The sequence below is a fragment of the Anser cygnoides genome, chromosome Z (genome assembly GCF_040182565.1).
Source record: "Anser cygnoides isolate HZ-2024a breed goose chromosome Z, Taihu_goose_T2T_genome, whole genome shotgun sequence".
NCBI lineage: Eukaryota > Metazoa > Chordata > Aves > Anseriformes > Anatidae > Anser > Anser cygnoides.
Genome location: NC_089912.1, coordinates 47,394,830 through 47,513,214, shown reverse-complemented (window position 1 = coordinate 47,513,214; position 118,385 = coordinate 47,394,830). Strand labels below are relative to the sequence as shown.

Below are 118,385 nucleotides of genomic sequence, written 5' to 3'. Positions count from 1 at the left end.
ACAAGCAATGGAAGTGGAAGTTAAATGCTTGTCTTTGTTGGTGGATACACCTCCTTAGTTTGTATCTCTCAGCTAGAGGTGTATCTGATACATGAAAGGTGTACTCTAATTCCTTGGCCATTCTGCAGATAGGTCTGAACTGAATCACTTTGGATGGCCATGTATTCATTTACAGACAAACCCTAGAAAAAGAAGCCAAACTTCAATGGCAGTTTCAAGCAGCACAATCTCCTGCAGTCTTGCTGGGGTAAAAGCAAAATTCACCACATGTGCAGAGTCATCACCTGACATGTAGAATTCTGCTATATATCTTTGGCACATCATAAAACGCCACAGGGAAATAGACCCACATAAGTAATAAAATATTGCTAGGAATGAATACAGTGTAGAGAATTATCCTGGTAAAGTTCTTTTTTTTTTTTTTTTGTATTTATATTTCCCTGGATTTTTTTTTTCCTTTTTTTTTTTTTCTTTTTCCTGCTTTTTTGGTTGCTGGATTCCCACACCATTTTAGTTTGTTTGTGATTCTCAGGAGACCAAAAAGAACTTATTCCACATTGTACAGTGGCAGCTGGAATTAAGGTGATATTTTTCTTTTATAGAATCACAGAATCACAAAATTCTTTGGGTTGGTAGAGACCCTTAAAGATCATCATGTCCACACACACACACCCCACCATGGGTAGGGACATTTTTCAATATGTCAGGCTACTCAAAACCCCACCCAACCTGAACACTTTCAATGATGAGGCATGCAGAACTTCTCTGGGCAACCTGTTCCAGTGCCTCACTGCCTTCATAATGAAGAATTTCTTCTATCCATTCTAAATTTACACTATTGAAGTTTAGAACTATTGCTCCTTGCCATGTCACTACAAGCCCTAGTAAAAAGCCTTTCTCCATAATTCTTATAAGCCCTTTTTGTATACGGAAAAGACACAGTAAGGTCTCCCTGGATTCTTCTCTTCTCCAAGATGAACCACCCCAGCTCTCACAACCTTTCTTAATGTGACAGGTGTTCCAGCCCTCTGATCATTTTCTAGTGCAGTGCTAGGGGTTGTCTACAGGAGTTATTTGTGACTGTATGTGTGTTTGTTGTGGTTAAATGAAATACAATGTAGGAATTAGATATGCCACTGCTCTGCCAACTGGCTGCATCTCTGCCTTACATTGCATTGGAAATAAGATCCTTCCCACAGCTTCATACTCATGTTTTGTGTTAGAAGAGGGAAGAAGGGTATCAGAAAACAGAAAGATACTCTTGTTCCTGTTCACCCATGATACAGGGAAAAAAAAAAGGGGGGGGAGGGGAGGAGGAGGTAAGGGTACCTGTAATTTCCTGCAGTGGATTTCTCAAACCTTGAAGCTGTATTTGACTTATCTTCAGCTTGTGTGAGGCTGAACCATCTCTCTTCCACCTTATTCTCTTATACTTTATAAAATCTGAGACTCTTTTCAGTAACATCTCTGAGTGCGAACTGTCTTTATTGTGGTATTTGGACTATTACAGAGAGTTCATGAGATGGAATGCTATTGAATTCCCTGTACTTGCTATATTCCCTAAGGAGCTAACGGTTTGCAGTTTGACCAAATATATTTGCTTAACAAAAACTTTTTCCAAATTATTCTGGATAAGACTTTTCTTTGTTTGAATATTACCATATATCTATGCATTCCACCAGTGAAATGTAAAATCATTGGTCAGTTCCTTTATGTATAACATGTAAATCAGAAAATTATTTTCCTTTTCTAGAAAGAATCTTCTGACATAAAAACTCAAAAGAGTTTGCAGATTGGCTTCTTTATGTACTCATAAATAATGTTTACAGCTGTCTTCTTGAATGAATGTTACATATTGTCTTGTTTGAAATGAGGGAACAGATAGAATATTTTGGCTTGCAATACACCTATAGGTCAGAGCATAGGATTCAGCAATGCTGTTTTTAAAAACAGAAATAAATAAACTTATTCCCAAGTGGTTACACTACCAGTTATTAGATCTGAAATACACACAAATATTGGAAAGATTTTTTTTCCACAGAATTTTCCCATGATCTGTTTCAGACAACCTATTAAATTATTTGTTTCCTTTCCTTTTAAATAACCCCAGCACAGCAAAGCTTGTACTACTGGCATTAGTCCAAACATCTCTTCAGTAAATTTCTGGCATTCCCATGAATTCCCAGTTGATCTGAACCTCTACCAGCATACTTAGTTTCATTAACTTTTAGAGGATCAAATGGTACTGATTTATCTTTTCCTAAGGCAGCCTGCTCACAGATGCAGGACAATATGTTATGTTGTTGTGACCTCTGCTGGAGAAAAGATCAAGGTACATGCATTTTTTTATTATTATTTATTTATTAGGCAATGAGAAAGGAAAGTAAAAGAAACTTACAGTAAGCTTTATAAGCATTTCTTCTTATGCATTTGAATACTAAATTAATTAATATCTGATGACACATATGGATGTGAAACTAATGGTTAAGTACTCACACACCTAGACATTCATTTTACTAAGACTCCTAGTCAGATTTACAGTAGCTCTGCAGTGGAAGTCAAGCAAACAAATGAAAAGGTTATCCTACTCCAAAGAGTTTACAAATATCCTAAATGATGCAGTCAGCAAGTCTGACCAGGAAAAACAGATGAAAAGGAAGTAGATTGGCAGATGGAGCCAGTAGTAATAAAATTACATTTTTATATATTTATTTATTTTTCCCATAGGTTAACATTAATTCCAATTATGCAATTATTAAAGTGAGTACACAATGTTAAGGCATGATTCTGTAGTCATTGAATCTATTTTATATATTCATGCTTAAATGCTAATTTATGATATATGTAGCTGTAGTGCGTAGTGATAAAGTGAACAGGGCAGAAGTCAAACTATAAGCAAAGTCCACAGTTAGTACAACCAGTGGCTTTTTATTATTATTATTATTATTTTGAATTTCTTAATATGTAAAGTGTAAGACAGTGAGGTAAACTTAAACCTTAAGCAAGGAAATATTCTAGTCTCTGACTCAATTCACTTCTGCTGTGAACTGTAATATTAAACAGCAGACAAGGAGCAAGAATAAGACTACCATAGCTTATCTCAGTTGTTCATTAAAACAACTGGATTCTCCCTTCTGAGGATGAGTTGGGTACAATTGCAGGGAAAGAAAACACTATCTGGATGTTGGGAAAATAATAATAATTATTATTATTATATATATATATTAAAAAAAAAAAAAAAAGTCAGTTTCTTTGTCAAAAACCAGTCTTAAGAACTTCATTTGTTTAAATCATACACGTTGTATTGAAAGGAAGGGAAAAAAATAGCTATAAAAGAAATGATATAAACAAGACACCAAGCCCTCAGATCTGATACTCCTGTGTAAAACTGGAGGAGATCAAACATGAGATCCAGATTGCCTGGTAGCACTCTTCTTTCACAATGTTGGTTAGTCTCAGGGCACTTGCATTCCTACTTCAGCAGTGGTAACCTCCCAGCATAGTTCCACTGATGTAATATGTATAGGGTAATACACAGATATTGCAAGGCCCATGTTTCAGAGAAAACATATGGGACAGTGCAGGAAGAATGAAGAGGAAACATAAGTATGCCTTCCTTGTCCCAAGTGCAGGACTGAATTGCAGCATAAGGGAGCAGTAGCTGCAGGACTTTGAAAGGGGAGGGAAGCCAGGCACTCTGCCTCTGCTGGGGCTGGACCAGGGGTGTATGGCTGGAAAACGTTGTAACCAGGGTAATGGGACAACAGCTAGAGCTATCTCTCAAGCTGCAGGTTTAAAACAGCACCACCACAATGTTGCACAGTGAAGGAAAGCAAATTACTTCGCCTTTCTTGTTAATATCTGTCTGATCTTCCTCAAGCCTGCTGTGGAAAGAAACCTTCTGCGAAGTTATCATTAAAAGCCTGGCCTAAAGCAAAGCCAAACTGGACATCAAACAAAGGTTAAAGGCAACTCTGACAGTGATGCCCTTGTATTTCCACTGACTGGAACTGTCAGGAGGCAGCCCAACAATACACATAAGATCCTTGAATTTTATAATTTGTCATCCTTCTTCTACAGATTATTGCACAAAACAGAGGAGACAGATTTCCTGTCTTGATGATTAATTTGATGAGACCTCAGATTCTCAGCTTCTTCTCTGATTTAAAGCAATATTTAGAAGGTAGGGATGGGATTGTCAGTGCCACTGCCATCGACTCCTTGATGGGGAGATGGCTGGGATAGAAGAACTCTGTAATTCTACCTTAAATTATTAATTATTATTAATTATTATCAATTTACCTTAAACACAGCTTATTCAGAAAGCCCCCAGGAGAAAATCCAGGGTCAGGAAAGGAAATCAGGTATTAGCACTTAATGGGCTTTCTGTTCTTTGTTATAGTTGATGTCTCATTCTCTAAGTCATCACAGAACCCTCTAGACTGTTTATGGATAGATTGATTTATCCTCAGTGTTACCTGTTGATAACACTTTCATACTTTTAATTTGGTTATAGCTAGAGTGTAAGCCTATTTAATGTCCATCGACAACTTTACTATCTGTGGTCATCAGAAATATTGTACATGTACGCTGTTGTTATAAACTGGTGACAAGGATATGTCCTTAGTGTGGAATAAGAAATTGTAGAGGCTTTCTGTTGTTTACAAGCAAAAGCAAAACTTACAAGGTGTTTTGAAAATTATCCTGAAAGTTTTAACTATTATTTCTATAAATAAATGAATGTAGCACACAGACTTTCTAAAATCATTATTTATGGAATGTATCTGAAGCTGTTCCTCTGTCTGTGGAGCTTTTTTTGAGCAGTTTTATGCATTTATTTATTTATCTTAAAGAAATCAGAAAAATGTTTTTCACAAAAAGTAGCACAACACTGAGAAAACATTTGCTTCATCCTTCTAGAGCAACAAAAGAGAGAAGGAAAGGCAAAGGTTTTGAAATATAACATTTATCTTCAGCTGAAAAGAATCTCACATTAATTATAAAAAATTGTGCTTCATATTCTCACAGTGTAAAGACTGAAATATTATATTTTATAAAACAGGTATTAGCTTGATAGTACCCTAATGGGGGGGTTTGGTGAAGCTGAAGCTGAAGATTTAGCTTTTATGCTTTGAGAACCCCAGGAAGATTTTAAAAGCTTGTTTCCTTAAAATTATTACCTTTTTTTTTTTTTCCCACATTCATTTTTCCAGGTCTTGAAAATGTTTTATCTAGTGGAAAAACAGAAACTCAGTCCTTATCAGAGGTGCAAAGTAATGATTTTGATGTTCAGTTACACGTCTTCTAACTCTCTTTTGATTAGCTCATGAAAACGGCTTTTAGATTGTGGAGTCCATCACTTCTGATGAGCACAGGTACATACAGTTTTGTAGTGAGAAAAATAGAAATATTAAATTAACAACCTTAGTAAAGGGAATTTACATTGACTGTAAAATGTGTGGTCTAAGAAATCTGTAATTTAATTTTGTCCAGTATAAATATTTTGCTTCCTGCTCCAGTGTTTTGAGATAATGGTTCATTATCACTATTGACTACAAATTACATATAGGATTATTTTTTTCTGATCTAATTCCAAGAAAGAGAGGGAGAGAATAATCTAAGAAAGAAAACTCTTCCTGCAGACTCAGAGATCTGGCAAGAACACAGACAAAATAGTCAAAAGGTAATTGATAAATGTAATTTATTGCAAATCTCATTAGTTATTGTATAATAGAAAGGCACATATGATAAGAAACGCCTTAAGGTAAAAAAAAATATTCAACCACAATGTTTTGAAATTCTTCTTTCTTGAGTACCTTCCAAATTAAATAGGCAATATTTCTGAAATGTAAATAACTGTGACAAGCACACAGTGTAGTATGTGCAAAGACACAAAATATCTTCCAACTGGGGAAAAAAAAAAAAAAAAGCCTTACATAAAGTGTGCAATGTTCTTTTTTATTATTTTGTCAACACTTCTGCAAGACGTGATTCACAGCAATCTACGACAACGTACTGCAGCTGAGATGTTATGCCTCAAAGGAAAGAAAAAATTCCGATGTGGTGTGTGAGCTCCTTTTTCAGATCTTCATACAAAGCAGGATAAATGAATCAGAGCATGGAGCACAGGTCAGATGTTCAGGTGTTTCCCAAATATGTAGGTGAATATTTATTTCTGCCCTGAATCATTAACATTAAAACCAAACATCTTCCAGCTCTTTACATGTACCTAAGATCTTCTAACAATGTAAGTAGAAGCAAATATTAGCAAATATGTAAATATTCACAGAATCACAGGATCACGGAATCATCTAGGTTGCAGGAGACCTCCAAGATCACCTAGTCCAACCTCTGACCTAACATTAACAAGTCCTCCACTAAACCATATCACTAAGCTCTACATCTAACCATCTTTTAAAGACCTCCAGGGATGATTACTCAACCACTTCCCTGTGCAGCCTATTCCAATGCCTAACAACCCTTTCTGAGGTCTTAACCTTAGCAAAATTTCTGTTTGCAAGCTGCCAACAGGGTCTGTAATCTATGAAACATCCTTCCCACTATGTTTAGGAAATAAAACAAACACTGTCATAAAAAATATTTTGTTTTTCTGTCTTTCGTCAATACAGATATGTGAATTTCCAGCCTAACGTTGTTATTTAGGGAAATGGTTACTTGTCATGTACAATATGTGTACGGAAACTGTATTTGGCATCTGCATGTGATGGAGTGTGGCCATGGGGAGATACCTTCTTGCTCATGGTACTGGGTGGATGAATATGAGGCCCCTGTGGAAGAAGCCTGCTGCTGAAATCACTCCTGCACTCTCTTAAGCCAATGGGCTGAGCCACAGCAGGGCTGCCAGGGAGAGGTGATCCTCCTGCTCTATTTAGTGTTGGTGTGGCCTCACTTTGAGTATTGTGTGCAGTTCTGGTTTCCACAAAATAAAAAAGGTGTTAAGATACTTGAAAGCATCCAGGGGAGGGCAAAAAATCTGGAAAGCATGTCCTATGAGGAGAGGCTAAGAGCACTTGTGTTTTCTAGTTTGGAGAAGAGAAGGCTGAGAGGTGACCTCATTACTCTCTGCAATTTCCTGAGGAGGAGAAGTACAGATTGAGGTGCTGGTCTCTTCTCCTTGGTAGCTGATGACATTATACACAGGAAGGGCACAAAGCTGCACCCAGGGAGTTTCAGACTAGTTTATTAGTAAAAATTTCTTTACTGTGATCATGGTCAAACACTGTTTTCTATTCTGTTCTGTTCTGTTCTATTCTATTCTATTCTATTCTATTCTATTCTATTCTATTCTATTCTATTCTATTCTATTCTATTCTATTCTATTCTATTCTATTCTATTCTATTCTATTCTATTCTATTCTATTCTATTCTATTCTACTCTATTCTATTCTATTCTATTCTACTCTATTCTATTCTGCTATGCTATGCTATGCTATGCTATGCTATGCTATGCTATGCTATGCTATGCTATGCTATATGCTATGTTATGATAATGCAGACAGGTGACAAGTTATGTGGCATGTACAGCTCAAAGTTTATAGTGAATTCATAAGACCTAACTTTTTCACTAAAAGACAAACATAAAACAGATGTTACCTGCTTTTGAATTACCCTTTAGCCACAACGTGTTTAACAGACAGCTTGTTCACAGAAGGCTAGAAAACTAAGAAAAGGATTATGCATAGATAAAAACTCTACCCAATTTTCCAGTGAGCATTTTGTGACTATTTTTATCAAGGTATGGTAACAAACTGATCCTTTGTATTTAAACCTCTTTTAACTTTACATCTGTTCTAGATGTCCACAGATCTCCATGGATGTTATTACTGTGTGCATTATGTATGTTATTTCCAGGTTCTGGCTATCACTAATCTCGTGATGAAAAGGATATGTTATCACAGTATCACAGTATCACAGATTTCTAGGTTGGAAGAGACCTCAAGATCATCGAGTCCAACCTCCGACCTAACACTAAGTACTCCACTAAACCATATCGCTAAGCTCTACATCTAAACGTCTTTTAAAGACCTCCAGGGATGGTGACTCCACCACCTCCCTGGGCAGCCCATTCCAATGCTTAATAACCCTTTCGGTAAAGAAGTACTTCCTAACATCCAACCTAAAACTCCCCTGTCGCAACTTTCGCCCATTCCCCCTCGTCCTGTCACCAGGCACGTAGGAGAACAGACCAACCCCCACCTCTTTACAGCCTCCTTTAAGGTAACTGTAGAGAGCGATAAGGTCGCCCCTGAGCCTCCTCTTCTCCAGGCTGAACAAGCCCAGCTCCCTCAGCCGCTCCTCATAAGACTTGTTCTCCAGACCCCTCACCAGCTTGGTCGCCCTTCTCTGGACTCACTCGAGCACGTCCATGTCCTTTCTGTAGCGAGGGGCCCAAAACTGAACACAGCACTCGAGGTGCAGCCTCACCAGAGCCGAGTACAGGGGCACAATCACTTCCCTAGCCCTTCTGGCCACACTGCTGGCCAGGATGCTGTTGGCCTTCTTGGCCACCTGGGCACACTGCTGGCTCATATTCAGCCGACTATCAACCAATACTCCCAGGTCCCTCTCGGCCAGGCAGCTTTCCAGCCACTCATCTCCCAGCCTGTAGCTCTGCTTGGGGTTGTTGCGCCCCAGGTGCAGGACCCGGCACTTGGCCTTGTTGAACTTCATACAGTTGACCTCAGCCCATCGCTCCAGCCTATCCAGATCCTCCTGCAGAGCCTTCCTGCCCTCGAGCAGATCGACACACGCACTTAGCTTGGTGTCATCTGCAAACTTACTGAGGGTGCACTGGACGCCCTCATCCAGATCATCGATAAAGATATTAAAGAGGACCGGCCCCAGTACCGAGCCCTGGGGGACACCACTAGTGACCAGCCTCCAACCAGATTTGACTCCATTCACCACAACTCTCTGAGCCCGGCTATCCAGCCAGTTTCTAACCCAGCGAAGCGTACGCCAGTCCAAGCCCCGAGCAGCCAGTTTCTTGAGGAGAATGTTGTGGGGAACTGTGTCAAAAGCCTTACTGAGGTCAAGGTAAACCACATCCACAGCCTTTCCCTCATCCACCAAGCGCGTCACTTGGTCATAGAAGGAGATCAGGTTCGTCAAGCAGGACCTGCCTTTCATAAACCCATGCTGACTGGGCCTGATCGCCTGCTTGCCCTGCAAGTGCCGCGTGATGACCGTCAAGATAATCTGCTCCATGAGCTTTCCTGGCACTGAGGTCAAACTGACAGGCCTATAGTTCCCCGGGTCTGCCCTGCGGCCCTTCTTATAGATGGGCGTCACATTGGCTAGCCGCCAGTCAACTGGGACCTCCCCCGATAGCCAGGACTGCCGATAAATGATGGTAAGCGGCTCGGCCAGCTCCTCCACCAGTTCTTTCAGTACCCTCAGGTGCATCCCATCCGGCCCCATCGACTTGCGCACATCCAAGCTCCGTAGCAGGTCGCCAACCATTTCCTCATGGATAGCGAAGGCCACGTCCTGCTCCCCGTCCCCTTCCACCAGCTCAAGGCACTGGGTATCCAGAGAACAACCGGTATTGCCGCTAAAGACTGAGGCAAAGGCGGCATTAAGCACCTCAGCCTTTTCCTCATCCTTAGTAACTAGGTTTCCCTTCGCATCCAGTAAAGGATGGAGATTCTCCTTAGTCCTCCGTTTCGCGTTGATATATTTGTAAAAGGATTTTTTGTTGTCTTTAACGGCAGTAGCCAGGTTGAGCTCCAGATGAGCTTTGGCCTTTCTAATTTTCTCCCTGCACAGCCTCGCTACATCTTTGTAGTCCTCCTCAGTGGCCCGCCCTTTTTTCCAAAGATTATAAACCCTCTTTTTTCTGCTAAGCACAAGCCGCAACTCTCTGTCGAGCCAGGCCGGTCTTCTTCCACGCCGGCTCGTCTTTAGACACGTGGGGACGGACCGCTCCTGTGCCATCACGATTTCCTTCTTGAGGAGCGCCCAGCCTTCCTGGACTCCTCTGCCCTTCAGAACCGCCTCCCAAGGGACTCGGCCAACCAGCGTCCTGAGCAGCTCAAAGTCAGCCCTCCGGAAGTCCAATACAGCAGTTTTACTGGTCCCCTTCCTGGCCTCGCCAAGAATAGAGAACTCTACCATTTCGTGGTCACTCTGCCCAAGACAGTTTCCGACCACCACATCTCCCACCAGTCCTTCTCTGTTTGTGAAGAGAAGGTCTAGCGGGGCACCACCCCTGGTAGGTTCGCTGACCAGCTGCGTCAGGAAGCTATCTCCCACGCTCTCCAGAAACCTCCTAGACTGCTTTCTCTGTGCCGTGTTGTGTTTCCAGGATATGTCCGGGAAGTTGAAGTCCCCCACGAGGACAAGCGCCGACGATTTTGCAACTTCTGTCAGTTGCCTATAAAACTCCTCATCCGTCTCCTCATCCTGGTTCGGCGGTCTATAACAGACCCCGACCAGGAAGTTAGCCTTGCCGGCCTTCCCGCGGATCCTAACCCACAGGGACTCAACCTTATCATTCCCAGCCTGGAGTTCCACAACATCAACATCAAAAGATTCTCTAATGTAGAGAGCCACGCCACCACCCCCTCTGTGCTGCCTGTCCCTCCTGAAGAGCCGATAGCCAGGCATTGCAGCACTCCAGTCGTGGGAGCGGTCCCACCACGTCTCCGTGATGGCAACCAAGTCGTAGCCTGCCTGCTGCACAATGGCTTCCAGCTCCTCCTGTTTGTTACCTATGCTGTGTGCATTAGTGTAGATGCACTTCAGCTGGGCCATCGCCATGTTATGAAAAGTCCTATCTCCCACTTGCTGTGAATTCAGTCTGAATTCATTCAACAGAAAAAAAAAAAAAAAAAAAAAAAAGACAAATAGAAGGGAGATGTAGTCAATAATTATATTTTACAGTAATTATAATTTGCACAGGTCAGTGAGAAATTACATCTTTGGCAGGGCTTCAAGATATTTTGAAAGCTGCTCTGTAATAATATGGTAATATGGGAAAAAAAATATTATACAGAAAATTATATGAAATGCTCAGCCAAAGTGCTGTGAAAACAGCATGTAAATTGTGCAGGGGAAGACATGGGGTGTGGGAAGATACACCGAGCCCTGACTTCACTGAAAGTAATTTGATAATAAAGCTCTGAGGTATCGTTAGCACAATTTGCTGGTCGTTAGCACAATTTGCTAGTCTGACAACATAGAAGAAAGAAAATGTTATGCGTTCCAACTGAAAACAAAATATATTGTCTCTATGAGCAAGATCATTGTGCACTATTTGAATCAAAGTATTATTCGTGTTATTAAGAGTATTTGTTACCTGTTCAGCACGGTACAAGACTCAAATAGAGGAGTAGAAATGTGAGTAAGAGGATGGACGTTGCATAAGGTGTTTTTAAAATTTATTATTATTATTATCATTAATAATAATAATAATAATAATAATAATAATAATATGATGATGATGATGATGATGATGATGATGAAGATAATGTAGTTGAATTGAAAGACAATATATAGAAGGGATGCACCTTGAATACTGTGTTCAGTTTTTCACCCCTGACCACAAGGTCATTGAGCTGCTGGAGTGTGTCCAAAGAAGGGCAATGAAGTTGGTGAGGGTCTAGAGAACAAGTCTTATGAGGGAGTTGAGGTTGTTTTGATTGGAGAAAAGAAGGCTCAGGGGGACCTTACTGTATTTTACCTTAAAGGAGTTTGTAACAAGGTGGGGATCCGGCTCTTCTCCTAAGCACCAAGTGATAAGATGAGGGGAAATGGAGTCATGTTGTGCCAGGTGAGGTTTAGGTTAGATATTAGGATAAGTTTCTTTACTGAAATGGTTGTGTGGCATTGGAACAGGTTGCCCAGGGAAGTGGTTGAGTCACCATCCCTGGAGGTCTTCAAGAAATGTAGAAATTGGTACCATGGTTTAGTGGTGGACTTGTTAGTACTAGGTTAAAGGATAGACTAGATGATCTGAGAGGTCTTTTCCAAACTGAATGATTTTGCAATTCTATGATGGAGAAAGGCTGCACAGAAAGGAAATATGACTTTAAATCTCATCACACAAAATCCTTGTAACTATTTTGAAGTTACTTTTATGGAGTAAACAGCATGTTTTCTTAAAGGTAGGTTTAGTTTTGGAGATTGCAACATGTAATATAAGATCTTGTCTCCTATATTCATTTTATTTTATTAATAATATGGTAGGCAATTAAACAGAAAAAAAAATCTAGAAAGCTCTAAAAGCACAGCTTCATAAAGCACAGAAAGGCCTTTACTTGAAAGTACCAATGAATAAGAATAAATATTTTGTTTTCATTCACAGCCATTTGATGCTGATTACAAGACGTGAGCAACATCTATCCATGTTATTGTTATACATGTTAGAGCTATCACACGCTAATTGCTGCCTACACAGGTGCATTCCAAGAAGGCATTTATTGTTGAAAATCAATACAGCATACAGGTCTAACAGAAAGGTTTTCAGAATAATTTCAACTGTTAGATTCTTGTCTATGTTTCTTTCCCATTCATGATACAAAACAATTCTGCAGAATAAAATACCAAGCCAACTAATACTGATTAAGCCTTTAATGCCCAAAGAAAATTTTGACTCCTAAAAGAACTAGGAATCCTTATTAAGGCCAGTGTATGTGGAATAAATCTCTCCCTATGTTTCATGGAACCAGACTTCATCATAACCAGTTTGCCACTGTAATTTATTCCAGCAACTTTGAAAAACTTTGTTCTATATTTTATCCTCTTGATGGATCACCAGGCCACAAAGTGTCTTTAAAATTAGTTTCTTCACACATTCTACAAAGCAGGCTGCAATCCATAGTCTTGATTTTTGCTAGCATCTCTTTTTTTCTAAGCAATATCCAGTATTTTCTTATGAAATGTCTGTTGCTGTTAACAAAAACTCTCTAAGCTAATCAGTGTCTCATTACAGACATTTCCCAGTTTGTAGGGAAATATGTGTCTTAAAACCATGGATGAGGCACAGTCCTAGAGCACTGGGGTGTAGATTGACTTTGATGAAACTACTCACAATCTTATATGTTTCTAGGCTAAAAATACACTCAGTTTAAATGTTAGACATATTGGAAAAAATATTTTAATATTCCACTTAAAAACAGTTTGAATTACTGTACCTTTTCAACCTATCTTATCAAACCTCATCTTCAAAAGATGAAATGATTTGCACTGCTCCTAGCTGCACTTTGTCTAATTTACATTACAAGACCCACTGCACCACAGATGCAGATATGTCTTAGGATCCAGTCTTAACCCATTTGTCCATTCATTTAGTAGCAATGCATAGCATTCATTTAGTAGCAATGCGCTTCCAGTCTGTTTGCTAAGAAAGACCTTCTCTTGTAGTTGCTACAAGACCTTCTCTTGTAGTTGTAGTTCTCTTGATTTGGCTAGCAGTACTTTGTATTCATATGCAGAGCGATAGTGCTGGTACTGGCTAAAGGTCTGGTTGATCTAATATCTTATCTCCAGCTGATAGCAGATGCTTTTGGAAGCAGTACAAGAGTCAAGTATAAAGTTAACTTTCCCTTGGTATATCCTCCTAGTATTTGGCAACTGATTTAAAGACTGCTTGAGCTGGAAATTGCATCTGGATGACTGTGTTTTATAGGGATACACAGCTTATACTGATTTAAAATAAACCTTTTTCAATAGGTCCTATAATCCGATTACATGGACTTTTATTTATTTATTTTTGTGACATCACAGACTTGTCGTATACTGAGATAAGATTATTTTTTTCTACTGTTCAAAATGGACACATATTATATAGAAGGCCACCAATGAAATTACATTTCTTTTTTATAAGACAGTCTGTTGGCTGCTTTGTTGTTATTCATCTTGTGAGTCTTAAAATAAATATCAAGTCACAATTTCTGGACAATGAATATAAAAATATAGCTGTCTCATTGGAATTAGTAACAACAGCACATGGACCTGTATTTATTCTGTGTGTCCACTAGACCTATCATACAAAGGATCTGTTCCATCCTGAACTCTATAGAGGTCAATACAAAATGACACCAATAAAACCACAGAGCAGATTGTATAGCACGTGTTCTTCTGCAGTAACAGGTAACTGTGTGCAATAACAAATCCTGGTGAGTGTTTAGGCAAAAATATTGCATAACATTATTACCTTTATTCCTCAAATTCACTTTTTGCATAAGAAATATCTTCACCACTTTGATTATTATTTTTTATTTGTTTATTTTTAGTCCTTCTGAATATGGTAAAATTCTTTATTGTTGTATTGACTAAAAGCACTACTGTAATAGCAGTTAAATTTTCTTCATAGCAACAAGCAAAATATTGTTTTTCTTTTACCTTTAAAATACTTTCCCAAAGACTGTAGAGGTAATCATCCATCTTTTGAAGAAATCCCCGTTTTGCCATGTACAACCTGAACTCTTTGGAAAAACTTATCTCACCAGCAGAAGACAAGCTATATGCAGTTTTTAAGTACAACTGACTCCAATACACTGTAAGAATTTTTGTTTTCAGTGAACACTTCTGAGGAAAAGGAAAAGCTCTTAAGTACACACTTTCAAGCTTTTAAGAAAATAAGCAACTAAATACAAAATAATTTTCATTCTTCTAACAAATGTCTCCCAGTAAATATCCTTAAGTATAGTAACCTAGCGACACAGATAACACATTTTTGCAATGTATTCAAACACAAGCAGACAGAAGTAATATTTTCTCATAGAAACTTTTATGCAGATGAAGATTTATAATTAACACAATGGAGTTCTGCACTTTAAGGAGTTTGTCTGGGGCAACACCACTCTTGCCTTCCTCGGTGTCCTTCACCATATCACAAAACACAAAAGAGAATTATGGACAGCCTCCTTATCTGTAGTGGGGCGGGCCCCTGGGCATTCCTGGCTGGGCCCCTGGAAAGTGTGGGAGTCCAGGTGGATAGCCTGGTGTTGAAAACCCCCAAGGTCCTGGTGGCCGTGTCACAGCAATGGGTGGGGGAAGAAGGTTTCCTCCTCTGTTCTGCATTGGATGGTGACCATTTGGGGCAGAGCCTGGATTCTGGAGTGTCTGAGAGGAACTTGCTTCCTGTAGCTGACCCATTTTCTTTGCTTCATTGCCACTCTGTCCTTGCTTGTTATCTGAAATGTATTAGGAGAACAGAGTTACAGAATGAAAACGCAGAACAGAAATTCTCTATGAGGGAAAGGCTGAAGCACCTTGTCCACTACAGCATATGATGGAAGGTCTGGGAGCCACCACACCAACAGTCTGAAATGAGGGACAATGCGACTTCATGATCCTTGCACCATATTTTCTCTCCAGTTCTTTCTGCAAGGTCCCAACAAAGAGAAGTAGAAGTATTTCCCAAGTAGCTAAATTCATTGGCAAGAAGATATCATCTATAAATGGTGATGAAGGTCAGCAGTTCCAAAATAAAAGAGGCAGGTTTTGAGGCTGTAGACATGCCTTCCATGTGGTTCTTCCACAGATCGTCATCCCTAATCTGCATTTCTCTGCTAGGCTTAATCTATACTGATTGTATGGCATGCACGATTGGGAAAGACTAGTAATATTCAGAGGGGAGGAAACAGTCTGTAAAATCCTTATGGACCAATTGAAACCTGCCTGACCAAGTTAGGCTTTCTGATGAGGGTTATTACCACACTGTCCTCTCACTACACCTTCTGCCATTGAACCTTGGCACAGAAGGCATATGCTGTCCTCAGCTGTTCAGGATGAAAGAAGTATCAGGATGAAAGAAATATCAGCAGGATGCATTTTTTTTTTTTAATGATTTGTTATTGGATAGGAGGGATCACTGACATTCAGACAAGGTTGTGACACGTTCTACTAGTTTTATTACTTTGATAAAAGGTGTTGCCTGTTGTGGAGTGATGTTACAGCATTTCTGAAATTAGCCAAAGGAAGAAAAATGGACTGGATACTAGGCTAATACTTGTCATTCAGTATTGTGAACATCTTTCAAGAAATTATGGCAAAGGAAGCAGATAAGACAGTGAACAACACTGGTATGGAATACAAGTATATCTCATCTTGAGAAATTAAAAACTGTCCTTACCTTGATTTGGAGTAGATTCATCTTGCTTGCTTCCTTTTTGCTTTCTCTGTGGTGGTTCTGTCTCAAATGGATTTTCCTCTTGTTCATTTGATTTTTGTGCCTTTTGTTTATTTCTTCTTTTATTTTCTTCTGCTTGCTAATGATGGGGAAATAGAGAAGGCATCTTTCAGTAACCTGAATGTCTTCTCTAATAATTAGTAAAGCCAAAATTCAACAATTCTTTATTCCTTACACTTTGTAGCTTCTTTTTAAGTTCCAAGTTAGCTTCCTTGTAGGATTTGGATGTAGCATTGAGATAATAAATACTCAGGCTAAATTTCAAGAAAAAGAATGCATCTTGTTAGACAATGATTTAAAGACTTCCTATAGCAATAACTACAACTGTGCTAATATCAAATCTGTATTTTTCCTTGTTCATCATGCTTAAGCACTAGTAGTATTTTGACAGTGAGTGGATAATGTGTTTCCTCAGAGTATGAAGAAGGTACTCATTTCAAGGTATGTGTGTGGGGAGGAACAGAAATAAATTATTCTGTCTTTTATACTCTACATTCACTCTTATGGTTGCTAAGGTAGCTCAATTAAGCTATGTGTTCATTGCTATGATGGGTGTTTCATTGAATAGTTTATAAAAGTTAATTAACTTGTACGACACACTTTAAAAATTAGTAAACTATATTTATAAAATCTTTTGAAGTAATACAAAATTCACAGACAAAGACATAGGCAAAGCAGAGACGTTTAATGCCTTCTTTGCCGCCGTCTTCAACGCTGATGATGGACTTCGGGATCCAGGGTGCCCTGAGCTGGAGGACCAAGATGGTGGGAATGATAAACTCCCAACCGACCCTGAACGTGTGCGGGATTTGCTGCTCCACCTGGATCCATACAAGTCCATGGGTCCAGATGAGATTCATCCCAGGGTGCTTAAAGAGCTGGCTGATGTCATCACAGGACCTCTCTCAATTATTTTTCAGCTGTCTTGGGAATCTGGAGAGGTCCCAGTAGACTGGAAGCTGGCAAATGTTGTACCAATTTTCAAGAAGGGCAAGAAAGAAGACCCTAGAAATTACAGGCCTGTCAGTCTCACATCAGTGCCTGGGAAAATTATGGAGAAGATAATCCTTGAAGTTATTGAAGAGCACCTGGGGGACAATGCAGTCATTGGTCCCAGCCAACATGGGTTCACGAGGGGTAGGTCCTGCCTAACAAATTTGATTTCCTTTTATGATAAGATCACCCATCTAGTCAGTCAAGGGAAACAGAAACCAGCTGATGTGATCTTTTTGGACATCAGCAAAGCTTTTGACACAGTTTCCCATAGGATCCTACTGGACAGAACGTCCAGCATACACCTAAATAAAAACATCATCCGATGGGTGAGCAATTGGCTGATGGGCAGGGCTTAAAGGGTTTTGGTAAATGGGGCCACACCAGGTTGGCAGATGGTCACTAGTGGGATCCCTCAAGGCTCCATTTTAGAGCCAGTCCTCTTCAGTGTTTTCAAAAACAATTTGAATGTAGGACTAGAAGGTGTTTTGAGCAAATTTGCCAACGACACCAAACTTGGAGGAGCTGTTGACTCTCCTGAGGGTGAAAAAGCCTTGCAGAGAGATCTGGACAGATTGGAGAGCTGGGCGATCACCAACCATGTTAAGTTTAATAAGAGCAAGTGCCGGGTCCTGCACCTTGGAAGGGGCAACCCTGGTTATACGTACAGACTGGGGGAGGAAAAGCTGGAGAGCAGCCCTGCAGAGAGGGATCTGGGGGTTTCGATTTGTAGCAAGCTGAACAATAGCCATCAGTGTGCCCTGGCTGCCAGGAGGGCCAATTGTATCCTGGGGTGCATCAAGCACAGCATCGCTAGTTGGTTGAGGGAACTGATTGTCCCACTCTACTCTGCACTGGTGTGGCCTCACTTCAAGTACTGTGTGCAGTTCTGGGCACCACAATGCAAAAAGGATGTAAAACTGTTGGAGTGTGTCCAGAGAAGGGCTACAAAGATGGTGATGGGCCTAGAGGGGAAGAAATATGAGGAGCGGCTGAGGTCACTTGGCCTGTTCAGCCTGGAAAAGAGGAGGCTGAGGGGAGACCTCATCACGGTCTACAGCTTCGTCACAAGGGGGAGCGGAGGGGCAGGCGCCGACCTATTCTCTTTAATCACCAGTGGTAGGACCCACGGGAATGGTGTCAAGCTGAGGCAGGGGAGGTTGAGGCTGGATATCAGGAAGAGGTTCTTCACTGAGAGGGTGGTTGCACACAGGAACAGGCTCCCCAGGGAATTAGTCACTGCACCAAGCCTTTTGGAGTTTAAGGAGCGTTTGGACTGTGCACTTAGTCACATGGTCTAAAATTTTGGGTAGACCTGTGTGGTGCCAGGAGTTGGACTCGATGATCCTTATGGGTCCCTTCCAACTCAGGATATTCTATGATTCTATGATTCTATAAATAGGCAAAGTTAAATACTTCTATGAGAATAGCCAAAACCGTAAGTTTTAATTTTTGTTCTAAATTTGGTTACACTTTTCAATATATTGCATTATTTTTGTGATAACTCTATGAAATTAGTATTTTTTACTCTCATGATTTAATTAGAGAAATTCTGATATGAAACCCTTTGTTAATCAGTAAGTAATTAATCTTCATTTGCTGTTGACTCTGCTTTGCCTGATTTTGCCTTGTATTTTCCTTTTTTTTTTTTCTTTCTCATTTATATTTTGGTATTTTTGTCTTGGATCTTTGCAGTATAGGAATACTACTCGGAAAAAAATAAGTAAAAGGTAACCCCATATTTCAGAGGACATTCCAGTCTTTTTGTTTTTCTAGATAATGGTTAAATGGAACAAAATGTTAAGTGAATCTTGGTAAAATTTCATCTCAGAATTTCATTTTGCTCACATAAAGTATTTTGCAATTTGTATTATATTCTGTAATCTTCTCTATATTTCTTGGCAATTCTACAATGCAGGGTTAAATCCCAGCTCATTTCTACCTAGAATTAGCTTTTAGTTCAGCAGTATGCAAAAATTGTGATATACATGAGCAGTAGTTTAAAATGTCTTTATGAAGAAGGACTCAATATAGTTTTTGAGAAAGACTACTCAGGGGTCATTATTCTTTAAGTGACTTATGAAAAATCCCTACTAGCCTTGTTCCATAAGAAGGAATAGGACTCGAGGTGATTTTAGGCAGTTGAGATTGGAACATCTCCATAGTATATTTCTAACACCCTCTCTCCCTCTAGTCCCGACAACATAAGGTACATCAAGGAAAGGCACAGGCACTCAAGACCAAGCTCACTGAAAGTTAATGAGAAATAGCTCTGCTTTACGACAGTCACTGTTCTGTGAGTTTTCTACTGAACTTGCTAAGGATTTATGACATGTTGTTCTGTCTACTGAACAAGCTGATCAAGGTCACAACAACATCAGATCCCATAGACTTCTGCATTTAAATAGTTTTGTCGTTATGGTAGCAAGAGCAAAAAAATGTAAAAAAAAAAAAAAAAAAAAAAGCTGAAAACAGCTGAACAAAACAGAGATCACCTTTTGTGCAGAGACACATTAATTATGTTCAACTAAAAGACCTAAATTCTTAAAGTCCCTCACCATGGGGGAATCAATACCATATTTAATTAGATATGCATGCAGTAAAGATTCAGAAGGAAAGAAACTGATCAGACCTTTCATTAAGGATTAAGTTTTCAGTTAATATTCTATACGTACACCATCAGTAATATAAAAGGTAGGATAAGTCCAGGGTTAGAGGCATAGCCAAATACCTTCCCAAACCAAGAAGGGAAGTCATGCTCCAGAGTTTCTGATATGACTTCAAACATTCTAGTTTTCCCACTGTTAAACAGAAAATGTGACAATATATCATATCCAAATATTTTAGCAATGCCAATTCAGTATCATGAATATATGAGTTAATAACATCACACCAAATCAGGGAAAAAGTCAAAAAAATACGTTAGCATTATTTAAAACATAAAACTCTGAAACTACCTTTAGTTAAAACAGGATTTATGTATTTTAAGGAGAAAAATAGACACCAACATTTTAATCTCAACAGGCTGTAGAGGCATAATAAAGCACTGATATACTCCTTAAGAATAATTTCTGATTTAGAGAAGTAATAACAAATGTTTACATCACAGCTAATCAAAAGAAAAGGCTTTCTGTTCTACAATTCAGAAAAATAATTTAAAAAAAAAAAAAACAGGAAACTTTTTAAAATAATTAACCAGTTTTATAGGATTCCAACTTCAATGATTATCCATAATGAGAAACGTCACATAATTAAACACTCAACCTAGCAAGTGCTAATAGTTATAAAGGAAAATCCTTTTCATTACTGGATAATTCACTGTGATTTGATGTGGTATTAACAATAGGTGGATGTAAAATGTAAAATACCTGAAAGGACCGCAGTCAAAAGATGGTGGGATGGAGACTATGGTGTACACAGCAGGCAGTGTGGAGAGAAAGAGAATGAAAAGCAACATGGCCATGTAGAAGTTGTTTGATCTGGAAGCTTTGAAGACCCTCTCCTGGGGGACATTGCAACACATCACTGCCCAGCACTGCAGGTACATTGAAGTGTGGAGGCGGAACACATTAATTGCTGGCAGACATGGAGCGTAAAAAGACCCCATCCTAGAAAAACAAATAAACAAACAAACACCTTGTAGTAGGACTTCTGCCTAAATATGATACCTATTTCCCACTCTGGTGTGCTTTGCAACATCACTGTGTGCACTGTTTTTCTTAAAATCCTATTTATTTTATTTTTTATTTTTTTTTACTGGTGTTGCCTCTTCTTGCTTTAAGAAGAACTGGAGGCATACAGAAAGAATTCTCCATATGTACTTTTTGTTTCAAAGCTCCAAAATTATCTTTCTCTGTGAATGAGATAATCACTTAATGAAACGTTACTCCCTCTTACTTTGTACCATTAGTTCATGAAGCATCTGTCATGTGTTTCATTTAAAAAAAAAAGACAGAAAAAAAAAAGTAACCCAAAATCTAGGTGTTACTGAAATAATCTAGATTATTCTTTATTATTTTTCTTAGTATATTAGTACCATTTTAGGAAGATTATTTTTGCTAAATTGACATTTATTTTACTTCTGTTACTATGGTTATTTACTGCCTTATTCCAATGAACTTATTGATTCTGCTAAATGTCATATTTTTTTCCTTATTTTCTACAGTTGCATGGTTATGACACAGAAGCAGTTGGGACCATTTTATTTTTATCTGACCATGTTTCCTGTGCCATGATGACTGAAGAGCAGTTATTTTTAACTGCCTGGCCAAATGGTACAGATAGCAGGAATCTACTTTTTCCTTTATCATTGTTCAACTGATCAGGGCTGGGTCACCTTGCTTCTGGGTGACTCTTTTTCTCTTTATAAAATAGGGGAAAAAAAATCTGTGTGGTTGGAAACATCCCTGTAAGTATAGAGATGTCATGTCAGAGTATATGATATTAATATCTCTTCTTCCTCTTTCCACATATCTTCAATTAAAAGAGATGGCAAAGGATTGGTGGTCTATGAAGGCAGAGACCTAATGGCCCTATTTCTTAACCACAAAGAAATCAGTTGTAAAATACTCTACAAGTTCAGCAAGTTCAAACTCTAGGTAATTTATGGATATTGCCAAAATTTGTATGTATAACTTAAAAAACATGGTAGACAAATTCTTGCCAATAGGTTATCAATATGGAGAAGACTTGCAAATGAACTGCATTTCAGTCACTTTGTGAGAACAAATAATGAAAGAGCCTTTGTAAGTGTACTCTCTCTCTCATCTCAGAAAACAAACGCACACATATGTACGTCTCATCCTTTCTAGTTCTGTGGCAGTGCCAGCTCACCAGCTGCAACTGAAACTCTTTTCATTCCGTTTCAGATCTGCGAAACCTGATGCATCTGGTCCCATGATTTTAGCTCAGAAATAGCTTAGAAATTGTCCCACTGATTCCACTGTACCAGCATCTGATATATATTGCTTCACACTGTCATCAGACTAAAACAATGAGACAGGATCCTCATTTCACAGATGCTGATAAATCCTGCAGTCCTGTGGAGAATGCTGACACAAGAGACACACTTTGCCACACCTACCAGATCATGCCTTGGTTAAAGATCAGTCCCAGCACATTCCCACTTATGTCAAACTCTGAATACGATGGCTGAAAGAAATAACACAAATTTGTTCATTAGACTTGCACAAAAGGTTTTAAGATGACTTATGCTAGATTAAAATTGTCACTTCCAACAGCAGCAGAATAATGGTATTGTATTGTAAAGGTTCTTGTTGCATATTATCAGTGAATCATGAAATAAATAAATAAGACTCAAGGCCAACAGATAGACTTTAATACTGGTTGCAGAATTTTACTGAGAACACTGAATTTGAGCAATGACTGAAATGCACACGTTATTTTGTAGGCAGGTTTCTGTGCATATGTACCAGAATAAACATTTCTGGTAAGAAACTGGCTCCAAAATTTTGGTTTACATTAAAATTTATTATTCAAACATATTATCCATTGAGTTTTACATTGTCACAATCTTTTGCTTAATAAACTGTCTTGGAAGAAAGAGTTATACTACAACATAGCTGGTGACATGCACGATTCACCAAGTGGGTGGTCAAAAAGATCATGAATGATGATCCAGGTATTAATTACAGGGACAACTGACATGGGGAGTAATGGGCTTGAGGTACAAAACCAACTATTTCCTTGAGTCTGAATCAAAACAAAGATATTCTGTTAAAATTAACAAATTAAAGTCATAACTACAAATTATAATATGTTGGGATATTTGGAGCTTCTACACTCTTTCTGCCTAGTTTTATGTATATATATATATATGTATGTATATATATACATGCATATACAGATATCTGCATGTACGTTTACAACAAATTGCTCTATTTATATTGTGTGTACTTATGAATTGTCTTCTATGCAAGGAAAGATTAAATACACCTTCAACTAAGTATTAATTACTAATTATTAATAAAGTAAGATTAAATAGTATTCAACTTGAAAAACAGTTGAATAAGGGGAGCTCTTTAGAATCATTCTTACATAATGCCAAATAAAAGTTTCATTATTTCATTAACAGTTAAGTGGTTTCTACAGCAGCAATGGTATCTATCAGATAAGCTGTCTTTGCAGAAAATGAAGGAAAGCTCAGGATGATCTTTCAAATTAAAGACTATCAATAATATAGAAAATCTGGGTATGGCTCATTGGAAGATTCCTTGTTCATTGTAAGCTCTAATGGTGTAAAGAGTTTGGAAAATTGACACAAGTAGTTCTGTAAGATCAATTTCCTTTCTTTTATTTATTTTTGTTTTGCATGCAAATCAGCACAGTTTCTAGGCTGTAGCACTGACTCTGATTCCTTATGTATCTTCACACCCTTTACTTGAGCTACTAGTAGCGCTTTTTCTGTACAACAACAGTATGCCCATCATACACTACTAGCAAATGTGTAATTGGCACTTTGAGAACAGTAATATAACATGGAAATAAGGTGTCCCCTCACTGCTGACCAATCAGTCCATGGCTTCTCTTAACAGTGGTTAAACCCTTGTGTATGGGCTGTAAGGTTCACACTCACTACTTAATACTTCTCTGTACATTTTTTACTCTGTATAGAAACATAGAATCATAGAAAAAATAAGATTGGAAAAGACCTTCAAGATCATCTGGTCCAACCATCACCCTACTACCAATGTCACTCACTAAACCATCACAGAATCACAGAATCACAGAATCATCTAGGTTGCAGGAGACCTCCAAGATCACCCAGTCCAACCTCTGACCTAACACTAACAAGTCCTACATTAAACCATATCACTAAGCTCTACATCTAAACGTCTTGTAAAGACCTCCAGGGATGGTGACTGAACCACTTCCCTGGACAGCCTATTCCAATGCCTAACAACCCTTTCAGTAAAGAAGTTCCTCCTAATATCCAACCTAAACCTCCTCTGGTGCAACTTTAGCCCATTCCCCCTCATCCTGTCACCAGGCATGTGGGAGAACAGACCAACCCCCACCTCGCTACAGCCTCCTTTAAGGTACCTGTAGAGAGCGATAAGGTCGCCCCTGAGCCTTCTCTTCTCCAGGCTGAACAACCCCAGCTCACCCAGCCGCTACTCATAAGACTTGTTCTCCAGACCCCTCACCAGCTTCGTTGCCCTTCTCTGGACTCGCTCGAGCACCTCGATGTCCTTCTTGTAGCGAGGGGCCCAAAACTGAACACAGTACTCGAGGTGCGGCCTCGCCAGAGCCGAGTACAGGGGGACAATCACTTCCCTAGCCCTTCTGGCCACACTGTTTCTTATGAAAGCCAGGATGCTGTTGGCCTTCTTGACCACCTGAGCACACTGCTGGCTCACATTCAGCCAACTATCAACCAATACTCCCAGGTCCTTCTCTGCCAGGCAGCTTTCTAACTACTCATCTCTCAGCCATGTCCCTACACACCAGGTCCAATCTTTCCTTGAACAACCCCAGAGATGGTGTCTCAACCACTTCCCTGGGCAACCTGTTCCAATGCCTGACCACCCTTTCTGAGAGGAAATATCTCCTAATTTTTTTAATTGTTGAGTAGAGTAGTGCTCTTTGTTTAATTCTTTGTTTTAATTGTTGAAGAGTAGGGGCATCTTGTTTCCATTTTTCCACTCACCAGGGACATCACCTGAATGCCAGGACTTTTCAACTCTGATGGAGATAGGCTTGGCAACTACATCAGCCAGTTCCCTCAGGACCCTGGGATTCATGTCATCAGGTCCCATGGACTTGTACCTGTTTAGATCCGTCACGTGGTGTCGAATCTGCTCTTCACTTACAGTGGGTGGGACTTTGATCCCCCAGCCTCCACCTATGGGTTCAGGGAAATGAAGGACTTGGGAAGCCCGTCTACCAGTGCAGATGGAGGCGTAGAAGTTTTTGAGTACCTCAGCCTTCTCCATGTCTGTCGTTACCAATTACTCAAATATAGAAACTCATTCCTCATATAAGAAATTAGCCACCTATAATCGCTTACACACTACTATTTTCACCCCTCAGTTTATTTTCACAAATGCTAAAGGTGCATGGTGGCCCTCGGGGACTCCTCCTGTCACCCCAGCACAGCAGCCTGAAGGAAGCTGGGTCCTTTCTTGTGCTCTTCCTCAAGGTTCTGTGCAGAAGGGATGCCACCTCTCGCACAAGGGCTGGGGGATGGAAAAGAAGCATTCACACAACCCCTGAGAATCGGCAACAAGAGTTCTTTATTGCTGTGAGACTTTGCAGATAAGTCTGCAGGATGTTCATGCTGTTTGGCAGCTCCAAGCTAATGCTTGGGATGGAGCCTGAGCGACGAGTAGGGAGCTTGCCTGGCACTCCTGCGACACTGTTGGTCTGATGGCACAGAGCAAAGACATGCCACGGTAGTCGCAGGTCTGATCTGGTGGAGGTGGATCCAATTCCATCAGTTCCTCCACATCTGGTGGATCCCGCTCCATGGGCTCCATGGTGTTAGGCAGAAGGATAAGCCAGTCCTTGCCCAGGACTGGCCAAATAGGATGCCTTTCATCCGGAATGCTTTCATGCCAGGGTGCCGAACCACGGAGTCATCCAGTTCCACCCCTAGGTCCCATGCCACTGTCTGGATGATTTCTATGCATGGATTCGACGCTGCTATCTGTTTTAGGGCCATGGCTGGGTCCTACACTGTGTTCCAGATTATGGGCACGTCTCTGCTCCACACGGCTGTCTGCCTGATGCTCCTGCCTTCGCCCCATGCCACCATTGCACCAATGGAAAGGCCTAGGCCCTCTGTTGCTGTACGGCTGAGGGTGCAGCCTGTTCCCTGCATCGTTGTGGTGTCAATGGTACCACTTGTAAGTGTCTGTGGGCTGGGCGCCAGAGGTCCCCTAAGCACTGATGTCAGTTGTGCCACACGTGCTATCCCTCTGCCCATGACACGTCTCCTTCTTGTTAGGTGCCTTCCTTCTCGGTGCTTCCTTGGACTGCATTGCTGTCCTCTCACGCCGAGGAGGGCTGCTGCTTGCCTTCCTGCCTCTGGTCTTCTTGCTACCACACAAACTGGCTGTCAGAGGGCCTAGAAGCTCAGCGAGTGGTGGGCCACCTGCAGGGTTCCTGTTTTATAGGGCCCGGAGCAAAGGCGGGGCAGTGGTGGCCACTGTGACCTCAGCAAGCCTCTGTGATGAAGTGGCCCATGCATGCCCAAAGGCGGCTGTGTTGGGAGTGGCCTGGAAGATGCCCTCATGTGGAAGAAGAAGGATGGTTGGTGGGGCTGAGGGCCCCTTTTCTGGGGCAGGCTCCCCCAGGCCGTATGGATGGATGGGTGACTAGAAGGAAGGATGGTATCTGTACAGCTCTTCAGTCCAGTCACTTAATTAAGGCTTTCTTGTATCGGCCTTGTTCTATTGATTAAATAACTGTATTATACTCCTTTAACTTCCCTAACAAATAAACAAAAAAGTCTGAAGTGTTAATGGCAGAATGATTGCCTCACTAAGGAGATCAGCTCCAGGGCAGACTCATTCTGCTGTGAAGTGGGGGATCACAGCTTGCAGAGGTTTTCTGCTTCGAGGTCACTCAAGAGAGCCACCAGGACCCAGCAGCCCTCATGAGGGTGGCTGACAAGGCTCAGGCAGAGCCAGAAGCACCCATCCTCTGTCACAGAAAGGCAGCTCCTGGGGAGCGTGACTTTGGAGTGCAGCGACAAGGGCGGGCAGTCAGGGCATGGTGCGGTCGTTGGCCCAGCAGAGCATGCAGGGATGGTGTGCAGGACCGTTCATTTTGTGTCCTGGGATCAGCAGAGGAAAGACCTCCTACTGAAACAGAAATGGTGTCCACCCACCAAGCCCGCTGGTCTGAGGCTGAAACCCAGATGGGGGGGGGGGCGGGCAGCAACCTCCCCGAGCAGATGCCTACGCCCAAACAGACCTCCTGAGGATCAAAAGATTATCCCAAACCCTCAGTCCCAGGGAACTCCAGTCTCTGAAAGCCCAGGGCCTGAAGGTACAGGTGGGTGTCATGGGTGCAAGTGTGCCCAGCTGGATGAGTTTTTCAAACTGTTGGCTCTGTTGGGAGAAGAGCTCTCCAGACAGCTTAGCTTTTGGGAGTCTGTGTGGGAGGTTGACAAATGATATTATACGTTGACATGGTCCAAACAACAGCTCTGCTTTAATTCCAGGCAAGGGGAGGGTAAACAAGCTTCCAGTCCTGAACGAACACATTTGAAAGACTCACAGGACAAGGGAGAGTGGACCCTTGTCTCTGATCAGAGTTGCAGGAGGCGTCTCCCCAATACCCCTGAAGTGCCCCTGCGCAACAGGCACAATGTTCTAGGGCAGGAAGGAGGAGACTCTGAGATTAATAGTAAAGACCTCATAACGGCCAGCCATAGGGATCTCAGAAAGACCAACCACACCAAGTTGGCTCAGTCTGCCACCTGCATCAGAGCCAGTGCCACAAAGAAGGCATGAAGGGTGTTAGTCATTGGAGACTCCTCTCTGAGAGGCACTGAGGCTCCCATTTGCCATCTGGACAATCTCTCTAGAGATTGGCGCCCATATTCATGATACTATGAAGAGGCTACCAAGTCTGGTGGGTCTCAAGGACTACCACCCCTCCCCTCTTTTTCAAGTAGACTCAAACAATGTTATGACAAGGAAACTCCAAAACATCAAAAAGGATTTTATGTCCCTTAGAAAGATGTTAAAGGGATCAGGCACACAAGTAGTGTTCTCTTCTGTCCTCTCAGTTGGTAACTGGGACGCAGGAAGAAGGTGACAAACAGACTGTGTGAATGACTGGCTGTGAGGCTGGTGCCATGCCCAAGGTTAGGTTCGGCAACCTTGAACACAGTTTCGAGAGACCAGGCATGCTGATGCTGGACAGGGGACAGTTGACCAGGTGGGGCAAGAGTGTTCTAGGCAGTAAGCTGGCTGGGCTTCTCATGAGGGCTTTAAAATAGATGCAGTGTGGGAACGAGATACAGCTCTGAGTGAAGAAAGAATACCTGAGAACACTATCACTCTAAGTAACAACAGGGAAATACTCATGAAGTCTCCCAGTGCAATCAGGAAGGGTTCTAGAAATGTGATTTGACCGATAGCCCAGCTGAAGTGCCTTTACACCTATGAAAGCAGCATGGGAAACAAATAGAAAGAGTTCGAAACCATGGTGCAAGTAGACAAATATGAGATGATTGCTAGCACAGAAACATGGTGGAAAGGATCACATAACTGGAACATTGGAATAGAGGGCTACAAACTCTTCAGAAGGGATAGACAGGGAAGGAAGGGAGTGGGTGTTGCCCTCTACATTAGGGAAGGGATTGTTTGTGAAGAGATGCCTCTGGGAAACAGCTAGGGACAGGTTGAGAGCTTGTGGGTGAGAGTTAAGGACCACACCAATAAAGAACAGCTTGTGGCTGGGGTCTACTACAGGCCACCTAATCAAGGGGAGCCTGTGGATGAGGCATTCTTGCTTCAACTACAAGAAGCATTGCATTTTCGCGCTCTCATCCTGACAGGACCAGTGGTGTTCCCCAGGGTTCAGTGTTGGGGCCCATTCTCTTTAATATCCTTATTGACTATTTGGAGAAGGAAATTGAGTACAACTTCAGAAAGTTTGCAGACACCAAGTTGGGAGGAAGTGTCAATCTGCTAGAGAGTAGGAAGGCCCTGCAGATGAACCTGGACAGGTTGGGTGAATGGACAGAGGCCAATGGGATGAGGTTCAACATGGCTAAGTGCTGGTTCCTGCACTTTGGCCACAACAACCCCATGCAGCACTACAGGTTTGGGGGAGAGTGGCTGGAAAGCTGTGCAGAGAAAAAGGATCTGGGGGTGTTCATTGATGCTCACCTGAACATGAGCCAGCAGTGTGCCGAGGTGACCAAGACGGCTAACAGCATCCTAGCTTGTATCAGGAATAGTGTAGCCAGCAGGACTTGGGAGGTGATCATCCCCCTGTACTCAGCTTTGGTGAGGCAGCACCTCCAGTACTGCGTTCAGCTTTCGGCTCCTCAGTACAAGACGGACGTCGAGGCCCTGGAACTTACCCAGAGCAGGGCTATGAAGCTGGTTAAAGCCTGGAACACAAGTCCTATGAGGGGCAGCTGAGGGAACTCGGGTTGTTTAGTCTGGAGAAGAGGAGGCATAGGGGAGACCTTATTGCTCTCTAGAACTACCTGAAAGGAAGCTGTGAGGAGCTGGGGGTCAGCCTCTTCTCACAGAAAACTAGTGATGGGACTAGAGTGAATGGCCTCAAGTTGCTCCAGGAGAGGTTAAGGTTGGAAATTAGGAGATATTTCTTCTCAGAAAGAGTGGCCAGGCATTGGAACAGGTTGCCCAGGGAAGTCGTGGAGTCACCATCCCTTGGGGTGTTTAAGGAAAGGTTGGACTTGGTGCTTAGGGACATGTTTTAGTGGGTGACATTGGTGGTAGGGTGATGGTTGGACCAGATGATCTTAGAGGTCTTTTCCAATCCTAATGATATTATGACTTCTTTCACCTGGATGTTTGCTGGGAAAACTACACAGCAGGCTGTAAGCAATCCAGGAGATTCCTAGAGTAGGCTGAGGATAAATTACTTGTCCAGGTATTAGACAAACCAGAGGAGAAGCATTACTTGACCTGGTGCTCACCAACACTGAAGAGTTCATTAAAGAGGTCAAGATTGCAGGCAATCTGGGCTGCAGTGACCAAATGCTGGTTGACTTTGTGATCTTGAGGAATATGGGCCTGGCAAAGAGCAAAGTCAGGATGCTGAACTTCCAAAGAGCGAAATTCAAACTATTTAAAGACCTAGAAGATGAGATCCCCTGGAACACTGTCCTTAGGGACAAAGGAGCTGAACAGAGCTGACAACTCTTTTAGGATGTTTTTCTTAGAGCCCAAGAGCTCTCTATCCCCCTGTGTAAAAAAGCGGGCAGGGAAGGCAGACAACTGGGATGGCTGAGCAAGGACTTGCTGGTCAAACTGAGGTGCAAGAGGGAAATACACAGTTAGTGGAAGCAGGGACACATGGCCTGGCAAGAGTATAGGGATGCAATCCCACGTGAACCTAATGAGGTTCAAAAAGTCTAAGTGCAAGGTGCTACACCTGGGCTGGGCAATCCCGGACAGGAGTACAGAGTGGTAGAAGAAGGTTTGGTCGGTCTTGGGACCAATGCTCTTCAACATCTTTATCAATGACATAGACGACGGAATCAAGTGCACCCTCAGCAAGTTTGCAGATGACACCAAGCTGAGCAGTGCAGTCGATACAATAGAGGGAACGGATGCCATCCAGAGGGACCTGGACAGGCTGGAGAAGTGGGCCCATGAGAACCAAATGACGTTAACAAGGCCAAGTGCAAGGTAATCCCATGCAATCCCAGGTATTTATTTAGACTGGGAGAACAAGAACTTGAGAGCAGCCCTGCGAAGAAGGACTTGGGGGTCCTGATGGACGAAAAGCTGGACATGAGCCAGCAATGCGTGCTTGCAGCCTGGAAGGCCAACTGTGTCCTGGGCTGCATTAAAAAAGGAGTGGCCAGCAGGGAGAGGGACGTGATTGTCCCCCTCTATTCTGCTCTTGTGAGGCCCCACCTGGAATACTGCATGCAGGCCTGGGGCCTCCAGCACAAGAAGGATGTGAAGTTCTTGGAATGGGTCCAGAGGAGGGCCACTAAGATGATCAGAAGGCTGGAGCACCTCTCCTACGCTGAAAGGTTGAGGGAACTGGGCTTGTGTAGCTTGGAGAAGAGAAGGCTCCGGGGAGACCTCATTGCAGCCTTCCAGTACTTGAAGGGAGCGTATAAACAGGAGGGGGAATGCCTGATTATATGTGTTGATAATGACAGGACAAGGGGAATGGTTTCAAACCAGGAGATTTAGGTAAGATATTAGAAGGAAGATTTCCACTCAGAGGGTGGTGAGGCACAGGAACAGGTTGCCCGGAGAGGTTGCGGATGCCCCACCCCTGGAGGCATTCAAGACCAGGCTAGATGTGGCTCTGGGCAGACTGTTCTAGTGGTTGGCAACCCTGCCCAGAGCAGGGGGATTAAACTTGATGTTCTTTAAGGTCCTTTTCAACCCAGGCCATTCTGTGATTCTATGAAGAACTCAATGAGAGCAGCTCTGCAGAGGAGGACTTGGGGGTTCTGGTGGACAAAAAGCTCAACATGAGCCAGAAGTGCACGCTTGCAGCCCAGAAGGCCAAGGTCATCCTGGGCTGCATCAAAATAGGAGTGGCCAGCAGGTCAAGGGAGGTGATTATCCCCTTCTGCTCTGCCCTTGTGAGGCCCCACTCGGAGTGCTACATCCAGGTCTGGGGCCCCCAGCAAAAGAAGGATGTGGAGCTGTTACAACAGGTCCAGAGGAGGGCCATGAAGATGATCAAGGGGCTGGAGCACCTCTCCTACAAAGAAAGGCTGAGACAGAGCAGGCTGTTCAGCCTGAAGAAGAGAAGGGTCTGGGGTAACCTCACTGCGGCTTTTCAGTACCTTACAAAGAGAGCTTACAAAAAAAATGGAGAGCAACTCGTTGCTCTCAGATAATGACAGGACAAGGGGGCATGGTTTTAAACTAAAAGAAGGGATATTTAGATTAGAGGTTAGGAGGGAATTCTTCACTGTGAGGGCATTGAGGCTTTGGAATAGGTTGCCCAGAGAAGCTGTGGAAGCCCCATCCCTGGCACTGTTCAAGACCAAGTTAGATGAGGCCATGGTCAACCTGATCTAGTGGGTGGCATCTCTGCCAATGACAGGGGGAGCTGGAACTAGATGATCTTTAAGGTCCTTCCAACCTGCACCATTCTATGATTCTGTGTGTCTCCACTTGGCAACTGGCACTCTCAATTCATGTCAAGCTGTCCTACAATGTGCCACATGGCTCCCAGCAGTGGAAGACTGCAGGAATTTAACAAACTTTTGTTAAATCCAGCAGCACCACCCAGCTGTTCTGGATACCCAATGTCACCTCAAACAGCACTAGGGCAGCTCTTGTGACAAAAAAGTCCCTGCATAAAGAGCAGATGATTCACAGAAAATGGCAGAAAAGGCTTCAGGAAGACCAAATAGAAGCCAGATCACAGAATCATAAAATCATAGAATATCCTTCTTGGATAGTTGGAAGGGACCCACAGGGATCATTGAGTCCAACTGGGTCCCCAAAGGACCACCCAAAAAATCAGACCATGTGTCTGAGAGCATTGTCCAAGCGCTTCTTGAACTCTAGCAGGTTCGGTGCTGTGACCACTGCCCTGGGGAGCCTGTTCCAGCACCTGGCCACCCTCTCAGTGAAAAAATTTTTCCTCTCAGTGAAAAACTTTTTCCTGATATCCAGCCTGAACAGCTGTAGCAGCTTCGAGACATTTCCTTGTGTTGTATCACTGGTCACCTGAGAGAAGAGATAAGCGCCTGCCCCTCCACTCTCCTCATGAGGAAGCTGTAGACTGTGATGAGGCCTCCCCTCAGTCTTCTCCAGGATGAATAAACCAAGTGACTTCAGCTACTCCTCATATGTCTTGCCCTCCAGACCCTTTACTATCTTTGCTGCCTTCCTTTGGACACTCCCTAACAGTTTTATATCTCCCATACTGTGGTGCCCAGAACTGCACACTGTACTTGAGGTGAGGCTGCACCAGTGCAGAGCAGAGCGGATCACTTACCTCGACCGACTAGCAATGCCGTGCTTGATGCACTCCAGGATATGGTTGCCAAGATGCCAAGGCACACTCCTAGATGCCAAGGCACACTGCTGGCTCATGTTCAACTTGCTGCCAAACAAAACCCCCAGATCCCTTTCTACAGGGCTAACCTCCAGCCTCTCATCCCCCAGTCTGTACTTATAGTCAGGGTTGCCCCTTCCCAGGTGCAGAATCCAGCACTTGCTCTTGTTGAACTTCATATTGTTGGTGATTGCTCAGCTCTCTAATTTGTCCAGATCTCTCTCCAAGGCCTCACCACCCTTGGCAGAGTCAGCAGCTCCACCCAATTTGGTATCATCCACGAACTTGCTCAAAAAACCTTCAAGTCCAACAACCAAATCATTATGAAAACATTGAAGAAGACTGGTCCTAAAATGGAGCCCTGGAAAACCCCACTAGTGACAGGTAGTGATCATCCTAGGTAACAAGTCTATCCTGTAGTCCTCAGAATAGCTTTCAGACTTGCATTCATTCATACTCTTTCATCCTGAAAATCCTAATAGGGAAAAGTTCCAGCATATCACTTTAACATCGTTGGAAAATATGAGGTCTGAACTATTTCCTGTAAGACATAGTACTGGCTACAGCAATTCATGTGTTCCCCATATTCATTCTCAGTTATTAAAATAGCTGTGACAAGTATGAAAATGTGAGAAAGTTCCAGATGCCATTTAAGTATATGAAAATACACTGTTCCACAAGCTGTGCTGGTTCTCTGTGCATACTGTATTCAAATCCTTGCATTTGATATTGTTATTGCAAGGGTTGTATCTTGGCTCTTCACAAACTGGCCGGCTTGTAAACTCTGTCTCCAGTCCTACCCCAGTCCTGTTAGATACACACAGGAGAATTAACAGGGAGAAACTGAACCTTGCTATACGGGCTGAAGTTTCATAGGAGCCAGCCAACAGAAATGACATTGCTACAACAGAAATACATATATATATGGCCTGTCTGAATTTAAGAAGAGATTGGACTGTGCACTTAGTTACATGGTCTAAACTTTTGGGCAGACCTGTGTGATGCCAGGAGTTGGACTTGATGATCCTTATGGGTCCCTTCCAACTCAGGATATTCTATGATTCTATGATAACACCAAACTTTCTGTCTCTGGAAAATTATAATTTCTTGAAAGGTGGCTGTTGGTAAACAAACAACAACAACAAAAATGTGCACACATGAAGCTAATATTTTGAGGAAAGAAGGACAAATGGCAGAAAAGCTATAGTGGCTGTTCGAGCAGATGTACCCTAGATAACTTTAAATGATTTAGCTCTCTCCAGCCATCAACGAAACACTACCAAGTCCACCACTAAACCATTTCCATAAGCATTGTGTCCACAGATGTGGTACTATAAAGACTTACCAAACACTTTACAAGACTAGGAAGAAAAAAGAAAATGAATGACATGAATGTACCTGATTCTTAATGTAGCAAAAATATATCTGATAAGGTTTCTAGAAAAAAAAGTCTTTTGTATTTTTCTTCACAAACACTGGCTGTTTCATTATGTTAGAAGACCCCGTGGGAAAGTTCATAGAAATCAAAGAGAGTCACTATGTATATTCTGCAGACCTGGGAGTGTCTTTAAAATTGAAATGTGTGAAAAATGTGTAGCCAGCTTACTTACACAATCAAATTAATAAAAACATGTTTTCAAAGGTTACTGAAGCCTGAAGAATAAGGCAAATATTAAGACAAAAGCAAATTCTGAGACAAACAAGCAAAATACTGTTCAGGAATTTTGAAGGTGATATGCCTAGGCAACTGTAACCTCTGTATGATTAAAAGAAAAATGTGATTTACTACAAAAACATGAAGTGATGATCTGACAAAAACATTTAAAATAGCAAATCGTATACTTACAAATCCGTACTCCAAGTCCCAGCACCAGCAGTAATTGAAAAACCTAACAAAGACAGCTCTCAAGAAATCACCGATTAGAATTGTGATATAAGTTGTCATCGTGTCAGAGACTGTCAGCCGCACAAATTCCTGTTAAAGCAATATTATTATTTTTTTGAGAATATATTTAAGCAAGTTATAGTTACAATATTGATGAAGGATATCCTATACTAGGATGTTCTTACCCTGCTAAAACCTGGTAAAAATTCTCAGCTCCTCCTGATTCACTGATTCTGAGAAATGCCAGGAGGAAAACTGTCCCTCATTTGTTAGAGATACCTGCTGCTTTTATTTATGTTCATAGCAGATGAGACTTTCAGGGTATGATTAGTCTGGGAAAAGTTTCCAACTAAGACTGCCACTATAGCAGAACTCCACATTGATATCTCAACCTCTCTTTTGGCTTTCTTCCTAAATGAGCACCAATTCCACTGAATATGGAAAGAAAAAAAGAAATTCCTAAAATCCCAAAATCCTTGTTCTTTTACTTTTGTTTCAGTAAGTCCCGTCAGTCCCACTAAACCCTGCTGTACCAGGCCTTACCCCATTTGCCCAAAAGTCTTATTATTCTCTCTGATTTCAAATTATGGAGAAAATCAGCACAGTGATGAGCTCTTGGTGTTCTTAGCTTATCATTCAGCATCCGTGGGGGGGGGAAAAAAAAAAGAAAAAAAAAAGAAAAAAAAAAGTCTGTTGTTTCCTGTCCATCACCTGCTGGTCACTTATCCAGTCAGGAGTGGAGACGAACAGGTACTGAGACTGTCAGAATGATGGAACAATAGCAAAAGTTGTGATTCAATGGTGGATTTAATCGCATGGACAAAACAATAACAATAAGGTATGATCAAACAGAGGAAAAGGGAATGTTGGGAAATTCTTTGGAAGTGTCATATTATATGAATGTCAGTAGCTATGAATGTTCAACTGAATCAAATAAAATTACTGATCAGATTTACTGTTAAACTACTGATGTTCTTTTGCATGATGTTACTTGGTTAAAGATAAAGATGGTTTCTCAAATGCACATTGCTAGCAAGAGCTGATCGTATACTTTTTTCTTTCTTTTTTGGTTGAGCTACTTATCTTTGCAATATACCTGTCGTTGTGAAAAACTGATCTTTGCTTGATTAAAAATTTATTCAGAATTAACACTTTTATTAATTGTTGTGACCAATCCAACTTCTCATAGTTGCTAAACAGGCTTTATAAGACAGATGAGGAGAGGAAGATGAATCAGGAGAATAGTGAAAAAAAAAAAGGGGGGGGGATGCTTTGAATTGTGTCAGGTACCAGCAGGGGGACCTCCCTACTAGAGAGGATTCAAAGAAATTAAAATAGTGTTTTCTAAGCTTTGTAGCTTGGAAAAAAATAAAAAATAAAAATAAAAATCCTTCATTATCTTGTCCCACATCTGCATTTTCTCATGCTCTCCCACCTTAATGTCTCTAGTCAGCAGAAATAAAGAGGGTTTTCGTATGATATCTTGTAACACACTATGATCTATTTTCAAATATGAACTCAAATAAGTTACATTACCTGGCCTACCATTGTTTCCCAACATGGGCCTCTGGGGACATCTGCAGGGTCTACCTGTATTGGAGGAGCAGTTGAATTTTCTGGAATAGTACCATTGTATAGACTGGCTTCCCATATTGTCATGTTATACTTGACAATCTTCTCTTCCTCCAACTAAATAAATAAATAAATATGGGATTAAAATAAAATAAAATAAAATAAATAAAATAAAATAAAATAAAATAAAATAAAATAAAATAAATAAAATAAATAAAATAAAATAAAATAAAATAAAATAAAATAAAATAAAATAAAATAAAATAAAATAAAATAAAATAAAATAAAATAAAATAAAATAAAATAAAATAAAATAAAATAAAATAAACATGAGCTTATATTACCAATACTCAGCCTTTTCTTTTCCACTCCAAGACTTTCCCATCTTTCCCCGATATATCTATGACATGGTTGGAAATATATATCCTTACCCTGATACATGTTAAAAATAGTGAAGGGAGGTAAATAGCTTACCTTGAGATTGATTTCATCCATTAGGGCAATAATGAAAGTGTAGAGATTGCCAAGAAAAAGAGCAAAGATACGTCCCAGCTGCCATCTTAGAGCTATTCGAGGGTGGTAGTTTTCCAGAGAACTTATTACATCAAATAAAGTTGGACAGAACATTCCTAAAAGTGACATGACCATGTTCACCTATAGGGAAAGAAAAAAAAAAAAAGTTTACAGTGAAATGTTAGAGGCAAGATTGATTTTGATGACAAGTGTATTTCTATTGCTACTTGTTATTTGGTATTTGATTTAATGAAAAGCAAAACCCACTCTGGGAGTCACAAGCTGTTTTTGCAAAGAAACAATGAAGTGAAAACTTATTTGTATTCTCCTGTAAATAGATACTTTGGATTTTTTTTTCTTTTCAATTTTACAGTTCACTTTAACGTCAGAAAAATATCAAGTATTAGATGTTTTAAGTACAACCTACATTCTAGAAAAAATTATGTCATAGAACTTCGCAAAAAACTATTTCCAGTACTGTTTCATGCTAAGTCTCTTCCTTGTCTTCCTAATAGACACGTACATGTTCTATATAAACATTTCTCTAAAAATTCCGTGCTAAATTAAAATTATCTGACTTCTCACCCAAAGTTAATTCTTGATGCATAAGCAAAGCAAATTCAAATCAATCCTGATGCTTTCTGCCTGTTTTTCTGAAAAGACTCTAACAAGATTAACTCACATCACAGAAGAATGGAAAAGGAACAAGTTCATTGAAAGCAAAATGAGAAAAACAAGCTTTCATAGACAGTTTGAAATTCAATATACTCAATATATGCTACGGAATATTGAATACACATTTTTATTCTGAGTGAGGCATTCTAAGAATTCAGCATGCTTAAGTGATTGCTAAAATTTGTTCCAAGTATGCTTGAACCTTTTGGTGAAATAGTACAAAATCTAATCGACTGTGTCAGCCAAAAATGAAGTAATTGAAAAAGCTTTAAAGTGCATTTTTTTTATTTCAGTTTCAAATAAAATTTCCTTACAAAAAGCTCATCTTTAAAGGACTAAAAGCCAAGCAACAGAAAACATTGTCTCCAGTTAAGTCACAAAACAAAAAGATGTTTATTTAAGATGACTCATACTGAAACAATTAAGTAAAAAGGAATTGATTTAGTCACAAAATAATAATTAATAATAATAATAATAATAATTGTATATCAGTTGTTCTGAATTTAGCAACTCTCAGCCATCCTGGAATCCATTTTGCTAGAACTATTGCAAATTTTAACACATTCCTAACTTTCTACTATCAAGGAATAGAAGATTGGTCTTGGTTCTCAGAAATAATATGACAGCAGAAAAGCACTATGCCAACAAAAAAATTCACTCTCTATTAAATATGTACATTCCCACTGTTACAAAATCTCACCCAGTTCTTTTACTGGAAGACATGATGAACATGTATTTTAGAAGAAAGGGTATGTCCTTTAGGCAGTTTTAAATATAGTACTTGCTAACTTCATCAAATGTTTCTTTGTTGCTTCACTATGGGAAAAGCAGAATACAAGTCACTGATTTTCCTTATCATTCAATGTTTTCTATATTTTTCTTAAGTTCTTTTTTATTATTTATCTGAAGTAAGAATATTCTTTCTTATTTGCTTTCTCTCTGCATTTTGCCATGCCTTCACCATGCTCCCATCTCAAAGACATTTCTAGTTCTGGAGAAAAAACATAAAAATAAGAAGTGAAGCAATGCACAGAAACTTGTAAAGCTGAAAAGTGAGAAATGAATAAAACAAAATTCAAAGTTTTACTGAAACAAAATGTAACTTATTGAGTTTTCAAAATTCTGAAACTATAATGGGTTCCATATTTTAAAAGTATAGACAGCCTTCATATAGTTTCACAGCACATCATCTTTTTTTTTTTTTTATGAAGTATTTTACTGAACATAGAGAAATACATTATCCATTGAATTTTAGCCACTTTAGTTCTTTAGTTTGAATTCAGAAAGGAGCTAATTTATATTCTGGATTTTTTGTCAACTTCAAGTGCTAGAGCAGATTTTCTTCCACTGTTTATATCATTGACAGTTCCACTGTTCTGTGTGACTTGAAAACTTTAGAATGATATTCCAGAAGAAGGACAGCATGGCTGCATGTAAGCATGATACAGTTACAGTTCATAACCAGTATGGTCTTATCTTCAGTGTCTGCTGAATGAATCTCAAAAACATTCCCTGACCTACCAAGATAACATTTCTGAGTAAGAAAGGAACAGCAATGAAGATATATATACTAATCAGTGAAAACCCTGGTTCAAAACAAAGTTCATCTCTCTAGAACGCTAACTACTCTAGAGACCAAGCATCTGTATGACATTCTGAAAGCTAGAAAATTCCTGCTTACACAAGCTTTTCAAGCTGCTATGAATTGGATAAGAAATTCTGTGACTGCATTTACATCTAAACACCAGCCTCCTCTGCATATGAATGTGTGCCAAACATTAAATGGTGTATTCTGACTGCTTGATTATTAAAGGATAAGTTCATTAAAGGTAAGTAGTCTAGTTAATATAAATCATATCTTCTACCAACAACTGCAGTAGTCACAGATTTGTCTAGCATCTACTGCAGAAAGCAGTAATAAACAACTATTTTTCTAGTTAATACAGTTTCATTTTTTAAAAGACAATTAGAAGTAAAATTTATATTTCAAAATAATAAAAGCCACCTGATGATTTCTCCAATTTAAATAGAGTATTGACAACACGGCTTAATAACCCCAGTGAAAGTCTGCTCCATATCTACTACTAGAAACATTAAAGTAAATATCAGGAAGTTTTTGGCAAAAGGTCTAAGGGGTCATTTCACCTTGCAAGATCTAAAATGTTAAAGCACATTAAAAAAAAAAAATGTGTAAGCTCTAAGCCGTATCTCCTCTTTGCCCAAATGTTGTTAATAATTCTGATACAGAGAAATCAGTCTGACTCCCCGTAAGTTCATTCTGCTTTTAAGTAATTTCATCTTTAAACAGTGTAGGAGCATATTTGAGAAAACAGAGTACCAATGTACCAGAGAGATGTTCACCATATAATGTAGTTCTACAAATTATCTTTTGTCAAATGAGAAAAGTCAATTCCCATTCGGTACTTTTCATCTTATTTCAGAGTACTGTACCAAGGAAATCAGTGGCATTATTCTCTATTTTATCAAAATTTCCATAGTCATGGGGAAATTGTTACAATGTACAGCATCATTGTTCATCCATAGCCAACCACCTGGCCACAACCACCTGTGAGAAGAGATGCAAAGGCTGATGAAGTACCTTAACAGCCCTAGTCTGCCTCTTCACACTAATTTCCTACTCTTTGTGATGGGCTAGACAGTTTCAACTGAACTGTGACCCTGAAGAACTAGATACTGCTGAGATGAAGTTCAGGTTCACAGAACCCAGTTTGGAATAGATTTGCAGTAATATGACAGAGGACAACAATCAGAGAGAGAAATAGGCCTTGTCCACAAAGTCACCAGTGGCACTTTATTAGGCCATGAGCTTCAGGAACAGAATATATGAAAAACATTTACCCCAGATTGCTCCAAGGACACCATGAATATGTGTAAACATTTCCTAAACCCCTAATACATCTATTGGGAAAATAAAATCTTACAACAGTAGCTGAATATTTTTTATGAAGAAAGTTGCTTGAATTATATGTAAAAGCTGAGCTTTTCCTTGCTTTAAATAGTACACCAAGTGTTTATGGTCTTTTTCCGATCAAAATCTCAGTTCATTTATTCATGGCACAAACGTAAGAGCTTAATCTAGAAAATAAGAAAAAAATAAGAAAGAAAAATGTTTAAATGGCTGTTAAGAAGAAGCCAAATATACGTATCTCATTAAATACTAATACCCAGTCAAAGGCAATATTTTGTACCTCACAAATATGTTCATTGCTTGTCAACAGGGAAAAATTTGTAGCCAAATAACAGCAACACTGCCTTAGCCATTCTTGTTTAGCAACACTTGCTCTAGGTCTCTGTGATACAGTGCCTCCTAAGCAGTGATCTTTTGTACAGCAAACAAAAAATAAAATGTAAACATTCATATGCTTAAGTATTTTCCAGATTGCAACATAAGCTGATATAACAGCTTTCAGTAGCACTGTCCATGTTAGAACAAATATGTTACCACACCTTTTAACTGAGAAAACTGAATTCCTTCTGAACTGCCTTCATCTGCTAGTCTGTTGTCACATATAGAGCTTGTGTTGCATTAAGCCAAGTAGTTGTTACAAGAATTCTTTCCCAACCAGAGTAAGATGAAATAATTTTTATCAAATAATTTAATCCAATCTTAGCTGATTTATTTCTCTGGATTCCAAAGGTGAGTTGCTGAAATATGTATGTTACTTCCTGTGACAGATTTTGGTGTTCAAAGTTAGGGACTGACTTTCCTCATTCTACCATTATCCATGCCATTAGCTTTGTGAAGCTGGCATCTTTTGGCCTTACTTTAATTCAGATATCAACTTCACTCTCTAGGTCAGAATACAAGCTTTAAATAATGAACAGCTAGTTTTACAATATGCACAACAGTGTGTCTGTTAAATAAAAACAAAGCCTGTCCAGGTTTTTATATGGTAATGCTGAATTCAAGTACCTACTACATACTGTTACAGCAAACACAATCACTTTCAATATACACCTCTATAAGTCAGGACTGCATTTACTCTAGAAGAAAACAGATTAAACAGAAAAAAAAAAAAGAATAAATAAATAAATAAATAAATAAAAGATATTTGCTCTTGGACTGGGCAGGTGAAGCTGGAAGGCTTAAGCTTCATACTGTTGCTGCACTGCAGAGTTGTATCTCTGAGGTCCCAAATAACTTTGGATGTGGCTGCATACCAGTCACTTTCTTTGGACCAGTCTCTGCAGGAAAGCAACAAGAGAGTAGGCACCTTGAGGAGATCTTGTGAGTCCACAGAGTGGCTGGAAAAACAATTTTAGGGGCTCAAAAGAGGAAAGTTGAAGGTCTTCAAGGAAAACCGAATATGAAAGGACATTTGAAAAATATATATATATATATTCCTCTTAATGAAGCACAAAGCAGAAAGACAATAAGAGTTCTTTTGTTGCACATTTGCCACCCACACTCAAAGTGCTTAAATTCTCAGGAAAAAAAAAAAAAAAAAGAAAAAAGAAAAAAAAAAGTCAACATGCAGAGTACAGAGACACAGTTTGAAACCACATCTATTTTAGAAATGTGCTAGCACGAACTTCATTTCTTTCCCACCACCCGTAGTTCTCCAGACCTTCCAGGGCAAATTTCTGTGATCTTCTCACAACAAAAAAGATGAGGTAGCCACTCCCAGCAAGTGTGCATAGGGCTAAGAAGTTAGCAAGAACTCTCAGGAAGCGAGTCAAGTGAATGTTTTCCTCTTTTCGGCTCTCCTGCTCCTCCACAATAGCTTCCTGCACTTGTTAAAAACAAACGAATATTATCAGTACTTTAATGGTCAAGACTCTACATTGTTTAGCCAGTAGTTAGAATTCAGTTAAATCAGTTGTGATGATGCAAATGCACACTTGGGCATCATGTTTTGAGATAAAATTATATTGTCTCATAAAATCTGTTTTGGACCCTGAGAAATCTCAGGGATTTGGCTCCCCAGAGTTCACTTTTTTTCCATTGAGTGTATCACTCATTACACCTGTTCTCATAGGTCAAGAAGAAATCAGCACAGTTTGTCAGCTTGAAACGTGGTGTGAGGTGCTGGGGGTCGCCCAGCAAGACACGTGTGATTAACTGCCAGCAAATGAACTGTCACAATCAAAAAAATGCACATTTGTAAAAAACAGAAAAAAAAAAAAAAAAAGATTTATTTTGAGTCACTAATTAAGGAAGAATGAAAAGATTGTTTACATATAGGAATCCCCCCTTCCCCCTCCCACCCCCCCAATAAATAAATAAATAAATAAGATAAGCAGTGCACAGCTTTGAACTGCAAAATAAAATATTTGCCCCACATTTATTCTTGGCCATTAGTGGCCATATATTAGAACTCTGGTGCAACTAAAATCTTCAGCTCCTGTTTTTTCCAGCAGAAAGAGCTGTCTCTCTGAACTATGTTCAAGAAAAGGAGGTTGGGCTGCAGTTTTTTACTTCAGTAAGGAAATCAGTTGTACAGAAGGGAAGCTGAAGTCCTGTATTGTAGTAATTAATTATAATAATATTTTTAAAAATAAGTCATGGTTTTATTTTCTTACTACTTGTTTTTTACAAAAATGAAAGGAGATTGCAGCAGCTCTTGAGCAAAACTCCCATGATGTCATCCAAACCAAGGCTTCACTCTTTCTCTCCTTGCTCATTTGCAAAGATCACAGAAAAGGTTCAGGAGTTTATTTCTCAAAAATGTCTCTAGCTGACATGTTCTTGTCCAGACAGCATTTAGCTACCGACCTTAGCAGGCAGGCAGAGAAATCTCTCAGACTTTCAGTGCTTCCAGTTAGTATTTTACTTTTTTTTTTTTTCTAAGACCTTTTCTTTCCACTGACATTGAGTGCAACTATTTTTATGCTTGTAGTTGGGAAGGTGGTCATATGTTGGTTGTATCGCAACTGCGGAAAGGAATGGTGTTGTATGTGATTGGATAGGGTAGCTAATGGTTGGTCCTCCAGGTCCCATGCCATATAAAATCAGTGATTGCAAAAATAGCATCTTGTTCCTTACCTGGTAACACCTTGCTAGTGTATTCCCCCCAGATTATTACACTGAAAAATATTTTTTCTTTTACCTACTCCACAGGCATGTCCATGTATAGCAACACTTTCTTTAACATTCAGTACATAGAATACCTCCCGTCCACTGTTTTTGCAGTAGTGCATCTCGCATCCTGCCCCAGATTTCTCACAGAATGACTGCTGAAATAATCATAGCCTACAGAGGTCTATTGTATTGCATTGCAAATTGGGCTATGTTTCATAATTGATTTCAAAATAAAAACTTTCTGTTATGCAAGGAAAGCAATCTTTTTTCTTATTGAAAAACAAGTAGACACTCAGAAATCTGACACAAATTCTTCTTATGTGGTGAAGAATTCTTTTTAGATGATGTTATTGTTGTCTTATGGTACCTCTCACGGTAGCAAGAGAACAAGAAAAAGTCAGGTTGGCAAAACGTGAGCAACCTTTTTAAAAAAAAAGTTTTTCAGACACAAGCATCAGAGAAACTGGAAGACATGAGAGACAAGGAAAAAGCAAAGGTTATTTTTACAGTAGAATCATTTTGCTAAAACTAGTACTGCAGTCACAGAGGACAGAAATGATTCTATGTTTTTATCTTCCACAATGAAAAGGAAAAAAAATAGGATGGAAAGGCATAAAGACCCAGACCAGAAAGGTACAGAGCTGCCTACTTCAGTTTAAGCCTAATGGCTTAGTTAGTAATGTGTTAGTTCCACCTGGTTCACACCAGTGTGAAAGACTAGTCAGATTACATCTCTTTAGCAAGCTTTGTTTTACCTTAAAGCTTGTAGTGATCGAAGCAAACTTATTATCTGCTGTCTCAGGATTGCCTATCAGGTAGTCCCAGCTTGTGAACATTTTCCAGCTGAAATTAAAACTAGTGTCATCTCCACCACCATCTTCATTTGCATTCCTTGCCATTCTGCAAAAGTCAAAAAGACACAGAAATGTCCTATTAAAAGATGTTTTGCTATGTGATCATGTAGTTTGTTTGTTTGTTTGTTTGTTTTCATTCTTCCTAAAGTTCTAGCATTATTCTGAAAAAAATATATATACATATTATCTATGCAATCAGTCATGTTGCAATCAGTCAAGTATAGAAAAATCTGTTTGTAACAAGGGAGAAGGACAGAGATTTGAAATTCTTAGCTGTTTTTATTTATCAGCTCACAACACATTTTTATGAGAAAGAAAGAATTTATTTCACGAACATCTCATAGAACTTCCACTGGTTAAGAAACTCAATTGTGAACACAATATCAAGAAGATCTCTTAAACAGAAAGCTGCAGAACAACCTGAACTGAAGTAGATTTGATTATAGACTTCATTAAGAGGAAAAAAAGAATTCTAAAATAACCAACCAGGATAAAATCTGTTTTTACCAAATAAATAAAACTCTATTAGAGCTTTCTATCTTGCCTCTCATCTCCTATGCACTTATAAACAAGATTTATAACAGTATCCACAAACATCAAATTCTTTCTTCAGTGATTTGATTTCATCTTGACTACTAACTTTTCTTTTTCAAAGTATTGTCATTCATGTAATAAAAGTGGTCTTGCTTTTGCCTACTTCATCTCTTAATTCAACTCATTAAGCACAAGTATGGATTATATTGGTAGGGAACAAGCCATTTAACCTTGGATACAGTATTGATTTCTTGGACAGAAAATTGCACCCCTTAAAGCTGACTAATGCAGTCGAATTATGTTATTAGTATCAATACATTCGATATATCACATTTCTAATGGTCCGGTGAAATGCATACTCTCATATCCTGGAAGAGAATCATAAGTAATATGGCAAATACTTCTGAGCTGGCATAAACTAAAGCCACTGGGGAAAGGAGGGATTGGTTGGTTGGTTGGGGTAGTTTTTGTTGTTGGTTGGTTGGGGTAGTTTTTGTTGTTGTTTGGTTTAGTTTTTGATTGTTTCTTTTAGTTGTTTTTGCTTGTTTGTTTGTTTGGTTGGTTGGTTTTTTGGTTTGTTTTTTAAAGATTATATACAGAAGAGAGAGACTTTATGAAGGGTCTTGGTGAGAATTTGCCCCGCTGCTGGTTTCTAGACTAAGATCATTCCTTCTCAAGAATTCCTAACAAAACAGTGAATATGGTTGGGATATTATTTCCATGAGACCAAAAATGTTTCTATTTAGTAACATACACAGGAAGAGCTGAAGAGTGGAGCCATAATTCTAAATGTTTCCCCTAAATATAATAATACCATCTTACTACCTCTTTCACACATGCACACTCTTTCCCATATTTCTGTTAACAGGATAACAACAGTAGTGCTTCCCATTATATTGCTTTCTGGAGAAACAGCAAAGAGAAGAAGACTGCAAAAACTGTCCTTAAGATCACCTAATTACAGATCAGCGTTAGTGTCACATGACCAGATGGGAAGCTACTAGATACGCTGCAGTTTTCCTCTTCGGTCTTCCTTTGTTTTATTCTGAGGGATTCTCTGATAGATTCTCTGAGACTAAGACTTTTCTAATTTTCAAAGATACATTATCAAATAAATATTTTAAAAGACAGTTTCCAGCTATACCAATGACTTTTTTATTGAATTAGTTTTTCCTTAAAAAAAAAAAATGTGTAATTGATGACTTTTTTTTTTTCTTCTGAAATTCTTTTGCCCTATGCAGGAAACGATGTAATATTAGAAAAACAGATCATGATTTAATCTAGTGCTCATGAAAGTGAAAAATTCTGGCCTCAGCATGAAACATTAGAAATAAATTAACTGTGATCTTTTCAAAAGTGTCCTTGAATCTTGACCTGCAAAGCTCCACTTTTCACCCTTGCTAACTTTTAAAGATGCATTACAAGCTAACTGCATTTATTGCAGTAGGTGGTCGTCTTGCTGGAATCAAGGGTATTAAATATTGTATTTACTAGCAGCCAGTCTCCTCTGAAAATATAAAATTATCACAGTCTATTCGAATAATTAGTTTGGCTATAAAATAATAATAAATGAGTATTTATTTTAATTCTGATCCTAGGACAAAATTCAAGTCTGAAATTTGAGAGCCAAAAATGTCTCACTAATTGTACTGCCTAAGCCCAATTTCACTTACCCATATGCTTTCTACTGATTTAATGTTATGTTTTTAACATTAATATTAAGCATAGTTTTCTTGGGGAAAACACTGCTGGAAATCATTTTTTGTGCCACAGGACATTAAACCTTTACTATGATCAGTGGTATTAATTCTTCTCTACCACTGTGCAAATGTGACTTAACCACCATAGTCTTGCTGAGAGTCATTTACTGCTGACTGTGAGTTACACAGAGAATTATTTGCCATATGTTTCTTTCTTTCTTGTCTTCTTCCTTCTTAAAAGAAAGTAACATACATACCGTATCATTGAAGGAAGAACAGTTGAATTTCCTGAATGTTAGCTGACATGCTAGATGCGGAGCATAATGACAAGAAGGGCTGACAGCTCTGTTCCTTACTTTACACACTTATTTTACACTTTGAAGTTGCAGGAGAGAAATACTGTTATTTAAATAAGGACTTTTCCCACTTCCACAACAGACAGCTGCTAATGCCAAAAAAAAAAAAAATAAGTGTAGGCCCAAGGAATCTTATATGACTTTGACATGTAAAAGAGGCATCAAGGGCAATAAGAAAGGGTTCCATAACTACCTCAGTAATAAAAGGAAGACTAGAGGAATTGTGGGCCCTCTCCAGAAGATACAGGAGACCCAGTCACCCAGAGAAGAGAAGGCTGAGGTACTAAATGACTGTTTTGCCTGTCTTCACTGACAAGAGCTCCAACCATATGGCATGGGTCCCAGAAGGCAAAGGCAGGGACTAGAAGAATGATGAACCACCTAGTTGTATTAGGATTATGCAGCAAGGTTTTGGTAGCAGGGGTTGTAGGGGTGGCCTGTGTGAAAAGAATACAGTACCTGCCCTGTATTAGAAAAGAGCCAGGTTCAGCCAGCTCCAAAGGGGCCCACCACTGGCCAGAGTTGAGCCAATAAGCAATGTTTGTGCCTCTGGGAGAGCAGATTTAAGAAAGGGAAAAACTGTGCTGCAAAACAGCAGCTAGAAGAGAGGAGTGAGGAACAGCCCTTCAGACCCCAAGGTCAGTGCATCAGGAGGGCAGGAGGCACACAGCAGCAGTTCTCCTGCGGCCTGTGAAGGGAGAGGCCCCTGGTGGAGCAGGCTGTCCCCCTGCAGCCCATGGGTCCTACACGGAGCAGATCTCCACGCTGCAGCCCGTGGAGGAGCCCCCGGTGGAGCAGGTGGAGGTGGCCTGGAGGAGGCTGCGGCCCATGGAGAGCCCCCGCAGGAGCAGGCCCCGGGCCGGAGCTGCAGCCCGTGGAGAGGAGCCCACGCAGGAGCAGGGGCTCTGGGGGGAGCTGCCGCCCGTGGGGGACCCGTGCTGGAGCAGTTTACTCCTGGGGGAGGGATGGACCCTGTGCTACGGAGCCATGTGGGATCAGTTCTTGATGAGCTGCTGCCTATGTGCAGCCCCCGCAGGCTCAGTTCGGGAAAGACGGCATCCCATGAGAGGGACCCCACGTGGAGCAGGGGCAGAGAGTGACCGTGAAGGAGTGGCCGAGACGAAGCATTAGGGACTGACCGCAGCCCCCATTTGCTGTTCCCCTGTACTGCTCAGGGTTAGGACATAGAAGAGGGTGGATGGGGGGATGGTGTTTTTATTTTGTTTTTGGTTTCTCACTGCTCTAGCTTGTTGGTAATAAGTAACATATTTTACTAATCTCTCTGTGCTGGGTCTGTTTTGCCCATGATGGTAAATGGGCAAGGATCTTGCTGTCCTTATCTCAACCCTTGAGGACTTTCCATTGTATTTTCACCTCCTTTCCTTTGATGAATGGGGTAGAGAAAGAGTGGTTCTGGTGGAGTTCAGATGCCCAGCTTGGTAAAACCACCACACCAGTGGTGGAGAAGATCAGGTTCGAGACCATCTATATGGTCACTAGTGGGGTCCCTCAAGGCTCCATTTTAGGGCCAGTCCTCTTCAATGTCTTTATAAGTGATTTGGATGTAGGACTAGAAGGTGTTTTGAGCAAATTTGCCAACGACACCAAACTTGGAGGAGTTGTGGACTCGGATGAGGGTGGAAAGGCCTTGCAGAGAGATCTGGACAGATTGGAGAGCTGGGCGATCACCAACCACATGAAGTTTAACAAAGGCAAGTGCCGGGTCCTGCACCTGGGACAGGGCAACCCTGGCTATACGTACAGACTGGGCGATGAGACACTGGGGAGCAGCCCCACAGAGAGGGATCTGGGGGTTGTGGTTGACAGCAAGCTGAATATGAGCCAGCAGTGTGCCCTGGCAGCCAGGAATGCGAACCATATCCTGGGATGCCTCAAGCACGGCATCGCTAATCGGTCGAGGGAAGTGATTGTCCCACTCTACTCTGCACTGGTCCGGCCTCACCGCTAGTACTGTGTGCAGTTCTGGGCACCACAGTTCAAGAAGGACATTAAACTGTTGGAGAGTGTCCAGAGGAGGGCGACGAAGATGGTGAAGGGCCTAGAGGGGAAGACATATGAGGAGCGGCTGAGGGCACTGGGCCTGTTCAGCCTGGAGAAGAGGAGGCTGAGGGGGGACCTCATCGCAGTCTACAACTTCCTCGCGAGGGGGAGTGGAGAGGCAGGTGACCTATTCACTGTAAACACCAGTGATAGGACCCGCGGGAATGGTGTTAAGCTGAGGCGGGGGAAGTTTAGGCTGGACATCAGGAAGAGGTTCTTCACCGAGAGGGTGGTCGCACACTGGAACAGGCTCCTCAGGGACGTAGTCACTGCACCAAGCCTGTCTGAATTTAAGAAGAGATTGGACTATGCACTTAGTCACATGGTCTAAACTTTGGGCAGACCTGTGCAGTGCCAATAGTTGGACTTGATGATCCTTATAGGTCTCTTCCAACTTGGGATATTCTATGATTCTATGATTCTATATAAGGAACCTGAAGGTGCACAAGTCCATGGGATCTGATCCATGGGTCCTGGAGGGAACTGGTGGATATAGTTGCTAAGTCACTGTCCATCATATATGAGAAGTTGTGGCAGTCTGGTGAAGTTCCCAGTGACTGGGAGAGGGGAAACATAACCCTCATTTTTAAAAAGGCAAAAAAGGAAGACCCAGAGAACTACAGGCTAGTCAGTCTCTCCTCTGTGTCTGGCAAGATCATGTAGCATACCCTGCTGGAAACTATGCTAAGGGACATGGAAAATAAGGAGATGATTGGTGACAGCCAAAATGACTTCATTAAGGGAGGATCTGCCCAGAGAAGTTGCGGATGCCCCATCTCTGGAAATATTTAAGGCCAGGTTGGATGGGGCTCTGAGCAACCTGATCTGTTGGGAGGTGTCCCTGCCCGTGGCAGGGGGTTTGGAATTTGATGATCTTTAAGGTCCCTTCCTACCCAAGCCGTTCTATGATTCTGTGGCAGAAGTCAGCATTTCTTTGCATTTTAGCTCCATTACTGTATTCCAAAGTGTATTTTTTCAAAGGTAGTCTTGGTGATCAACATTGATATTACATGTCTGTCAAAATGTACTTCATTCCAAAGCCAAACAGAACTTACGTTCGAATGACAATCATAAAGCTGTAGCCAATAGTCCCAACTCCAACAAGGAAATAGGAAAGAGGCATCCTGAACTTGAGCCATCCAATTGTCCTCTGGTTATTGTAATAACCGTAAAAGAGCACAGAATACTGTGCAAAGCCCTGAAAATTCAATAAAAAAATTAACATCACAAGTTTGTTAGCTATGCACTTAATTAGAATTCTACCAACAGCAACATACTGAAACATTAATTTTAATGCATTCAGAACAGTTATAAGCATCACTATAATAAATCTCACAGGATAGACAAACCCTCCTTTTGTAATTTTTAGAAAGACAGAATATTTCATGTCAATTTGCAAATATTTTATCTTTAAAACTACAAGGACAGTCTATCTACTGAAAAAAAAAATAAAAATAAAAAATCACATACTTAGTTTTACAAATTACTTCCAGCAAAAATACAATATTTTTTGCTTCATTTCCACATTTCTTGTATATTCTTTTTAATATAAAATTCTCATACACATTCTTTGTCTAATGTTGTTTGCTGTTCACTGGGTGATCATTCCATATATGTTAGTCAATACATAGCTGCATTTTATTGAATAATTATTCAGTGTGCAGGGTTTAACGCTTTGACTCCAAGTTTATAAGGAATGCAATGCAAATGTATCTTTTCAGCAGTTCAAAGTTTATCTATTTTTCTAAAAGCCTCAATGAGAATCCCTTTCTCTTCTACAAGTCATATTGCTGATTTTTCAAAGTACTAGTAAATGGTTAACAGTAAAAAAAAAAAAAAAAAAAAAGCTGGTATCTAAAATGATCTAAATACCTGAAGTTTCCTGATAATCCTCAAGTTAGAGCAAGAAATCTCCTCCTAGAAGACTGTACCTAGAAACTTTCAAATGACAACTGTCAATGGCCACACCTCCAGCTGACTGCATGAATTCAAGGCAAATACAGAGTTCAGTGAAAATGTAATTGGTGGATAGATCATGCATTATTTTGACACTGATACAGTAAACTGACGTTTTTGTGAGTTAAAGAAGCCATTTACTTCCCTTCTGCTGTTCAGTAGCTCATATGACTTAAAATAAATAATATCTCTCCCTTATATATTATCTTGCAATATGCACAGCTATTATAGCTCTTGCTACATCTGTCACAGAGTTAATTGAAAAATTTTGTTTGCAATTCTAATCTGCAAATGAAATATTAATATATCATAAAAATATTATTCAAAATGTCTTGATTTAGGAATCAATGTATCTCTTTTTACATCATATAAGACTGGTTTTCAGAAATATGTATACATACAAGAGTAATAATGTTTTCTTTTCCGATAAGGGAAATATTGATATAGAACACCTTTATTACTAATTACTAGTAAAACTTTCACACAGTTGGGCCATATTGAAATTCAATAGTTGGTCTTTTGCATCTTTATGCTCATTACAGCATCGTATAACTCCATGTTAGCTTAGCTTTCTTTCAGCTTTCTTTACAGCATGACACAGTTCTGGTGTCAGCCTTTTGTATCCCTCAGAGTATAAAAACCTCTCATAAGTCATTGTTCTGCAAAGTCTGAGATAATTCCTCCATTGTGTGTAATATGTTATTCAGTAAGGTGTTTGTTTGTTTGTTTGTTTGTTTGTTTTTCCTGGACTTTGCCTACAGCATTTCACCATGAAACATGAAATATTTTTAGCAGTGTAGGCATTCATGGAAGACATCTTTTGCTATTTCCTTACCCAAATGTAAAAGAAGGGTAAAATAAAAATATTGGTCTACTGTGTATAATGCAGCTTGAGAGTCTGATTCCTTTAGGTTTGGATTATTTTCTGAACTGTAGATTATACAGTATTAAAACAGAATGCCAAGTAAAAAAAAAAAAACCTGCGTCTATTTGCCTTGTCAGTACAATGAGTCCAATATCAGGGGGAAAAAAAATATATATATATATATATATATATTACACTAATCTTTTCTTCACTACTTTAAAGAATGGTGATTTTTTTTTTTTGGAGTATGAAGTAATGTTTGTTGACACGGGTTCACTTTTGTATGACTTACTTTGTAACATACAACAACTGCTATCAGATGAAAGGTACTATTTCCTACACTGCTTAATTAAACATGTCAAAGTCTTCAGGGAATATTTTTTGATTTGACATGCTTCAAGAAAATTCTTTTTTGCCCTCAGTATTTCAGGGGATCCATCTTTTTCACTGTCCTGTTCCATGTTTATGTCTACTGCATTTGCTCCCGGTGTTAACTGCTGCTGTAATTCTCTAGACTTTCTTCTTCAGATATGTCAGATCTTGTTTTTCTCAGCTATTATAAACTTTCCCCTCCTTTCACCATCTGTCTTCATTTATCTTTTCTCAAATCCATTTCTTTTAAAAACTCTTTTCCCATTTGCTGTATAAACCTCCTTTAGTCTCCACTCTCTTTACACTCTCCAAGTCACTATACAATTCATTTTTCTTCACTATTTCTCTGATGTTTAAATTTCTCAGTTTAAAATGTCATAATCATTTACTTTCCCACGTATATGTCTAGACATACTCTTCCTGTCATTCAAATATGTAACCCTGATGAACCAGACACAATGTCATTTTGTGCAGCAGTCATTGCAAAATGTTGCAAAATGCAAGATGGCTTTTTAGACAGGTCAAGATCCATTTTATCCATTTTTAACCAAGGAGGGACAACCATTTTTTGAGACAAAATAGAGCAGAAGTCATCTGATCACTTTATGCATATTTACAGTCAAAAGACAGGCAATCGTTGTACTTTATACCTGTTACATTACTTTTAAATGTAGCATTTTGCAACAAATAAGCCTGAAAGATTTTGCTTGTAAATGAGAAAAATTAGTTTATCAAGTTAAGTCTTTTCATATGTTCTGTGGTGTTACAACCAGATTCTTCCTACTGGTGTCTGATGATTGAAAATAATTCCAAGAACCAGCCAACATATAAAGTCAGGTGAGGCTCTGCATTGGGGTATAGAGCCACAGAACAAAAGACCCAATCTGAGACCTACACATCACAAGATTAGATTTTGACTAACTATAGTCAAAGATGTCAGTATTAAGGAGAGGCATAAACATTGTACCTTAAAATGGTATTTTTGTTGTTGTTGTTTCTTTGCTTGCTTGCTTGCTTGTTTGTTTTTTCTTCAAGGGAGGTCAGAGCCATTTTTACTCTCGAAAGGGGAGAAGTATGTAAATCTGTCTGTGCCCTAATGGAAATACTCTTGCAAGCTCAGCAGCCTGCACTGTTTTCTGCACCAACACGATGGGACAGGACCTCAAAGGTTTCAAACCCACACAGAGAGGCCACTTACAGAAAAGTCATTCTGCTAAAAGTTGGAGACACTGAGCTGTACTCTGGAAGAACCTGCACCTGAGTTTATTTTACCTGAGAAATGTGTCTGCTTCCAACATCATGACAATCAATCCAACTTCATGTCTGACCAATCTGCCTTCTGTGATGGAGTGACTACATCAGTCAGTATACAAGGGAAGACTGACCAGTGTCATCTACCTGTACTTCTGCAAGGCTATTGACACCATCCCATATGACATCTTGATCTCCAAAATGGAGAGATATGGATTTGAAGGATACCAGTGGATAAGGAATTGGCTGAATGGCCACACGCAGAGAGCAGTTTTCAATGGCTCTATGTCCAAGCGGAGGCCAGTGACGGGTGGTGTCCCTCAGGGTTCTGTCCTGGGACTGGGACTGTTTAATATCTTTATCAATGGCATAGACAATGAGATTGAGTGCACCCTCAGCAAGTTTGCAGATGACACCAAGCTGAGTGGTGCAGTCGACACAACAGAAGGAAGGGTTGCTATCCAGAGGGACCTGGACAAGTTTGAGTAGTGGGCCCTTGTGAACCTAGTGAGGTTCAACAAGTCCAAGTGCAAGGTGCTGCACCTGGGTCAGGGCAATCCCAGGCATGAGTACAGACTGGGAGAAGAACTCATGGGAAGCAGCCCTGCAGAGAAGGACTTAGGAGTTGGGGTGGATGAAAAGATTGACACGAGACAGCAGTGAGCATTTGCAGCCCGGAAGGCCAACTACATCCTGGGCTGCATCAAAATAGGAGTGGGCAGCAGGTGGAGGGAGGTGATTGTGCCCCTCTGCCCTTGTGAGGCCCCACTTGGAGTGCTGCATCCAGGTTTGGGGCCCACAGCACAAGAAGGATGTGGGGCTGTTACAGCAGGCTGTTAGAGGGCCACAAAAGCGATCAAAGCCTGGAGCACCTCTCCTACAAAGAAAGCCTGAGAGAGCTGGGGATGTGCAGCCTAGAGAAGAGAAGGGTCTGGGGTGACCTTATTGCAGCCTTTCAATACTTAAATAGAGCTTATGAAAAAGATGGAGAGCAACTTTTTGCAGTGGGTAAACAATAACAGAATAAGGGAGGGATTGGTTCTAAACTAAAAGAAAGGAGATTTAGACTAATTAAGTTAGGAGGAAATTCTTCACTGTGAGGGTGGTGAGGCACTGGAACAGGTTGCCCAGCGAGTTTGCAGATGCACCATCCCTGGAGCTGTTCCAGACCAGGTTGGACGAGGCCCTGGGCAACCTGATCTGGTGGGTGGCTTCCCTACCAATGGCATGAGGGTTGGGACTGGATGATCTTTAAGGTCCCTTCCAAACCAAGCTGTTCTGTGAAGTACATTCATGCTTCCCGCTGCTAAAATAATTCAAGTGCTAGAATATACTTATATGCATAAGTCCCTAAGTTTTGATGTTCCTTATAGAAAAGAAAGAGTGCAGTAGATTGAGATAGAAATCACTCTTAACTCAGTGGATGCTGCTTTCATTAATCTGAAGGAAAATCTTAATTAGATGGTTGCACTGTTTCACAGGTGAAAAGTACCTTTTGATAACATTGAACATGACCCATAGAGAATTATAAAAACCTTCTAACCAATGTATTGCAATACTGAATTTATCATCAGCTAGCCTTATACAAAATTGGATCATCTGTATATATAATGAGATCAACTGCAGAGAAATGCCACATGCAAAATTAGGTTAGTTGTTTTCAGGAAGAAAAAGCTGTATGGCATATTTAGGATTAGTCTGCTTAGTCTGTCAGTATAGGAGGTATAGAACCTTAGGTTAGGCAGGGCATCACTTCAACTGTAAAGAATTAAAACATCCCTACTAATCTGGCTAAAATATCTATATATTATGTAAGACAGAAAAAAACTAAAAACAACATTCAATTTTAGAAAAAAAAAAAGAAAACTACACAGCACATTATTGGATTTTTTTTCTTATCCATTCTGCATCCTCCAATGTGGAATCGTAATATCATAAATACAGAAGACTGAATTCATCTTTAAGTAGTGGACAGACTGCACCCAGGGCTGTGAATCCAACTTTGAGACTCTTTCCCATAAGCCTTTGTATTGCTTCAGATACTGAGATGTGCATGTAGACACTGAGTTTGATACATTTTTTACCTGAAATAAATGTCTGTACATAGATTTTGTGGGGGGGGTTGGGGGGGTGAGGCTGGGCTAAATTCTACTTCTATTTTCTCCTGAAATATTCCATATTAAATCTCTGATTATTAAATAGTGAAGCCAAAGTCCATAATAATGAAAAAGTCGTGTGAATATGCAATATTGCAAAATTATGCACTTACACTAAAATCCCAGAGAGTAGCAAAGTTCATAGCACTGGCTTCTTCAGCTCTTGGGACAGTTTTTCTCGGTAGAGAGCCATATGGCTTCCCCATCAAAGCCTGGAACCAAGAAATAAGAGCAATTTACATTTTAAAGCAAAATACCAACAAAAGGAAGGGATAGTGATCTGTCACTTCTTAGGAAGACTTATTTTGTGCTCCTTAGTTCCCTAGTGAGGATGACCTACTTCTCCTCTTCTTTTCATGGCTTCTGACATTTAAGATTGAAACTATGCCTAAAGTATTCATTAATGGTCTTTTCTAAATTTAAAGTGACATTTCACTAGCAACAAAGTGCTATCAAGTTGTGTCACCTACATTCAAAGGCAACAAAGAATTTCAAATTGATGAGTGGGCTGTGTCTTACAGACAAGACCAGAAGATTCATTTTTCTTGCATAATGAATTTTATTGGTTTGTTACCTGAAATGTGTGGGAAAATGCTACGATTCAGTTTGGATTCTGAGTCCCACTGCTCTGGCAAAATACTTGCCAAGCCACAGTATATGTCCTTACAGCACCCTTTCTAAGCCTCTCCCTGTAAATAGTTTGTCATTTTCTCTGTTTTGGCCTCAGTGAAAGATGAATCGCACTACTGAAATGGTATACTAGGAAACTGCTGGAAATTCCTGACTTATAGTTTGCCATCTGCTCACTAGAAGGTGTGAGAATGTGAAAGAGTGAAATCAGGGAGATGGCACAACACTTTTAATTCCATATAAGCCCTCTTTTTAGGAAGGTACTGAAGTGCCTTAAAGGTGCTAGATAAATATTTTATTTCACAAAAGTGGTTTCTGCTTGAAGTACATATTCTGGGCACGGTTTTTAACTTGTGCCTCTCTTGTGACTTTACAGCCTGTTCAGCCTTCTTAACATATGAGTACAAAGGCTGCTGGAAAGGGTCCAGGATGCCTCAGAGCCTTGGAATATATCTTTGTCTTTGCAGTGCAAATTTTAATACACCACTTGACTGCTTCTTTGCCTGAGCTCGTCTACTTATTTCTCTATTAAAAAAAAAAAAAAAAAAAAAAAGAAAAATGTTTAACACCATCCCAGTCTCTACAAAAACACTTTTGGGACGGACACATCCTTACATACATTTTTCTGTTTGGTCTACTCCAAGACACCTCTCTAAAGACAACTTTCCATGAAGTACACCTTCATGACCTTAGTACACCTTAATGTTTTTTAATGGAGCATAAAGAGATTACAAATCTATCTGAAGGTCCAGTCCTATGAAATGTCACAGCAAAGGCAGAAATTCTCAATGACAATTTAAAAAATGATAATTTAAAAAATTCCCACCTCAGGCACCATTACAAGTCCAAAGGTCAGTCCAAAGAGAATCATGTTTATTCCATACATCCAGCGTAAGAATATGAAGTAAGAGGCTACTGATGAACCAAAGTGACCTATGAAAACATAAGATGTGAAAAAGGAGCAGATCAGTTAACTTTATATGTTGCTTTACCTTAAAATGAAGTTGTTCAAAGCTTACTTAAAATAAACTAAATACAGGAGTGTTTTTCATCTTCTTTACTACTACAATTCTAATAACTTTTTTTCCAGTTTACATACTAGCATTCATTGATCTGGTAGAGAAAACAGAAACAACAAAAAACAAAAAGCAAAAATATTACTTGGACAAAGTACTTCCAGTCATGTAAGTACTATGGTATTTAATTGTATGAAATCCTCTAAGGACAGGAATCAAAATAAGTCACACTTTCCCTCTCTCTCTCCCTCTCTCCCTCTCTCTCTCTCTCTCTCTCTCTCCCTCTCTCTCTCTCTCTCTCTCGCTCTCTCTCTCTCTCTCTTTTTTTTTTTTTTAAATACATGTGTATTTTGAGCATTTTTGGCATGTTAAGCCAGTACCACCTCAGTGTTAATAGGAAGTACCACAGAATTAGCTAGTGGGAGTAGTCGTTCCAAGGACATAGAGTACTTGAAAGTGCTCTTTTAAGCTAGCTAGTGGAGACAGAGTTGTTCACCATGGAAGAAGAAAAAGATCTGCAAGTGTTTTATTCTTTCTTTCTCTTAATTTGCTATCTGTATATTCCCCTCAAACCCATGAGCAAAGGCTAACCCATCAAACCAGACCATGGACCTTTCCCACTGCAGACCACTGAGCCAAACGCATGTGAAGAGGCGGTTGCAGGAGAACCAGAGAGCACTAAGTGCGTGATTTTACCAATACCTCTGCAAATCAGGCCAAATAGAAGTAACAGATCAAATTAAACTCAAGCTGCTACAGCACCACTCTGCTAGATAGAGAACAGATGGCAGTCTTGCTCATCTGAGCTAGAAAATAGCAGATTTCACATGGAAAAACTGACCTTTCCCCAGGTTTTCTCACACACAGTCTAGCTAAGGAGCCTGATGCACTCTTACAACAAACAAGAAGCTAATAATCACTCTGTGCAGAGGAGTCTACACTGGTATACACAGACTGTTTTGCAAAGCCAACAACAACTTCTTCCATTTTTTTAAATTAGGTTAACATGGTTGGTACTATCTGAGGCTAATCTATGCATGTTCTATTATTTAAAAAAAAAAAAAAAAGTAAAAAAAAATTAACACACTTAAACTGGCATAATCCCAGAGTGTAAACAGAGATCCATTGATAAGAGATATTTATTTGGGCTATGAAAAGGGAAGGAAAAAACAACAATGACAAAAACACTCTGTTAAGGATTTCAGCATTTCAAAATCTACTTTATTCACCGTTCAGAATGAAACTACAATTTTGAAATTCTGCATGAAAAAGTGGCTAATCTTAGCAGTCTTCTACCTACTGAAAAGTCTATGTGCAGACATGTTTTGGTCAGCCTGGTTTGTCGTGAGCCATTAAATCAGTTACAACACAGCTACAGCTTTTGGTGATGCTATGGACTTAAAAAAGAATAAAATCTAATCATGCTGGATGTGTTCTTCCTGGTCAATATTAATATCCTCATTCTTCTTTTAGGAATGGTTTCTTTTCATTAATCTAGTTACAGCTTTTCATCATTTATCCTGATGAAATCACAGTTATCCAACTGGAACATGTGCATTAAGGCAGTGCATTGGAATTGCACGCATCCATACAGGTCATACAAGTCACGCTGCACAGACTGCTTATGGCCTATATTGATTTTCTGGTAAAACCAGAAATCTCTAATAAGTGAAAAGGTTAGCTGGGGGTAAGGATAATTTTGCTATGGATGCCTCTAACTAGATTTCTGAAGTAGGCAGGTCAAAACAGAGCAACAGGGATCATGGAAAACTGTAAAAACAGTGTGAACCAGCCATGAACAAAAACAGTCCTAGTTTCACCAACATTTTAAATTTATTCTGAGGTACAGCAAGTTCCAGGTACGTATGAAAGTGTAATACTTTATTTATACTATGCATTGGAATGAATCATGTGAATTAGAGCTGTGGAACAGAGAAGCTTCCCCTGTCCCAATATAGCAATGTGTTTCCCATTGAGCCCTGTTGCAAAGATACTACTGAATGCCTATTCTGTAAGGAAATTATTAATTAATTAATAGTGTCATTGTGTTATAAAAGTGTCTCTTTTTGAAATGTAAGCATTTCATATGTTTAATTATCAACTTCTACCTCTCCTGAATGTGAAGAGAAAAAAAAAAAAAAAAAAAAGCAGATTCACTTATTTCAGGTAGATGGATGATGCGTACAGCGTACCGTGATGTGTGTTATTTTGAAGCTGGGCTCCCTTTGCTATAAAGGACTCTGAGCTTGAAGCAGAGAGGCTGTCTGAGGTAACACAGCACTTCAAGCTGATACTCAGTCTTTCTGGATAGCTGGCAGCCTGAAAGAGTCAGACCCGATGGAAGAGTGCTGAGAGAACAAGGTCCCTATTCATTATACTGGGCAACGTTACATAAATAAGCTGAAGGTTAAAGATGAAAGTTTGCTTGCTAGGGCTTAAAAATAGTTAGTAATTCCTTTTTTCTTCTTTATCCTGTTTCCTTATTATTTCATTTATTATTATTAAATAATATTGTTGATTAATAATATTGTTGATTACAGTTATCACAGAAAGGAAAACTCTTTCAAGAATTTTAGTGTCTAAACATTAGCAATCCCACTGCTCCTGGTCCATAGGCATAGCAGAGCTTGCTTAGCATGAATCATTTTCTTCCTAGGTCTTTCTAGTGTACAAGCAATATCCCAAAGAATTTTTCAGTTCAGTAGTATCCCAGGCACAGGCATGGCACAGCACTTGCACCAGTACAACCCATTCTTCATTTGACTTCTTTTACATAAAACTATACTATTTCTACTGACTTCATGTGAATTTAACAGTTCTGTTGTTCTCATGAAGTGTGTTTATTATAATGTTTTTCCGCCAGCTTTCCAGCATCATTCGGTGATGGTAGGGCAGCATAGCTACCTAGGCTTTTACAATTGCATGAAAGAAAGCATTTTATTTCTTTTAACATTTTTTCACCAGTACACTATTTCTTGTTAAGTCAAAGCAATCTTACCCAGTAGTGCCTAACTGACCTTTCACCATCATATAGGACCTTAATTTACATTTCATTTGCAACCTCTCTGCAACCCTGCCTGCTTTTGACCATAAGGAAGAAATATGCCAGATACCCTTCTGTGTCCTGGTCGTAAAAAATTATCACATGCACATACACACACAAAATATTTTGCACATGCTGTACTGTGTAGCAATGTGGAAAGCAGTTGTACAGACCCAGTTCTGTAGCAGTGAACTCTGCCAGAGCATTTTGTATCACTAGATTTCCAAGAGTGGTCCAAACAGCCTACTTTACCTGTCACAATATGATATTATTTGCAGTTTATTTCACTGTACTGTCTCCTCTGGAAATGAACTGTTGTGTAGACCGTGTTCAATTTCCTTCATGCAACCATACTTTGCCATGAGAGTACAGCCCATGGGAGCTAACATGACCAAGAGTTCACAAACATAATGCTGTCTAATGGCGGTATCTATTTTTTAAATATTGATCCTGGTGTCCAGTCCTAGTGTTCCATCACTTTCTTCAATCCCTCTTCAGTCTTTTGGGTGTACTGGAGGATTCAGTGGTTACATGTGTGGTGTTACCTGTGCCAACAAGATACTCTCACTTGTTCAATGTTCTGCAGGTCCCAACGGAATTTTAAGCAACAATTTTAAGTTCTATTACTGTTGAATTCTTCATAAATAGTATCAGACTCATCCTGTTCGTTGTCTGACACTACACGCTTAAGGCAGTAGAATTACTTTCATTTTACAAAGCACTGAACTTAAACTCAAAGAGAAAGCCATTGGCTCTGTGACCTAGGAGTCAAAACTCAATCAGATCTATTATTAAGAACACATCCATTTACTAAGCTTGTTAGAGTATTACCAATACTGTAATACTGATACATATCTTATCTATGTATACATTAAGGTGACAATCAGGTCAAAGTTGAAGCAGCCTTTTTTCAGTCTGTTTTCTGTGTCTCAATGTATCTTAATATTTACTCTTTCCTTGTACTCTTTCCTTACACGCTGACTGGTTTTCTTCAATTTCAGTTTCTCTCACTTCTTTTTTAATATCTTTTTAATGTGCTTTTTGTCCGTGAGTTGGCTACTTCATCAATGTCATCATTAAGATGACCTTGATCTCAGTACTGTATATTTGTTAATACGATGTACATGCTAAGAGCTACTGTTTGAGTTAACCAGAATCAAATAAATTGTGATTTAAAATTTATTTTTTATGCAATATTTCAGAGCTTTTTCCTTGAAGTCTTTTTTCTAGACAATAGTATTTTGGACTCAACTGTAATCTAAGTGTACTTCTTAACTTACTAGTATTCAGACAGAAGATTGTTTCTACAAATAAATACAATTTGCATTAGCAATGAGATGAACAAATATAATGATAAATATAATAGAAAAAGAGTAAACTTCACAATCCTACCTCTTGAGATTATGAAAAGGTGTTATCCTACTATGCTTTTGAGAGCTTCCAGGTAACAGTAAAAATATTACCCATTGTGAATGAAAAAGTAAATAGATATGAAAGCAAGACTGGAATATACATCTATTTTTGCATGCATATTTTACAAAGAAATAAAAGTGTCTGTTGAAAGTCATTACTAAAAGAACGGCTTGTGCCAGGACTACTTCTTTGTGGAAACTAGCAGAAACATGATTCCCATGCATCCTCAAGATGTCTATTATGTGTCCATACCAGTAAGCTACCATGTGCATTCTGCTGCTGAATTTTTGATTCTAACTTTACATATGCAGCAGTTTCTTCTAAACTTCACCCTAAGTATACAGATAATGTGTTCAGCAGTCCATAGACCATATGTTTAAGGACATTATATAAGTTCTCCTCAAGGGTTATTTTGTAGTCCAAAACTCCACAGAATTCACAATTTATCATTTTTCTGCTCTTCTGGCTATTGCACTTTGATGCAACCAACAGCTTCTCCAAAAGGCAACTTCTCTAAAGTCAGGCACTATTGCATTCTCAGCTGCATTCATCGGTGGCAGAACCTCGGTAAGGTACCCATGAAGGTAACCTGAATTTCCTTCAAAGAGAGACATGCAGTTTAAATTCATCCATGGAACTGACAAATAAAACCTATGCCAAAAACTTACTCTGAAACATACCCATAGAACTAAATACATTCTTCTCCTTATATTTATGCCTATTATGTGGTGATGTCCAAGACCACTAATTTTTGCTCCATGCTGTATTATATGACTGAAAATGAGAGAAATAACTTTGTAAGACCTCTAACATTGGGCTCAAGATAATGAAGAAAAGAAAAAAAAAAAAAAAAAACACACCACCACCACCAACAAAAGTCGCAGAAATTATTATAATACAAATACAAGCAAAGTAAAGGTAGACAACAGCTAATCCCAATATCTGTTTTCCAGGATTAAATTCAACACTGGTTCCTAATCTGTTCACTGTTTATTGTTGCGTAAGTTGGCTAACACTCTCTCAAGGAACTTTTCAACAAGCTATTATATCAAGCTTAATAAGTATTAATGAAAGAAGAAATACTTACTGCATTTATACCACACATTGAATACAGATAGGTATTTCTAAAGCACTGAAAAGCAATTTAAAATTTTGGCATGCATCAGAAATATAATACTAGATATTATTCTTTATTACCTTTCACAAGTACTTACTCTCAATCTCCTTAATTTTCATTTCCCAGGGTATGCAGGCTGTCTTAAAATTCTCAAAATCTCTTTGAAATTTCATCCATTTCTGAAAAGGGTTACATATTAAAAACAAACAAGCAAACAAAATCATAATCTCTCACCCCAAATGTGCATTTTCCACTTGAGCTAATGAAAACCCTTAATCATCCAGAGCATCCTTTGGCAGAGCCCACTGCAACAGAAACACTAGCTTATAAAGAACTATCTCCTTTTATTTCCTCTGAATATGTTTCCTACTGGCTTTGTGTGAAGTCCCTATGTCTTCCACAAGAAAAATGATTAAAGAATCCATTCCTTTCATGCCATTCTTTTTTTTTTCTTTTTTTAATTGTTTCTGAGAATTTAATTTGTTCTTTCCTTTGATATTCAAAATTCAGATTTGGAGCTCAAACTGTGTCATTTAATTGCAATTACTCTACTCAGTATTTTATCTAATGGATAAGTATAACTTCTGTAATTGAGCTTCTGGTGCAAATCTGAGTTTGAAAGCCTAATTATTTATTTGTGTGAATATTAATGCTAATAAGATTTGACTACACATCTGCCTGCAGAAAAGCCAGTCTACCTAAAGGTGATGCTGGCCAGATTAAGTGGTCTTGCCAAATGGGCTAAACATTATTCTGCATCATCATTTTAGTTTAGATCAGGAGTGTGTTTCTTGTTTCTTTGTTTTGTTTTGTTGTTGTTTGTTTTTTTTTCTAGTGAATCTCCAAAATCATCCCAATTTACAGCACTTATCTTTGCGATTTAAAGCTGTGTCAGAGCATAAAACAAAGTTTTTAAGCATAAAATTAAGCTGCACTCTAGAAGACTGCTAGTGTGTATTTAGTTCATGGGACCTTATTTGACTTAGGCCAAAGTCCTGCCAGAACACATATAATGTGGACCAGCAACCACCATTCAGTCTTTCAGTCACAATCCTACAGAGCTGTATTGCTTTCTGGAATATATCTAGGATATAGCTCTAGAGTCTTGGCTTAGTGGAGATCCCCAGTATTTTTTCTGTGGAACAAAAAGACACTTTCTGATCTTTCACAAGATCAAGAGAAAGACAGGTCTTAGGATACAGTCAACAGATAAACATAATTTATGCAAAGGAAAATTAACTTTTACTAAATACATGACCAGATATGTGTCTTTGCAGGTCTTGCAATACCATTCATTTTTATCTCAATATATGTCTCAGTCAAATTGTGAGCTTGCATTTGAAATTATTACATGTAAGAGCAGTGGAAACAAAAGTGTTAAATTTCAAATTAAGACAAGGAAAATTATTTTGGAAGATGGGTACATGTGGCAGTAATCTTCAAAAGGCTCCCCTTCTGCATTACAGGAAGTTAGTAAAATAACATACTTACCTTTGTCATCATCACTTTGTATGCGTAGAACTTTTTTCCTTTTCCTTTTCCAAGAGCACCTTCAAATTTTTCAACAAAAAGCTGGGCTTCCCTGGAAAATAAGTGCAAAAGAGAGGTATAGATGATGCTGCAGTAAACTTAATATTGTGTCTACCACAGTAATGTAGTTTTTCTAAGTCTTCATAGAGTTTTGTGTGAACTTGTTCCCTTAGTAAAGCTTAGAAAGAAAAGCTCTTAGATTCTGTCATCCATCTGCCTAAGAAAAATTTATTTTCATTTTTAGTTCAGAGATATGTATACGCTAGAGCCCTGGTTCCCCTGTGCCTATCCTTCCCAAGACTGTATTTAATTCAGCTGTTCAGAATTTCTGCATATATCATCTCTAACTATAAAGAAAAATTTCATAGTGGTCCCCAAAAGACTGAAATTTTGCTTATAAAGATATAGAACACAAATTGATGGCACAAATTTGGAAAGATTTTTTAAATTGTTTTAAAAGGCATGATGTCCATGGATTAAAATAATGAACATATAAGGCCAAGAACGTACTAGTATTTCCTCCATTTCATCTCATCTTCATTTATAATCATGACTTTCATGCATCTCTCTATTGACAAAATATGCCCTAAAAGTCACTTATCCTTACCTAAAACACCAGCAAACAGAGGAAGAACTCTTAGTTGTCAGTGTATTCTCACTGTACTACTGTATCATCACACTGGACAACTGCAGAGCACTCTGTATTATATTAAATATTACACTAAGCACTTGGGAAAAAATTATTGGGAAAATATTAATTGTGATGTACATTCCTCTAGAGGTGCTTCTTTAGGCACTCTAAGTTCACTGAGTGAAAATAATTATCACGTTTATATCTGCTGCTCACAGATTTTACTCACAGGAGCAAGCAAAAAGACTGTCAAACTACAAAATCTGACATTGGCTTTGCAGAACAGTGGTGTTGCTGTGATAAAGGAAAATGAAAGTAACGTGAAGAATGCTATTAGCCACATCAAAATTCCTCTCATCTCATGGCTAAAATTTCTACATCTTATAAAATACTGTGTTTTTTACCATATAATACTGTAGTTTTAGTAACTACAAATGCTTAGGTTAATCTTTTTATTTTCTTTTGAAGACCTGTATAAACTAGACACCCATCACACTACTCTCTTTACCTCCCAGTGCCAAGGCTCCCAATAAACTGTTGTTTTCATACTTTTCAAGATGATTCAGATTGAATTACTGAATTCAACTTTCCCTCTTTGATAGCCTTCTGAGCACTCTCACCTTCCCACTCACACCTAAACCTAAATGGTGAGGCATCAGGACAAGTGTCAGTTCTCTTGACAGCCACAGGACTACAGCATGATTTTTTCCACCAATTTTCTAATTTTCTCTTTTAAGGACTCAGGCTGGTAGAAGCAAAACTACACACTGTGACATGGGTCCCAAGCCAGTCAGTTCTTTTTTATTATTTTTATTTTTATATTCTTTCCCTGTGGCAAAAGGCAAGCCCAGACTCAGATTAAGAAAAAAAAAAAAAAAAACACGCAGCCACCCCTTCAGACGCACATTCACATGTACCATCTCCTCCTCACCACTTCCAATTGTTCCTCAGAAATATAGTCAGAGTCTTTTTAAGGCTCTTGAGATCTCTGACTTCGTGCTTCTGCATCACATTGTACTTATACTGTGGTTCTGGATCACATTTATATTCTGGTTCTTTGACTCTGATTTTTCTGTACTTAGCTAACTTTGACAGTGATTGAGACCCTAGCATTTTCCAAGTCACTCAGGTTTTTCAGAGATATTCTGGCTTACATCTCTTTCTTTCACTTTGATTTTCAAAATAATTCCACTCTTACGTTCTAGCCATCTCAAATAAATGAGAGAAAATATATTCTTCCATCTTCAAGAAAAGTGTCCAAGAGTCCCATTTAAATCCGTGCCCTCAGGGTTTAAAATCTTGCTGCACTGTCTGGAGAGATATAAGTCAATCTTAACAGTAGGTGGCAGCGTTCTCATAAACTCCACGGTCAGTGCTGAAGCCATACCATAAAATCAGCCGGTATCAATAAACTGGGCATGTAGCAATCCTCTAAGTCACCACATCATATTTTTCTTAAGAGAAAAGCTTTATACCATCACTTCTGTCACCATGTAATGCAAGCTAGTTCATGAAAAGTTACTGAAATCAAAGCCTACAGAACTTTAGAAAGCATATGCTTTCAGTCAGTAACTGCATAGAGTTAAGATGCAGAACATGAAGATTTCAAAATGTAGGCTTTGGGGTTGTTGGGTTTTTGTTTCTTGGTTTGATTAGTTTTAAGTGAAGCAATAAATTAGAAAATTAAGGGGATAATATGAAAACAACCATTAAGACACTTAAAATTCTCCATGGTGTATATCTACGTAGTTTGTATCTGTGGCTGAACACAGTTCTCCACAAACTTGTTGTATGATAAAATTATTCTAAGCCAGAACTAGAAGGAGTTTTCCACAGTGAAAGTCATAAAAGGATTTATTTCAAATTCTCAATCTAAGCCCTGTGTTTGCTTGTTTGAAAGGTCTTTTTACAAGATTTTGTACAAAAAAAAAAAAAGTATTTATTTTGCTTTCCTGCCTCCAAGTTAGATTTTAGTAGTAGTTAAGCTTTTGCTTAATTTTCTGGCTTTCTACAACAAACCAAAATATTGTTTTTTGAAGATTTTGATTTGATCCAGATTCCCATGGTTAATGTTGATGACTTTCCTGAATGCTTCCTTTGGTTTCGCCCCACCAGTGTCTGTGGTTTTCTCTCTCCCTCCTTCCCCTCTCTCCCAACACTGCCCTGTGTGCACTGGTTATAGAACTGTTATAAGCCTCTCCTAAATGTGACTGATTTATAATCCATTTTTCTCATATTTTTACTCCATTGTCCTGCACAAGGCTAAGTTCATCATTACAGAACAGCCAAACCAGACAACTGTCTGATACCAGTTCAACTTCCCACTGAGTGTTTATACATGCAGTTAACTGACTTACACACAGCAGACTGGAGCACAAAAATGGTTGTAACCATGCATGAAATATGTTTGCAAAGCTTCTTTTTTGCTTCATGAATGAAATGTGAGGCAACTCCTTTCATGCTTTTATTTATTGTTTGGTCTGTACTTAAAAATGTATTGTATAAACCTTAAAAGATCCAATTAAATCCAAATGGTGTACTTATAGAATTATTTTAATTTTCCATTTTGACTGTATTTACCTTCTAATCCAGTTACAAAACAGCATGGCTTTTGGCATTAGAACTCTTAATGTATATTTCACAATGACTATGATAAGAAGATATTTCAACTATGCATAAAAAATGTGGCTATTAATAATATTTTAATATTAATTAATAATTAATGTTTCCTATTCATGTGAAATAATAGCCAAAATCATCACATAGTTAATAAATAGAGTAGCACATGTAAATAAGGTAGAACATGCTATATTGCATTATTATGCAGTTGAAATGAAATTCTTTTGTATTTTTTTAAGAGAGAATGAAAGTCTTCTTTCACTTGAAATGAGTGAAATCAAGTTACCTTTGATGATCTTCAAGCATGTATTACCTTTCTGTGCACATGGTGGATTTTTCTTTACCAATACTATTTTAAAGAACATTTTTGTACTGCTTATTTAGAGAGATTAGGTCTTATAAGGGAACGTCATCATTTGCAGACATATAGAGGAGTTATGGGCCTCATAGCAACTTATCTGTTAGCTGCATCCATGAATATTTGAATGACTAATGTAAAGAACTTATGCAATTGGCAATTAAAAGCAAATCTCAATAACAATGTGATTCTATGAAAAATTCCAATCAGAATTTTAATGAAATATCAGAAAAAGCAAATTCAGTGCAGAGGCAGAGCTTGAGAGAGGGCCTGTGGCTGAAGGAGGCAGAGAAGGTGTGTGCAGTTATGTGCAAGGAAACGATACAGAAAACATAACTATATGATTTTGCTGGAGATATCAAACAAAACAAGTTTTCCTTCTTCCCTCATCAATTCTTCCCTCAACAGCTCTGCAGTCTGTTGGTCCCACTGGGCTACTCCTAAATTTTGTGATTTACAGGCTAAGAAAAACCCCAGTGTCTACTTAAAGCTTCCTGGATTAAAAGGTCAGGAATAACATGACGGCATTCAGTCAGGGAATGTCCTTTCCAGTCAGTGTCCGTGACACATGCTCATCTTTATTAAGTATAATTCAATATGTTATTTAATTCAGCTTTCTAACTTGATGACCAGTCCACCCCAGGAAAAAAAAAAAAAGACTATTTGTACATCCCAACAGACTTTTGCCACATTTTGCCCTTTTCTCCATTTCTTTTGTTCTAAAAATAAAATGTGAAGACAGGTAGAATGATCAAGCAATAAAAATTAATCTTAAATCAGTACAGCTATTTTAGAAACCTCAGCAATGACCAAAAACCACACACAAATATGTGCACAACCACTTGGAAGTAGTGCAACTTCACCAACATGAGGACGTGTCAAAAGCAACACAGGGTGACAAAACTGAGCTTTGTAATCGCTGGTATCATGTGTTATAGGTAAATTATCTATATCACAAGACAGGCCAAAGTGTGCCCCGTTAGCTAACTGTGAATTTAAAGAGGCTTCAGAGAAACCTTATTAATTGAATTACAGACAAAAGGAACTAATAAATGTTTCATGGGGCCCAGCATTATTGTCCCAGAGAAGCCTGAGTTAATTATTAATACTAGGTGTGGAGTTACAGCTCACAAAGTGCTAGGTGCACAGTACTTCGAGCACTTCAGTGTTGCACAGAAAGGATGAATTACAGCTCTCAGAGGTTGCTGTTAATGAACAGGATTCAAGTGGATTGCTCACATTTTTCAGTAACAGTTCAGGAAGGTTTCAGTGTCCAAGATCAAAAAACTCATTAAAAACAAATGTCGTATCAATATTGATCACCCAGGACTTTTCCTAATCTTAAAAATACTGGCTAAAAGCTGACCGCAAAACAGCTATTGCCAGGCACAGTTCACTTGAAAGCAGTTCAGCAATAATAATGGGCAAATTACAGTGTTATTCAATACCCAGCCAACCTTCAGGACAGCCAGGCTGGCCTCCAGGACTGCCAGTAAAAAACTTGAAATGCCCACATCAAGAAACTTGAAATACAGATTCACTGGAGTTCAGACATCCCATACAAAGATGAGAAATTTCTGTCGTCTTCCACATTCACTTTATGTATATAGTTACCTTTGGATTTTGTATACATACAAACTATTCTCTTTCTACTTATCTGTCTCATTGGATTCTTTGATAAAATAAATTTCTTGGGAAAAAAAAGAAAAAAGAAAAAAAAAAGAAAGAGAGAAAGAAAAAAAAAGAGAGAGAGAAAAAAAAGAAATTAAAAAAAAAAAGTAAAAGAGAGAGAAAAAGAAAGATTTTGTCCTTGGCATATGAAGAGATTGCTGTGCTCCTTGGATTATTTATAAAAACTAGGAAGTTTTCATAGTTGTCTTTACAGTCTGTATTTAATTGGAATTCCTTTGAAAGGCCAAAATCTGACACTTGACTGCTGTTCTGTTGTTGTTTTGCTTTATTTCCTATCATCATTTTGTTTGTTTTGATAGTTTGTTAATTGTCTTGTGGTATAATCTTAAACTGAGACCACAGTTGGCATGTTTCTGGATTCTTATGTACAATTACCTGATTATATGGAACTTTAATAAAATTCTCTAGCAGAGGTAAACTACATAACTATTAATAGTCTTTCTGTTACGGAGCGCAAACCGTTATCTACCCAATAATGAGATTAGTATCCCAGATCCAAGCACAATAGCACAGCTTTGGAACCTTCCCTTTAGCTTCATATCTATGCAAAAACCAATCAAGTGAATGCATAGACAGTGATGCAGTTCCCCAAATCAAACATTTAGCTGTAAATTGGGATAACTTTCCCTGGAGTTTCTCCAACTTGCGACAGTACATGAGATTTTTCTTTTTTGTTTTTTTCTAATTCAAAAATCTTTTCAATAATTTAACCCGTTCTCTCTTAATCTCAGTGTTGTAAATAATGACTGATGGTCATTACTCTCTGATGGCTCTTCAGTTAATTTCATGCTGTCCTAAGTAGCAAGTGTCAAGAGGGAAAGTGCACAAATTATCATCTCCTATAGAAAAGGCACAATAACGGTGCTCACAAACAATCCAAACCAGTGAAAGGAAAATGAGAAATGCCAGAAAGCTCTTTTGAACAAGAATATTTTTCTCTGAAATGAGACAAAAGCCTGGGCTCCAGCCATTTGCAGGCTCTCAACAACAGGGACTGCAATGTCCTCTGTTCACAGCCATGTCTACTTGTTAGGGGAGAGAAGCAATGCTGTTTGTCACGTAACATCTTTTCATTCCTTTCAATGGTTTCTTTCTGCCTCTTTTCATGTCTTCAGACCAATAGAGACCCGACCATGTCTGAAGCTGAGATGAGAGTCTGAAGGTGATGGTATAGCTCCAAAATGCAGAGGAACACTCCATAGCAAGCAGAGGACTACTCTCAATCACACTTCTACAGAATAGCTAGGGGGCTATTGAAATGCATCTTTCTAGACATGGGGATCTAAATTAGAAATTAGAGCTGGTCTAATTTTGTAGAGCATCTCAATTAAGAATTCCATTTCAGCAGTCAGGGTTTCAGTCAAGTTTTGACAGAAGGCATTTTCTACAAAGAGACCAGTTCTGCAACCAAGTTTTAAAATTAATTGCTTGTTCATGTATTTTCAGAACAAAAGAATGAATGAAAAGATTAACCTTTCACAAAATTGTCACTAGAGCTAAGTAGAAATTGTGTGTCCCATCCTATACATTTTAATTTCAATACTTCTTTAAAATATGCATACATTATAATTGGTTTGCATTTGGAAAAGAAACTGGATTTGAGTCAACCCATAGAAGACATTATCCAGTCTTGAAAATTCCTAACGGAAATATTTCATTTTTTATCACTTTTTAAAAGCAGGCAAATTGGTGGAAATTAAATCTTTCCCCCCCCCAAAAAAAAGTAGTTCTTTACAAATTAGCTTTTCTTTCAAAAAATGTAAAGAACAAAAAGTCATATACAACCCTAATATTTGCTTTTCAAAATACTGAAAAAAAGTATTTTTCATGTTTTATTTTGTCATGAAAATGTAAAAAGGTTTTGAGCATTCACAGGGGAAGGTTTGTTTTTTTTCATTTGGGGGAAGAAAATAGGTTCTAATACAAAGCAATCATGGAACTACATTTTGGCAAAAGAGATTTCTCTTAATGTTGAGAAGAAACTTCTATTGAAACATTTCTTTGTGGAATTTGGAAGACAAAGAATATGGAAGTCTTTTCTTGACCTTTAAGTAGATGTGGCATTTTTTCTTTCTGTGTTTCCTATAGGAATCAAAAATCTGCACTGGGTATGAACAAGATGACACACCCAAGTGCTAGCAAAATATATTTCTTTACCAAAAGTTCAAGAGCAAGAAATGCTATTATAAGAGCATACAAATGTCACTTATGACTGTCTTATGGATTTAAAACACCTAGAGCCAGGTTTTGTCCATTTTCCTTGTGTAAAAGAATAATGCCAGTCTATCAGGCTAATGATTATGGGACAAATGGTTAGTAAGATGTTAAAATCCAACACAAATATATAGATATCCTAAAATGTGCTAATATAGGCACTTTTGTATTGTTATAACTATGGTCATAATTAGAGCAACCATCAATCTAACAGTATTACTTTTCTGATTTTAGGCAGCATAATAACACTAGGTCTTCCATTGTAACCTAGTTGGACTCCAGAGATCCAATTATGGAAATAGTACTCTACAAAAGTTTGTCTAGTGTATTTTGGTACATAAATGATTGTTTGATTTTTTCAAAGGTACTGAGTACTTCCAAATTCCATCACTTTAATCTAAAATACTAAAATAGTAAATGCAGATTTAAATCCCTAATTCTCAGTACATGTTTTAAAATGTGAGCAAATATTAGATTTCAGGTGTTTTGGTTTTTTTGTTTGTTTGTTTTATTACATCTGTTTTCTGGTTATATGCATTTTGTCTGCTGAAATATGCATGACTGTACAGAACTGTGACAATCTAAATGGGATTGTCTGCAATGGTTGGTAACTACTTTTGGAATCTGAGTTCATAGAGAAACATAGAAAAAATGTAATTCTTGAGTTAATAAAATTAGACAAAATAAGCTAATTTGAAGAATTGCTCTTTTTTTTCTTGGAATGCAAACTTTTTCATGGCAAGTAAACTGTTACTATGCTTCTAAGCCCACTTCAAAGAGCTTTGTAGCCAAGCATATTAAAAACCACATTTTTTGGAATCCCTCCTTGGAGTACCTTGGTGCATAGTTTTCCTTTTGCAAAGGTATCCTCCCCAAGCTTATCTTACTTTCTAGAAAAAAATAATCACAGATGTTCCGCACCATATTTTATATGCTCTCTCCTTCCATTATGTCCATGTTTCCTTGCCAAACAAAAAACTGTCTGGAGGAGAACTCATCTTTTCCCTGTTACTTGTGCCTAACCATATATTTTGCTGTTGTTTGGTCAGTACCACGGTGAATGAGTTACTTAAAACAGAGGAGCATAGCAGCTTTGGCAATAATAGTAATAATAATAATTTAAAAAATCTCTGTGTTAACCCAATTTCTTGTGATTGGTGGAAATTTAACTGATAAATTAACTGAAATGTAATTGATTTTTTTTTCCTAGTGAAAATGTATTGATAGATTTGCTAGGAAAAAAAATGTAGATTTATATGTGGCATGACTAATAATACATGGAAATTCAGGCTCAGGTTTCAATCATGTTTTCTTTTTGATAAGTTTTAAAAAAATCCGTTCTTCTCCCAAGAAAATTAGAATAGAAAGAAAAAATCTCTCTCTTTGCTCAAGTAATGTTGGGGTATTTATGAAATTGGATCATTTTTCCTTAATAAGACATTAAACACAGCAGTAGAAGAAGCTACCAACATAAATTTGACAACTGTAGAAAACAAAAGATTTTGCAGGAAGGTGGAGTGTAATGGAAATTTAAAAAAAAAAAAAAAGCAAACAAAGAAGTCTTGAGTTTTTCATATCTGACAGAGGAAAGAAAGCACTGGTCTGCAATGCCATTTACCTCTACTATATCTGAAAGCACAGCCTGAGAAAGAGATATCAGAGATAATTTGAGGTAAATTGTGTCTGTAGGTGTAGAAATAAAGTGAAAGTTTAGAAAAAATATTGCACAGTAAAAAGCAGGATTGCAGATATTCATTACAAAAGTCAAACCATACTTCAGAACTGCCAACTTCTTTTTCATCTTCCATGGCTTGTTTCGTAATGTTGCAATTAGCTTCTTTTTTTCTTCTACCTCTTCTTTCAGCTTGGCCAATTCTTCCTCTGTAATTGGCTCCTCCTCAGAATCAGAATCAGAGCTTCAGATAAAAGTGAGAATAAAAACCATCACCAAAACTCAGGAGAGAAAAGGTTTTCAGTGAAGCGCATACATGGTGTTAATTCTTTTAAACTCTGGCACCTAGAAAATGCCTTCCGTGTTGCACTGAAGAGAGGATAGACTGTATCAAAGGCAAAACTTGCACATGAAGTGTAGAGCCAAAGCTGAACCAGCACTACATCCAGAACAATGATACTACAGATGAAGAATGACTTTTCCTTTGGGGAAAGTGTCCTGCAGGAGTAACCAGCCTCCTCAGAGTCCAAATCAAACTTGCAACACCTAGTAGAATATTTTTATATATTTGTATATTTATGAAGTTTGAAACAAATATATATAATAAAAGCACATTTTTTTGGCAACATATCAAAATACAAATTTCTTATTATTCATCCACCTTTAGGTTTTATGAAATACACAACACTGCAGCAAAAGCTACAATGGAGCAGTTTAAAAAGTAAGCCAACAGAGAAAAGAAACTCTCAGAGTAATCAAACGACCCACTATTAAAGACTCAAATACTATTTACTGACAAGATTATCAAATAAAAATGTTGAGTTCATGAGCCATAAAATTTCAGGCTTCGTGTAATTAAAAAAAAAAAAAAAAAAAAGCCACAGAAAATATCAATCTAGACAAAGCAAAATTGGTCCTGAAATAGTTTTGAAACAAACCTATTTATTGTTATTCTGATATTGTTAGGGCGAGTGAAGAACTATATGAAGGATTAGGTCAAATGGACGAAAGTCAATAAAAAGATTGATACATACGATTCTGATGCATTATAAAGAAAAGAAAAAGTCATGTCAAAGGATTTAAGAAGAACCAAAAGATTTTGAAAAATTGTTTTAGTGGGAGCTTTAAATCTTCATTTGTTACATTCAGCTGCTTTGCATTATAGAAAGCTGACAGCAACATACCCAATAGTGGAGATTTCCTTTGGCAGAAAATAATAATAATAATAATAATAATATTGCCGTGCAAAATTGAAATAGGCAGATTTACAAGACTGCAATGATAGTGGTAAGAAACTAGTGGCAGGTCATTTCTCAGTAATCTTACTGAGAAGAAGAAGCTGTGCAGAACACAAGAGGTAAAGTAGGGTTAAGAATGATTTTTGTGCCATTGCCCACTACCAGTTTATTTATCTTTGCATGCACAATTTATATTTCATTTTTCCTTTTCCTTTGGCACCAGAAAAATAGTCAAATTTCCAAATTTCTAAACATCTTTAACAAATAAATTTTGTTTTGTTTTGTTTTGTTTTTCACTACACAGTCAAACTTTGTGCTGCTGCAGCTTTTTCCTTTAGCTGAAGTGGTTGAACACTAAAAGAGTCAAGCCAGAAAATCAGAATTCTGCCTTCTACAAGAAAAAAGACTTAGACATTCTTGAAAGGTTGTGATTCACACATCTGAAGACCAGAAAGGATCACTGTGGCTTTCAGGCTAACACAGATCATAAAGCATCATTCAGTAATTCCACAGCAAGCACTGTGTTCCTTGATTTCAATTCAATTCAGAAATTGCATCTTTTCCTAAGTCAGTAGAACTCTTGAAATCAATGGCACTTCCTTAAATCACATATGTAATGAACTTGTCCATACTATTCATGTTCTGGATTTAGTTTTATCTCCTTTGTACCGATTTAATTACATTTTTATGTTGTGGGTTTTTTTTTTTTAATGTTATTTTACAGAGGTGGAAATTAAGAAGAAAATATTTTCTTGGAGTTTGGATGTCAGGGAAAGATGGAAAATATCAGTGGTGTCCAGTGATAGGACGAGAAACAACAAACATAAACACAGGAAGTTCCATCTGAGTATGAGGAAAAACTTCTTTATTATGAGGGTGACAGAGCACCAGAACAGGCTGCTCAGAGAGGCTGTGGTGTTTCCTTCTCTGGAGATATTCAAAACCTGCCTGGATGCCGTCCTGCCCAATGTGCTCTGGGTGACCCTAATTGGCGGGGGGGTTGGACCAGATGATCTCCAGAGGTTCCTTCCCACCTCAATCATTCTGTGATTCTGTGATGCTGTGACAGGTAGGACTTTAGGACACTAAAGAGGTGAGTGAATAAATTTGACTACATTTTTCCTGTATTTTCTGTGTGAAAATTCTATTGGTCATTGATAATCTCCATAACATCTCCTGGCATTTAGTGCTCTTCAGCTCTTTTCCTACTAGCAAAAAGGTGCAGTGCATGTACTGCTTTTATCTTCCATGTAGCTCTGGACTTTTGCAAAAGCTCTATATCCTTTAATAATTCTTCTAAAATCAATTGATTTGCTTATATCAGAGCCATACAGTAAAAAGAGAAATGCACATACTAGACAGAACATAAGAGGTTCTGGCTCAAGTGATGGTTGCTATCAAGTACAGTTACTATATGAGACCCATCAGTCAAAATTAAGTCATTAAAGAACAAAATAGCTTTTGAATGGAGCCATTGAACCTAGCAATACTACAGGAACCTAAGAATATCACAGATATTCACAGTGAGATTATATGGAGCAATTTATCATAAATATTTTGGAGGTGATGATTACAAACAATATAGAGAGGTCCTTTTCACTACTTTATAGGTAACAATCATATCTAAAAGCAGAAAGTATTAAAGTAACCCAGATACAGCTGCTTTGCCATGGAATTACCCTGTAAAACTCACTATCAGAAGACAGCAGAGATCAAAATTCCAAGCAAGTCTAAATGAAAATTTAATAATAATAATAATAATAATAATAGTAATAATAATAATAATAATCTGTATGAACACATAATTCATCTAGAAATTCTTTATGCAGAACAATCAGTTATAAAGAGGTTTTCCTGGTTTAGGTGAAAAGCAGGAGGTAAGAAGAGGGTAGCAACAGTAGAATCTGCTGACTTGCAATGTTACCTAGGTGAAAAGTAAATGTGCACTGTTTGTGGACAACAAAATTCATAGTACCATCAGCAAATACAATCTCACTCCCCTGTGGAATAATATCACATTTAATATATCATCTATATTTATTTTACTTTTTTTTTTCCCATTACAAAAGTACACTAGTAAGATATACTTTGAAACAATACATAGTCTTTTCTATGGTAGGCCCTCAAAGACTTGCTAGACAGGCTTAATTTCTGTGTTCAAGCCATTCTCTTCTGTTCTGAAGGTTTGCAAATCCTTTATGTGAATCATAGTTAAACTGATCATTACCATATTTTCCTTTGATTTTGTTTTTTTCTTTTCTTCTTTTGAAAGCTATTTTAAGTATTCTGGTATTTATTCCTATGTAATCTTGTCAGCTAGTCCCCTAAATGTCTAAAAATATAATGTTTTCAAATTATCTTCCAAAGCATCATTTTTTCCTCAAGTGTTGTGTGTCCTCAAGTGTGATTTCTACTTCAAGAACAATGTCCTGATCTGGGTAGCAATTTCAAAATACTTAGCCTATGCATTTTAATAGTTGGAATTTTGTAAGACAATGAAAATCATTATGCCCTCATTCAATTTTTCATATTTTTAGTGGTCTCTTTAAATTAGTGCTCAGTAAATATTTACAATAGATGATTGGCAATAAGCAAAGGAATGTGGATTGGCAGATTCAGATCTGTTGCTTATATGAGTAGAGGAAAACTCACTGGAATATAATTGGCTTAACAGTGAATAGCCATCACTAAGGAAGGTTTTAGGCATTCTCGCAGGGAAGGGAAATGAGGTAGATGTATACTGAAGTGGAATCATGAAAAAATTAACACCCCAGCATGTCTGACTGCATTTTGTTCTTCTTCTGACTCCTCTTGTGCTCTCCAGTGATGCATTTGGGAACACGGTTGTAGCAAGTACTGAATGAGGGAAGGGGAATTTCTGTCCCTCTCCACTGAGATAAGTATGTCTAGCTCCATTTGCTTCATTGTACACCATTCCCAGGGGCTATTTACTCTCAATAATATGAGGGGGAAAAAAAAAAAAAAAAAAAAAAAAAAGACAGGTTGCAAGAGAAAACCAGGATGACAGAAAGAGAATAAAAAGAATTGTCAGGAGTTTGCTGTGCCAGTGCAATCTTACAAAGACGCCAGGTTGCATTAAATGCTTTGGAAAAGTTACTGAGAATATTTCAGTGGGAGTAACGGTGAGATTGGAACTTTGGAAAATCCCATCTCAGTTCTTGGCTCTGAGCTTTGTTTTGGCATCAGTCTTCTACAAAAGCTGACTTGAACATGGCTGAGAAACAAGAAATTAATTTTCTGAACAGTGTCAAGACTGGAGTTCTGCACTAGAAATAGAGCTAGACTCTGGAGTTTGGAAGGGTTATCAGTTTTGAGTTTAGAAGCTTTATGTTTTTTGTCTTTTGTTTTTGTTGTTGTTGTAGCTTTTGCTTGCTTGTTTATTTTAGGAAAAAGCAGTAGAGATCTCACTCTTTGTCATCTCTCTCTGTCATTTATTCCCCTCCTCTGTCACTCCAGAGAACAGCTCAAGAGCTTGGGACATTTTACAACAGTTAGGGGCCCCTGGCTCAAGTTCCTGTTCTGACTAAACAGATTTGTTTCTAATCCTCAGGCTACCAAAAGGGTCTGGCTGGTCATTTCCCCAAGTTCCAACCTGTACCTGTGACAGCCTCCTGACAAGGTTCCACTATAGTGGACTTGGGTCTCCAGTTCTGATTGTGTTCTAACGAATAAGTGAGTCATACTGACACTTGGTATTTCACAGCTATAAATGAAATCAGGTTTTACGTAAGATAATTGATTTATATTAAAAACTAATGATTTACTGAATTACCCAGATCCTGATTTCTTTTTATCTTTTTTCTTCTTGTTGGCCTTCTCTTTTTTCCCTTTCTTATCAGCCTTTTTGTCCAGTTTCTTCTCATTTTTGCCTTTCCCACTTTTATCCCCTTTACCATCTTCTTCTTCTTCACCATCTTCCTTGGATTTTTGATTTGCTTTGTTCTTCTTCACTTTTTCAGGATTCCCATCAGAATCACTGCCCTCATTTCCACTTGCTCGTCCCCGTCCTCTCCGGTTTCTGTGCCTGCGATGCCCAGCTCTCCTTGGTTCATCTTCATCATCTCCATCCTCCTCACCACCATGTCTGGCTCTCCCTCTAGCATGTCCCCTTCTGGTTTTTGGTGTTGCTCTCTTCACCTCTTTATCTGTGACATAAACAAAAGCATGAGAGAACGCAGTATGTCGGAGGGAGGTGTTCCCTCTTTCTTGTTTCATATAGATAACCAGAAAACACCTGAGAGTGGCCTCAAAGTTAACCACACCCACTGACCTGTTCCTTTGACATTTTCTTCATTCTCAGCTGCACTGCCTTCTTCATTGTCAACATCACTGCCATCTGTGGAATGGAAACAAAGGCCAGTGCATGTGAAGTGTAGATTAGTCACTAGAAATTCAGGAGTTTTAGCAAATTCTTAGCATTTGACACACTGTGCCCCCTTACAACATTTAACAAACCCAGCTTTTTGGAACATGGAGAATAGCTTTCAAGAAATAAGATGAAGACAGAAAACAACAGTTATTCTTTCCTTCAGCACTCCTAGGTGCTGAAGCACCTAGAAGATTGCTTTTAGACTTACCTAGCAGAAAAGAAGGAAGATTAAAATGATTCTCAGGCAATTCTCATATTTTCTTGAAGATGTGAAAGATAAACATTGGCTGAGAATAAAGAAGATTTAAAGAATCGTTTTCTGATTTGACTGACTGGAGGGCATGAAGCTTCATAGTTAGAGCATCGCTGAAGAGCACAATCCCAAAGGAAAAGGAAACCTACTCCCAGATCTTCAGTTCTAGTAACCAAATCTTTAAGCATCTGACAAAAGTTGGCCCAGCTCTCTTTTATGCTCTACCACGGTACTCCTTTGCCCCTCAAGAGTTGATGAAAACTTTGGGGACTGTAGCGGGAGATCCTGTTTAGAGAAGCCAGGAGTATTTCTTCATAGAGACATCTTTGTTTTGGGGTGGATCTCTTCCTTGTGTGCTCTCCATAAGTGCAATAAGAGATGTTGATTCTGCTTCCCATCAATAACCAGGAAAGAATCTATTTCATTTACCTTGTACACACTGAGATGAGGATCATGTATATACGGAAAAGAAAAACACTCCCTTCTTTCATGTGCATTATACTGTATACTGTATATTCATGAGACATTCTTCTGAAATATTTAGTTAAAGCACTCTCTGGAAATATTGATATGAGCATATTACATACCATGTCACCACTGAAACTGTTAGTGGTGTTTGTCAGCAATGTTTCTTCAGAAGCAGTCCAATACCTGAGAAGCCAGGAGCTAATAGGCTCTCTTTCAGGTATCCTTGTTTCAGTTTGTAGATGTGGGACATCACTTGAGACATGCCAGTGTAATACAGAAAGATACGTGGTAGTAAGGGATTAATGACTAAGAAATGCTATCTTGAATAGAAGTAGGCAGCTGTCATTCGGCTCATGCATAGCGCGTATTTTCAGACATATGTTGTCTAACTTCCTCTTTGTACAGACAAGACAGGTGACATGTCATAATCTTTATGCTGTATTTTTCAGGCAAGAGGAAACTACAATTATCTTTGTTATTCACTCATCCATAATTCTTTTGAGCTTTTCTTTATATTCTTTTTTTCCACTCATTCCCTTGTTACTTTCATGGATTTTATTAACCCACAAGAGATTCACTGAAAATGTATATACACACAGATTTATCAAGGGACTGTTGTAGCTGTCAGACACAACTCAGTTCTACCCAGTATCAAAGAACAGTAAAATACATAAGGCTGCAAACAAGAAGGAATCTTGTGTCTTGTTTCACTGTATACAATAATGTACAAAGTATTTTTATCCAAAATTTGACAGACATTTTAAAAATAGAACATATGTAGGGATTTATGTTCCCTCTACAAAGCGTTTCATTGAAATTGCAATTTCTATCAATTCCACGGCATCTGCACACTTTTTTTTTTTTTAACTATACAAAAATGTTATCACAATATCATCAGTGGAATGTGAAAATAAGTGCTCCTTTGTTCTCTCTGGACGTATGCCTTCTGTTGCTGACAGTAACTAGATCTCCATTTGACAAAGATCATTACGTTGCTATTGAAAGCCTGCAAAGATGACGACAGGCACCTCTGAAGAGATACTTTGCATGTAACAATAGGGCATGGTCTTTTATTTGCAACTAATGCTTTTGCTGATTCCCTCTAGCCAAACAGAAAATCCCAGGGAAGTACTTAATGTTACAAGATTGGCCTCACTGGAAATTCTGATGAGTATATACAATAAGAAAACAGCTGGGGGTTTATCACATATACTGAAACTTGCATTAGCGGTGAAAGTGTATCATGCTGGAATTAACATCATATTGACATAGTCGTGAAAGTAACAATGGACGTTGAAACACAGGATTAAACAAAGAAGAATATAGCTTTTGGGGTTTAGTTAATTATAACAGCATAAGGGTAACAAATGTGTTAATCTGAATCCAACATTTCAGGCAAAATAATGTGTTAAACTAATAGACTTCAGGCTGCTTGAAGAAAGTACTGGGAATGTTGTTAGAGGAAAGTGTATGTGAATAGTGACTCCTGTGTGTTTATGTCTTTTTTTCACAGAATTGTTCAGGCACACAGGTGATAAAAAGTTTTTTAAAGCAATTAAGGAAAAAAAAAATGAAATCAAATGGGAGTGGATATTTTCACGAAAAAAAAAAAAAGCCTAAGGGGGAAAAAAAAAAAAAAACAGCATTTGATTATGTGTAATCATGTGGCTATAAGAGTAGAAGGTACTACATGCACACCCAAGAGATACAAGTCCACCTTCAAAAAATGATTTCCGTAAAAATTTAAAATTATAACTCCAAAGTGAACTTCAGAACATTCCTGCCTCCACAGTCTCATGCTCACCTAGAGCTCACCTAGAGATATAAAACATGCCCATTTTGTTTCTGAGATTGCACTTTTAAAATAAAATAAAACAAATCAAAACTTCACCATCACCACCACCCAAAAACACCACATTGTTCTACTACTTTTATGTTTTATTGTTAAGTAGACAATTACTGTGAGTTTGCTTGAGGCTCACTGTCATGCACTTTGCTGTGGTTCATTCAAAAGGCACCTCAGCCTTCCTTGTGCTGCATCCATCAAAATTCAGTCAGACCTGCAGAATCAAGAATGTTGGAGGTTTGTCTTTCTGCTGCATCCACAGAAAGAGATCTCTCCCAGGTCTTGGGATGTGATGCAGAAAGCATTGCACTATAGTTTATTTTTAAAAGATAGAAGCCACACAACACGCCAGATCCTCCAATTTCCTTGAATACACTGCACTCTTTGTCATGATCCATGTCACTAGAAACTCTAAAGCTCAGAGTAGAACTAGAAGTCATTCATTGTGTCAGCTGTAATAGCTGTTGGTGTTCGGAGAAGCAAAGTCACTGAGGAAGGGGGTGAAGGACCTTTAACATCCCTGAGGTCTGTCCTGAATAACACGTATATGTGCATTCGTATCGGCTAGATAGCTACCCAGCCCTGTACCCACACTATAGCTATTCCTGTAATTCAGACAACATATATTAATAATCAGCTTTTTATGTTTGGGGGTTTTGCTCACATCATGCAAAAAACAATGCTGTTAATTGGGTGGATATTTGAGTAACAAGAGAGAGAGATAAATAATTATAAATTTATTCAACAGTATTATTATTAGAAAGTTATTTCAGATCATTAATACTGTAATATTTTTCAAGGAGGAAAGCAAGATGGCAAACCGTGTCTCACTGCATAATCGGAGAAGTACTTCAACTATACACAAATTACATTTCATGGTGGCACTAAATCCAAATGCAGCTTAGCAATAAGTTTAAGCGTTCTTCAGCAAAACACAGCACAGAGAAACACTGGAGAGGCATTCTGCTGGTACTGTATTGCCATTCTGTATGAAAATTGAAGAGCATTTTTGATTCTCTTGCTTATTAAAGTAGAAATGTATAGTCTTTGATGTAGACACAAAATCATCACTATGTAGGATTCTTTTAGGTCTATAACTTTTCTGCTTTTTTAACCAGATCTTCATGTGATTCCACTTATCAAAAGCTCAGCAAAGCCTTGGCTGAAAGCAAGTCTCACTACAGTGCTGTCTAGAATTACACAATGTTCCAGAAGAGACCTCATTTCTTCACATTATTAGCACTCACAGGGCTCATTTCAGGTAATGAGGCTTTGAGTCAAATAATGTGAATTTATGTGACCTCAGCACAAACTATTTCTCAGCTGTTGCTTCTTCCAGGATACTGCATCCTGCCCTAATTATACATATATTATTAGGTATATCTGGAACTATAGTCTATAACTCCTTATGTTCTAAGAAAGCCAAATTATTTCCTGGTTTGTTTACTTATTCTTCCCTGATAGTTTAAGGGAAACTTTATCACCTTTCTAGACTAAGGGCAAGAAAGGTGTAAAAGGTGTAATTTGAGTAAGCTATCATTTCACTTAAAGTCTTATTTATGTTTAGACACATATATGCCAGCTAGGCTAAAGAAAGGTAGACTGAAGGTAGACTGGGCTCAAGCCAGAGACAAAATGTCAAATGTCAGCATACAGCTCAGGAGGACCTCAAAATATTGACATGTTGGCTGGTGAGGAAATTGAGCACAGAACAAAATTTATAAAACTATAGAAGTCTTTGCTATGAAGTGGTCATTTAGCAGAGTGGGGGACGGATTTAACGTTTTTGTTGTTTGTTTGGTTTGGTTTGGTTTGGTTTATGCCAATAAAGTTACCTTATTTTTTCAGTGTGGGGGTGATAATGATTCTTGGGACTAACCCACAAAATATGTCCCATTGTAGTAATATTACTGCTCACACTGCTACTATGTAAAACCAATTGCTAGTAAGCAATTCTATGTTCCCATGCCTTGGAAAAACTAAATAATAATAATAATTAAAAAAAAAAAAAAGTGGTGATTTTTGTATGATTCAAAAGAGTTCAAATATGATTCAAAATTGACTTTTTGTCTATTCTAAGTTACAAATTTAATTTATATTAATTAATTGTTAAGACAATGAAATGGATCATATACAGATAGTGATCTGCAAGGAAGTATCATGGATTTTTTTCCAGTGCCAGAAAGGTGTTAGCCTAGACAGCTAATAAACCAGGTGCCCGAAATACAGAAACAGCCATATAAGGTCATATTAGATAACAAATGCATGTGAAGTATCAGTCAAAAAGAACAGCAAGAGATATATATTATCCATTTCTAGGTATTTGCATGCATTCCCGTAATATTATTTCTAATCACATAAATACAACAGTGTTTCACAACATTCTGTGAGGAAAAATATCACTAGAAGTAACTATCAAACGCACCAGAAATAACATACCAAGAATTCACCAAAAGTCTACAGCAGAAGAGTGAACTGGTACAGAGTTAGTTATCTAGGATTTGAGACTTTAATAATTGAAAGCTCATGCTCTTAGTGTATTTCTAAACAGTGGAGAAAACAGCTTGCCCAGTGCTGGGCATGGGAGGAGGGGACTGGAGCAGTGGGGTCAGAGGGGTGGATGTTGCCTGCAATATTAGGCAATATAAAGCCTGACATACTTTCTGTCCCCGTGAATGACTTTCCCACCACTGAGATGTAGGGCACCTATGACTTACTACAGTACGCTTTTGCCACAAATCCAGTTCCCCATCTGGAACACAAAAATGGGGTAAAAATTGACACTGAATATATGTTTCCCTATTATTCCATCCCTCATGTGGTCACACAAACTTTTGATATGTCCCCAGGCAAAGTTTTACATCCATACAAGATTTAAACTTGAATAAGAGCCCAGTCCCACACCTGAAACACCAGGTAAATGTAACTTGCATGGACAGAAGGAGCAAAGGAAGGCTAACAAACCTCTACCATGATTTGGAAAAAAAAAAAAAATGTTGTTAACTGAAGTACAGATGTTCAACAATGATGAACTAGCTATCTGCAAAGACGTTGGCTAAGTCCCTCAGCTTTTCCAGAACTGACAAGGTGATTTTTTTTCTAACATCTGTGTGCTCTTATGCTATTTAAAACACACACACAACAACAACTACATAAGCTACTTGATCAATTTGATAAATGCTTTTGAATTTTTTTTTTCTTATACTGCAACATCTCATCAAAATTTTAAACAAGATCCAGAGCTGATGGAATAGAAGAAAATTGGGAAAGTTGAAATTTAAAAAATGGTGACAGCACTGATACCAATAACTTAAGGCTGCTGACATGTAATTACATTTCCAGAGGAACCTGGAGAGTTTGGGAGAAATAGAAAAGTTTTAAATGTGATCTAAGGAAAGAAAGAAAAAAATTTGGAGTATTCCAAATCCAATTGTATGTAATCTCTTTCCATCGTTGACCCTGTTCCAGATATAGAAGCATAAAATTTTATCTTCTATGAAAAAACAGAGTAGGTTTCAAGACCCAAATCCAAAAACAGATTATTTCTTTCTTGTCTAATAAATATATTTTTTCCTGTACTTTTGTTTTCAGACCTGCACTATGAATATGACATAGAATTAACATTGTAGTTTTATTTCCAGATTTATGGCCTCCTTTGCGCAACTTTTACATACAAACTTGGTGGCTCAAAACTGCTTTCTCCTCAGCTTTAGTGAAAATAAATGTGATGTATAGATAGCCAAGTAGATTATTTATATCTGTCCAAAATGTCTTAAATTTATGCCTTTTTAATGACTTTCTGCTTGCTGCAATTAGACTCTAACAACTAGGCAAAAGATTGCTCCTCTCCCCAGTCGCTATCCTCAATAAAAATTTTCCATGTTTCATAATGAGCTACATTTTTATGTTATCTAGATTCAAAATACTGTTCTGAGAAATTATCATTAGGTAAACAAAATACCAAAAGCAAACAAATAGAAACAGAGTGGGACTGTGTAGGTTTTGTTTGGTCACTTTCCTGTTGTTTTTTTCATTATTTTTCATTAAATAACAGAACCATCAAAGTGATCAGTCTTCCCACTACAAGATGTGAAATTATTTATCAAAGCTGTTTAGAGATTCAAACTCATCTGTTAAAACTCAAAGCCTTCCATTTATATTCTTAATTCCTGGAAGCTAAAGAAATACTAGCTATGTGCCACATATAGCTAAATACTAAAGTTTAAACTTGAAAATTGAAGGTTACAGGATGACTTCAGAAATGCAGTAGAGAGAATCTCACCTTGAATAGACTAAAGGCCAGATATTCAGCTCATACAAAGTGTCTTACATGGGCGGAGGCCAAAACCCATCTCTGAAAATAACTTTCCTGGCCTTCAGTGTTTCAGAATTCAACTCCTCTCTCAGTTTTCCAGTATTTTCATTAAAAAAGAAAAAATAATTTCATAGCCATAATAATGGAAAGTACACCTTCATAGAATACTGCCCTTGAATGTATTCTAGATTATTATTATTATTATTATTGGAATATAAATTGAAAAACAAAAATTATAAATAAGAATTTCACTTCTGGGATTAGTAGAACTATTGATATTTGAGACCATACTTGACTTTTTTGTGGTTTTCCAAGTTAGTGTTACATTTTTTTGTTCCTATGAACAGAAATAAAAGTTGCAACTTAAATATATATATATCCTCTTCGGCATTAGCTATAAATTTATGAAGTAAAATAATAATTCATACTCAGTTACACTCACACAAGCAAATAAAGTGCTTATTTTTCTGCACCTAAACTGGCAATGATGTAAATACTAAACTAGCCAGAATATTTGTACTATGATGTCAAGAAGCCACCAATGTGTCCCATAAGAACTAGTGGCCTGCTGTAGCCTGCAGACTCCTGCAGCAAAAGAGGTTCAAGACGTTGCCTGAGGGGCATTATGCTTTCCCTCTGTGCAGATTGCCACTAAAGAGAATCTGCCCAGAATCATAGCCCAGTCAACATTTAAAAATTACATATGGGAACCACAGGGAACAAATGAAGGAGAAACATGATTTCATTTCAATTCACATCCATAAATAGATCATTGGTTTTCCACTGGTAAGAAAAAATGACAAATGTCTGCTAAATATTCTGATAAAACAACAGACTGAGCCACGGCAGATCCAGCAGGCACTGGGGCTGGCAGTGGGGATTCCATCTGATTACAGTCTCCTCTTTCCGTTTCCTACCAGGCTGTACTTACACACCCGAACGTGTGAGTGTTGTTTGTGGGTGTTGTTTCTCACAGAAGGCAGAGGAGAAAGGTAATTCCACAAGGAACCCCTCAGAATTTCACCCCCTTCATGAAAGAATAGAAAATATTTTAGAGGCCATTGCCTATTCCACTGCCTCTGTGGGTACACCCTCCCTATACTAAACAAACACCTAAACATGTAGTGCTTGGCCTACCCAAGATTACACCTCTGACAAGTTTTCAGACCCATTGCTAACTGTAATAAAGCAACAGGGAGAAGCTGCATTTGCATTTTCTCTTCATCACACAGTTAGCTTGATGGTGGGCAATTTTTCATTTTCATTGCAGTCTTTACTGCAAAAATTAGGATCAGAATATGATATGTCCAATGCATTCTAGAAAGCTTGAGATGACAGTTAATCATACCAATCTGACCTTTTCAGGTTCGAAATGTGATTTATTTAGCTTATTCTCATTCACTTATAGTGGTGTTAACATGGGAAGAACAAGAGTTTATATGGAAAAAAAAATAAATATATATATATATACAGCCTATATTCAAGCTACAAATGTAGCATTCTTGGTTGATCTCGGCCCAGTTGCATTTTTTACTATCTTGTGGGAAAACAGCTCTTCTAAGATAGTTATCTACAGCCGACATGGTTATGCTGATTTTATTGTTGTTAGAGGCTCTTTTCTTTTGATCTCTTTTAAACATCCACTCTGAAGATTTGTGCCCTAAGTCATTTTCTTTATGAGAAGCCTTGAAGAGTTAATTCACGCTCATGATCTTAGTGTAATAGACCATAAAACTTCTACCATCCAGAAAACATGCTATGAAACAAGAAGGCCAAAACACGGCTTCACTAGAGCAGAAGATATCAAAAAGAAAAAATATGTGGCCTTAAACTGTATTTTTGTGACTCTTCTGCAGTCCAATCTTTGAAAAAATACTCCTCAAAACTGTCTGCAATGGTGAAGCAAAAGATACTGTACCAAAATTGTAAAAAGTTTAGTATCTGAGCTCTGTGCTGACTAATTCCAGTCAGAAGATTCAGTCAATTCAGTCCAATATGTGAGACTAGAAGGCAGATGTTTACAGAAAACTTAGGACCTTGATAACATAAGAAATCATTCATTAGAAACGTTAATAAAAATATGTATGTTCTATGATCGTGCCCATTTTGCTTCTTATTCAGATAAAATTCTACATATGCTACATTCAATTGTGTGCTTTCCTCATGTTAAAATGAGATCCATTAGCACGTATTGATTGAAAAATAAATTTATCAGTATCAATATTTGTAGGAAAAGAAGAGGGAAGAAGGGAGGGAGGGATGAAGATGTTCAAACAAGAGGAAAGAAAATTTTATCACCACTAAAATGCACTAAGGGTTATATTCTGCTAGAATGTTAAGCAATCCTTCCTGATATTTTCAACAGAAGCTATTACTATTATTATTATTTCACATTAAGAGTATGGATTAAAAAACACAGAAAACACTTTTTCATAGTAACAGCCTTGGTACTTAGCAAGGCCTGACAAGAATTAATTCATTCAGAAACCATTTCAGAATAACATACCTGACAATTTTCTTCCGTGCTGAAAATTAGTAATTTTATGTTTGTCACATATCAAAAAGATCAATATTTTGGTAACGGTAATATTGTTCATAAGAACTGAAACACTTCCCATATCATACAGTTGCTTTGCATTTTGCCAGAACAAGACATGTCATTATTTATAATCCTACAAATCATTTACTTGCGTCCATAGCAGAGAAGTATCAGTGCAGAAATATTGTTAATGCTTTATGAAGCATTTATGCTGCTAAGAAGAATGTGATTGAATTTAATACTAAATACTGAAAGCAATAAGCAATGGAAGAATTGTGCACCTTACAGAGGCCACATAATATCCTAATTTTCTTAAGGGTCCTCATAAAGTACAACACGTAACAGGGCTGTGGTTGCATTCTTTTCATTTATGAACTAGTAGAGAACCACACAGATATCCTATAGGTAGCAAACTTACAGCAAAGCTGCTTTCAACAACCAACTCTGAACAAAAGATAAATTAAAATAAAGGCAAATTTATATCAAAATGAACAACAAGAAAACAAAATTTGCACAATGTTGAGCAACATGCAGAAAAATAAATGTTTAAGATGTATAATTATAGTTGTAATTACCATTTCCTTCAATGTTGGTTGGCTTTTCATGTTTAGACATTACGACTTATTTCACAGGTCTGCTCCAGCTGCTACCTAAATAGGAGATTGTCTGAAGGTTGAGTGGTTCACGATAAATTCAACATCTTCCTGTCTGTCACTGAACGGATGGCACTGGTGAAGTTTCACCGACTGAAATATAAGAAGATACTAATTTCCTAAGTAATTAATCTTTCATGAATGTTTAGTTTACTACTTAGGGTTTGCAAGCTAGGGTCAAAAGAATGGAAGAAGTTGTTCACCTTCTTTACAATTGTTAGCAAAAAAAGAAAAATCTCCCACAACCTACTTACCTATGACTAATATTAATGTTTAAATGCTTAAGTGGCCTGCTGTGCAAGGATGTTGCATGGTGTCCTCATAAGGACACTTAGGTGAATACAGGTCTACATTTCTACTGCGTTGTATGTAGAGGATTTTTATTTATTTATTTATTTATTTTTCTCATGAAAGACAGCTTTTACCTTAGAGGTACATTTAAATGGCATAGCTTTAACAAACAAAAGAATCCTAACACTGATTTAAGATACCTTAGCAAAAGAAGCCTGACACTGATATATCTGCTGGCTTATATTTGCTTCACTGGATGTGGCAGTTCCCTTAAAATTCCTTGCTTCTTTATTTATGCAAATATTGCGTGCTATGTATGTAGTAACAGTTCTACCCTGATTCACTTTGCATTTACAACACTGGACAAGGTTAACAGTGAAACAGAGCATACATTTTATTAACAAGACAGAAGTCAGGATTGGAAGTAAAAGATTAGAAAAAAACATGCTATAAGAAAAAGCTCAGGTTAAAAATGAATTAATATAAAATGCAATTATTGCTATGTATTTAACTAGACAATTCTTTCAACACTTCCTCAGTATTTCTTATCTAGAATCCCCCAGTGTGACCCAGCCTGAAAAAAAAAAAAAAAGTAAGGATTTGCACAATACATTTCTTGAGATGTTCTGGAATGTGTTCTGGATCCTCTTATCCATACTGTTATGAAAGCCCTTTGTTTTTCTTTGGAGCTGTCACTCAAATGCCTGAAGAAAGTTTATTTGGAAGTATATGCAGTGATTCTAGGTGCCTTACTTTCATTTCCAAATTTTAGCATTGGGGTATTTTTTGATATTTTGAACATATTTGAGAGTGTTTTTTTGGTCTGACTTGAAATTCACTTTACAGACAAAAATATAGCCAGGTGTCCAGTCTTGTTTCTGTTACAATATTAACGTGCTGTGCTTCAAATATGCCCAAAGAGATTATATCCACATGTACAATTATAACAGGCATTTATTTTCATGAAAGTTGGGAGCTACTCCTTTGTTTACAAAACATGTTTTATGAACTATTTTGTGCTTCCTTTACTGCATACTCATATTACTTATTAAACAAAATCCTAGCTTCTATGCTTTTATATACCTGGGAATGGCTTCTAATTCAAAAAAAAAAAAAAAAACAGGGAAAAATTCAAATCATCTCTGTAAATTCAAAGTTAGACCATGCTCAATAAGATATGGTTTTAAGAACTCACATAATGAATAATTATGTTCTCAAAATCCATTTCTCTACTTCTTTAAAAGAAAGAATATGTTGGGTGGAATAATAAATACAACATTCAAGTTTAAGATTCTGCAATTACTTATAAAAAGAAGCAGTGAAAGAACTCTAACATGTTTGGCAGTTGCAGTCAAATCGGGAGCTTCTTGATGAAGCTGTCTAAGTCTTCTTCAGAAATTCAAGTTAATAATAGCTCACTTTAATTTATTAACTACACTGGAAAATACTTGATATATGAAAAGGAAAGAGACATATATTGAGTGTTAATTTATTAATCATTGCCAATAAAAAAAATGTTATATTGATACCAAAATTGTGAAGGTAGTATTCAAAAATAACTAAAAGGATTACAGATATAAACGTAGCCTGAATGTGGTCTCTGGGCCACATCTATATTCAGTATGGTATAGATGAATTGCACACACCTTATTTTTTTTCTCAAGGTCCACATTATACCACAATGCAATTTCTTAGTGTAGACAAGCCAAATCCAGTCCTATCTGTGATTTGCTTTTGGGGATGCAGGAGTCTGTGTCTCCAAGAGTTCACAGAATCACAGAATCACAGACTGGCTGAGGTTGGAAGGGACCTCTGGAGATCATCTAGTCCAACCCCCTGACAAGCAGGGTCACTCAGAGCACCTCACACAGAATAGCATCCAGGTGGGTTTTGAATATCTCCAGAGCAGGAGACTCCACAACCTCTCTGGGCAACCTGTTCAGTGCTCTGTTACCCTCACAGTAAAGAAGTGCCCTGTCATTTTCAGGTGGAACCTCCTGTGTTTCAGTTTGTGCCCATTGTCTGTCATTGTCTTGCTGGGCACAACTGAAAAGAGACTGGTTCCAAACTGGTTCCACTGCTTCCTGCCCTCTCTGGTGTATCATTAAAACGGGGGCTGCCCCGTAGACTAAGTCACTAATCATTTTATTAAGTTAGCTTAATGCAGAGCTCTTATTTATAGCACAGTTCCACAAACAATTGTGCCAGCACAGAATGGGGAGACAAATTGCGACCTGATGTGGGAAAGGGTAGCTAAGGTCAGGGGCAGAAATAGGATGCAAACATTTGAAGACAGCCTTGCCACTGGAGATAAGATAGCATGCAGCTACATCCTATGTTTCTGCTTACCCTTGGAGACCAAGTGTTAAGCAGGTATTGAGGACAAACTGTATCAGTTTAATCTGGTACCATTCTGCTGCTACTCTAGCACATAAATGAATAGCATAAATGAATGACTGAACATATAGCATAAATAAATGACTGCATAGACAGCATGTTCGGTTTTACAGCACACCAATCTTGCAAAAAATGCCTTTAATATAATCTGTCTTTATTTAATAGCAATAAAATCTGAACAATACTGAGTGGTTTTAATATATAATAGATGTCAAAAATACACCCAGTACAGACAGGTTCAGAGAACTTAGCCCGTTCCTAAATGAATTTGTTGAACAAAACAAATTTTTTCTTGTTAACAAATATGCCACATTTTGTATTTTATAGTTCCAATCTGTATCTCCTTTTCAGGGACACTTACTACACATTCAAAACATTGAAGCATACATGGTACACAAAAGTTGAAGATCACAATAAGTAATTATCCCTTTACCACATCTGAAACTGATGGAACAACCTGCAGCAAAGTGAGTGAAAAGTATTGGTCCACATATTCATATCACTAAATTGATAGACCATTTGATAGCTGTCTACCAACCAGATCAATCTATCCAACGGAAATAAAGATGACATTTAAGAACAGTGATATCATTATGTTTGGTACAAATATTAGTGCCTCAGTTAATTTGCAAGGTTCAATTTTGCTTGCAATTAACATTTAAGACACAGTGCTACAACCCATTAATGATTAAATAATCACTGTAATTTCTTTCCTGAAAATGCTGCACCTCAGCTGCACTCACATTCTAACAAGATGAAATGTTCTGTTTGCTGATTTTCCATGGTTCAAGGTGCATTTTCCATTGGTTTCCAAATATACTCTAAAACTTAAGGCAATAAATGATCATTTAGCAGACCTTTTTTGCCAAGGCGACTCTTTTCAGGATGGAATTTTAAAGTGTAGTTTTGCTTTTAGGTACACAAAAGTCATATCCTGCTCTACTGAATCATACGGTAAAATCAGGTAGTTCTGGATGAGGGTGTGAAATCAAGCAGAAGTCATGGAACTGTAGCTGTGCTACTGAAAAGGCCTTTTTCTTTGTAATGCAATACTTACGTCAGCCCTTCCCTAACCTGCTGCATCCAAATGAGTCAGATGAGCCTGAACTGCATTAATAGTAAGTCTGCACCTAACATCCTCATTATCCCACATCCTTTCACAGCTCAGTGAATGGTTACACTGATCATGTCTGGGAGCAGCAGGAGGTTGCACCAGAAGGGACCAGGGCAGGATCGGGGCACCCCCAGGAGGGTCAAAACTGACCCAAGGGGCATGATCCTGCATCAGGGCAAGATCAGGGCAGTGACAGAGGCATCAAGGAGTCCCTGGCTGGGCAGCCACCTTCAGGTGACAAATATCATTAATTAATTTTATGTAAAAAAAATAAAATTGACTTGCATCACTTTTGCCTATTGACTCCCAAAGTAACACGGTCAGCTCCTGAACACTGATTAGGCACTGCCTTGTAACAGAAAGACAAATAACCTTGTGCTGATGTCACACTGGTAAGCATAGTTTTATTTTAAAAAAAAAAAAAAAAAAAAGCTAAGTCTTAAATACACTTACAGACAAAACCTTTCTTTGGCAGAGGTCTATGAGCAGCAAATGAAAAGGCAAATCTAACAGCTAAGTCAAAAAGCTTCATGAAATTCCAAACGAGTTTTGCAAGTATTGTTTTTGATGCCACCTGAGGCTTTTCTGGCATTTCTGAAATAATGTCTTTCAAGATTCACTGAAAACCTGGAATTTAAGTGAAAAGTAATGCAAGGTGTATTTTTATTTATACTTAGGTGCTTTATGCTCTACTGGTAAATATGATTATCTGGTTCAGAGGAAAAGAAGCATCAGAAGTTTCATGAAGAAGCCATGTTTAAAGATTTTCTTGTCTATCAATGTACATCACAAGGAATTTGGGTAGCATAAATGGTTTAAAGGAACTTATCTAAACTGCTCTTGATCACTGAATCTGTATTGCTCCACCACATATGTTCTGGTTTTTAGATTAGTTCTGAAAATTTGAAGCCGCAGGCATTTGGAAGTTTATATGAAAGTGCGTGTATATATATTTCTTTTAACTATGATGCTCTTTTCTACTTGGAATCATATTCTTAGCATTATCCTACCTAAAATGAATGGCTGGCTGCATGAATACGGCTGCTTTCTTTAATAGCAACATCTGATATCATGCACTGTCTGCTATTCTGACTGCTCACAGCACTTGCTATGCTGATGAATGGACACAGTGCTCAGATAATTGTACTTGCTGCCTAGCTATGGCTTCACTCAGAAGAGAATGGAGTAAACCAAACCTCACCTCGAGTACTGTGTGCAGTTCTGGGCACCACAGTACAAAAAGGACATTAAACTGTTGGAGAGTGTCCAGAGGAGAGCGACGAAGATGGTGAAGGGCCTAGAGAGGAATGGCTGAGGTCACTGGGCCTGTTCAGCCTGGAGAAGAGGAGGCTGCGGGGGGACCTCATCGCAGTCTACAACTTCCTCGCGAAGGGGAGTGGAGAGGCAGGTGACCTATTCTCTGTAAGCACCAGTGATAGGACCCGTGGGAACAATGTTAAGCTGAGGCAGGGGAAGTTTAGGCTGGACATCAGGAAGAGGTTCACCGAGAGGGTGGTTGCACACTGGAACAGGCTCCCCAGTGAAGTAGTCACTGCACCAAGCCTGTCTGAATTTAAGAAGAGATTGGACTGTGCACTCAGTCACATGGTCTAAACTTTTGGGCAGACCCGTGCAGTGCCAAGAGTTGGACTAGATGATCCTTATGGGTCCCTTCCAACTCGGGATATTCTGTGATTCTATGAAATCACTCCAGATTTACACCTCAGTACAACCATTTATTGCATGTTTTGTCTGAGATGAATTTAAAAAAAACATTGTTTCTTACATGATTTTTGCAGGCCTTGAAGTGCTTACTAGTATAGTAAGTGCAGCTGGAGAGATTAAAAGGTGTGACCACAAGTCTTAGCCTGCACTGTTTTAGACAGAATGCACTTGTGAGCACTAAAATCCTCAGAATTTATAATTCCACAGCCTTCAATGCTCCATGTAAAACACAGACCAAGTCCTCCTAAATGCTATATCCACTTTAATGTACTCAATCTGCAATAAGCACCCCACACCAGATAACACTTACTCAAACAAAGTAGCATTCAGTTTCATCTGCTTTCCACACAGTTTCATTACATTTTTCAGACAGCTTGTTTGCAAAGGATCTAGCAGGCACAGGTGGCAGAGCTCAAAATCCTCCTCACCACTGTGCATGCCAGAAGAATCAAAAGTTTGTAATCACCTTCAGTCATTCCCCTCTGTGTACTTTGACAATTGCATGTTCTTGGAGCATTAGGATCAGAGCAAAACAAGCCCCCCATATTCCACAGCTAACATTTGTACTCCACTCTGGTTTCTCCGCTGACTTGGTAAGTGGTAAGCACTATAAAACTAACAATAACCCATCTTTTTCTGTAGGGAAAAGCATAGACCAAACAGCACCAGAAGCTTGTTTCATTGTGATCAGGAGGCAAAAGCTAAAACCTTGAATATGAAGCTTCAGCAAAATACTAAAACCCTGAGGTACAAAAGCAAATTCTGTAGAATGACAGAGGGCATGGTGCCTTTAGCAAAAGAAATGGGTCTATTAATACCTCTCTGCTTCACAGTGACTGTAAAATCAAGTGGATATAATACAAACAAAGGGCAGCAATCTAGAACAGTGCTACTAGTAGTCAACTCAGTGACAAATTCTCCAGCTGCTAAGTGAAAGATTATTCATAACACTGCTCATGTACTCGATCAGTGCCTGTTCCTAGGAGCTAAAAGGATCCCAAGAGGATAAGGTTAAACAACTGAAGAACACCAACAACTTTTTTGAAGTATTGGCTGGAAAGCTGTGCAGAGGAAAAGGATCTGGGGGTGCTGATTGATGCTCGCCTGCACATGAGCCAGCAGTGTGCTCAGATGGTCAAGAAGGCCAATGGCATCCTGGCTTGTATCAGGAATAGTTCAGCCAGCTGGACCAGGGAAGTGATCGTCCCCCTGTACTCTGCTCTGGTGAGGCCACACCTCGAGTACTGTGTTCAGTTTTGGGCCCCTCACTACAAGAAGGACATCGAGGCCCTGGAGCATGTCCAGGGAAGGGCTACGGAGCTGGTGAAGGGCCTGGAACACAAGTCCTATGAGCAGCAGCTGAGGAAACTGGAGTTGTTTAGTCTGGGGAAGAGGCTCAGGGGAGACCTTATTGCTCTCTAGAACTACCTGAAAGGAAGCTGTGGGGAGCTAGGGGTCGGTCTCTTCTCACAGATAACTAGCAATAGGACTAGAGGGAATGGCCTCAAGTTGCACCAGGGGAGGTCTAAGTTGGAAATTTGGAGACATTTCTTCTCAGAAAGAGTAGTCAGGCTTTGGAACAGGTTGCCTAGGGAGGTGGTGGCATCACCGTCCCTGGGGATGTTTAAAGAAATGTTCGACCTAGAACTTAGGGACATGGGTTAGTGGGTGATATAGTTGGATTATATGATCTTGGAGGTCTTTTCTAACCTTGATGATTCTATGATTGGGAAAAGTTTAGTACTAGAACAAATCTTTTTCACGAGGTAGACACTACAAAAAAATATATATAACTACATAAAAAGGCAATTTGGGTGTCAAGAAAAATGTTTTCATGAGGAAAAAAAAAGGCAGAAACACACTACTTAGAGTCTTTTCAACTACTGATATGGCAGATTTCTCATAAGACCCATTTGACTGAGGTTCGTTATGAGAACTCTACAGTATGAGTGAAAACTTACTTTAACTTCCATATACTTTCAGCCTTAGTTTACTGAGCTAATATAACAGGGTGGAAGCCAAGTAGTGTCAATGATAGTATCAGTCTTTGATATGTGAATATCCCTTCATTAGCAAAAACTTTGATACTATTAATTCATTCTCTGCTCATCTCTTGAACAGCTGTTTAACAGAAATAACTTTTATTATTTGGCAGCCCTGGACAAACTCATACAATAGGTTAATTTTTTGCAAGTCAGCTGCAGGTTGAGTCTCCTACATTATTACTGGTCTCTTGAGAATATCCAACAATTCATTTGATAAGGGAAATAAATATACTTGTATCAAATACACAGAACAAGCTAAAGATAAAAATTTTAAAAAGCCTGTCTCCAAATTAATATGATCTGGACAAAATGCAGATCATCAGCTACTGAATAAATTACAGAAAACTCTAAAGCTATAACTTGTCAGTGAGCTTTTCATTGCATAGGCTTAAATCATTTCTGAAAAACAAAGGCAATCTTGGAAGAGCTTTTTCAGAGTACCCTCAACCTTGTCCATAAACACAGCAGCATTCTGTCATCATTTATTGAGATAAGATCCTTGGAAAACACAGACTCACATTCCTGAACAAACATAACTCTAGCACTGCCATGATACGATGCCATAATCAAAGGTTTAATACCAGTGGTGGTCCTGGTACTCTAATCCTGTGTCTACTTTAGAGCCATCCCCAAAAGGAGGCAAGGCGATTGAATACAAGGCATAGAGAGGGCTTTCATTTCTTTTTCTTCTAATGTTTCCTAATTCTTCCTAATGCTTTGGAGGCTTCATTGTCCACTTTCTGTGCCTAATATGCTGTGTCACACATTCCTGACCAAGACCATTGAGTCAAATTTAGGGAGAGAATATTAGTTTTGTTATCATATACATATTTTTCTATTTGGTGCAAAATTCACACATAAATTCCAGTTCTCCATGCATATCTGTCAAAGTATATAAATTGACTTAATTAATACTCCTGACTTCTGCAAAAGTATAGAAGATTATTAGTTTCTTATTTTTGTCATTTTTTAACCATCCCAATAATGAAAAGTGTCAGAAAAGTGTCTTCATACATCTAACATGTCACTCAATCTGTAAAAATATGCAAAGCTAGAAACATAAGCAGTGCTGACGAATGTTGTCATATCACTAGCTTCTAGATCTTTTACTCTACACAGCGATGGAGCCTTCGCTAAACTGTATGAACTATCATCTGTTGTTAGAAACTCCGGGCCATGAAAACGTTTCTCGTGAAGCTGCAGTTTTAGCTGCTATCAGTAGATGGCAATACATGTGATTTAATCATTTGTTAATGCAACATCTCCATTTACAACAAAATCTGCAAAGTATCGCAGTCTCATTACTTTAAAAAACAGAGGACCAGCCAACAGACATTTTCCTTAGAAACAGCAAAAAATGAGAGTGGCTGACTCACCAGAGGGTCATTCTGCCATTGAGAGGGACTTCAGCCAGCTGGAGAAATGGTCTGACAAGAACCTCATGAAGTTCTACAAGGAAAAGTGCAAAGTCCTGCACATGGGGATGAAAAACCCCAGGCACCAGTACATGCTGAGGGTCAACTAGCTAGAAATCAGGCTTGCAGAAAAGTACCATGGGGTCCTGGTGGACACCAAGTTGAACATGAGCCAGCAATGTGCCCTTGTCCCTGAAAATGATAATGGTATCCTGGGCTGCATTAGGCAAAGTATTGCCAGCAGGTGGAGGCATGTCATCCTTCCCCTCTACTCAGTGACGAGACCACACCTGGAGTGGTGTGTCCAATTCTGGGCTCCTGGTACAGGAGGGACATGGGTATACTGGCAGGCACTGGAGGGACGCTGCAGCCTCTATGCTGAATCCCCAGGGCAAGATGCAGAAGTCAGTTAAAGTCAACAGGAAAATCAGAGAGGTCATGTAGGTGTTAACACAGGAAAGTGTTTTAGAAAAATAACCAGCAAAGGATAACTGTCATTTGAATGCACAGACCATTGACTGTCTTCTGACAGAATTCCAACTTTCTAAGACTACTTCATTAAAATCTTCTAACAACAGCAATGCATTCAAAACTACAGCTGACCATGCTTTTGTGTTTGTTTGATTAATTGTTTTCCCTTGGGTTGAGCTACACCAAAATGGTTCAACGTCCAACAGTGATGCATGAAGGTGGGGAGGCAGCACTGGAACAATCCCAGGCTGCACTGAAACCTTCTGATGAGCCCTGTTAACTTCAGTGAAGAAACTGACACTAAAATGCTCATGAAATCCAAATATTTCCTTAACTTTGTGCTTCATGTAGTAGCTAAATCCAAAAATTGAGGGATCACTTATTCTGTCAAGCATCAAGATTCTTCCATAGGCTACTTTATAAAACATTTCAAACCTCGGCCTGTTTGTTGGTTTGTTGTTTCTTCTTTTTTCTTTTTTTTTCCTATTAATGAGGTTTTGTTGGAGATTTAAATTTCCTTTTAGTTTTCATCTTGTTCTAATTATGAAGAATATGTTCCATTGTCTTCATGTAAACACAATACATGAATTTAAGTTGGAGAAACTGAGCAGTGGTATAGAGAAAAAGGGTTTTTTTTTTCTGAAGCCTTCTGAGAAGGTTCTGACAGTAAAACAGGATTAAATTGTCCTTTCTTCTAACATAGAGTAGCACAGAATTTAGATTAGTCATTGTTTGAAGCAGGTTCTAAATCTTTCAGAGATGCAAGGTATTAGATCTAGGAAACTTAATTGTATTTTCACTGTTGTAAATCATACAAACCCTAAAGAACATACTCTTGTAAACTGTGCAAATGAGATCAGACTTTTGTCATACAACAGAAAGACATGAAGTTCATTACCCCATCTGAGCCTAACTAACATTTGTATAATCTTCAAATTCAGGATTTTCATTTAAGTCTTCCTTGGGCATATGAATGTATATTTATGAGCCATATTTTGATCTCTGCAGTATCACTCATATGCTAAGCAGTCTTCAATTTCATTACTGTAATGAAAACACAAGTAAAATGAATGATATTCTCACAGATCCTTTCATATTGACACACACCAGTACCAACCAAATGTAGCTGGTTTAAGTCATTTTGGCAAACAACCTTTTCCTTAGCCATGTCGGCAACAACCATGGTCAGTTTTAGGCACTTCAACCTCACTTAGTGATTATTATGTGAGATTATTCTTCTAGTAAGTCAAAAATGATTTTTCCATTGAGGAATTTCAGCATACCTCTACTTCTAAGAGATCATGATCAATTTTTTAAAAAGTTTTTTTTCTGAATATTTCAAAAGACATGGGTTTCATTTGCCCCTTTTGTAGAAAAGAACAAGAGACCGAGCAGAGATAACAGTGAAGCTCTTCCTCGCTGACATTAAAACCACTGTTCAAATTCAGCAGCAATACTACAGGACAAAAGTCAAAATAACGCATTTTTTTGAACTACACAAACTCCTCACATCAGCAAAGAAACTTTAAGTGTTACAAAAACACATGAATTAATAAGGTCTTCAGTTCTTCAAGCCAGGCCAGAAAAAATGTGGTTCTACTATATTAGCATTCTGATCAGGACAGGACAGGACTGCAAATAAAACTCCATAGCATTGATATATTTTAGAACTCAGATGATATATACATTTGTTTCAATTTTGACATAGACACACACACACACAAAAAAAAATCTCTTCTTTCTTCCATCCCTACTTTTTATTAGCAGTCAACCATAATATTTCTACATTAGCAACTTAAGTTTCACATTATTCAGTATTCTTAAAATCATTGATTATCTGTCATGCAAATATAGCATCTGCTTTGAAAGGATAGCCCTCAGACAAATAAATTCTTGAAGCTTCAAGTGATAAAATATGTATGTAAACATTTTATGTATTGGAACTCAGACTTATGATTTCAGAACGGTTGTGTCTGACACACATTAATGAGATGATGATGGCTTTTTTTTCTTCTTTCTTAATTTAGAGTACATCAGATTCTGAGCTCCCGAAAGTTCTAGATGTCTTTGAGTTATCAATTCTACTATTTTCCCCCCACACTTAATACAATTCATTGCTTCTCACTCTTTTTCTTATCAATGCTTAGTACAGCAAGATAAAAATGTAGGCTTTTTTTGCTCAAGCAAATTTTCAGCAGACATTTGGGCTCTGCTCTTTGCCTTCAGTCAGAAAGAGAAGTTCAGAGACAAGCTGAAGTAAAAAAAAACTGCAGAAAAGTTAGCTAAAACAATTCATAGGAATAGATAGAAAAGTGGAAGTGAGCTCTGTTTCCGTCTTTGAGAAATCCTGCTAGGTTATCTGTCTAAAGAGCCCACTTGAATGTATTTGAGCATACTCTGGCCTGCTGCATGGAGAAGGGACTGCTACTAAGGAGACTTGGGTCTAACATGCTGGGTGAATTTAGGTAGAACACTTCAACTCTCTGTACTCTTGTTACCTCATCTGCTGTATGGGAATATCACTGCCTTGAGACCTACAAATGGAAAAACTACATCAAGCTGTATTGTATCTTCATCTTCTATTACTATTTCACAGTGTTTTTAGGAATTCATCAAAGCATACAGTATGGTAATATTTTTTTTCTGAGATTTTGTGAGTGTGAAATTAAACCTTCAGAAGATGTAGACACTTTCTTGTGGGCTACAAAGAGCCACCAACAAAAACAGCCAGCAAACTGCAGTAGAGGCTGTGCAAATGACCAGTGGAGACTTTGGATCAGGTGAACATCAAAGTGCATGCTTGTCCTTATACACGTGAGCAGTCTCACCCGTCAAAACATTTAGCCATTATATGTTTGACTAATCTTGCTCCTGCTCACCAAATGCCATAAACATGTGGTGTTTCATTCTCAGCAAAGTCAGTGTCAAACCCCTTGTGAAGAACAGACCATGTCAAGGCAAGTGACTAGAGATCAGCCCGACCACATTCTCCAAAGAGTCCACAGATCAGACAGTGAAGGTTTAAGGGAGTCTTCCCACAGATAGCAGGGCACCACTTCGCTATTCTGGTTTCGGACATGTACCTCCACTGAAAACTACTTTCATGCCTATAAAAGTGATTTAATACAGCATTGAGAAAATCTCAGCTCTTTTGTGGATTTTTTTTCCTTAACATTCTACTTGATTAAAATTAATGACAAACCTATTATAAACATCTCTTACCTTCTTCTCAGCTTACTCTCTTCTAAGAGAGTGTTCTCTGTTTTTCCACTTTGGTTCTTGTTTCTTTTTCTTACCCTGATAATCTAATTTGAAAATATATGAGATCCATATTTTCAATGAAAATGTCAGATTACTTTTAATAAGATGAAATATGAATAGATTTCATTACTGACAGGTCTGGAGAAGTTTCACAGGAGAGCTTGTTAAATCATAAAGTGCAAGAGGAGAATCTTGCAAATTTGTAGTTCTGTGTTTTATGTCTAGAACATTTGCTCAGAAAGAACAATGGACTTAGACAATTAACCAAGAAAAGAGTACCAGTATATCAGATGATTTTCACAGCTAGAATTTTAAACTGATCTAAATTAATACTCCTCTGAAAAGTTACTTTTATACTAACATGCTGCTTTTTCATTGGATTTAATCTGTAAATTCAAAATTCAATTGTAAATTCAAATACATAACGTGGAAGAGAGAAAGATTATAGAAAATCCAATTTTTGTGGATGACGCTTTTTATGCTATAGGTATATTTCTCCTTCAATTTTCACTACCTACATCAATGAACTAAAATGATCTGTTATCTCCCTAGCTTCTTTCAGAAAGAGAGAACAGAGATGGTTCCCCATAAGTAGAAGCTTAATCAGCATGCTCTGACTTGGTCAAATTTCCTATTACCATTGGGGATTGTTTTTCTTAGTTTTCTATTAGTTTGTTTTACATTAACCATTAAAAAGTAACTCATTTATATACTCGTAGCATTTGCAAGGCTATGCAAGTGGATTCTGTGTCTCTCAGGGTAATTAAATTACTACTAAGTAAGTAAATCAAACAAGTGAAAGGTACAGAGAAAGTGCAATATTGCCACTGATGAACTTCTGTAAGGCCTTTGTTATGGTCCCCCACAACATTCTTTTCTCTAAATTGGAGAGATATAGATTTGATGGATGGCTTATTCAATGGATAAATAAATAATTGGTTGGCTATATCCAAAGATATATATATATATACAAAGAATTGCAATCAATGGCTCAATGTCCAAATGGAAACCCATAATGAGTGGTATCTTTCAGGGTCTGTACTGGGACCAGTACTGTTTAATATTTTATTAATGAAATAGACAGTGGGATTGAGTGCTCCCTCACAGGTTTGTGGACAGCACCAAACTGAGTAATGCAGTTGCTACAATAGAAGGAAGGGAGGGCCTTAAGGGGGAAGGAAGGTTCCCCTTAAAGGAGGAAGCCTTAAAGGATGGGACCATGTGAACCTTTTGAAGTTCAATAAGGCCAACAAGGTGCTGCAGCTGGGTCAGAGCAATCCCTAATATCAGTACAGTTTGGGTGATGAACTGAAGAGAATGATTTGGGGATATTCATGGATGACAAATTGGACATGAGTTGGCAATGTGTGTTTGCAGCCCAGAAAGCCAATTGTATCCTGGGCTGCATCAAGAGAATCGTAGCCAACAGGTCAAGGGAGGTGATTCTCCCCCTCTACTCCATTTTCATGAGGCCCCACCCGGAGACTGAGGCCCCCAGCATAAGAAGGATGTGGAGCTGTTAGAGCAGGTCTAGAGGAGGGTCACGAGAATGATCAGAGGGCTGGAGCACCTCTCCTATGAAGACAGGCTGAGAGAGCTGGGCATGTTTAGTCTGGAGAAAAGAAGGGTCTGGGGAAACCTTACTGAAGCTTTTCATTATATTATAAAAGGTGGCTTACAACAAAGGTGGAGAAAAGCTTCTTAGTGGGACCTGTAGTGACAACAATTGGTAATGGTTATAAACTGAAATAGGAGAGATTTAGATTGGATAAAAGAAATAAATATTTTACAATGAGGGTGATGAGACACTGAAAAACATTGTGCAAAGCTGTGGATGCCCTGTCTCTGAAAGTTTTAACGCCAGGTTTGATGGGATTTGGGGCAACCTGGTCTAGTGGAAGGTGTCCCCGTCCGTGGCAGAGGGGTTGGAACCAGGTCATATTTAAGGTCCCTTCACCCATACCATTCTATTATTCTATGATAACATACCAATTCTCAGTTACTTTTATAGAAATCAAGCTCAAGAAAAATAAATAAATAAATAAATAAATAAATAAAAGCAACATCTTCCTAATTGGCAGAAAGTTCCAGAATAAAATTGTAACCAGCAGTTGCATTGTGCTCTGCCTTCAGTTTCTTATGATTTAGACAGCAAACAAATTCAACATGAGTTTTGTTTTGTGAGAGAAAAAAAAATATATATATATAATATATATATAATAGTAATATATAATGAAATATAATAATATATGTTTTTTATATATATATATATATATATATATCATGGCTCTCCCATTATTTGTCCTGTTTTATTGTGAACCAACATAAAGTGTGTTGACAACAAAATGTGCTCCAGGCTAATTACAAACTTGTGACATTATGCCAATTACAGTAATTAACTGCACTGATCAGTGCTCGTTGTAAAAATTCACGTATGCTACTGTTTACACAACACGCTATGACTTAAAAATGGAAGTCATCCTTCCTGGTTTTAACCTTGCTGATCTGTCTTATGAAAGTTATTCTACTCTTGAAGACCATGCCAAGTCTACCTTGGTTACTCATTGCCTCATGAGATAAGAAAACATTGCTCTGGGCTACTAACACTCTCCCAAAGAATCACAGAATCATAGAATGGGCAGGGTTGGAAGGGACCTCTGAAGATCACCTAGTCCAACCCCCCTGCCAAGCAGGATCACCTAGAGCACAGGATGGCAGCCAGGTGGGTTTTGAATATCTCCAGAGAAGGAGACTCCACAACCTTTCTAGGCAACCTATGACAGTGCTCTGTCACCCTCACAGTAAAGAAGTGCCCCCTCATATTCAGCTGGAACCTCCTATGCTTCAGTTTGTTCCCATTGCCTCTCGTCCTGTCGCTGGGCACAAGTGAAAAGAGACCAGCTCCATCCTCTTGACACCCTCCCCTCAGATATTTATACACATTGCTGAGGTCTCCCCTCAGCCTTCTCTTTTCCAGGCTAAACAGGCCCAGCTCTCTCAGCCTGTCCTCGTACGACAGGTGCTCCAGTGCCCTCACCATCTTCGTAGCCCTCCTGTGAACTCTCTCTGGTACCTCTAGGTCCCTCTTGTACTGGGGAGCCCAGAACTGGACACAATACTCCATCTGTGGCTTCACCAGAGCTGAGCAGTGGGGGAGGATCACCTCCCATGACCTGCTGGCAAAACTCTTCTGAATGCAGCCTAGGATACTGCTGGCCTTCTTGGCCACAAGGACACATTGCTGGCTCATGGTCAGCCTGCTGTCCACGAGGACTCCCAGGTCTCTCTCTGCAGAGCTGCCGTCATGCAGGTCAGCCCCCAGATAAGGACCTCAGATAAATTAATTTGGGGGGATCAGAAGCTAAGGTGCCTTCTGAGGACAGTTTCCATATAAAAAGAGCATGCATGAGGGAAAAAAAAAAAAAAAAAGTCCTCTGGACACCTTTTTTTTGTCCCCTGGACAGAACGTAGAGCATAAAGAAGAATGTTTGCTTAAATGCAGAAGAATAGTTGGTGAGGTTCACGAAGGATGTTTATGTGGTTGGGCAGTTACACACACTGAAGTTAGTGGGACTTCGAGGCAGTTACCAATGACATCTTCCTTTGAGCACCCAAACACCAAGCCACTAATTCAATGGACACTCATGAAAGCACTGGCACTAACAATTAATATCAGCCTCCATGATGAGTCACAGGTACTAAAATGTGTGTGGGAAAGTTTGTTGTAAAGGCAGAAACTGCCCCTAGAAACCATTCCACCTACATTTTGTATGGAACTTTCCTTCTTACTCCATACAATTCCTAAAAAATATATACTACTGATCACTTACAACTTATGTTAAAGGCCTATACAAAATTTCCGAGTTTAAGTTTTTACCCATGATAAAGGCCAGTCCCAGTTCATGATAGACCCACCAGCAATGTCATTATTCATTGCCTAAATATGCACACTTTAGAAAGCTTGCTCCACTCTCCCTCTGTAGTTACTTGTTTCCTTTGTGACAGTCTCCATTTGCTCAAAGAGTCACAATTCAGAGAGAATCAGTTTACAGCTACACAACAATGGGCAGGGCCATGCTTGTCCTAGAACTATAGATACACCACTACAGCTGGTGAGACGGACTTTTGTTTTGCAGATATTTAAACACATTACCAATTTGTGAGAAGTTAGTAAAAGAGCAATATTTTATTAAAAAGCTATAAATAAATAAATAGATAGATAGATATGCAAGCAGGAAAATCAAGATCCTCTGCCACTTCTGTCATCTTCAAAATTATTCCTAAGGTATTTTTTCAAAGTAACGTTCTATGTCTTGTTATTTCAAAATAGGTTATGTACTTTTGCATCTATATAAATAAGAGCATTTCTGGACCGGAGCAGAGGTCCACCTAGCCTAATATCCTGCCTGGTAGTGGGGCCATCAGAACAAACTGAGGAAGACTGGCATCTTTGACTCTTCCTTCTAGAACCCTCCTTGAAGCTTCTAACTCTCCTCTGTTCCCAGAACTCCTGATTCTGGCATGGTTTCTGTGTATTAACTGATCCTCTGGGGTTTTCTACTCCATGAATTAATCCTTCAGCCCATGCGTTACCTTGGCACACTTCCACACCCTGACTGCTCTCTGCTTAATGGAGCTCAGCTCCTCTGTGCTGAATCCAGCCCTGTTTTGGCTCCCCCTAACTCTCATACTGGAAGGAATGACAAACAAACAACCCTTCCTGACTCATTACGTTCATAATTGTATAGATCCTCCAGGACATTCACACTGGCCAGAGCTCTCAGGCTTGGCCTGCCTCTACCTAGTGCCACCATGTACACATCACACAATGCCAGGAACATATGAGAGACATATTTATCTGCCTACAGAAGGTTTGCCATGGAGTTGCTGTAGAGCTCAGTAGCAACACAGACGTTGTAGAGTGTTTTTCTACCCTCTCCACAAGGATCAGTTTTTGACAGTCTTTTATTTTCTAAGCAATTCATTTAATTTGCATGTAGATTTGGTAAGAGCTAGATAATAGCCATCAGCATAGATGTGAAAAAATTTCAAATGCTTTATTTTCAGAAAATTCAATTTCAGCTAATTTTATGTGCTGGGCAGTAAATCAACAAGCTGATTTTTTATCAGTAACAGAAATATTTTGAATCCAGACCTTTGATGAGCCAGGTATCACAGACATAATGCCATGGTTTGAGGAGAAAGAAGCTCCTGATAACTTTTCCTGAGACAGTAACAGCCAGATCCGGTGGGGGCACACTAGCAGAAGTCACCACAAATTAAAATCAGAGATGCTCATGGAACATGGGAGATTTGGACCCTTGAGATCTCTGTGCAGAAGTAAAAGTAATTCATAGTGCAAAAGCCACAACACTGGGAATTAGAAGGCAGTATTTAAGTATCTGTTTATTTATTTATTCATTAACAGTGCATTTTTTCTTTTCCTGATTACTAAAAAGGGAAGAAAAAAACATCATCTACTGATCCTAATGAACAATATTTTCTTTTATAAGGGGAGTTTGGATTTTTACATGCCAAAAAAATGACTAAAGCAATCTGTTTCACACTGTGACGTTCATCTGTGCCAGCAGTGTGGCTTTTTAAAGCTCCCTTTCAAAGCCCTGAGCCAGAGCAAGCATGTTGGAAACACTGCCTGCTTCTCAGGGTGCTCTAGCTCCTGCCTCCTCTGTGGTCCTTCAGGCTGTGGCTTGACAGGACACACACATCCACTCTGGATTTGGTGGGCAGCTTGTGAAGTCTTGCTGATGCAAAGGAGTGAGGCTCTGATCTGCACACATCCAAATCCAGCAAGATTTTGTTGTGCTCACCTGGACAGTGGTGTTTTTGTTGCTGTTGTTGTTGGTTGGTTGGTTGTTTTAGACAGTGAAGATAGAGACAGGAGATACTGGAGTTAGAATCATAGAATCATAGAATATTCCGAGTTGGAAGGGACCCATAAGGATCATCTAGTCCAACTCTTGGCACTGCACAGGTCTGCCCAAAGTTTAGAATATGTGACTAAGTGCACAGTCCAATCGCTTTTTAAATTCAGACAGGCTTGGTGCAGTGACTACGTCCCTGGGGAGCCGGTTCCAGTGTGCGACCACCCTCTCGGTGAACCTCTTCCTGATGTCCAGCCTAAACTTCCCCTGCCTCAGCTTAACACCATTCCCGCGGGTCCTGTCACTGGTGATAATGGAGAATAGGTCACCTGCCTCTCCACTCCCCTTCGCGAGGAAGTTGTAGACTGCGATGAGGTCCCCCCACAGCCTCCTCTTCTCCAGGCTGAACAGGCCAAGCGACCTCAGCCGCTCCTCGTACGTCTTCCCCTCTAGGCCCTTCACCATCTTCGTCGCCCTCCTCTGGACACTCTCCAATAGTTTAATGTCCTTCTTGAACTGTGGTGCCCAGAACTGCACACAGTACTAGCGGTGAGGCCGGACCAGCGCAGAGTAGAGCGGGACAGTCACCTCCCTCGACCGATTAGCAATGCCATGCTTGATGCATCCCAGGATATGGTTGGCCCTCCTGGCTGCCAGGGCACACTGCTGGCTCATATTCAGCTTGCTGTCAACCACAACCCCCAGATCCCTCTCTGCAGGGCTGCTCCCCAGCGTCTCATCGCCCAGTCTGTACGTATAGCCAGGGTTGCCCTGTCCCAGGTGCAGGACCCGGCACTTGCCTTTGTTAAACTTCATGTGGTTGGTGATCGCCCAGCTCTCCAATCTGTCCAGATCTCTCTGCAAGGCCTTTCCACCCTCATCCGAGTCCACAACTCCTCCAAGTTTGGTGTCGTTGGCAAATTTGCTCAAAACACCTTCTAGTCCTACATCCAAATCATTTATAAAAACATTGAAGAGGAGTGGCCCTAAAATGGAGCCTTGAGGGACCCCACTAGTGACCATCCGCCAGCCAGGTCCCGTGATGACATTAGCCAGCTCTTTAAGCACCCTGGGATGGATCCCATCCGGACCCATGGACTTGTATGGATCCAGGTGGAGCAGCAAATCCCGCACACGTTCAGGGTCGGTAGGGAGTTTGTCATTCCCACCATCATGGTCCTCCCGCTCAGGGCACCCAGGGTCCCGAAGTCCATCATCAGTGTTGAAGACAGAGGTGAAGAAGGCATTAAATGTCTCTGCTTTGCCTATGTCATTGTCTGTAAGGAGACCTTCCCCGTCAAGTAGCGGACCTATGTTTTCTTTGGTTCTCCTTTTTCTGTTCACATATCTAAAAAAACCTTTTTTATTGTCTCTCACAGACATGGCCAGCTTCAACTCTGGTTGGGCTTTGGCCCCGCGAATTTTCTCCCTACAAACACGAACAGCATCCCTGTATTCCTTCCTCGTCGCCTGACCCTCCTTCCAGTAGCCGTACACTTTCTTTTTCCGCCTAAGCTCCAGTAGAAGATCCCTGGTCAGCCAGGCCGGCCTTCTGCCCCACCTGCCTGCCTTCCGATATTTTGGAATTGCCTGATCTTGTGCTTTTAGGAGGCAGTGCTTAAAGATTGACCAGCACTGATGGACACCTATGCCTTCAAAAGCAGCTTCCCAGGGGACCTTGCTGACTAATTCCCTGAGCAGCCTGAAGTCTGCTTTCCCCTTTTCTAGTTGGGCACCTTTCCTAGTCGTCTCCCTTAGCACATGCACCAAGAAGTTATCATCTAGGTGCTTTATGAACCTCCTGGACTTGCTCATGTCAGCTGTGTGGTGATTCCAGTTGACGTCTGGCAAGTTGAAATCTCCCATAAGGACAAGGGGAGTTGATTTTGAGGCATCTCTTTGTTCTGCAAAGAATAATTCATCGGCATTGTCGTCCTGGCCAGGTGGTCTGTAATAGACTCCCACAACAACGTCCCCTTTATTTGTTCATCCCTTAATCCTTACCCAGAGGCTCTCAACTTTGCCATCCCCAACTTGAAGTTCCATGCAGTCCAGCCCATGTTTCACATACATCGCCACCCCTCTACCTCGCCTACCCTGCCTGTCCCTCCTGAAGAGCCTGTAACCATCTATTGCAGCACACCAGCCACAGGACTCATCCCACCAGGTTTCGTTTATGCCGATGATGTCGTAGCTGTGGGACTGGGCCAAAACTTCTAGCTCATCCATTTTATTCCTCATACCGCGTGCGTTTGTGTAGGAGCACTTCAAATGCGCCTCCCTACACACAGCACCTTGTGTAGCCGACCGAAGGGCCTCACTAGCACACAGTCCCTCTGATTCTTGCGCACCATCCCTTAGCTCATCACTGGCGTGCCTGGTTTTATCCCCTTCCCCCTTCAACTCTAGTTTAAAGCCCTATCTATCAGCTCTGCCAACTCCTGAGCCAAAATCCTTATGCCTCTCTGAGAGAGGCGCATCCCACCTGGTGACAGCAGGCCTGGCGTCATGTAGACCTTCCCATGATCGAAAAAACCGAAGTTCTGTCAGTTGCACCAGTCCCAAAGCCACGTGTTAATGTGGTGAGCCCGCTTGTCAGCAGCGATCCCCCCTATCGGAAGGACAGAGGCAAACACAACCTGTGCCCCTGATCCTTTAAGTAGTTGCCCCAAAGCCCTAAAGTCCCTTTTGATTGCTCTTGGACTTCTCGTTGTTACCTCGTCATTACCAGCCTGAAAGACCAGTAGCAGGTAGTAGTCTGTGGGCCGTACCAGGCGCTTGACTTTCTTAGCTAAGTCTCTCACCCAAGCCCCGGGGAGACAACAGACTTCCCTGTGGGTTGGGTCCGGTCGGCATATTGGGCCTTCTTTCCTTTTCAAAAGGGAGTCCCCCATGACAATAACCCTTCTGTCTTTCTTGACAGACGATGTAGCAATGCGGGGGGTAGGTTGCCTTGTCTTAGGCACCCTCTCCAACTGGGAGGGGCTTTCATCTACTTCATTGTTCTGACTATGATGTTCTAGAGCCTCGTACCTGCTACATAAGGGTAGATGCGAAGGTGAGGTGGGCAGGGACGGGGCTCGCCTACCACCCCGAACAGGAACCTGCCTCCATTCCCCCCCATGGCCTAGGTCCCCTCTTACTGCCTGGTGCGATGAGGGAACTTCTGTCTTCTGCGTAGCAGGAGGCACCTGTGCTGCGGCAGGCTCCTGAGTCTGTCTCAGAGAGGGTAGAGTACACCTCCACCAGTCAATTTCCCTCTCTGACTCCCTGATGCTCCTGAGCCTGCTCACCTCCTCCCAAAGCTCTGCTACCTGTTTGAGCAGCTCTTCAACCTGGGCACACCTCCCACAGGCATACCCCTCGCTGCTGCTGTTGGATACAGACAGAAGACTTGGGCACACCCTGCAGCCCAAGACCTGGACGGCGGTGTGTTCCACAGTTACTCTGTGCACTCAGGAAACATCAGTGATCATTTGCTTTAGGCAGCCCCTAAAGAGAGGTGAATTCTCCAGTCTGAGGCCATATTCCAGAACACGTAATCACTTTCTGTTTGCAGACTATGAAACCTTTAAAGATGCAGTCTAGCTAGCAAAATGCAAAAACCTGAAGTTTTAAACAGGGCCCCTCTACCCTTCAAGCACATTCACCCATCCATGATAAATGCAGCTGGAAGAAGCAGAGACCACAGTAAAATGGTCTCAAACACTGCCATACATACCAGACATTCTCTTCCTAATGGAAGTTACAGATACTGATCGGGGTGATTAGAAAGCACCAATTCACTGTAAGATGAATATAGTCAAAACCACACCACTCACTGCTTTTTTTTTTTTTGGGGGGGGGGGGTCAGGCACATTTTGTGGATGGAGCAGATTTTGTGTTTGGGCATAAGCCTCCATCCCTTTCAGGGCCAGTTTTTGGAAACAACAAAGCATGACCCAGCTGTCCTGAGCTGCCACAGTCCAGCAGGGCAAAGTAGACCTAGAAAGTTTAACAGCACAGCAAGCCCTGTTGTTCTTAATGGTCACAGACACCTGCCTTTCCCCTAATCCCCTCCCCTGGGTCTGCCAGGACTTGCTGCAGAGCATTGAAAGGAGGATGGTGGCAGCTGGCCCTGCTGCCCCCTCCTCAGGTCCATGCAGGACAGCACGTGGCAGATGCCAGACAGCTGCAGGGGAGTCCTGAGCTGAACAAGTAGCTGTGACTTTCTGTGACTTCCAAATCCATCATCTAGTGTCACCTGCTTGTAGCACAATAAGGGGGGAGAGTGAAGGGAAGTAATTTGAGATGGAGCAGCAGGCATGGAGAAAGCTCAGGAGACAGGGAGAAAAAGGCTGTCCTGTTCTGTAGACCTTCAAAGCAACTCTTTCTGAGCACAGCTCCATCTTTACCACAGCCTTTATGCACAGTAGGTTGAAATCAACTCCTTTCCCTGCTGCATAGTAGGGAGGTAGGTCACCCTGAGGACTTGGATTTGAAACTTTGCAATGCTTCCAAAAGCACTTGCTGATGCCTATTTTAAGAAAGCACTGCCCAAGTAGGTACATGCTTGTGTACAAAAACAAGTTTCCTGCCTGTTTCTGTGCATGGGTGTAGCTCTTTGTGAATCGAGGCCTCAGAACTCTTCCTTCTGAGAGTCTGGCCTGAGCAACACTCCGGTGAACAGGGCGTTGCACACAAATAGTCTTTGAGCTGTGACAGAGACTAGCCCTGCTCTCAAATACACAGATGCATGTTCCTGTTTGATCAAGATTGTTTCCTGCTGCAACTTCTCAAAACAAGTGTTCAGCAGTTCTGCATTAGTTTTTACAACCAAGTCATCATAGAAGGAGTAGCCTAATGCTCAAATCTGCCTTAGGATTTCAAAACAGTTTGAGGCATGACTCATTCATGTTATTACAGTGTTTTTCATTGATGCAGCTGGAAGAAAAGAATGAAAACAGAAAAAGAAACACAAGCTGCTTTTGCATGACTTGTTAAACCCAGTGACAACAGGAGCTTCTGCTGAGTCACCTGCGCACTGCCGTGGTAGCCGCACCTTGCACCATCTCCCCAGCCAGCTCAAAGGAGTCCTCTCCCACCAGCTGCTTCCCCTCACTGCTCTGGTTTACTCAATAAATTAATCAGACCCTTACAACACTGTGTCTGCAAACCTGAGAGTCATTTGTTCTGAGCAGAAGGCCAAAACACGTAAATGACTTTAGCAGAGACAGCACTGTCATTCCCCTTGCCAGTATTTTGTTCTCATTCCCAGAAGATATTCTGAGTAAGGCTGCCTGGGCTGGCGAACAAAGCAGCCAGGTAGACAAGGAAATGTCAGGTTTCCTCCTGACCTATTTTCAAAGGAGGAAAATGTCTTTCCCTGGAGCTGATATCAGATGATGCTCCTAATTAGCCTGCACATTAAGTAAACAAGGCAGGGGGCTGGGACTGGTTCTGGAACTCAAAGTGTCTCCTTTCCAGTCTGGTATGCCTGTTCAATCGTTTTGCCTTAGCATCACAGACGGAGAGCTCCTATTCATGAATGACTACAAAAGCAATGTGCTAGTATTCCCCTCTAGAGCAGCTATGTATTTCTTTAAAGAGCAGGCCTGATTCTCCTTTCCACTATACCATTTTTACATCTATGTCATTCCGCTGATTTTAGTCAAGACTACAATATGATTCTCAGTTTCAGCAAGAAAAGTCTTTGCTAGTGCACATCTTCTTGTGTGCTGTTATAACAGCTGAGCTTGGTGTTAACCTGAGGAATTATGTGGCAACCAGTGTTCGAAGCACGTGTCCTACCAGCCCTCCCCACCTCTCCACATCACGTCACACAGGTAGCAGACACTTTGGGAACACTAACAAAAGGCAGCACTGACAAACAGGGCAAGGCAAAGACACACAGCAGGCCATGGACTGGTCCCCTGCTCCTTATCAGGCAGGAAATTTGAGTGATGAATGCAGATCTCCATCCAAAGTAGTTACTGAACAGTAGCTGAAATAAAGGAAAAGGTTAAGACCTTTTAAGGTCTTTTTTAAAGGTTAAGTAGGTACACTACTACATGGACATGAAGAAGGCTCTGCTGAACACTCTGCTGAAAAATGTCTTGGGGTTATTTAGATGAGCTGAAAAACAAGTCTGGCTGATTTCAGCAAAGGTAAGTCATTTTGCAGAAGCTGAAGATGCCATGCATACTCTTCAATGTCTCCCGTTCCAGGAGCTGAAGATGCCCTTGTCACCCATTATGCAGATGCTAATTATGAAGATTCCCATTTAATGTCACCCATTCTGCTAAGCCTGGTCCAATCGGACAGGACAACACAGATGAGCAGGGTCCTCCTCAGGCACTGGGACTCACCAGGATGAATGGTACAACAGTGCTGGACAAGTCTGCACACTGAAAAGCCTATTTTCAGTTCCCTCCTTTCTGAGCATTGATACTGAATATGACTGGTACATCTGTGTTTATGTGATACATGTTTTGGGTTTTATGTCCTGTTTGGTAAGACCTTTTTAGATTAGTAATTTTGATTTGAAGGAATGATGCTATTTAAAACCTTTTTTTTAATGTCTGAAGAACCCTTATTCTTTTGGTTCTCTTCAGTAGATATTCAGCTATCTAATTTAGGCTTTACTCTTTCTTTAAGTAATGTGCCTAATGTTAGGAAACAGAAAACCTCAAAGTGCCTGAAGAGAGCCTTCTTGTAACATTCTTAGAACATGCTGTGGTTTAACCTGGCAGGCAGCTCAGCCCCACACAGCTGTTCACTCTCTCCCTAATCCCTGCCATAGTGGGGTGGGGGAAAGAACCAGAGAAAAAAAAAAAAAAAAGTAAAAGCTCGTGGGTTGAGATACAGACAGTTTGATAGGACAGAAAAGGAAGGGAAAATAATAATTAATAATAATAATAATAATAATAATAATAGAATGTAAAAAGCATGTAAAAAGCAAGTGATGCACAATGCAGTTGTTCACCACCTGCTGTCCAATGCCTATCCTATCCCTGAGCAGTAGCCTCCCCACACCCTGGACAGCCACCCCAGTTTTATTGTTCAGCATGATGCCATACAGTACATGGAACACGGTCTTTGGCCAGGCTGAGCCTGCTCTCCTGGAAGAAGATTCTTAGGCAGAAGACTGAATGCTGAGATTTTGCATTGTATTCTTACACCAAAGAAATCCCCACCTACATGCAAGATTTAATAAACAAACAAACAAACAAGAGACATGTACTGCATTGTTTAGATATTGTTCTGATGGGAAAGGTAACTGAAAAATATAGCAAGTGGTGTATGGTGTTCAGGCACAGGAGTGAGGGACTTACAGATATGTGCCATTGCACGCTACGGCTCTGAATCCACTTTGTCCTTCAGACATTTCTAGTTGTCCCTCATCAGCAGTGTGGAAAGAGTTGACACAGCAGTGGTTGGCATTCCTGAGCCTGGAGAAAGGGTCATTAAGAGTCTTACCTCACAATGTCTTCCAACTTCCCTTTCAATAAATGCAAGAATATATGGAAATGATCAAGGCATACTGCTTCACAGGTTCAAATTCGTAAAGAGTTTCCACTAGTAAAGAGAAAATTGCTTTCCTTTTACTCACTCACATCATCTTCCTGAGAAAAGTATTCCTCCTACTAGACCAAAGCCATTTAAATTTTTCTGTGTCATGTCCCTAAATAAAATATTCTACCTATATAAAAAACTGATCCACTGACTGACTCAGATATCACAGAACAACTTTGTATCTTTCATTTCTAGCTTTTGCCAAGTCTAAGTTATGCAGGTGAAACTGGCCTGAAATAGTAAGTCAGTTTTAAGACTGGTTACAGGTGGAGGTCATGGAAGTCTCCGGTGTGAAAATATTCATGTAAACAAGTCACCATCTACCAACATGGTATCACACTCAGATGGCTCTTTGAAGCAACTTGCTTTGGCCATCCTTCCTCAGAACAATTTCTGATTACAATTGTTGGAATTACTTAGCAATATCATTTATTACAAAAATTGGGTACAGGTTTGTATGTCTCTCTCCACATGCAGCAAAGTGAGCAAAAATTTTTCTCCAGGAGTTGTACGTTGTGTTTGATGTGCAATGATCTCATAATCATATCTGAATAAATCCAGTCTAAATGCAACACTGCATGACATCATATGCCTGCCAAAATAAATAAATAAATGAACTTATTAATCGTGAAACAGAAAAACTCTTGGCAGGGTTTCAAAGCTACTTCAGAAGTTGTTAGAACAAACCATTGAGTCATGGAAAGGAGAAAAAAGTCAGAGACAATAACAGCACTACTCAGCTGTGTTAATCATTCTTTTAGCGTGTTATGTGGCATGCTGAAATGGCAAAGAGGAGCAGGTAAAATTAATTATTTGGGGCAGATCAGTTCCCATTTTGTAGTTTACTGAGTATATGCTGCAGTGGGTGCATCATTTTAGGATTTGTTTTTCCTCAGAAAAAGGGAAAAGTAAGTAACAGAGGTATTAACAGTCTTCATGAATAGCTACATTTTCTCTCTGTTTCTTGAGGATCTTCCATCCAATGATCACAAAGCATAATAAATTAAGTATATTGATATATATACAATTCCAATGATTGAAGTGCATCATGCTAGTCTGGCACATTATTTGCCCATGCTGGTGGTAGCAGGGAGTAATAGCATTTTTCTTGGCCTAAATCACCTTCAGAAGGATACAAATCACAAGCAAACCTGTGAGAGTGGGAACACTGTGGACTTCCCACACAGTCTAGGACTCTTTGCTTTCTCTGTTTCTCTGCTCTCATAGACACAGAAGTCCTCAGGCTCCTGTGAAGGACACCTCCCTTCCAAAGACAACACAGAGGACACATGGGGACAGTGTTTGGAGAAGGTCCTGTTCACTCCTGCTCTCACTGGAATGTCTGCTGCAATCTTGTGAAGTGTGTATTGTCTACTACCTTAACCAGGAAGACAAGCAAAAAAGCAGGCAAGGAAATTACATGACCATGTATGTAAAAACATTGACAACAGCTATTTACAATAGTATGTTGAGCCTCCAACCAGTATCTGACATCCATTGGCTTATTCTATACCATACTTCATCAGAGAAACAGAAACTACCCCAATCACTGTATGAAATGAGTTGGTAATCCACACAAAGCCCCTTGCTAAAATATTAAGGCAAAATTCATCCACAGGGAAATTTAACCTGATAAATTTAAAATCATATCTTCTGAAGCATCCATGCACCATCTCTTGAGTTAATACAGCTCACGGAGCTGATCTGGCTGTGAAGTATTTTTTATCTGTCTTTCTCCAAGTTTTCCTGTGTCCCAGAAGGGCTCTCTAATCCAACTCACTGTAAGGCCTCACAAACAGTTTGTTTCTTTAGAACAGTGGATTTAACTATATAGAACTAAACCCTAAATAAGGGCTCATTAGAGCTGGAAACTCTTTCATGTGTGACAGTGAGGAGTAGAGTTAAGTTTAGTCAGGTATATTAGGATAAGAATAAACACAAGGAGTAGGAGCCTCTAACAATGCTGCTGCTAAAAGAAATGCTCAGCAAGTTGCAATTTAAAATTCGTTACCAATATACCCTTCATTAAACGATACTTCTTCCTTCACTCCCAATGACTATTTATGACAGATATTGGTATTCAAATATAGACATAATCAACTGGCTAAAGGACTACATTATTTTTTCCGTTGTTTACTTGGCGTCCATAACAAGTAGTATAAAATCAGTACAAAACTTGAAATGTATATGATTACACACGATAGGACAACTGCAGTAATAATCAGTTTTGATCTGCAAATCTTACCCTGCAAATTAATCAGCATGTCTTCTGAAAACGTGTATCTATTTTTTTCAAGTGGTATCCTCAAGAATTTCAGGGAAATGATTGTCTGAAAAGCCATGCTTTTTTTTTTACGTTAAAAAAAAAAAATAGTGTCAAGCTATTGGCAGTTTAAGCTACTTCTAAATATTACACATAGGACAGCGAGGGAAAACAATCTCCAGATGGTGTGTTATTTATTTACTCTGCAGGAAAGAGAACTGTTAAAGAAAAAATGTGAGGATCATAGTAGGAAAGTAATAAAGCAATGAGTAGCACCTTAGAGAGGAAAGAAGCCACACAAACTTGTTACAAATTGAGGGTTTGACCTCAGTTACTGTCCAGCTACCATTTGGGAACTGAAACTAACTCCATAATGCAGAAAAAGTGGGCACTTCTTATAGCTAGTGACCCAGAAAATGTAACAATGTACATAAATTGTCTTTCTATTGTCTGGCATCCAGTGAAATCATCTGCAGAAGTTAAAATCCCATTGTGCCTTATATCTGTTTTTCCCAAGACACCATTGAATAAAGTTCTTCCTTGAAAAATCTCCCCAGTGTTGATCAACTTCTGAGACATACTTGTGAGAGAAGTTTGCTGTGGAACAACAGGAAATGTAACAACTATCCCTTCTTTCTCCTCCATGGAGGAATAACACAAGCTAACTG

At 39.1% G+C, this 118,385-nt stretch overlaps 1 protein-coding gene across 1 annotated transcript; it reads right to left on the bottom strand.

The window, feature by feature from the left end:
• Positions 1 to 14,722: 14,722 nt before the first annotated feature.
• Positions 14,723 to 80,208, bottom strand: TMC1 (transmembrane channel like 1). Its single transcript, XM_066988873.1, has 20 exons — positions 80,130 to 80,208; positions 79,127 to 79,192; positions 78,629 to 79,001; positions 73,701 to 73,841; positions 64,373 to 64,463; positions 62,979 to 63,060; positions 57,119 to 57,225; positions 55,776 to 55,874; positions 50,118 to 50,260; positions 44,313 to 44,457; positions 42,069 to 42,263; positions 36,801 to 36,980; positions 36,291 to 36,443; positions 34,716 to 34,844; positions 22,236 to 22,303; positions 20,521 to 20,760; positions 19,828 to 19,953; positions 16,335 to 16,413; positions 16,103 to 16,238; positions 14,723 to 15,161 (listed from the first exon to the last, which is right to left on the bottom strand). The coding sequence occupies exons 1-20, from the start codon at positions 80,206 to 80,208 to the stop codon at positions 14,893 to 14,895; spliced, it is 2,901 nt and encodes a 966-aa protein (XP_066844974.1). The 3' UTR covers positions 14,723 to 14,892.
• Positions 80,209 to 118,385: the final 38,177 nt, after the last annotated feature.

What these genes read in the sequence shown, in the direction of transcription:
- TMC1 (XM_066988873.1), bottom strand. Translation starts at nt 80,208, where the DNA reads ATGTCTCAAGTGATGTCCCACATCTACAAACTGAAACAAGGATACCTG. An exon ending in AGAAAATGTCAAAGGAACAG is followed by an intron (nt 79,002 to 79,126) that starts GTCAGTGGGTGT and finishes TTTATGTCACAG; the next exon opens with ATAAAGAGGTGAAGAGAGCA. An exon ending in GAAAATTAAGGAGATTGAGA is followed by an intron (nt 57,226 to 62,978) that starts GTAAGTACTTGT and finishes ATGTTTTCATAG; the next exon opens with GTCACTTTGGTTCATCAGTA.